Source organism: Tribolium castaneum, chromosome 1, assembly GCF_031307605.1.
Source record: "Tribolium castaneum strain GA2 chromosome 1, icTriCast1.1, whole genome shotgun sequence".
Lineage (NCBI taxonomy): Eukaryota > Metazoa > Arthropoda > Insecta > Coleoptera > Tenebrionidae > Tribolium > Tribolium castaneum.
In genome coordinates this window covers 643,425-782,546 of record NC_087394.1, presented here as the reverse complement: position 1 = coordinate 782,546, position 139,122 = coordinate 643,425, and the positions used below count along the sequence as shown (strand labels likewise).

Here is a 139,122-nt window from a genome sequence, read left to right as displayed (position 1 = left end):
TTGAAAATTGAAAATTTTTTTGCGAGATATCGCCTTGAGTCCTATGCCATTTTGTAGAGTTTTTTATTCCGGTTGTCCTCCATTTTTCCGTTTCTCGATAACTCTAATAGTTTCGCCGTAATTGGCGGTTGAAAATTGAAAAAAAGTGAAAATGGAAACCTTTTTTTGCGTTTTTCTCGGAAACTGTAAGAGTTAGAGCAACGAACAAAAAAACATCTGATAGCGCTTAATTTTATCTATTTTTTCGACCAAACCCGGAGCCGCTCCGGGCAACGGTTCCGGCTACAGAGGCAATCAAAGTTTTTCACTAAAAAAATTCATAAAAAAAAAACTAAAATTCGTAGAGCAATGCGGTTTGTTCGGTTGAATTCTACGGCTCATTTTACATAATATATCAATTTTTCACAAGAATTAAAAATTTAAAAATTTTTGCCTAAATTTAGGGTAGCCATTTGTCATAGTGAAAAATTTTATTCATTAAAAAAATTCATAACTCGAAAACTAAAAGTCGTAGAGCAATGCGGTTTGTTCCATTGAATTCAGCGGCTCATTTTCTGTATTATACCAACTTTTCACGAGATTTAAAATTTTCAATTTTTTTGCTAAAATTTCCTGTGTAATACTTACTTACCTTCAAAGAGGTGAAAAAAAAAATTTTTTTTAAACTCACTCCAGTAAATTTTTATAGACTTCTACATGTCTTAACAACCCACAAAAGTTGTTTTTAGTCCACAAAAAGTCCATATGTTCGATTTTTAGAAGTTTGATTTTTCAATTTTCGTCGCAATTTTTGTCGATTTTGGGTACCCGGAACTTTTGTCAAGCAATAGCTCCGGAACTATCAGAGATAACCCCATGAAGTGTATTATCGTTGGAAAGCTCCTTAAATTATCTATCTTTTTCAAAAAAAATTATTGTTCTCCGACTAATAGTTTTCGAGCAAATTGGAGACAAATGCAAAAATTGGGAAAATTTTAAAAAATTCATAACTGAAAAACTATTGGGAATTTGGCAATTTTCTCGATGCCAATCGATTCCCCGGATCATTTTGCATAGGAATGAATCAAAATAGTTCCACTTTTTCGAATAGTTTAGCCAAAAATGAGAAAATAAAAAAAATTAAAAAAAAGTTAACACTCCCCCCTTAAAATCGGTCAATTTTTAAAGTGTCTCTAAATCAAATAAAACCGATTCTATCTTATAGATTTTGATGTGCTCTTTCCAATCTAAAAAAGCATTTTCTCCTAGCTCTTTTAGTTTGGCCGTAATCGGCGTTTGAAAATTGAAAATTTTTTTGCGAGATATCGCCTTGAGTCCTATGCCATTTTGTAGAGTTTTTTATTCCGGTTGTCCTCCATTTTTCCGTTTCTCGATAACTCTAATAGTTTCGCCGTAATTGGCGGTTGAAAATTGAAAAAAAGTGAAAATGGAAACCTTTTTTTGCGTTTTTCTCGGAAACTGTAAGAGTTAGAGCAACGAACAAAAAAACATCTGATAGCGCTTAATTTTATCTATTTTTTCGACCAAACCCGGAGCCGCTCCGGGCAACGGTTCCGGCTACAGAGGCGATCAAAGTTTTTCACTAAAAAAATTCATAAAAAAAAAACTAAAATTCGTAGAGCAATGCGGTTTGTTCGGTTGAATTCTACGGCTCATTTTACATAATATATCAATTTTTCACAAGAATTAAAAATTTAAAAATTTTTGCCTAAATTTAGGGTAGCCATTTGTCATAGTGAAAAATTTTATTCATTAAAAAAATTCATAACTCGAAAACTAAAAGTCGTAGAGCAATGCGGTTTGTTCCATTGAATTCAGCGGCTCATTTTCTGTATTATACCAACTTTTCACGAGATTTAAAATTTTCAATTTTTTTGCTAAAATTTCCTGTGTAATACTTACTTACCTTCAAAGAGGTGAAAAAAAAAATTTTTTTTAAACTCACTCCAGTAAATTTTTATAGACTTCTACATGTCTTAACAACCCACAAAAGTTGTTTTTAGTCCACAAAAAGTCCATATGTTCGATTTTTAGAAGTTTGATTTTTCAATTTTCGTCGCAATTTTTGTCGATTTTGGGTACCCGGAACTTTTGTCAAGCAATAGCTCCGGAACTATCAGAGATAACCCCATGAAGTGTATTATCGTTGGAAAGCTCCTTAAATTATCTATCTTTTTCAAAAAAAATTATTGTTCTCCGACTAATAGTTTTCGAGCAAATTGGAGACAAATGCAAAAATTGGGAAAATTTTAAAAAATTCATAACTGAAAAACTATTGGGAATTTGGCAATTTTCTCGATGCCAATCGATTCCCCGGATCATTTTGCATAGGAATGAATCAAAATAGTTCCACTTTTTCGAATAGTTTAGCCAAAAATGAGAAAATAAAAAAAATTAAAAAAAAGTTAACACTCCCCCCTTAAAATCGGTCAATTTTTAAAGTGTCTCTAAATCAAATAAAACCGATTCTATCTTATAGATTTTGATGTGCTCTTTCCAATCTAAAAAAGCATTTTCTCCTAGCTCTTTTAGTTTGGCCGTAATCGGCGTTTGAAAATTGAAAATTTTTTTGCGAGATATCGCCTTGAGTCCTATGCCATTTTGTAGAGTTTTTTATTCCGGTTGTCCTCCATTTTTCCGTTTCTCGATAACTCTAATAGTTTCGCCGTAATTGGCGGTTGAAAATTGAAAAAAAGTGAAAATGGAAACCTTTTTTTGCGTTTTTCTCGGAAACTGTAAGAGTTAGAGCAACGAACAAAAAAACATCTGATAGCGCTTAATTTTATCTATTTTTTCGACCAAACCCGGAGCCGCTCCGGGCAACGGTTCCGGCTACAGAGGCGATCAAAGTTTTTCACTAAAAAAATTCATAAAAAAAAAACTAAAATTCGTAGAGCAATGCGGTTTGTTCGGTTGAATTCTACGGCTCATTTTACATAATATATCAATTTTTCACAAGAATTAAAAATTTAAAAATTTTTGCCTAAATTTAGGGTAGCCATTTGTCATAGTGAAAAATTTTATTCATTAAAAAAATTCATAACTCGAAAACTAAAAGTCGTAGAGCAATGCGGTTTGTTCCATTGAATTCAGCGGCTCATTTTCTGTATTATACCAACTTTTCACGAGATTTAAAATTTTCAATTTTTTTGCTAAAATTTCCTGTGTAATACTTACTTACCTTCAAAGAGGTGAAAAAAAAAATTTTTTTTAAACTCACTCCAGTAAATTTTTATAGACTTCTACATGTCTTAACAACCCACAAAAGTTGTTTTTAGTCCACAAAAAGTCCATATGTTCGATTTTTAGAAGTTTGATTTTTCAATTTTCGTCGCAATTTTTGTCGATTTTGGGTACCCGGAACTTTTGTCAAGCAATAGCTCCGGAACTATCAGAGATAACCCCATGAAGTGTATTATCGTTGGAAAGCTCCTTAAATTATCTATCTTTTTCAAAAAAAATTATTGTTCTCCGACTAATAGTTTTCGAGCAAATTGGAGACAAATGCAAAAATTGGGAAAATTTTAAAAAATTCATAACTAAAAAACTATTGGGAATTTGGCAATTTTCTCGATGCCAATCGATTCCCCGGATCATTTTGCATAGGAATGAATCAAAATAGTTCCACTTTTTCGAATAGTTTAGCCAAAAATGAGAAAATAAAAAAAATTAAAAAAAAGTTAACACCCCCCCCTTAAAATCGGTCAATTTTTAAAGTGTCCCTAAATCAAATAAAACCGATTCTATCTTATAGATTTTGATGTGCTCTTTCCAATCTAAAAAAGCATTTTCTCCTAGCTCTTTTAGTTTGGCCGTAATCGGCGTTTGAAAATTGAAAATTTTTTTGCGAGATATCGCCTTGAGTCCTATGCCATTTTGTAGAGTTTTTTATTCCGGTTGTCCTCCATTTTTCCGTTTCTCGATAACTCTAATAGTTTCGCCGTAATTGGCGGTTGAAAATTGAAAAAAAGTGAAAATGGAAACCTTTTTTTGCGTTTTTCTCGGAAACTGTAAGAGTTAGAGCAACGAACAAAAAAACATCTGATAGCGCTTAATTTTATCTATTTTTTCGACCAAACCCGGAGCCGCTCCGGGCAACGGTTCCGGCTACAGAGGCAATCAAAGTTTTTCACTAAAAAAATTCATAAAAAAAAAACTAAAATTCGTAGAGCAATGCGGTTTGTTCGGTTGAATTCTACGGCTCATTTTACATAATATATCAATTTTTCACAAGAATTAAAAATTTAAAAATTTTTGCCTAAATTTAGGGTAGCCATTTGTCATAGTGAAAAATTTTATTCATTAAAAAAATTCATAACTCGAAAACTAAAAGTCGTAGAGCAATGCGGTTTGTTCCATTGAATTCAGCGGCTCATTTTCTGTATTATACCAACTTTTCACGAGATTTAAAATTTTCAATTTTTTTGCTAAAATTTCCTGTGTAATACTTACTTACCTTCAAAGAGGTGAAAAAAAAAATTTTTTTTAAACTCACTCCAGTAAATTTTTATAGACTTCTACATGTCTTAACAACCCACAAAAGTTGTTTTTAGTCCACAAAAAGTCCATATGTTCGATTTTTAGAAGTTTGATTTTTCAATTTTCGTCGCAATTTTTGTCGATTTTGGGTACCCGGAACTTTTGTCAAGCAATAGCTCCGGAACTATCAGAGATAACCCCATGAAGTGTATTATCGTTGGAAAGCTCCTTAAATTATCTATCTTTTTCAAAAAAAATTATTGTTCTCCGACTAATAGTTTTCGAGCAAATTGGAGACAAATGCAAAAATTGGGAAAATTTTAAAAAATTCATAACTGAAAAACTATTGGGAATTTGGCAATTTTCTCGATGCCAATCGATTCCCCGGATCATTTTGCATAGGAATGAATCAAAATAGTTCCACTTTTTCGAATAGTTTAGCCAAAAATGAGAAAATAAAAAAAATTAAAAAAAAGTTAACACTCCCCCCTTAAAATCGGTCAATTTTTAAAGTGTCTCTAAATCAAATAAAACCGATTCTATCTTATAGATTTTGATGTGCTCTTTCCAATCTAAAAAAGCATTTTCTCCTAGCTCTTTTAGTTTGGCCGTAATCGGCGTTTGAAAATTGAAAATTTTTTTGCGAGATATCGCCTTGAGTCCTATGCCATTTTGTAGAGTTTTTTATTCCGGTTGTCCTCCATTTTTCCGTTTCTCGATAACTCTAATAGTTTCGCCGTAATTGGCGGTTGAAAATTGAAAAAAAGTGAAAATGGAAACCTTTTTTTGCGTTTTTCTCGGAAACTGTAAGAGTTAGAGCAACGAACAAAAAAACATCTGATAGCGCTTAATTTTATCTATTTTTTCGACCAAACCCGGAGCCGCTCCGGGCAACGGTTCCGGCTACAGAGGCGATCAAAGTTTTTCACTAAAAAAATTCATAAAAAAAAAACTAAAATTCGTAGAGCAATGCGGTTTGTTCGGTTGAATTCTACGGCTCATTTTACATAATATATCAATTTTTCACAAGAATTAAAAATTTAAAAATTTTTGCCTAAATTTAGGGTAGCCATTTGTCATAGTGAAAAATTTTATTCATTAAAAAAATTCATAACTCGAAAACTAAAAGTCGTAGAGCAATGCGGTTTGTTCCATTGAATTCAGCGGCTCATTTTCTGTATTATACCAACTTTTCACGAGATTTAAAATTTTCAATTTTTTTGCTAAAATTTCCTGTGTAATACTTACTTACCTTCAAAGAGGTGAAAAAAAAAATTTTTTTTAAACTCACTCCAGTAAATTTTTATAGACTTCTACATGTCTTAACAACCCACAAAAGTTGTTTTTAGTCCACAAAAAGTCCATATGTTCGATTTTTAGAAGTTTGATTTTTCAATTTTCGTCGCAATTTTTGTCGATTTTGGGTACCCGGAACTTTTGTCAAGCAATAGCTCCGGAACTATCAGAGATAACCCCATGAAGTGTATTATCGTTGGAAAGCTCCTTAAATTATCTATCTTTTTCAAAAAAAATTATTGTTCTCCGACTAATAGTTTTCGAGCAAATTGGAGACAAATGCAAAAATTGGGAAAATTTTAAAAAATTCATAACTAAAAAACTATTGGGAATTTGGCAATTTTCTCGATGCCAATCGATTCCCCGGATCATTTTGCATAGGAATGAATCAAAATAGTTCCACTTTTTCGAATAGTTTAGCCAAAAATGAGAAAATAAAAAAAATTAAAAAAAAGTTAACACCCCCCCCTTAAAATCGGTCAATTTTTAAAGTGTCTCTAAATCAAATAAAACCGATTCTATCTTATAGATTTTGATGTGCTCTTTCCAATCTAAAAAAGCATTTTCTCCTAGCTCGTTTAGTTTGGCCGTAATCGGCGTTTGAAAATTGAAAATTTTTTTGCGAGATATCGCCTTGAGTCCTATGCCATTTTGTAGAGTTTTTTATTCCGGTTGTCCTCCATTTTTCCGTTTCTCGATAACTCTAATAGTTTCGCCGTAATTGGCGGTTGAAAATTGAAAAAAAGTGAAAATGGAAACCTTTTTTTGCGTTTTTCTCGGAAACTGTAAGAGTTAGAGCAACGAACAAAAAAACATCTGATAGCGCTTAATTTTATCTATTTTTTCGACCAAACCCGGAGCCGCTCCGGGCAACGGTTCCGGCTACAGAGGCGATCAAAGTTTTTCACTAAAAAAATTCATAAAAAAAAAACTAAAATTCGTAGAGCAATGCGGTTTGTTCGGTTGAATTCTACGGCTCATTTTACATAATATATCAATTTTTCACAAGAATTAAAAATTTAAAAATTTTTGCCTAAATTTAGGGTAGCCATTTGTCATAGTGAAAAATTTTATTCATTAAAAAAATTCATAACTCGAAAACTAAAAGTCGTAGAGCAATGCGGTTTGTTCCATTGAATTCAGCGGCTCATTTTCTGTATTATACCAACTTTTCACGAGATTTAAAATTTTCAATTTTTTTGCTAAAATTTCCTGTGTAATACTTACTTACCTTCAAAGAGGTGAAAAAAAAAATTTTTTTTAAACTCACTCCAGTAAATTTTTATAGACTTCTACATGTCTTAACAACCCACAAAAGTTGTTTTTAGTCCACAAAAAGTCCATATGTTCGATTTTTAGAAGTTTGATTTTTCAATTTTCGTCGCAATTTTTGTCGATTTTGGGTACCCGGAACTTTTGTCAAGCAATAGCTCCGGAACTATCAGAGATAACCCCATGAAGTGTATTATCGTTGGAAAGCTCCTTAAATTATCTATCTTTTTCAAAAAAAATTATTGTTCTCCGACTAATAGTTTTCGAGCTAATTGGAGACAAATGCAAAAATTGGGAAAATTTTAAAAAATTCATAACTAAAAAACTATTGGGAATTTGGCAATTTTCTCGATGCCAATCGATTCCCCGGATCATTTTGCATAGGAATGAATCAAAATAGTTCCACTTTTTCGAATAGTTTAGCCAAAAATGAGAAAATAAAAAAAATTAAAAAAAAGTTAACACCCCACCCCCTTAAAATCGGTCAATTTTTAAAGTGTCTCTAAATCAAATAAAACCGATTCTATCTTATAGATTTTGATGTGCTCTTTCCAATCTAAAAAAGCATTTTCTCCTAGCTCTTTTAGTTTGGCCGTAATCGGCGTTTGAAAATTGAAAATTTTTTTGCGAGATATCGCCTTGAGTCCTATGCCATTTTGTAGAGTTTTTTATTCCGGTTGTCCTCCATTTTTCCGTTTCTCGATAACTCTAATAGTTTCGCCGTAATTGGCGGTTGAAAATTGAAAAAAAGTGAAAATGGAAACCTTTTTTTGCGTTTTTCTCGGAAACTGTAAGAGTTAGAGCAACGAACAAAAAAACATCTGATAGCGCTTAATTTTATCTATTTTTTCGACCAAACCCGGAGCCGCTCCGGGCAACGGTTCCGGCTACAGAGGCGATCAAAGTTTTTCACTAAAAAAATTCATAAAAAAAAAACTAAAATTCGTAGAGCAATGCGGTTTGTTCGGTTGAATTCTACGGCTCATTTTACATAATATATCAATTTTTCACAAGAATTAAAAATTTAAAAATTTTTGCCTAAATTTAGGGTAGCCATTTGTCATAGTGAAAAATTTTATTCATTAAAAAAATTCATAACTCGAAAACTAAAAGTCGTAGAGCAATGCGGTTTGTTCCATTGAATTCAGCGGCTCATTTTCTGTATTATACCAACTTTTCACGAGATTTAAAATTTTCAATTTTTTTGCTAAAATTTCCTGTGTAATACTTACTTACCTTCAAAGAGGTGAAAAAAAAAATTTTTTTTAAACTCACTCCAGTAAATTTTTATAGACTTCTACATGTCTTAACAACCCACAAAAGTTGTTTTTAGTCCACAAAAAGTCCATATGTTCGATTTTTAGAAGTTTGATTTTTCAATTTTCGTCGCAATTTTTGTCGATTTTGGGTACCCGGAACTTTTGTCAAGCAATAGCTCCGGAACTATCAGAGATAACCCCATGAAGTGTATTATCGTTGGAAAGCTCCTTAAATTATCTATCTTTTTCAAAAAAAATTATTGTTCTCCGACTAATAGTTTTCGAGCTAATTGGAGACAAATGCAAAAATTGGGAAAATTTTAAAAAATTCATAACTAAAAAACTATTGGGAATTTGGCAATTTTCTCGATGCCAATCGATTCCCCGGATCATTTTGCATAGGAATGAATCAAAATAGTTCCACTTTTTCGAATAGTTTAGCCAAAAATGAGAAAATAAAAAAAATTAAAAAAAAGTTAACACCCCACCCCCTTAAAATCGGTCAATTTTTAAAGTGTCTCTAAATCAAATAAAACCGATTCTATCTTATAGATTTTGATGTGCTCTTTCCAATCTAAAAAAGCATTTTCTCCTAGCTCTTTTAGTTTGGCCGTAATCGGCGTTTGAAAATTGAAAATTTTTTTGCGAGATATCGCCTTGAGTCCTATGCCATTTTGTAGAGTTTTTTATTCCGGTTGTCCTCCATTTTTCCGTTTCTCGATAACTCTAATAGTTTCGCCGTAATTGGCGGTTGAAAATTGAAAAAAAGTGAAAATGGAAACCTTTTTTTGCGTTTTTCTCGGAAACTGTAAGAGTTAGAGCAACGAACAAAAAAACATCTGATAGCGCTTAATTTTATCTATTTTTTCGACCAAACCCGGAGCCGCTCCGGGCAACGGTTCCGGCTACAGAGGCGATCAAAGTTTTTCACTAAAAAAATTCATAAAAAAAAAACTAAAATTCGTAGAGCAATGCGGTTTGTTCGGTTGAATTCTACGGCTCATTTTACATAATATATCAATTTTTCACAAGAATTAAAAATTTAAAAATTTTTGCCTAAATTTAGGGTAGCCATTTGTCATAGTGAAAAATTTTATTCATTAAAAAAATTCATAACTCGAAAACTAAAAGTCGTAGAGCAATGCGGTTTGTTCCATTGAATTCAGCGGCTCATTTTCTGTATTATACCAACTTTTCACGAGACTTAAAATTTTCAATTTTTTTGCTAAAATTTCCTGTGTAATACTTACTTACCTTCAAAGAGGTGAAAAAAAAATTTTTTTTTAAACTCACTCCAGTAAATTTTTATGGACTTCTACATGTCTTAACAACCCACAAAAGTTGTTTTTAGTCCACAAAAAGTCCATATGTTCGATTTTTAGAAGTTTGATCTAAAAAAGCATTTTCTCCTAGCTCTTTTAGTTTGGCCGTAATCGGCGTTTGAAAATTGAAAATTTTTTTGCGAGATATCGCCTTGAGTCCTATGCCATTTTGTAGAGTTTTTTATTCCGGTTGTCCTCCATTTTTCCGTTTCTCGATAACTCTAATAGTTTCGCCGTAATTGGCGGTTGAAAATTGAAAAAAAGCGAAAATGGAAACATTTTTTTGCGTTTTTCTCGGAGACTGTAAGACTTAGAGCAACGAACAAAAAATCATCTGATAGCGCTTAATTTTCTCTATTTTCTCGTCTAAACCCGGAGCCGCTACGGGCAACGGTTCCCGCTACAGAGGCGATCAAAATTTTTCACAAAAAAAATTCAAAAAAAAAACTAAAAGTCGTAGAGCAATGCGGTTTGTTCCATTGAATTCTACGACTCATTTTACATATTATATCAATTTTTCACAAGAATTAATTTTTTTTTAATTTTTTTGCCTAATAATTTTTCAACAAAAAAATTCATAACTCAAAAACTAAAAGTCGTAGAGCAATGCGGTTTGTTCCAATTCAGCGGCTCATTTTCTGTATTATACCAACTTTTCACGAGATTTAAAATTTTGAATTTTTTTGCTTAAACTATCTTTGGAAAGCTCTTTTAATGATCTATCATTTGCAAAAAAGATTATTGTTGTCCGACTTCTAGTTTTTGAGAAAATGCAAATAAAAGCAAAAATTAGATCATATGCTCAAAAATTCATAACTAAAAAACTATTGGGAATTTAGCAATTTTCTCGATGCCAGTCGATTCCCCGGATCATTTTGCATTGGTAAGGATAAAAATAGTTTCACTTTTTCGAATAACTAATTTTATTGTTTCTTAAACAATAGTGATAAAAACAGTGATGGTTAGGCTCTTGTAAAACTACAAAACAATGCAATTTTTACCAAAATTTCGTGCTTTTTTCACACTAACCCATATTGCATCACCTTCCCGGACCCATCCAAGTCCAAAACCCACAACCCATTAAAATGGGCCAAAACGCATGCGCACGACCATCCGCGCGTAATATAACGTACAACATGGTATTCCCCCTTCCAGTAAAGTTCGACGCTTCAGCAAGTTGCATTCAGTGCTCGATCGCCACAAACACGTGCAAAGAGTGGTGCATTTTTCACTTAAATCGATGGTAAGCAGCCATTTTCCGCAAAACCCACCCTCAGCCAACCGGAAAAACCCAATTTTCACCCGGAGAATTCGGCCACGTGGTCGCCGAAATCGGCTCCGGTGTTACATCAGCCGGAAGATTATGTGAAATAAAAGCTTGAGCTTAATAATCGCACGTGGTGTGCACGTTATCCGAGCCAAAATTAGTCACAAGTGACTCCTGTGGCGACTGAAATTATTTTTAATTTGGTTTATTTCGGACCCCAAACCCTGACCCTCATTTGGCGGTTATTTCCGGTTTTTTCGCCGGAAAAGTGGCACAGAAATTGATTATTTCCCACACACTTCCGATCGATATTTAGCCACGTATTTTATTTTTCACATTCTAACACTTGACGAAATTTATTTGCGTCATACGTAACATAATTTGAATTTTCTGCACCTACTTTGTATTCATGCGAAAATGTTCACGTGTGTGGGTTTAAAAAATCGCTTATTTTTATCGATTTCACTGGCGGGAAAATTAATTGTGAATGAATGACCGGCGATGATGCAATATTTTACGATACGTTGTAGTGGATACGAGTATTTTAATAATTCACTATTGTTGGTTACTATTTTCGAGGTTAAATGATAACAGTTGAAATATTAATTTCGCGATTTATACGAATAGTGCAATTTCCTTCTGATGTCATCACAATTTTGTAAATTAAATTATATTGTTCGAAACGATTTTATGGACCATAAAAATGACTAGTCACGATTCTCTAAAACTTTGAATAATTTAGTTGTGGTATTTCTTCTAGTGACTAGACGAAATTTGTTTATCACAGACAAATTTAGGAACAGTGGAGCAGAGGAGGGAGACTAGTGATTATTTTTTTTAATTAATTGGAAAATAAAGATTTTGTCCCAAAGCTTTTTTTAATAGAATTTTTTTTGCGCCTCAAGTGAGTTTTATTCAAAAAAGGTCAAAAATACTGACTGTAGTTACGCTGCTTTAGAAAAAGAATTCGAATAATAAGTGATTTTTTAAATTTTCTTCAGGAAAAAAGTTAATAAATTATAATAAACACATAAATTTCTATGAAATTTGGGAAACTATGCAAAAAATGTGAATTATTAGCCTGAAAACGTAGTTTTTGACCTCGTTTTTGTCTTATTTAGATAATTTTGTATGAAAATAGTACTCAGGATACGAATTAAATAACTCAGAACTTGACCATTTTTTTTTTCAAAAAATTTTGCGAAATAAGCTAGTTCTTCGAAAGACGTAATTTTCGACTTCATCAGATATTTTTGATTTGGATTTCCACTCAAGAAATTGGTTCAATCACATTAATTTGTTTGAAATTTGACCATTTTTGACGAAATTTTGAAAAATAAGAGAGTTTTTTTCGTAGATAATTTAGATTTTCACCCAAAAAAAAACAATTAAATAACTGATACAGATCAAAAGGACCTTAATTTTTATAAAATTAGACCATCTTAAAAAAAAATTGGAAAAAATGTGAATTTTTGGCTCGAAAATGTAATTTTCGACTTATTTATATGATTTTGAATTTGAATTCGACTCAGAAAACGAATAAATAACTCTAAACTTATCAAAAATATGTTACTTTATATGAAATCAGAACATTTTTGGCGAAATTTTTTAAAATAAGTGACTTTTTACTTCGAAAGACGCAATTTTCGACTTCGTCAGATATTTTTAAATTGGATTTTCACTCAAAAAATGAGTTCAATCACATTGATTTCTAAACGTAATTTTCGACTTATTTATATAATTTTGAATTAAAATTCCACTCAGAAAACGGATGAAATAACTCTAAACTGTTCAAAAGTATGTTAATTTCTATGAAATCTGACTATTTTTGACCAAATTTTGCAAAATAAGTAAGTTTTTACTTAGACAGGCGTAATTTTCGTTATTTTTGGATAGGACTTCCATTCAAGAAATACGTTCAATCACACTAACTTCTATGAAATTTGAAATAAGAAAGTTTTTTTCGTGGATAATTTAAAATTTCATCCCCAAAGGACCTTAATTTCTATAAAATTTGACCATCTTTTTGAAGAAATATTTTTAGTTCACTAAATGTAATTTTCGACTTCTTTTCATAATTTTTATTAGTATTCTGCCTTGGAAACTAATGTAAGAATACGCAAAAAAAACAAAAAAGTCATAACTTTCTATAAAAATTTTTCACTTTTTGGGCAAAATTTTGCAAAATAAGTGAGTACTTTAAGTACTTAAGTACTTTGAAAAATTTTTGGTTTTTTAGTTCACATAACAAAATTTTCGACAATTTTTTATTAGAATTCTGCTTAGGAAACAAATTATATAACTTAAAAGAAATCACAAGGACGTTAATTTTGCAAATCTTTAGTTCGAAAACATAATTTTTGACTTATTTAAATAATTTTGTATTCCTCTCAAGAAACGAATTATTTCACAAAAAAAGTATTTTTGGAATTTAAAATTAGCCAAATAGTTCAATTTTCTGGTTGTATTTAAATACGGGGTGATAAAAAATGGCTGTTTAAGTTGGCAGTGATTAAAACTTTAAAATTTATTACTTTTTTAAAAACTGAAACCATTATTTTTCATCACTCGGTATTTCAAGGTGTGAAAATGATTTCAAAACGTGTTTACTGTCACTATTACAAGTAATCCGGTGCAAAAGTAAATATTTGTGCATTTATTTGTTAGATTTAATAGCTTGTCAAGGGTGATTTGCAGATAAATGTTTATTTTAACCAAAAAACAAAATAATAAAAAATGGATTAATATTAATGTGAAGGTACTACGTATATTTAACTATTCTTGGTACTTGGTAGTTTTATTTCGTAAATTTATGTACATATTTAATTGCTACTTCCCTCACTACAAATAGTAGTTGCAATTTTTTTCCCTTTTTCTCTAAGATTTTCTTATTTACAAAATAAATGAGTGGTGAAATATTTTATCAGAAAATCATTACACGCCACTGGGTTTAATGTTGTTACCATGACAACTGCTAATTTTCTAACTTATGTTACCATAGTTACCTATACATTTCACACATAAGCCACTCGTCAAGGTTGGGAAAAAGTTTTTTCATCCAATTATTACTGGAGCATTTACACACTTTTTTTATAATTGGAAGGCAATTAGTAATAATTATAAAAACGTCTAATAAACTTAATAATAACACATTAAAAATAATCAATTTTTTCTTGTCTCTTTTATCATGAACTCTCAATAGAGAATAATGAAACTGTTTTCCATTAAAAACTAATTATTATTTACAACACATGCAATGCTATTTTTGAAATTCGAAGAATTCGCAATAATCATTAATTAAGACAGGTAAACTAAAAAGGAAATGCATTTTTTCAGCGACTCGTTACAGGTTTAATTTTCGTAAAATCTGCTTTCCAAATTGATTTTTATCTTATTAGTGCATTACTAGCATGCACTTTACAAATTCAATATTTCGATGGTATTACGCCAACAAACACAAAAATGCGTAAAAAGCCTGGCGAAGATCCAAGTAGTTTGTTGCAAAAATATTTTTTCCCTTTCGGTTAAAAATAGCCGAAAATTTGTTCCTATTCTAGTCGCACGCTTGGTAAAATTTGGGCGAGACTAGACAGATCGTCTAGCATTTCAATTAAATTACTTGAATCTAATCACAAAAAATTAAAGGTCATTGCGTTCGGAATGTCACTCAAATAAATTATTCATATCCGACAAGAAATTAACAGTTAAATGTTCGAATTAAAATAATTGTGTATCCACGTGCTTGAAAATTGGCTCCAACACCGAAATAATTCAATTTAGTGCGTTATTTCAAAGGTTTCGTGAATCGCTACAAGTTTGTGTAACAAAATACCCGGATGATGTTGTTAAAACGATTAATTGTGTTATTATAGTTTGCGCAAAATTGCAATTGCAAGAACAGTACAATTATTGTTTGAAGGTGCTTATTGATCAAGTGAGGCCTTGACCGGTCCGGCGAGACCATGAAAAGATTATCTGTTTATGCGATGGTGTAATTTTATGGGTAAAGTTAACACCGGATGTGTGAGAAACGTGAAATAAAGCAGATCTAGAGCACAAATTGCGCACTTTTATTTAAAGAAAATGTAAAAAAAAATAAAAAATGGCAAAGTGTTTATAACACGAGCGGAACGAGTGCTGCATGAATGCGAATATATAATTAAATCAGTGATTGTTTTAGTTTTTCTCAGAAGGCAACTTAATAAATTATTCTAAACACATAAATTTCTATGAAATTTAAAAAGCTATGCAAAAAATGTGAATTATTAGACCGAAAACGTAGATTTTGACCTAGTTTTTGACTTATTTAGGTAATTTTGTATTAGAATAGTACTAAGGAATTGAATTAAATAACTCAAAACAGAACAAAAGAGCGTTAATTTATATTAAATTTGACCATTTTTTTAAAGAAATTTTGCAAAATAAGTGAAAACATAATTTTTGACTTATTTATATAATCAAAAGGATTTTAATTTCTATGAAATTTGGCCATTTTTTGGACACAATTTTGCAAAATAATTGAGTTTTTCTGTTCGAAAATAATTTTCGACTTATTTTGAATTAGATAGAATTCAAAAGAATTGAAAAATATTTTATGAAATCTGACCATTTTTTGAGAAATTTTGCAAAATAAGTGAGTTTTTACTTCGAAAGACGTCATTTTCGACTTCGTCAGATATTTTTGGATTGGATATTCACTTAAGAAATGAGTTCAATCACATTAACTTCTATGAAATTTGACAATTTTTGATGAAATTTTGAAAAATAAGAAAGTTTTTTTCGTAAATAATTTAGAATTCCATCCAGGAAAATAATTAAATAACCGAATACAGACGAAAAGGTCCTTAATTTTTATAAAACGTAATTTTCGACTTGTTTCTATAATTTTTTATTAGCAATCTGCCCAGGAAACGAATATTAGAATAGGAAAATGAATTCAAAAGGATGTTAATTTCTATGAAATTTGGCCATTTTTTCGACGAAATTTTGGAAAATAAGTGAATTTTTGGCTCGAAAATGTTATTTTTCGACTTATTTACAAAATTTTTAATTATAATTCGACTTTAAACTGATCAAAAAAATTCAGATTATTTTTGGCGAAATTTTACAAAAATAAGTTTTTACTTCGAAAGTCGTAATTTTGGACTTCAACAGATAATTTTGGATTGAAATTCCACTCAAGTAGAATAAGGAAAAAATTTCAAAATTTTTTTTTTCATAGAATAATTTTGAAAATGGATTAAAAAAAATCAGAAAGAAATAAAAAGAGCAAAGTGCTGAGTGTATATGTGGGTATATAGGGTGATTCATGTGTACGTAACTAATTTCAAAACTAACTTAAATATTTTTTAATTAGTGTTTCCTTTTTGAAAATTTGCAAAATATTGTCGAAATAAATACACAATTTGGTTGATTTTTTCTAATTCACTCTGTACATCTTAAGAATTTTTTAATGAGTTATTTGATAGTTTTAAGACACAAAAACTTTTGTGTTATAATATCCCATTTTCCGCTTGACATGTGAAAAGTGTTAAGTGGTATTTTACTGTTATGTTTCGAACATAAAACCATTGTTACGTCGTATTATACATTTTTTTTATTGTTTCGAGGCTAAAAGTCCAAGCCTTGCCCACCTTTTTCCGATAAAATCTTGTTACAATCGATCAAATAAATGATTGTGTCCTCATTTTTACCCATATTACATTACTCGCTTATTTTTTTTTTAACTGTAACGGTTTACGTAATAATAAATTGTTTGTGATAACCGAAAAATCTTATCTTTTGCAATATCAATTTCCACACACTTTAAATTTAGAAAGGTAGGAAGTATCAAATGATTGTGGTTTGATTTGACATTTCAGATCGATCAAAAATTCCCATTATTTCAACTCCACCTACCAATATTTTTTCCAAGCCAATAATGTCATAATTTGAATTATTCCAGGCAGGAAAAAGCAAATTAAAACACAAGGTCAATGAAAGTGCATGAAATTACTCAATTTACTGAAATTGGTCAAACAATACGATAATGAACGGTAACCAAGAGCTTGACCCTAACCGTGAAAAAAGTAGTTTAAAAACTGGTTTTAAAGAATTTTGCAAACTCATGCGGAAATTATTACTTTTCACTATTTCCTCTCCACAATTACGATGATCAGCTTGGCAAAAAAACGTATTTTTATTCAGGTTTGTGCCAAATTCCTGTTTTATTCTCTCGTCCAAAACTCAGGTAGAATTTTCAACGGACCACTGTCCCGAATTATCAGTTTGTGTGAACAAATATTTATTTGGTTATCTCTGAGAGATACCAATTGAAATTCTTCAGTGAGTTGGCAGTTATAATTTTAGTCCAAATGACCCAATTTGCCCCAACTGTGTCAAAGTTACTTATCCAGTTCAAAAAATCCCTCGTTTAATTAACAATTTCGACATTATTCATTAATAAATTTGCACTTTTGTTGCAGGTAATCGAGTCTAATTAGTTCAAACACAGCAGCACTTCACAAAATGGTGAGTTCTTTGTTACACAAATCCGGGTTTTTAAACCCGAGGTGAATAACACAATAGATTTGAAAAAAATGAAACGAAATATAAATTTATTATTTGCAAACGTATTACGTGTGTTTTATTGACTGTGCGGAATGTTTTGCTTCATCTGGTTTCGGATTTCTTGTTAGTAATCTTTGAATACATAAACAGATTAGACACTCATTACGACGCTGTTGCTGTATGCTTAACAATTATTTTTTCTCATGGCTTTTTAGTTGAATTAGTTAACAAAGAAAAATATGTTTGAAGTTTTGCGCCACAAAAATATGTTCGTCTGATTATCTATATTATTTGTGGTTTTGTGATAATTTTTATCACTAAATTGTTTACAAATGTCGAGAAATAGTAAATTAACAACACGATATTCGGATATACAGAGTGAATCTGATGGGTTTTCTATGCTAACTAACTTTAAACGATTATGTCATTATGTTATACTATTTTATCTGACATAATTATTCGGATAAATTGGTAATGAAAGGGAAAGATTTTTTTGGCATGTCATAAGAAATCATCGATCTTTAAAACTCTTTAATTATTATATTCAAAATTACAGCGGAGTTATTTGGGCCACTCTGTACATGCCAAAATTTTCGAAATTTCAAAAACAAATCAAAAACGAAAATTAAGATTTTATTTGTTGTTAAAATAATAATTTACAGCAAAAAATATACGAATTATACAAAAATAAAAGATGTTACAAAAATACAATATGGTACTCACCTGTGTATAGTTTAGTTTAGCACACTTTGATCTTTGGAATGTTTGGAAAATATTTTTGTATAATTAAATCAAATGTGACAAAAATTTTTATTTAGGTTGAAGTTGTTTGAATCACTCTGTACTTAAACTAAAACCATTTTTCCACAATTTTTTTGTTTTTTCGTCGTTTACTTTTGCTTTTACTTTTATCGAAATAATTTTTTCATTATTACTGTAATTATTTCTATCAGTAAGTTGGTTCTTTGAGGTATAAAACAGCCTTGAACTCACTCTTGTGCAAAACAATAGTGAACTAACAAAGGGGCGCATAATTTTAGCACTATTTAACTTTAAAAATAGCAAAAACCAAACAAATTAGCATTGAATAGTCAATTTTTTTTCTATATTTACTACGCCTTAAATAATGAAAATCAATCAACTGTTTTAGGCGGACAAAATTCCAAATGGCACCACAACCGAAATGGAAACATTTCTCCCAAAAGACGAATCGTCAATCAACGGAAATGTGACAACGTAAGTGGAAAAAAACTGCCAACAAAATCGCTTACGTACAATTTCCAGGTACAAAGTAACAAAAGACAACGATTTAGAAGCCGCAAATGCCGACTTTGACCCGTTCAAAACCCGGGTGCTGGATCACCCAGTTTCGTAAGTTTAACGCCCTCCGAGTCGTCGCGCTCTAAACTTTACTTTCAGAAACTGTGATACTTTGACCCATCTCCTTAAAGCTTCACTAGGCACAGGAATTTTATCAATGCCGGCAGCTTTCAAAGCCTCGGGACTTGTTCTAGGGATTTTTGCCACAATAGTAGTGTCCATAATTTGCACACACTGTGCTTACATCCTCGTGGCTTCGGCACACGAGTTGTACAAAAAAACCGGTAAACCGGCGATGAGTTTTGCCGAAGTTGCGGAACAAGCATGTCTTAGAGGCCCAAAGTGGGCGAGGAAATTTGCATGGGTGGCACGCCTGACTGTGTTATGGGGAATTTTCGCGACTTATTTTGCCACCTGTAGTTGCTACACTGTGATCATTGCGAAGAATTTTCTCTACGTTACGGAACACTACTGGGGGGAGAATTCAGTGAATATTAGGGCGGCTATTGCCTTGCTGTTGGTACCCCTGATTTTGTTGGCTTTTGTGCCGAATTTGAAATACTTGGCGCCGGTTTCCATGGTTGCCAATGGTTGTATGGCTGTGGGATTGGGCATTACGTTTTATTATCTTGTTCAGGGGATTCCCTCGTTCACTGAACGGCCGGCTGTGGTCGATATAACCACGTTGCCGGTTTGTATAAGTGTTGTGATTTTTGCTATTGAGGCTATTGGTGTTGTTATGCCATTGGAGAATAATATGAGTACACCGAGGAGTTTTGTTGGGATTTGTGGCGTTTTGAACCAAGGGATGAGTTTTGTGACGCTGGTTTACATCATTTTGGGATTTTTTGGGTATTTGAAGTATGGGGAAGAGACCAAGGATTCCATCACTTATAATCTACCAAGAGAGGCAATGTAAGTATTTAACGTTTTTTTTTTCTTTTTTTTTCATTGTTACCAACTGAATTTAAAAGTTACTTGGACTATAGAAATCTAGCTAGCTGAATGCATGGCCTTCCTTTTTTATAGAATAAAATATTTTTTGGCGACTTGTTCGAGCAATACTTTGTGATTTTTTGACCCTATCGAACGATAATTAAATAAATATAGGTCAAGCACACAAATAAATATTTTTTTTCGACATTTTTTTCATAAAAAAGACCTAGAACCTTCGAAGAAATGACAAAAATAAAAGCAAATTTTTATTTTTTTCGTTTTCAATCGCCCAGTATCAAACGAAGTACCAACATTAAATAAAAATCCTGCAAGTGAAATTCCCAAAATTTACAAAAAATTTTTTCAGAATTAGAAGAATTAAAAACGAACCACAAAAGTATTATCTTTTGTTAAAAAAACGTGTTCAAACGCCTTGTATTAAACGAAGTACCAACATTAAAAAAATCCTGAAACCAAAATTAACCAAATTTACAAAAATAAAAAATTTTTTTTTTTGGAATATTAAATGAATTCAATATGAATCAAAAAAATATTACCTTTTGTTAAAAAAACGTGTTCAAACGCCTGGTATAAAACGAAGTACCAACATTTAAAAAAACATCCTGCAACCAAAATTCCCCAAATTTACAAAAATAAAAAAAAATTTTTTTGGAGAATTAGTATAATTAAATATGAACAAAAAAATATCTTTAAAAAAAACGTGTTCAAACGCCTAGTATTAAACGAAGTACCAACATTTAAAAAAATTCTGTAAGCAAAATTCCCCAAATTTACAAAAATTAAAAAAAAATTTTTTTGCAAAATTAGAATTAAATATGAACCAAAAAAATATTATCTTTTGTTAAACAAATGTGTTCAGACGCTTAGTATTAAACGAAATACCAATATTAAAAAAAATCCTGCAACCAAAATTGAAATTTTGAAAAAATCTTTTTGCAGAATTAGAAGAATTAAATATGAACCAAAAAAATATTATCATTTGTTAAAAAAATGTGTTCAAAAGCCTAGTAATAAACGAAGTACCAACATTAAGAAAAATCCTGCAACTAAAATTCCCCAAATTTACAAAAATTTTGATTTTTTTGCAGAGCCGCCCAAGCTGTGAACGTCCTCGTCGGAATCGCCGTCTTCTGCACCTACGGCCTCCAATTCTACGTCTGTCTCGACATCGCCTGGTCCCAAATGAAAGACAAATTCGTAAAACGCGAAACTTTGGCCAATTACGGCCTCCGTACAGTTCTTGTAACTTTGAGCGTTTTAATCGCAGTTGCTGTACCAACAATTATACCATTCGTATCTCTAATTGGAGCTTTCTGTTTCTCAATTCTGGGCTTAATGTGCCCAGTTTTCATCGAAGTGCTCACATTTTGGGACAAAGGTTTTGGCAAAGGCAATTGGAAAATCGTCAAAAACGTGATTATTGTACTCACAGGGTGTTTAGCGCTGATTTTCGGCTCGAAGTCGGCCATTCAGGATATAATCAAGTTGTTTTATTAGCGTGTAATTGAACAAGACCAAAAATTTTTAGTACTTTTTTGACCGTTTCGTAGATAGGTTATTTATTTATTGGAGCGAGACAATTCTATTGGTAAATTGTTGTTGAAGTATTATTTTTACGTCCACTTGTACAAAAAAAATTGGCTTGGTTTTACACAAAAAATTACTCAGTGTTTTACATTCCAACTGTAATTTCGAAATTCGGGACAATTAATTTACCAATAAATGACTGTAAAAAGTATTTATTTATTTAAGCACAATCAACATTATCTGCAATTATTTTAAGTGTTTAAATAGGCAATGGAATAGTATTTGTATATTTTGTTCCGCGATATGAACAAGAAATCGGAAAATAACATCAAGTATTTGATGGATGTTGAGCTTTTAGCAGGATGAAAGTTGTAAATGTACATAAAACTGTGTGTTTGTTTTATAATTTTTGACAAAAACTGTGTATTTTTAAAGAAAAATAAATATAATTTCGATAAGAACAAGTTGTTTCATTTCCTTTTTTTGGTTTTTTCGTCCAAAAAAATAATTCCAAAAGCAGCCGTTTATTTATTATTAAATCAACAGGTACATCAACTACAAAAATAAAAAACACCAAAATATATCATTCTAATACTGAAAATAACAAAATCTTATAAAATGGCAATTTTACTAAAAAAACGATCAAAAACATGTAATTTTTTCTATTTATCTGAGCAAAATCTTGAGAAAAAAGCGGTACTTTGTATCTAATTATGATTATGAGATCGACTTGTTTTAAAGAAATCTCAACGTTTTCGATTTTAAGTATTTAACTAAAATAATAACGCACAAAAACTACAAAAACTTCGGTTGTTTTTTTTAAATTTATGATTTTTCTATAGAAATTGTAAAAAATGTCAATTTAATCGCTCGAAAAAGTAATTATTTCGATCAAAGAAGCTTATTCTCCACATAACTTTTAAACATTTTTTTTCCTGGAAAATGCTCATAAAAAAGTCAAAACTCTTGCAAACAAAAACTAAGTCAATAATAATTTAAATTTTTCGACTTAAATAGGTGGTTTTTCAAATTATTTTTATTTAAAAATGTGTTTATTTTGACAAAATCTAACTATTTTTCTCGACTTTTTATAACAAAAATTTGCGAAAAGTTACTTTGCCCAAAGGTAGATTTGTTCAAAAAAATCAAAAATAAAGCAGTTTTTCATTAAAATAATTATTTTTTGCAAAATAACTGAGCATTATTAAACAAAAAATGTATCTAAACGTTCGGAAATGTAAGCTTTATCAAATGGGCAAAAAACAAAAAAAAGCGTTTTCAGCCAAAATGAAGTCAAAAGCGTCCGAAGTAGTCAAAAATAAATTAATTTTTATTAGTTTGTGTAAGGAAAAGCAAATATAATTTCACACGTCACGATTTTATCAAGTCATTTAAATGAAATTAGTATTTTTTTATTCCTTGTTTAATCAAGTACAGAGAGTCTACAAATCGCGACATTGACAACCTTGAGAGTATTATTTCTCAAACAATCAATAATTATTTGTAAACGAGTTTTAAAAACCTGTCTTTTATTGCGAGTGTGAATTATTTGGATTAAGTTCGTAAAAATTTATTGAAAATATTGATAAGACATCGGGTTAAAGGCCAATAAAGCAATTTTCAATGCTAAGATATATTGAATTTGTTGGTGGGAAGCTCTCATTTTTCTGCTGATCATGAAGAAGAGTTGTGAGTAGAAGCAGTCACACTTTTTCCGTAAAATGGTAAGTCCTGCATTAATTTCTCTCTATTTTATTATCGTAAATTATGTTTTTTATTTATTTAATAAAAAATAGAGTAGTAAAATATAAGTTGCTGTTTTTGAACAAACAAATTACTTAATTACGGTCCTGAAGATGCCAATTTGGTGCGAAACAGGTAGCAGTAATAAAAAAGCGTGTTTTAACTAAATTGGAAAACATTTGGTCAGTAAATAATTTTTTTGTGGTCAAATTATTCAGTACTTTCCGTGACAAAGTGCAGTAGAATTATGTAATTTTCAAATGATAATTAAAAATAGACGCCTGTTAGATTGCTAAACTCTGTTATCTAATATATTGTTTACAAACATTTTAACCTTTCATGCGTATTTTTTTACAATCTTAGTTTAATTTATTCCAATTACAAGAACAAATAATTGCATTTGTTTGTGTTAATTGAAATCACAAGATGTGCGAGTTTTTTAATTATTCATGAAAGTAGGTTTTGAGGAAATCCCCTGGGAACGATAACCTTAGTAACTTGTATTTTCTCAAAAAATGATAATCATTGTTGCCAATAAATGTAAAAATAGAATAACGACAATTTCGCAGAAAATTATTTTTATTTAAATGAGGAAACGATTGAAAGTGACGTTTTCAAAATTGATTAAATTTATTTTTGTTTTCTCTTCTGATAAAAACAGTCTGATCTAAAGATCATCTTTGTTGCATCATAAATCTTAAGCGTAAATACGGAATTTGATTTTGAATCTAGTTTTGATAAATGAATGTTAACATAAAACAATGAAAAGTGGAATGACACATCAATGCTATTCAACTTTTAGCAAGGAATCTTTAAGGTTAAAGTTCCTAAACTCTGATAACATTGACCACTAACGAACATCTATTGTTAAATAATTAATAAACCGAAATAGCGTCATTTATGATCTATTTTTTGCCCGCTTTTTAAAAACTCTCAAGGGAATTTTTTAAATGGTCATAAACAAATAATTCTAATATTTATTAAAGCTCAAAAGTTCAAAAAATTGGAAAAAACATTTGGCATATATTAATTTTGCTCATCAAGAATTATTAATAAAATAAAATAAAAAAAGAAAAAAATTTTGAACACTAAGAAATATTTCAAATTTGCTATACGTGGTGTTCCATTAAAAAAATAAGTTATTCAACTTTTTTTTGAGATATTTTGAGTTTTTCTGTTGCAAATTTATCGGAAAATATTCATTCGACTTCGCAGTGATTTTTCAAAAATTGGTCTTTTTTTAACAAAAAATTGAATAATTCCGAAACGAAAAAAAAATTATTTTTTGTGTAGAATGTAATTATGTAAAATATATAGGGTGTCCCATTTAAAAAATATAATTTTGGTTCACCACCACAACAGCACCCTGTGTATAATAAAAACATTTTTAGTTTGTGGACTTTAAGTTAATCAAGAAAAAAAGTTTGGAAATCTCCTGTGAAACACCCTGTACTTCAACCCGGTTATTAAAAATTCGTATTTTTTCGAGTTTTGCGAAAATTTAATTTAATTTTTCTTCCCAATGTGCATTTTAGTCGGCCAAAGTCCTACAATATGACACACACGAGTTGGAAACTTTCCTCCCTCACAGCCAACCAACTTACATCAATCCAGTACCCACCCAGTAAGTATTTTCCAGAAAAAAAAATTACACCACTGTGTATGTAACAAATGTATTACTACACTCCTTGTTATAGAATTTATTATTTCGGCTCTTCTTACGAAGCCAATTTAAAACAATACTTGCTTGCTGCAAGAACAACACGTTATGGAAGTGTTTATAAATCACATCAAAAATTCATCTACATTAGGTATTAAAACACGATTAATACCGCCATAAAATAATCACTTAGAACGTTAGTAATTGTGTTTAATTGTTAATGATTACAGACCTAGTCCTCAAGTTGATGTTAAGGTGACAGTGAGTGAAAATGAGAAAGATCTGGGCCAAGTTAAGGAAGATTTTGACCCGTTCAAAGCCCGACATTTGGACCAACCTGTCTCGTAAGTATAGTTCTTTTATTAATAAGAAAAAAAAATGAAATAATAATAAAAAAAATTAAAATAAAATAAAATAGAAAAACTATTACCTAAAGAAAAAGAACAGAGAATTCTGTTCTGCTAAAAAAAAGCAATAAAAAAATCGAAAAAGAAAATGTTTTTGCTTTATTATGTAAGCGGTGAATTTTTTTGTTTATTTTTTGTGTTTAAATTTCTTATTAAGTGTTTTCATGTAAATTATTAAAAAAAACATATAAAACAATTTTTTTTAATAATAAGGCAAGAACAAAAAGATTTTTTTTTATTTTATTAAATTATTTTTCTTTATTTTTTTGTTCTCATTATCAGAAAGATAAAGATGTGTAGAATTTAAAACAGTAAACAAAAATGTTGGTCGGCATTTAAAAAAATTTAAAAGAACGTTACAACTCAAAAAACACATGACATTACAAATGTACCATTTAAAAAATAAAATCGTCCTGTTCCAAGATTTTTTAAAAAGTGACCATTAATATTAACAAATGACCATTGGTTCGGTCTGTATATTTATTTATACCAAAAAAGGTAATTTCGACACCAATTTCAAAAATTTCTTCAAATCGTAGAAAAAACGTTGTATGTGTTCAAACTAGAACAGTCTAATTCGTAACTACATTTTCAAAATACCAAAAACTTATTTTTTTTCAAAATTTTTTCGAATCGTTGAAAAAACATTGTATGTGCCTAATCTCCACCAACTTAATTCGTAAGTACATTTTCAAAATTTGCAATATCGAACCATTTCTTTGTTGAAAATTTGTGATTGTAGAAAAAATATTGTATGTGTTTCAGGAGCGGCGCCACCCTCACCCACCTCCTCAAATCCTCCCTCGGCACCGGCATCCTCTCAATGCCTGCAGCATTCAAAGCTTCCGGCCTCTGGCTTGGTGTCATCACCACCATGTTGGTATCCCTAATTTGCACACACACTGCCTATGCTCTAGTCACCTCGGCTCACGCCTTGTACCGCAAAGCGGGCAAAACGTCGATGAGCTATGCGGAAGTTGCCGAAGAATCCTGTCTTCGGGGACCCCCCTGGGCGAAAAAATACGCCTTCTTGCTCAAACAATTGGTCTTATGGGCGATTTTCGTAACTTATTACGCCACAGGAAGTTGCTATGCTGTTATAGTTGCCGAGAATTTCAATTACGTGGCCTTCAACTATTTAGGGAATTTTGATAAAAGAATCACTATAGCTATGTTGTTTTTGCCCTTTTTGCTCATTGCCTACGTGCCAAATTTGAAGTATTTGGCACCAGTATCCATGGTTGCCAATTTTTGTATGGCTATAGGATTAGGGATCACGTGTTATTATCTCCTGAATGACATTCCGTCCATTTCTGACAGACCGGCAGTGACAAATCTGGCAACGTTGCCTGTTTGCATCAGTATAGTGATTTTTGCAATTGAAGCTATCGGAGTTGTGAGTTATTTTTCGAAATTTTTGGCACTTTTTTATTAATAATTCTAGGTAATGCCACTTGAAAACAACATGAAATCGCCACAAAAATTCGTCGGACTTTTTGGAGTACTTAATCAAGGGATGACTTATGTGACCATCCTGTATATAATTTTAGGTTTCTTAGGGTATCTCAAATATGGTGATCTTACGGCTGATTCAATCACGTTGAATCTTCCACGAGAGGAATAGTAAGTATATCGTATACAGGGTGAGTCAAGTGGGTGTGGTGGTATAACTTATGAGTCACCCTGTATATGTAACGAAAAAAATGGTCGAGCGTTTCGAACTCGAATTCGGTTTTTGTTTATCATTAATCGTTTATTGAGCATATTAGCAATTTTTTGATAAATTTTCAAGGCCACAAATCAACAATTTATTTTTTTATTTATCTTTCTGATGCAGAATTAATCGACGATTTCGAATATGTAATCGATTTTTAATTATCTTTGTTGGTTTCTAAATTTTGGCTGAAATTTGTTCGTCTCTAGTTAAGTGCTAGAATATAATTTTTCAAGGTCACATAAATCAACATATTGAACACAGAATAAGGAAAATTCTCCAAGGATTTAGAATATGTTATCAGTTTTTATTTTCCGTTTCTGGTTTTCGTTTTTATATCGAATATTTCGATATATTTTCGAAGAATTGGCATTTACCTATTAAAAACTAATCTTTGAGATACAACCGTAATTTTTGACTTTTGAGCACTGTCTACCACTGGAATTATAATGTTGAAGGCCACAAAAATCAACAAACTGAAGAGAAAAAGTATTTTTGGTACAAAATTATCAAAAGATTTCAAATATGTAACCAGTTTTTTTAACAAATTGTTAATACTTTTTGAAAAAGTGCTAAAAAAAATTTATTTCAGTGCTGCCCAAGCTGTGAATCTCCTTATCGGCCTTGCAGTATTCTTCACTTACGGTCTAGTGTTTTACGTGTGTTTGGACATTTTCTGGACCGAAATCAAGCACCGTTTCACCACCAAAACAGCACTTGCTAATTACGCCCTAAGAACTATTCTTGTGATGATAAATATCATAATTGCGATTCTAGTGCCTGCCATTGTACCGTTTGTCGGTTTAATCGGAGCGTTTTGTTTCTCGATTTTGGGACTTGTATGTCCTGTGATTATCGAAATATTTACGTTTTGGGATCAGGGATTTGGGAAGTTTTATTGGAAATTGTTTAAACATTTGGTCGTTGTTTGTATGGCGTTGCTTGCTGTTGTTTTTGGGTCGAAAGCGGCCATCTCTGATATTGCAAAAACATTTCACTGAAGCTTTGAATGCTAATATAAAGCTCTAATATTTCGAATCTTCGAGAAAAAAAAGGTTATAACGTAAAACTTGACTATTTATTTGTGTTCTTTGTTTGTAATAAAATTAAAATTACTTCTTCTTGAATTGCATTTATTTCATCTTCCCCTTTTTCCCTGTTTATTAAGAAAACAGTAACTCAAGCGATCATTTAAAAATGTTTTCTACTTGGTTTCACAAAGTTTTGGGACAGCAAAATGTCATAGTTATTTCATCTAATTTACACAATAATCTTTTGTTTTCGACTTATAAACAAAAGTTGATGTTTTAGCGAAATCTTAAACAATTCATATCATCCTTATTATAAAAGATATACATTTGAAACAAAAACATTATAGAGGCACTTTTTTACGTAGAATTTAGTAATGTTATCAGAGATTTTTTTTAACAGTTCGTTTAAGTTCAATAATGTAAAGTTGTATATTTTTAAATAGGAATCTTAGTTGGCTATGACATTTTCGAAAAGCTTTTTTTTTGAACTGAAAACAATATAAATACAGCTTGATATTTTTATATTGATAAAAAATATATTTAAAATATTTTAAAGTAGTTGGCCTCGGAAAAATTATTTAAGTGAAGTGAAGTGAAGCAAAAACTCCAAATAAAAAATACTCTTTCTACTTACAGTTATAAAAAATGTTCAGAAAGTCCATCTGCACTTCCGTAACACAGAATCATATCGGTCATTTCAGGATTTGTTTGATTTTTCATGATAATGATCCACTAACACACGAATCAAAGCCGAACTAACAACACACTAATCTGCACATAAGTACGGCGTACCGGCGATAACAGTTTTTGTGCCTTTTTTGCGTGGCGTACTCATCTTTAAATTAAAAAAAATAAAAAAATAAAAATAAGTGTTTTTTTAATATACTCGTACTGTATAACTTGGTCTTGAAATAAGTTATTAAATTAAAAAAAAAATCACATCTTAACCATACAGAATTGAGCTTCACCATCCCTTACACAAACAAGGTAAGAAGTGAATTTGTATTTAAATAAGACAAAAAAAACATTAAACAAATTTTAGGGTGTTAAATAAACAGCGGGAACATTCAAAGCCAAAAACAAATAAGGTAAGACGTTGTATTAAATAATCATTACATTCCAATCAAACATTGTATTTTTAACAGTCTTGTATAACTGGTTGCCTAACACGCACAAAAAATACAATTTTTAAATTTCCCTCGTATTATGTAAGACACCGGCCGGTATTATTTCAACCGTGAACATTTGCAATTACATTTATTTAAAAAAACACAAAAATAATCCTCCCAAAACCCGCCTTTTCTTCATTTTTTATCAGTTTATCACGCACAAAAAGATAAGCGATCCCAGTTGGCACAATTGACAGTTGTGCCCACTTTTGACAGAAATCAAATCGTGTCCAAGTCTCACCAATTTCCCAAAATTTCCAAAAACAAACCCACGATGAAAGTCGTCAAAGACAACGAAAACAAATGGTCAGGATACGGACTTCGCATTTTCCTCAACACCTTATCGCACCCATTCGAATACGCCAAAGTGCTCATACAGGTTAGGAAATTGTGGTGAAAATCGAGCGAAAATTCTGATTGTCTCATTGCAGATCGGATACGAACCCATACCGCCTCACTCGTCCAAAACCCTGCTCGGTAAACCAGCCCTCAAACTGCCAAACATCTTCCAATACGGTAAACCCCCCGAATTTTTAACCGAAAATAAACAGCCCCCTTATTACAGTCAAACACATCAAGTCGGTCGATGGTTTGTCGGGTTGTTATCGCGGCTTGGGCCCCAAAGTATGCGGCAGTTTGATAAATCTTGTCGCTACACAAAAAATGATGGAATATTTGGACTTGAACCAGCAGGACGAAGAAGAGGATACAGATGTTGAGGAAAATCGAAAACAGAAATTTTTGAAGTGTCTCAAGGGCGATATCATTACACATACAACAGCCATAATCATCAGTCAGCCGTTTCACGTCATCACTATACGAATTATGGCACAATTTGTTGGAAAAGAAGCCAAATATGTGTAAGTTTAGTTTACTGTATTCGATTTTAGGGGAGATTATTATTTTTGGGGGGTTTACAGGGGTGTGTTTGGTTCCATTGGTGAAATATACAGACAGAATGGAATTTTGGGTTTTTTCAGCGGACTCATACCCAGACTGATTGGGGATATTTTGTCCGTTTTGTTGGCAAGCAGTCTGACTTATGTTGTCAATAAGTATCTAATAGAAGAGAAGGAAATACAAAATTATACTTCAGCCGCTGTGTGTGTAAGTGAATTTAAAAAAAAACACAGTTGGTGAGCCCGACTGTCATTCAATGAAATATTGTCCCAGCGATTTGAAAAAGTCCTATATTATTGAAAAGTATTTTTTATAAAAGTAACTCATATCTGGAAAAAGTCTGTACACTTGAAAATAATTTCAAAGGTCAACAATGCACTTTTTCAAAACACAGAGATTATGGCCGCACTGTTGCCAATATTTTGACTAAAAAATAACTAAACCATTTATAGTATTTGTTGTTCAAGAATCACATTTCGCAGATGGTGTCCTCATCAATAATGTACCCCTTCCAAGTGGTGTCAAATTGCATGGCTGTCTCGAATTCGGGTTTGTTGGCTGGATCGCCCCCTTATATGTTGCACTACAACACTTGGATTGATTGTTGGAATGATTTGTCGAGTCGTAATCAATTGAAAAGAGGGTCTAGTCTTTTGGTTCGTTATTACAAGGGTCCTTCGTTGATAACAAGTAAAGGCAATCTACTCAAGGGCAACTAAATTTCATGTTATTCAGTAGTTGGATTTTTTTTCATTACAAATTGACGCAATTGTATGTAAATATTTAGAGTATTGTGTTATTTTACAATAAAATTCTTGTTCAGATTTTAATTGGAGTTTTTTTTATTAAGCAAGCAAAAACTTTGGCTTTAACTTTTAAAATGTGCGACTTGATATAAAGGTAAGTTAAAGTTGGATTAAATCTTTAGTTTCTTTGTTTTTTATTACACCCTGTACATATTTCGAAAAAAAGTGTTTATCCCCATTTTGTTTCTTTAGTTTACAGTTGCTGAAATCAGTAGGACGCGTTCTTGCAAAAATTAACAAAGTCGCTACACGGGTAGGAGATTGAAAAAATAAAGTTTGAAAAGTCAAGGAGTTTTCAAAAAAGAAAAAAAGAAAAAAAATTCAATAAGATTACAAGGAATATTTGTCCCCACTTCATTTTTTTACAAGCCAAGGCCCTACTGGAGCGCTTTATTACTAGCAAAAATATTTATTATTTACACGGTAAAAGCGTTGCGAAAATTAAGTTCTAAAATTCAAAATAATTTTGAAAATAAAAAGAAAAAATCTGTTAGGTTTTAAAGAGTGTTTACCTCCACTTGATTGTTTTACAGTCGAACACTATCCAAGAGCTTTATTTCCTGCAATAATAAACAAAATTGCAGTACGGAAAGCCGGTTGAAAAAAATGAAGTTTAAAAAGTAAAACATTTGCAAAAAAACAAAAGAAAAACATTCAGTAAGCAGAATGTTTGTCATCAATTAATTTTTTTACAGTCGAAAGTCTCATGGCTAGGCTATATATTCCTTGCAGAATTGAACAAAATCAATAAATGGGAAGGGGGTTAAAAAATAATGTTTGAAAAATTAAAATATTTTCCAAAAAAAAAAGAAAAAAAAATAGGTAAGGCCCCAGGGAATATTTATCCACACTTAATTTTTTTTACAATCAAATTCCCATCATCAGGCTTTGCTTCCTACAAAAATTAAAACACGAAAAGGGAGTTGAAAAAATAAAGTTTAAAAAGTTGAGATAAAAAAAAGATTGTAAGGTCCCAAGGTCTTAAATTAATGGCTCTACTTAATTTTTTTACTGCCAAAAGCCCTTTATTTCATACAAAAATAAACAAAATCGCTACAATGAAATATTATTTTAAAAGATTAAGTTTGTAAAGATAATAATTAAAAAAAAAAATCAGTAAAGGCCCAAAGAGTTTTTAATCAATAATCACAGTTAATTTTATTACATATTTTTCCCAACTGCTAAAAATTGCCAAAATGGCAATAACGCCATTTATCAGTTAATTTTGACAATACGGTTATTTCACCTGAGCCGGCACTGACTTAACCCCGCCACTGCACAACCCACCATGACAGTTAATTTTGACACCTCTTCTGTCAAACAACCGTCAAAAAAAGCGTGTTTAATCATTAAAATCCTTAAAAAAACGCCCAGTTTTTTAACAAAATGGTAAGTAACGACTCACAATCAATCGAAAAAAACGCCCCACAACCGTAAAACATTACATTACCCCACAATTTCACCCACATATTGTTCGCTTAAATTTAACCTCAAAACCCCCACAGAAACCCCTTCTACTCCACGGCCACGAACGTGCCATCACCCAAATCAAGTACAACCGTGAGGGCGACCTCCTCTTCTCCTCCTCAAAGGACAACAAACCCAACGTTTGGTACTCCCTTAATGGCGAGAGGTTGGGAACCTTCAACGGCCACCAGGGGGCTGTCTGGTGCATCGACGTCGACTGGACCACCACTAGGTTAATAATAATAATAAATTTATTGCTGCAATAAAGCAAATGGGTGCGCGATAAGGTTGCCTCAGTAGCGAATATACAGGGTGCCTCACCTAATACTTTTGAGCCTGATATCTCAGTTATTTGTCAACGTATTTTTATGAAAATTAAAATGCAGATATTTAGGAAAGTAAAGATTAAAATCCAATTAATGCAAAAACTGAAGTCTTAAAATCGTAATTTTAAAATTAAAATTAATAAAACAGATATTAATCTCGAAAGTTTTAGGTGAGACACCCTGTACAAGTTTTGATTAATTTGCTTTTACTGATTTAATCAAATACTACTTAGACCAGAAATATCACCTATTTTGCTACTTTTTAAACTATTTAAACTTTATAGGTTCCTGTCAGGTGCCGGTGACAACACCCTTAAAGTATGGGACTGTGAAACGGGCAAAGAAATCGGGAACATCTCAACCAATTCATCAGTCCGAACGTGTCTGTTTAGCTACTCGGGCAACATGGCAGTGTACACCACCGACAAAGCCCTCAAACACAACTGCGAGATCTTCATTATTGACGTCCGTAACGTGGACGAAAGCATCTCGCACGCCGACCCCATTTTACGCATCCCGATTAAAGGTTCCCGTGTTTCGTCAATCCTATGGGATAACCTGGACGAAACTATAATAACCGGGCACGAAAACGGGGATTTGATCAAGTGGGACTTGAAGTCAGGCAAAGAGATCAGTTCAACACGTGAACACGAACATTTAATCAACGATATGCAGTGGAATAAAGACGGGACAATGTTTGTGACAGCGTCCAAAGACCACACAGCTAAACTGTTCGACGCTGCTGATTTGATGTTACTGAAGACTTACAAGACAGAACGGCCGGTTAATTCAGCTGCCATTAGCCCCATTTTTGAGCATGTGGTTGTGGGCGGAGGGCAAGATGCCATGGATGTGACAACCACGTCGGCAAGGGTTGGGAAATTTGACTCGAGGTTTTTCCATATGGTGTTTGAAGAAGAGTTTGGGAGGGTTAAAGGGCATTTTGGGCCGATTAATAGTGTGGCGTTTCATCCAGATGGCAAGAGTTATAGTTCAGGAGGTGAAGATGGTTATGTGAGAGTGCATAATTTCGATTCGTCATATTTTGAGTATAATTTCGATTATTAAATGGATAGCTGGTATTAATAAATTTTTTAATAAAACAGTTTGGTTGTTTTTGTTCCTAGATTACGTCCAAGTCTAAGTTTTCGGAGCAATGATTTTAAATAATGATTATACAGGTGCTCCATAACTTTTTTTCTATGCAAGCTATCAAGTTGAATTTTTTTGAAACGCTAGGTTTACTATTGTAAGACTTATTAGGCACGTTCTAAAAATATTTTAATCTGTATACAGAGTATTCCAAAATAAAATACCTAACTATGTTCTGTTTTTTTTTAACAAAAACCCGGATTTTATGGATTTATCTGTCATAGCTTTTTGACTTTTTGACAGAAAATACACAAATAAAGCCCTTGTTAATGTGTTTTTCGTTCGTTTGAAACTGAAATTTAATTACGAAAATAATTTTGGTAAATTTTATTCCGGCGCTTCCAACTTGTGAAATGTAACTAAAACATTCGAAAAAGCAAAAATAATGAAATTTTCAGCTCCGTATTACTGCATTTAGTTACGTTTTGTGTTTTTTGAGACTGAAAAATTACTAACCTCAATTTTGTGGCTTCCAAAAAGTGGCGTCCAAAATGCGTTGGCTGTGACTTCTGTGATGTCACATTTTGAACAAAACGTTAATTTTAGTCATTTTGGCACTAAATACGCACAAAACACTGCTTTTTCAACACAAAAAACTAAAGGAAAAGACGCTTTGAAACAAATGATGTCAAGCCAACTCGATTTCATTGGGTGGTTTCAAGATGAGTGGTTTGTTGTTGTGCGGCAACTGTGAGACAGCGAAAGCGGGAAATTTAAAATTAGATTTTTTTGGCTCGTTTTATTTTATAACAAAAATTTCAATCAACCGTGCGATTAGTCGGTGAATTTAATTTAATTTAATTTAAAATGAGATTTAAGCTAGAATCTTATCAAAAAGCAGAGAAATAATGTGTTTTTCGTTTCTTTAAGCGAGAATTTGCAAAACAAGATAAACTTTTATTATACTTTAACGACGTGCCATAACAGTTAAAAAATGTAAAAATTGTTTTGTTTTTTCAATGCAATCTTTCGAAACAGAAAGTAATTTTGGATCTAATTACGTAATTTTTGACTCACTTTTATTACTATATGGCCAAAAAAAGAGTAGTTTTTAATTCTGAAACGTTCGAATCTGTCAATAATCTGTTCTTTGTTGGCAAAAAAATTAAACTATGTATTTCATAAACTGAGCAAAATCGACAAATAACAATTTCTTACAAAATGAAAAAGTGGATTTTTGGAAAAAAGAGTCCAAAACGCAATATTGTCCGATTTCAAATAATTCACGGAAGCCAGTTGAAAGTTTGAATTTGAATTTGGCGCCACGTTCTGTCATTTCCCCCTCGATCAACAAGTGCATTGTGGGATTAGATGGTGGTCATTTTTGTCATTTATATTATTGTCTAAAAGTGTTGCAACCAACCGAATAAATTGCGTGTTTTACCTGAAGCTCGTCTTAATTACTATGAAATTTGTGATATGCTGTTTATTATCGCTAGCCGTATCTGTGTAAAGTGTGCATTTAACCAAGCGTTTGATAACAAAGGTCATTTCAGATGAACCTAACCCAACGTCTCTAGAGTCACGAAAAAGGTAAAAAACTGTCACAAATCACGTCATTTTTGACATTGCGTTGCAGAAATTACCATGTTTTGGAAATACAACAACAATTCGTCGTCGGAGCTCGACGCCCTGCTCGCCAAACAGGTAAAACCCCCATGGAGTTGTGGAAACCCCCTGATTGCGGTTTTACAGGACGTCACGTTGTCGGAGGTGATGGACGCTGAAGACATCATCAACCAGTGCAAAGCGCAAAGCAAGGGCTTGATCGACTTGTAAGTCTACAGGCGGTTCCGTCTAAACCCCACTTGGTCATTTGAAAATTTCATTAAGGGGTGGTAGTACAGCTCAAAAGAAGTGAAAATAACTCAACTTGCGTGATCTGAATGTACTTATAGTCATCTTGAATTTTGTTTACTGTCTGAATTAGAGATTTTTTACTTTTTTTCTAAATGAGATTTGGTACGATTACAGAACTATTAGCTTCCAAAATTTCATTCAAAAATAATCCCATTAGTCATGTAAACTTTCGAAAAAAGTACTCAAAAGAGGTAAAACCTAGTTGATATTGCGTTATTTGTACGAATTTTTAGTCGCTAAAGTGCTATGTTTCAAAAGTTAGATAAAACAAGGTGGTTTATTTTGACTTTTTTTAACTCTTCTATCATAAAATATTATTTTGCACAACAATCAGTCAGTAATTCAATAATTTGTTCATTAATTAACACTTCTCTTGCTAATTTCTCATTATCATCCCCAACATATTCCCCAGAATTCGGTGAAAAGTTCGTTATAAATGGAAAATTATATCAAATTTTGAGTAAAATCTAGTTGGTTATAAATATTTTTTAAAATTTGGTAATATTATTTAGCTCATTTGAAAGAGGAAGTCTAGATCTTTCCTTTGGTGTTCTGAAATTTCTAAAAAAAAATAATAAAACCCAAATTTTTAAAGTTAAGTTTGCTGAACTTTAAGCACTCATAACTCAATTTTATCAAATGAAATGCCACAAGTTTTATTTCATTAAATCGTAAAGAATTTAATTCTGCATCGATCTGTATTAGCATTCCCTATACTTATGTTTAATAGTTTTCAAGTTACAATAACTTTTTGTAGGGATTGAGAAATTTCCATATAGGCTGCCATGGCAACGAGAGAAAAAATGTGAAAAATTAAAGTTTTTTTTTTATAAATTTATTTTGTTTTCACAGGACGGTGAACACAATTTTGTTGTTTGTTTAATCAGAAATGTTTTTATGGCAAACTATGCAAAAATAGCTGTGGTTAGTAAGAAATTTTTTACAATATCAAGAAAAACAACATAACTTGAAAATTATCACAGATAAATATGGGAAATGCTTATACAGATCGTTGCAGAAAAAATTCTACAATATCTAGTAAATAAAAATTGGGACATCCCATTTGAAAAAATTAAGTTATGGGTACTTGAAATTGTCCAAACTTAAACATAAAATTTTTGGGTTTGTTAACTTCTTTTCCAATTTTGAACACACTGGAGAACAGATAAACACCTTCTCTTTTAATTCTCTAAATATGATTTCCAAATCTCTAAAACTAAGAAAGTTACCGATTTTTTAAGCGACAGGTGCAAATCCAAAAATTTTCAAAAAATCTTAAATATTTCGAAAGCCGTTAGACTTGGGTATAAGGTAAGCTGATTAAAACGGCCTTAAAATAACTCAACTAAGTATTCAGCTAAGTATTTTTATTAATGTGGGGTTTAGACGGAACAACCTGTATAAATAAATCAAGCAGACTTAACAATATTTTAATCGAAAAATTGGCAGTCTTTTGAAGCCCGAAATGATGGAAGAGCTTGTAAGTCTTGTAACACGTGAGCCTTCCAACGAATTGGACGAAAGAGTTAGGTTCAAGTACCCAAACATTGCGTGTGAATTACTTACATCTGATGTTCCTTCAATTAACGAGAGGCTGGCTAGTGACGAAGTACTGCTTGATAAGCTGTACAGTTTTTTAGAGTGTGAGCCGCCCTTAAACCCACTCTTAGCTTCCTACTTTAGTAGAATTATGGGTGCACTTATTGCCAGAAAGACTGAGCAGGTAAGCAACACTAATTATTTAATTTATTTTTTTAATTAATTCATTCAGAATGATTCAATTTATTTGTCAAGGGCGGCTATGAATTCAGTGTTACCAACAATCATTCATTTAAATTAATTGTTTCTTATCAAAGGTGACTCATTCATGTATTTAAAATGAATTATTTGAAGGATTCGTACTTTTTTAACCGTTTCAAGTGTCACACTGTTGGACGATTAACGATTTTTTCACACGTTAACACTAATGTATTTGTTCAAATCACACTTAATTTTTTAATTAAAAAATAATAAAAATTAACATACATACTTTGGGTTTTTAGCAAGACATCTCATTTGATAATTTGTAACAAATTATAACTCTTATAATGTAATATAAATAAATACTATTTGTGCGTTTCCCTGGAACAAACCGTTTTTCTCTACGACTTTTTGTTTTTCAGTTATGATTTTTTTCCTCTAAAAATTTTAAGTGTGAAGATTACTTTAATTTCTTATTTGTTTAAATTACATAAAAATTTGTTTATAATTTTTTAGCGTTTTAACTCGTTTTCGAGTCAAAACTAAAGATATTATTATTATTATTTCTCACAAAATGCTTCAAGTATTTATCAAGAAAAAGGCGTTTTTTAACACGTTTTTATTATTTCTAAAAAAGAGACAGTTTTAGTGAAATTACTTATAATCACGTGATTACTGCTTCAACTGTTAGTAGGACTGTCTGATTTCAAGGTTGCCATAATTTGTTAGAAATAAATTACCTGAAGATACGAAAAATTGAATCATTCTGTGGAAATGTTTGAAGATGTGTGCAATTATTTGAAATTAAGTTGGCACCAATCATTGTTGCCATGAACTTAATTCCAGTCTCATGTAAGATGAAATAAGGAAAAATGAAATGTTAACAATCAATGTGTTGTTATATGTGCTAATGTTTGATTACTGTACGATATGTAACATATTTTTTTCTCCTTTTTTTTCCGCGCCTTTCCCATCACCACGTCTTCGCTCCTTCCGTCCACCAGAACTGGTTGTCCTATCAGTTCACTTGCTTACAGGTTCTAGATTTTTTAAAAACTAAGGACACCTTTATATCATTACTGCTCAAACATTTAGGCACTTCCGCTATCATGGATCTCATGCTCAAGCTTATGACACAGGTTGAAAGCCTCGAAATGAGACAAAATATTCTCAATGTGAGCATTAAAAAATTTTTTTTAATTATAATTTTGAGAATTGGTGTTTTTATTTTGTAGTGGCTTGATAGTCAGAGAATAATGCAGTCGTTGGTTTGTCTTTTAAATCCGAAAATTGACAAAGAAAGGCACTATAATGTTGCTCAATTATTGTGTGATTTTATCAAAGCAGCTCGTGATACTCAAAGAAATTCATCGGAAAGAGTTGATCCGGATCCACTACTTAATACACTAGAATCGTAAGAGTTGAAAAAAATTATTAGTTAAAAAATTTTTTGTTGGGTTTTTAGAGCTGAAACAGTATCATTATTGTTAGATAATATTTTTCAAGAGGAAAAGACCGAAAGTGCTATTGTTGGCGGCATTCAAGTACTTTTAGCACTTTTAGATATTTCCCAATTGAGGTAAGTCTCTCATTTTTCTATTATTCATAAAATAAAATTTTAATTTGAGCGCCAAGTTGAGTATGGAATTTTTTTCTATTTAGAGCAACTCAAAAAATGGAAAAAAAAATATTGTGAAAAAGTTAGCAAGCACTTAAAATAAGCTTAAAATGATTTTAGTAAAAAAAAACTTTGGCTTATTTGAAGAAAAAAGTAAATCTATACTTAGCGATTTTTTTAATGTTAAAAAGTTTGAAATAAGCGTTTCGATTTAATCTTCAGTGTTTTAGTTGAATAATTTTCGAAATATTTTCATACTCAACTGTTGAATGCGGAAAAAATTGCAAAAAAATCGTTTCAGCATTCCTAAAATAAACTCCCAAATTAGCTACAATTCCAACATAAACGACGAAGCAATTGACATAGAACACAAAGAGAAAGTCATTAAATCGACAACGGAGGCAATCCTTGGCCACATAAAAGACTTCCATGAATTACTAATAAACCCGCCCATTGTAAGTGTTTATTTCCCCATTTATTGTAAATTTTTTTCAATGTTTAATTTGAAGAAATCATCAATAAATACAAGCGTCGGTATTTTGGAAACACCTCTTGGCAATACACGTCTTCAAGTGACTAAATTATTTGCCGCAATAATAGCCTCAAATAACACACGTTTGGCGGAAGAAATCGTCTCAATGGACACATTTTCCATACTTTTAGACTTGTTTTTTAAATATCCCTGGAACAATTTCCTCCATACTCAAGTGGAAAATTGCCTTATATCCGCTTTGAAGACACACACCACGGATGAATCCAATGAAAATTCGAATGCCTTAAGTACACACGTAATACATACAATATTTTTTCTAGAAATTGGTGATTCATTGCTGGTTTTAGTTGTTAGTCAAATGTAATGTGATTGAGCGAATTTTGAAAGCCTGGAAAGACAACGACGAGCAACAGTGAGTGAAATTGCAGAAAAAACAATTTTTTTACAATTTTTTTAAAGGAAAGCGAACGGAGTACGACAGGGTTATATGGGCCATTTAATAAGCATAATTAACAAAGTAGTTGAATTGTGTTCAAATACTTCACTAGGGAAGTACCTAATCGATAATTTACCAGAAGTCGCCAAAAATTTAGACGAATTTAAGGAAACAACACTAAAGGAAACCAATTCCGTTCAAGACACTTTATTGGTAAGTGTTTAAAAAGTTACAAAATTATTGGAAATCATTTTATGAATATACAGGGTGGGGTATATCCGCACAGCACCCACGAGGATAGCAACGATTATCCTGGTGTAACGTATAATCAAAACGAGGTAAGTTTATTTTTTATATATTTTTTTTATTTAATTTTTTTTCCTACTGTAACGAGTCGCATATGCATTGTTGCCATGGAATTGTGTCCGTTACTATGATAATAAGGCAATGGCGGTTATAAAACTTCGAACCAGTGGCGTGCTTGCAAAAAAAAATTTTGTTTTTTTTTTTCAGATTTATTGCAGTTATCAGACCCATAATCTCACACCGCACTGCATCGATGGTTATAGCGGTTTCAACGATGATGAATTCAACGATGGTGACGATACTTTGCAGTAAGTAATGAAACCCTTTTGTTTCTCTATTCCTTGTTTCCCTTCAGGTCTATCGACCATCGAACCGATATGAATTTCAGCCTTACCGACGGTGATTTGGCCCAACAACGTGAACTATTCAAACAGATGTGTGCCCAAAATATTAATACACTTGATGATGCCGATGATCAAATTTTTGAAGATCGTGATCATACATTTCAAACGGTGATTGAAAAAGAGGATCAGAATGATACGGTCTATAGTAGTGATAGTGATGATGATAATGGACCGGCGGGGGTTCCCATGGATGTTGATCGTAAGTTTTTTTCACGTTTTTAAATACAGATGGCCAACTTCAAAAACACAAATGCAAGAAGACATTTCAAAAACTATCAAAATTATATTGGCAAGAGTGAGAGAGATAGTACATTCAAACTACTTCATTTTTTTAACATAGATGGCCAACAAAGACAGAACTATACCAGTACAAAGAACTACAGGGTGATTCTGTTGAAAGTATATTTTTACTATAGTATCACACAAAATTCAGCGTTTGTTAATACTTTATATCTTTTTTTGTACATATGTTTTTTGTCAGAATTTTTCTACAATTTCTTATAACTAATATTAAGTCACTACAAAAATTATGAGTTCTTATGTCAGAACAAGCGATGCTTAAATGTTATGTGCAAAATGTCACCCACTCCAAAAAAAATTAAGTAAAAATTACAGATTGAAATAAACGCAATTTTGTTGATATTAATATTTTTAAGCGTAAAAAAATTATAAAAAAATTACACGGTTAAAGAAAAAATAAAGTATTTAATATCAACGCTGTGTTTTGTGTGACTATTAGTTTTTGAGATTTAGAAAAAAAATTCCAGACACCCTGAGTATCAGATTAAAAAGTTATTTATTTTTATCACAGATGGCCAACATTTCTACAAAGAACTACAGGGTTATTCTGTTAAAAGTATATTTTTATTAACCGGTTATAATAGTATGAAAAATAGATGGCCAAGCTTATTTGTGACAAAGGTAGAACTATACCATTTTACAATAAGTAAGAATGAGAGAGAGAGATAGTACAGTCCAATTTCAAGTCGGCCGTCTGTATTTCCATTTTATGATTAAAATTGTTTCGTAATTTATTAATTGAAAAAAAGCTTGGCTTTCACCAAAAGGGGGCACAGGAGCCCCCTTGGAGGCGGCAGACCCCTGGGGCGGAGCCCCACAATCCACCACAACCACTACCACCACCACGACCAGTGATCAAATGGGTGATTGGGCCGATTTTAGTTCGGTTAATTTCGAGGCGAATTTTGAGGCCGTTTTTGAGAAAACTCCAACACGTAAAAGTGATGATGATGATTTAAAAGTGGAAAATATCGAAGAATTTGAAGCGAAAAAAACAGACGATGTCATCAGTATTGAAACAGTTGCTCAAACGGCGATTAAAGACGACCAAAATGTCGAGAAAAAAGAGGAGAAACAAGCGGGTGATTTATTATTAGGCGAAAGAAAAGACACGTCACAGTCGGTTATTGAACCGTCCAAGTAAGTATCGGTTCGGTTTAACCGATATTGTCATGGAAACGCGCAGTTGTTACGTTCGTTTCTATGGTAATAATCGGTTTAACCAATTATTTTTATGTATTTTGAGCGAATTGTTTGGATAAGGCTTAGCAATGGAAATCTGCGATTGTGTTAACAAGAAATCTAGTAATTTTTGACTTTGTAGTTTTTAGCTGGTGCTAAAATTATGAAAAATCACGTAACAGTTTTTTAACACTTTATAAATGGTTTAGTACAATTTTATAAAAAAATACCAAAAACAACATATTTTGGACATAATTTGATACTTTTTCGATCTCTTAGTAAAATCTTACAAAGAATGCTTTAATATTAAGTTCGAAAACATGCTTGAAACCTCTTTAGTGCGAAAAGTAACACAATTTTTAGCCAAATTTTGTGTTTCGACTTATTTTTGGTGACTTATTTTCGAAAAACCGTAAAATTAAATTTTTTATACGTTTTAGAAGAAATATTCTAGGATTCTTCTAAAACGCGTAAAAAAAGAAATGACGTTATTTTTGCATTTTTCAATATATCCTAAACATTTTTCCGTAATAAAAACTAACATTTTTGTTAACCCAGTCTAAAAAATCACCAGTTTAGTTGAAAAATTAGATGATCTCTACAATTTTTGAGTGAATAGAAAAATTACAAAATTTTCCAAAAATTGTTTTTTTAAGCAAAATTCCTCAAAACTTACTTATTTTGAAAAACCTATTGTTGTTTCACTTGCATAATTTCCTGCGCTTCGCTCACTCGTTTGGACAAACATTTTGCTCGTTAAAAAAAATCGCTCATTGATTATGCAAATAGCCAATTCTTGTTCAAAATCCATACTTTTCGGTTTTCAGTGCGTCAGTTCACGTTGAGGGAGTCAAGGAAGCTTTGCCTCCTGCTAGTGAAACAAAAGACGTGTGAATAACGCCCCCCTCCCCTACATATCAAACGGGAACTTAAACTGTTAGAATGAATGCCATAAAATGAGATAGTGTTTTGTAATCGACACATTTTAATCATTACAGTAAAACACAAAAAAACTATCTTTTCATAATTTTTTAACATGATTATTCATCTAGCAATATTTGTTGTAAAAAAATGGTTATTTAATTTATTATTGGTATTTTTTTACTTTTGATTTGATTTGGAGTAGAATCGTTGGCTTTGTGAAGAGATGCGTTTGTTGGGAAAAAGTTATTGATTCAGGGTTAAATAGTATTAAAGTGTGTTTGTATTTAAAATTGCTTATCGCTTAGTATTAATGTGATCGATCTCTTTGCAAAGCATACAATACAGGGTGTCTCAGCGAGTTGGTAAAGTCTATTATTCACCTTTAAATGTTACAGAAGTATTTTTTTCTAAGTCGTAATGTGGTGGAAGTCCTACTTTTGTAGAAGTCTTAAATTAAATAAAATAAAAGTATAAGTCAAAATTATTAATCTTAAAAGCTACTTCAAACAATGCAAAAAAAATATAAGTTTGTATTATAGCTCATTTCAGAAACAGCCTGTATATTTGAAAATATTTTTAGGTGAGGTATCTACGGCTTAGAAAAATAAAATTATTACATTTCCAATATTTAGAAGAGAGTAATGGGACACTCTGTATTACCGATATGGAAGATTGAGATAGATTTTGTGCATTTTTTCGGTTGATTTTAGCACAAAGTCTGTTCAGTATTGTGATATAAACCAATCCGATGCAACTTAGAATTGTAGTTACTTTATTGTGCCTGTTAATGCAATCAGAACTTAAACCAAAAAATGTAAAAGTGTATTCATCGAAACATATGTAAATATATTATTACTACATTTTCGTTTGGACAAAATGTACAAATACTAGTTTTCATAATATGATGTGACATCAACCAATGTTTTACGTTTTCATCTCCACTTCTGTGATTTTAAATCGTGGCTAAATTACTACATAGCACACTTGTACTATTTTTATTTAGCGGATTCGACCCTCATGAACAGTGCCTAGGCATATTGTATATTTTTTAACATCCTCGTACTGTTATTTTGTTTTCATTGTCCTATTGGTTCTAATAAAATTTATTGAATTTCAAACTGCGTTTTATTTATAATTTTTCACTGCTAACTTTTGTAGAGTTTTTTGGAGCACGAAAAAACTAAAAAAAAAGTTGGAGTACAGTCACGATCAAAAAGAATGACATCCCTACCAACCAGGCCGGGTTGACCGTGACTGTACGTAACTTTGACACAGACACATAATCTGATTCGTACGTTTTTTGTTTTAAATTATAGTGTTTCAATAAAACAAAAATTTAAAGCGAAGAAAAAAATTGTTTATAACTTTATTAATTAGTGTTTTCGTATAATTTAATTTTTAATATTAAATAAGTCATCTTTTTATTCTACGGCAACTATGCTTACAAAAGTGCGTAATTTATAATTACCTAACAACTACAAATTTTTGGTGAAATTCTAAGAAAATTACCATAATTCCTTATTTAAATTTAATGTCAATTTTAACTTAAAGCTTAATTTTAAAACTATAGTCCGTTTAAGCAAAATTTTGCAAAAAAAAGGTAAAAAATTTTAGTACCAAATAAATGGTCAGGCAACCATAATTACAAAAGCGCGTAATTATAGTTATCTAACACTGAACACTTAAAATGAAAAATACTCATTTCTATACACATTCTAAAGAAAATAACAAATTGAATGTCAACTTTAACTCAAAAACTCTGTTTTAAAAATTCACAAAAATGGAAAAACATTAATATCAAATTTTTTTGTGTTGTTTTATTGATTTTTTTCGCTTAAATTCGTCTTTGGCTGGAAAACGCACAAAAATTTGCCAAAAATTATGTATATTTTTTCAATTTAAAAATTTTAAGGCGCTAAGAAACGCCAAGAAATTGTCTTTGATTTAGAAAGTGGAAAATATTTTATTTAAAAAAATTACAGCGATATTTGAATAATGTAACAAACACCAGCTGTAATAACAATCCGATATCGCATTTTTCTCGGACTCTGATCGCAACAACAATTCCACTGTCTGTCCCCTCTTTTGATCAAGCGTGCGCAGACGGCGTCGCGACGCTTGGCGTCATGGTGGCCGTCGTTATCGAACAGCTGTTTCCAAAATGGTTTTAGTCGTGCGAGAATGAGTCGTGTGTGTGAAAATGAGGAGACAACAGCAAAGCCAATCGCAATTACAAATCGAACACAGCGATGATGACTGCACTTCATCGCAGGTATGTGACTCATTTGTTGGCTTTTTTCAAGGTTGCTTGTTTTTTTTTTCTTATGAATTTGGGGCAAGATAAGGCGAAAAATTATTAAAATTAGACTGTGACTAGTATGTCAATGTCAGTTTTAATTACTTGCTGTTTAATGTGTTGCACTTTTTTGCTTTGATAATAATAGAGCGATGTTTATATTTTGTAACAAACATTTGTTTATTTGGAAGTTGCTGGTTTATTTATTTGATTATTGAGTCAAACACCAAAGTTTCGTAATTAAGTTTAAGTGCTCCTAACTGTTAACACTTTGAATTAAGGGTCAAATGTCACCGAATGATCATGTTTTTTCGAAACGAAGCTTGTTTTCCACATTTTATTCTTGTTAAACATTTTGTATTTAATATCTAGAATCCGTATACAAGTATGTTACTACGGATTTATGTAGAGTTGTTAATCAATAAAACAACAAAAAGTCATTTTTCCATCATTTTAAACATAAAATGGTCCTTCGAGCCGGATATTTTTTTTTGTATTTTTTTTTTGTTTACAAAAAGTGAAAAAAAACTTTCCATGACTTACAATTCTTTAATTCTAACAGCGTTTTGTAAAATAAGAATTTTAGACTGAAAAATTCAAAGAAATTTGGCTCAAAAATAGTGAAAAAACTTCAAAATGTGTTATTTTGAAGAAAAATTAGCAATTTTTCAGTTTATTTTGACCAAAATTTTGTGAAATAGTTGCATTTCTAGCTTCAAAAAATTTCGTAAAACAGTTATCGAAGGCAAAAATTCTGCCATTTTAGCTAATTTAGCTTAATTAACATTTTTTACTGTTATATGTAACAACGAAATTGTGTATTTTTTTAAATATGCCAATTTTTTATCTAACTAATTTTTAGTAATATTCTTATTTTCGACATTGAATTTTTATCCCAAAAACGCTGAAAAGACATCATTTTGACAAAAATTACCAATTTTTCGTCTTATTTTCGAAAATATGACATGAAATATCTAAGTTTCCGACAGATATGATAAGAAACGTTTGCTAAAACTCTCCGAAACAGGAAAAATTTGACCAAAAAAAAACTAACTTTTAACTTAAAAATGTGTTTAAACGTAAATTTCGTGAAATAGCGTTTTTGACAAAAAATATTTATTATTTTGGACGCAATTGGTAGTTTTTCCTTGTAATAAAATCCGCTAAAAGATTGAGTTTTTAGCTCAAAAATGCTGGAAAAACTACATTTTAACCAAAAATAGTAATTTTTCGGCTTATTTTAGACAATATATCATGAAATATTTAAAATAATAAAATAATTAAATATTTAAGTTTCCGACTTAAAAGTTAAAAGCCCTTTTCGACTTTATTTAGTAAATTTTTGGCTCATTTTGAGAAATAATAGCGTTTTTGAGTGAAAAATGTGTTTAAATTTGAGTCAAAGACAAAGAAAAAAAAAGGTGAAAAAAGACTTTCCATGACCTACAAAGCCGAATAATATGGCACAAAAAATAAGTAATCAAAAACATGTCTTACACCGGAAACATTACCACCCATCAAATATGGAATAGAATTGCCGGATATTGGGCGCTTCTCTAAAACGTTTTACCATCAATGCAATGAATAAACAATAGCTTGACCAGTCATTTATGCAAACAATGTCATACTCATACTTGAAACGTAAACAGTAATGCAAATGTAATTACCAATCCATTATTAATACATAATTACAAGATTCTTTAAAACATGACAAGAAATTGAAACGTTTACGAATAAATTCTTATCTAAGAGGAAGATATAATCCAAGTTTCCTTATCATATAACAAGAGAAACGACCTTGAATGTCTTGGGCAAGGCTTGTCATCCGACTTGGAACTAATTAAAATTTCAATTTCCTTTAATTATTTAAAGAATTTTAATTTCTTTAAACCCATTTTCTACTTGGCAAAGTGAATTTGCATTGCTTCTACAAGATGTCCAATTAATAGCCTTTAAATAATTGGAAATTATGTATTTTTTATTGTATTTTAAGTTCAAGCTAAGGATATCTAAAGGTTAGGACATGAAAATGAAACGTTCCCGTCTTTTATAGTTCCGCTAATGTCCCTAGGGGGCGCTGGTCCATTTTCGTGTAAGTTTTCAGAGCAATAAATTTGAAAAAATTGTGGTATTTGTGTAGCGGTTAACACACAAACAAAAAAAGTACAGGCAGATAAACTATATTAAAAAAAAAACTTTAACCAATTTGCACTCTGCCGTACTATTTCTTTGGATGCGATTTTGTATCTCGTTTCGTCTCCTAACTTATAGTCCTCCGTAGTATTTGCAGCTTTTGGAAAAAAATCCAATAATTGTCACTTAATTTTTGTAATAATTGTCCTTGCAGTCTCAGATTTTGGAGCGCGTGCAATCGGATCGAGTGACTGTAACAAAACCGGAAGAAGATCGTCGAAGACGCACAATAATCGTTGAAAAAAAGAATGGTTCGTATGGTTTTACACTTCAAAGTTATGGAATCCACTACAAGAAAGAGCAAGAAATCGAAATGATTACGTATGTGGATTATGTGGATTATGATGGGCCCGCTTACAGGGCCGGAATGAGGGAAGGTGATGTCATTTTATCAATTAATGGCACAGATATGGAGAAAGCTGATCATAAAACTTTGGTGAATTTTATCAAAAATTGCGATACAAGGATGCGGATGGTTGTGCTGTTTGAAGACTGTGTCCGGAAGGTGAGTGAAAAATAATTTAAATTTATATTAATTTTTTTGGAATCTTAAGTTGGCAATTTAATTGATAAAATAGAAATTCAATACACAATGTTGCCAATTTAAAACGAAAGACTTGCTAGCTTATTCCCTATTTTAGAAAATTTAAGTTGGCAACATTAATTAAAACTGTTGTGTTAGTGTTTTAGGTTAAGTGTTGCCAACTGAATTTGTTTAAGGTGGAGTTGCACATGCGATACATTCAGCTCCAGCGAGTCCTCCAGAGTAAAATGACCGAATTGGAAAAATTATGCATACGTGAAAGACAGCTTTTGGAGGGCAAATGGAAGACTCATAGTTTGCCAGCTCGTAAAAAAGCCTCGCAAAGTAGCAACAACGGGGATCCCCCGACTCCAACCCAAGCCGCCTATTCCTACTGTCGACCAACTGTATCAACCGAAGACGTGGCAAAAGTCCAGCAAAAACAACAAAATCCCCCTTTAATATTCGCCTATCAATACTTAGACCCCCACTATCGCTACATGCTCCAGCCTTCGGCTTCCAGCAGCGGCGAATATCTGCTAACTCTGGAACCGTCGCGCTACCGAGGAGACCAACACCATTTCATCGTGAAAACACCATGTGATGCACCACAGAAGCAAAACCGCGGCAATCAAACCAACGGAACCGAAACCAAACCGAAAAAAGTCCAATCTGGCCACTTGTGCAACCCTTGCATGCAATCAGCAAATAACACAGATAACACCAGTTTGGAAGCGTACGATTTGGCGAGTCCGTGCTGTGATCCACACTGTGTGCCATCAAGTAGACGCAGGTCGCGCAAAGACCACCGAAAAAGAGATTCAAAGACTGAGGAAACACAAACTGACCCTCAACAACGATCTCGGCCACATTCCAACACACAACAGCAAACTTTCTCAGTCCCGAGGAGGTATTTCCACTTTGGGACCGGACTAGTGAGTCAATGTAGTCTCCATTCGTGCACTTCGAGCGAGTTGAGCGCTGTGGCACCCACCACTATGGGGGAGAGCTCCACCAGCTACACCACCTCCTTGAGCACCGATACGCTCTATTGGGATGAAATGAGTGCCTCGAGGCAGATGAGTCTCAAGTCGGCCTCCAAACACGACCACCAACAGAGGTACAAACACTTTTTACAATTCCAAAAATTAATAATCAAAAAATTCAGTTTATGTATAGGCAACCGAACATACACATGTGTGCAGTGGCGGTTGCCTAACAATAAAATTTTTTAATATCACCTCAGATTACCGACTTTTAACTAATTTTCCGAAATTTCTTTATGATATGGTGATAAAGTTTTAATTATGGTTGTTATTTATCATCAATTTTCTTGCCGAATGTCTTTATTAATAAAAAACGTGAAAAACCACAATATATGTGCGTTTTTCAAGTGCTAAAGCACGAAATCACTTTCTCCTTTTTCCTTCTCAAAATTTCTTGCGAAATTAGATTTAGAAGTTAATTGTGAAAGTCAAAAAAAAAGAAAAAAGTTAAAATCAACAAAATAACTAATTGTTCTAATTGTTTAAACAAATAATTATAATATAATTTTAAATCATTAGTATTAAAAGTTACGTCCAGAAATGCAATAAAATTTAAATTATTCCATAAAAAAAATACAAGTTTGGTTTATGCAACCACACATGCACGCCACCGTACCAGTGGTTGCCTGATTATGAATCCAAAATTTGGATTTTCTCCTCAGATACACCCAGACGCACTCCCATGACCCCGTCTACGTCCACTACACCACCGTCAAGCCGAAATCGTGGGACAACCTCACCACGAAAGCCTTCGGCGGCTACGGCTTCGGCTACGGCTACTTGGACACCAAGTGTCCCAAACAGCGCTCCCAAAAAACGCAATACGTCCGAGTGGACAAACACACCCAGCCCCAGTACACCCCACACACCCACCGACGCTACTTCCAGCCCACCAAGTCCACAGAGAGTCTCCTCTCAGTGCCAAAGTACTCCAATGAGGCTTTGTCCGATTCCAGCGAATGTCTGGAGGGCTCTTCACCAGCTCCGGACGCCTCCGAGGGCCGATTTTTCCAAAGTCCGAGACAGAGCATCAGTGTGAGCCCCACTGACCCCAACTTTGGCTACTACAGTGCCAGGAGGCCCTCCAAAAATGTAGTCTCGACCAGTTCGGAGGCTACTAGATTGTAATTGCTTCAATCAAAATGGGTTTTATTTATTTATTCTGCATTTTTATGTGATATTAGTTGTTTAATGTGTTTTTTGATATCAATGATTTTTTTTGTTTGTTGATGCACATGAACGAAGTTGACAATAAATTTTGTTGAATGTAGAGTGATTTTTTAAGCAACTTTTTTTCATATCATTTGACATCAAACAATTTTTTCGTCAGGATGATTGTCAATTTTATAATTAATAAACTGTTGTTTTATACGTTTTGAGTCATTTCTTTTTACCCAAATAATTATTATTTTATTATTTATATTGATCGTTTTTTTGACATGATTTCAAAGGAAATTTTTTTATCCTAAATTTAATCCATACTTAAAATTACGATTTTTTTGGTATCTTTAATATTTCATATTTTTTAATTTACTAAGTTGTTCCGATGTTTTGGGAATACGACAAGACATTTGTGAGAAAAACTACATTTCCTAGTTAACCCAAGTTAAGTTATTCGATAGAAAATGGTTTACAGAATCCACCAATATTTTTATTTTTGTTGTGGAACTTGAAGTTTCCGGGAAAAACTTAGTTAAAAAAGTAAGAACGTATAAAATTATTGTTTTTACTTTTTTCTTTAAATTTTGGATCAAAATAGTTTATTTAAAGGTAAAGATGCACAAACAATAATCTAAATTAAGTTAAAACGTTCTAAGACAAGTGGCATTCCAGTCTTTATTGGCCTTTTTTTAGAAGTAATTTTAAAGTGCATACTTTTTATATCACTATTATTTAAATGAAAATCACTGGTAAAATCCATCAACTTTTATAATTATTGTTTAACTTGAATTTAATATTTTTTGGTGCCACTCTGTTTTTTGTGGCAACTTGATTTTTTATTTTGAACTCATGTGGTATTCAAATTTCCATAAGTTTTTCCTTGTTTTAATAGTTGTTCAAATAAAACAAACGCAACCAATTACGAAATTAAGATAATGAGTCAATTATTAATTAACATTGTGATTACAAAATTCCAAAAAAAATCGCAAAATGTTGAATTCTCGCACCCGCGAAAAGCAAAGCCCACTGGGTTCGTGTTGACTCAAAGGTCGCGATAAGAGCCTTCCGGCCCCATCGTCGTAATTTTCGTCCACGTCGTCGTAAGCACTCCGGAAAAGCAACATGGGATGGAAGCAGAAAATAAACCATCAAGAGAAGGGCGAAACCGCCGTACGGCAAAAACTTTTCAAACCAAATCAACTTTTAGTTCGTTGTAGTGGCCCCACTGGCGACCAACAAAAATCGGGCCGATGACGCGATGTCCAAGAGGAACATAACCTTCACAAAGCCAGAAGAACCCGAATTCCTCAAGCGACTCAAGCAGGCAGCCGGCTACCAGGAGGGCCCCACGGTCGACACCAAGGTGAGTGCCGCCGCCCCCGTGCCTTATAACCCCCAGGTCAGAGACAGGATCTGGGCCCCGCCGAGGACCTGGAGGAGGCCGCCGACGAGCGCCCCACGGTCGTGGTGCTCCAGGAGGGCGATTTGACCGCCGAAGAGGCCGCCAAGCTCGAGAAAGGTGAGTTTTTGCGCGTGAGGAAAGTGAGGTTATGTCGGCCGACTCCGCCGCTTATCGGACGTTTTCGATTGGCGCCAAAGCAAAAAGCGCGAATTTCCCGAGATTTAAAATTCGAGACAATGTCTAGGGGGTCAAAGGGGGCTTTGGGGGCGCTTTGTTGTCTTTTGGTGGCTATTTGGAGGCGGCGCGGTGTCGTGTGGTTTTTTCACCACGTCGGCCGCGGCGAGAGAGACGCACTTATGGCACCGACGTGCCACAGACAAGGACGCACTGTTTCGGAACACGTGACCGTTTTAGCTCGTAATAAGACTTTGGAAAGGATGCTACTCCCCTTTTCGTGAAAATGGTTTGGTCTATTATACGAAACGGTATTTTGCTCGGTTCTCTCAACTCGATAAAATATTGTTGCATCAAACGGTGAAAAAATTCATTATCCGTTTTTTTTTTGGGAAAAATTGCAATTATTATTTACTAACATTTATGAAATTACAAAAAAAATATTGTTCCGTTATTTGTGATCGGTTGATCACGTAATTTGTTGTTTTTGGCCAAGTTTTCGCTCGGCTGCCTGCGTTATATATGTACAATTTTTTAACTGTTTTGACAAAAACGGATCAATAACGCCGACATTGATTTTTCCGCGGTGAAAAATTAAAATTCAACCCTTTGTATTGATTTTAATTGTAATAAATAATTCAGTTTGATTCCTAAAAAATTGTATTTTTGATTGTGGTTATCTCGAGGGAGCCATTCGTTCACTCTTTATCGGATTATTCGGAATTATAAAGTATTTTTTGTGAGAAAATAAACCAAACTTCAATCCAGATTTTCGACGTAAACTTTCGCAAAATCAATAATTTTATCGCGCGATGTTGTGTCTTACTTCCACCTCTTTGGAAATGATGGCTTTAATTGTGGCGAAAGGCCTCAAAGGGAGGGAAAAAACGTTAGTGGAATCTAGCGAGTATCGATTTTCTTAATTAATCGACAATCGCCACAAATTTCAAGTAAATCGGCTTTAAAATTTTATTTATTTTTTATCTAAGTAGCGTGTGATTCTTAAAACAAGTTGGCAAGATCAAGCAACTTTGGAATTTTTTATGTCAAATTGGTGGCAATTATGAGGTTTAAGTTGATACATTTGCTCATTGCGTACTTAATTTTTGAATTATAGGCCATTTTGATTGGTAGTTTGATAATTTTTCCAATTTTAAATTGGCATTGATTAGCAATCTAGTCACTCTAATGGGAATTTTAAATTGGCAACAATGTTAAGAATAACACAGAATTTATTTGTTGTCAACATAAAGAATGATTGCCATCTTAATTTTTGAATAACAGGTCAGTTCCACGATTTTTGAAATTTTAAACTGGCAACAGTAAATTACTTAAAGTAAACTTTAAGTTGGCAACACTTTTTTTACAGTATTGCCAACTTAAATTCAGTATCACACAGACCAATTTTTAAATCGATCCAGTGATTGAAAATAAAAAATGTGACTTTTAACTCTGCATTATTATTTTATGTTGCCAACTTAATAATTGGTCAATTTTAGGGATTTCTCATATTTAGATAATGTTGCCAACTTAATTTCTGGATCTCACATAACTCTTAACTCCAATTTTGGCATTTTTTTTTCATTTCAAGTTGGCCACAGTGATAATTATGAAAAATATGGGGTCTAATAACATAATTTCTGAATTACAGGCTCTTTTTATTGAATTGGCAACAATTTCCAACTTATTTGCTGAATTATAGACCACTCCGATTGGTAATTTGATATTTTTTTCAATTTTAAATTGGCAACAGTGTTACAAATAATACAGAATTTGTTTGTTGTCAACATAGCTCAATTTTGTCAACTCAAATTCCGAGCCAATGACCATTTTTATTGGAATTGGAAGATGACAAGACCTGATTTTGTATTTGTATGATTGCCATGTCAATTTTTTAAATTTTAAATTGGCAACCGTTGTAGTAAATGTTGCCAAGTTAATTTCTGAATGTCAGACTATTCTAACTGCAAATTTATCTTTTATTTATGTAAAATTTTAAGTTGGCAACCCTAATATTTACGAGAAATGTGAGGTTTTGTTATTGAATATTGCCAACCTTATTTCTAGATCACAGGTTACTCCGATCCATAGTTTCACAAATCGAATTTTATTAACAAAATGTTGCCAACTTATTTTCTGAATCACAGATTAAAATCACTGTTTAACTGATTAAAATGGTGAAAGTACGTCAGTTGTTAGTTTTTTTGTGAATTTGTGAATAAAACCAACGAATTTTGGTGCTACATTGTAGTTTTCTACAATTTTTTTGTCTTTATCTGTTTAATGAAATCTCCTGTTAATATATCTTTGTCTAACAGGTCGTTTTAATTAATGTTAATTAAGATAAGAAGTTGTATTGTCCGTTAAATGGCGGAAACATTTTTAAATTGAATTAAATTGGAAAAAAATGAGGCAGAAGAAATAACAATGTTGCCAATCACTAGTAAAAAAAAATCAATTATATTTTTGTTTGACCGAATTTCAATGTTGCAATTATTTATTATAAGAGATTTCAGCGTTGTCAGATGCTGTAGTATACTACAGTCGCTAATGTTCATTACATTCACACGTAACGGAATACATCATTTTCTAAATCTAACGATATGTGAAAAAATATTTGGATAATTTCCTCGTGAAAAAAACGCATTCGACTGGAAAAAGCTGATTTTCTTCCACATCCGCCATATGGCAAATAATAAAATATAATAAAAACCCTCCGACTCAAACACCTGCCGAAGAAACAACAGATTTAATCAGAATTTTAAGCTAAGTAGGAGCGGATTTGAAAGGTGAGGCAAAGGATTTTACAATGATTTGTTACGCTTTAAATAAAATGAGTCCAGATGATGGAAATTTTCACATCTTGCCGACATTACGCACCGAAAAAATAAAAAAATAAATAAATCATTAGAATATATATTATTTTTATTAAAACCTGTACAATCAAAGTGGCCTGTGTTGTCACTGTAGCCAACTTAATTTCAAAGTCATAGGCCACTGTGATCCAAAATTTATCTGAAAATGTTTTCCCAAATGTTGGTTGAAATAAATTCAGAGTGCGCCAAACGCCGACACCTCAAGCTTTAACTTTTACTTTATCAAAAGAGCAATAACCTGTGGCTGAGATGCCGTCACTGGCAGAAGCAGCCCTTTACAAATAAAACCGTCCAAATTCTAACAACAAAATGCGTTTTTTCCCCTTTTTTCTTCCAGAATCCGAAGAAGCTCCAGCTGATTTAAATACACGTATCGTGTTCAAAGCACCGAAAAAGAAGAACGAAAATCAACCATCCAAAACCACGAACGTGAAAAAAGTCAAGTCCAAGACTTTGCTATCCTTTGACGAAGAAGAGGACGACGATTGATTTGAGCAAAAAAATTCGGTAAGTAGTATTGTATTGATTTTTTTGCTAAAAATCGGTACAATTTATTTAGTGTAATATAATTTGTTAGAAAGCGCCGAAATGAGAGACACCATCGGGTGTGCGTTAAGAAAAATTTATTAGATATGGAGTATACATGAACAAAATGAGGTTTGGGCGCAACCATTTTTAGAAAGGGGGGTGTCCGCGTCGCACGGGCGGGGTACAAACCAATTATGCAAATAATAATTCAACCCTCGCGCCCTTTTTCAAATAAGGGTTGTTTAAACAATTGAATTGTCGTCGCGTTGCCGAGGCAACAATTGTACTAATGGCGCGCGTTCAAATCAATTTGCCGATTGCTTGAAATTCGGAAAATTCTCGTGTTTTAAACAACAACAAAACGAATTTATTGTTAAATTTTAATGTTGCTTACGTAATGAAAAAATTTTAAGACATCGCGAACAGATCGTCTACGTCACTATTTTCGGTCACGTGACTTACCGTTAGACGCCATATTGGCAGTTTAGTGCAGTGCTAGGGGTTAGTGACGTGAGTTTTGTGTTGTTCTCTCGTGTTTTTTGCCCAAATTAAATGAGGGAATTTTGAGAAAAATGCAAGTTTTCGGCCTTTGATGTGTCGTTGGGTCGTGTTTGCGTGTCGGCGTATTTGAAAATCGCGCGTTGTCAAAGGATTTTGTTCGGGTATTTACGAGTGTGACAGACAACCAACACACACATCAATTGGCGGCGGTGCAGATGGTCGTTGTGGTGCCCATGGACCCATGGCGGGAATCTGACGAATAACTGGGTCTATGGTAAAGATTTCGGCGTGTTATGGGCGGTTTGTGCCCCCATGGGTTAGGTTATGTCAGGGGCCCCCCAAATTTTCCATAGTGGCGGCGTTGGTTGTTGGCAGCATTGCTTGTGTTATCTCCGGAGTGACGGTGGTGGGGTTGGGGAAGTGGCTCTAAATTTGGGGTTATCTTGGGCCCCGCTAGAGGAAGTGACCCCATTTTGGGGGGAAAGGCTGGCTTTGAATTTTATTAATAGCCATTGCCATTTAGAGATGTTTTTTTTCGTTTTGTTCGGTTGGCATTATTGGCCGAATTTAAATACACGTTATTGGTGAATGATACAATTGATTAAACATGTTTTTCACTTATTTTGGCTAGTTTTTGATAAAAATGATAACATTGTGATTGGATTCATTTTCTCGTCTATTTTTATTTCATATTATTTTTATTGAATGGTCAAATGTTAATTAAACCAGTTTTGTCTAACACAAAATTTTATTTAATAGGAAAAAATTGAATAATTGTGAAAAACAAGGAATGGGCGCCATTTTGTTGTGGGAAATTTTATGACAGTTGATGGTTGATCAAATACAGGGTGTACCTAAAAATTTGTAACTATTTTTTATGTCAACAATATACATTGTCTTGCCGTGGCCACAGTTGGCTATGATATAATTTTTCCCGCTTTTATTTTTTTAAACTTTTTTTTTAACAAATCACAAATTAATATACAGGGCGAGTTTCTAGAATTGTGGTTTTATTATGAACCAATAATTAAACAATGTGTTTTTTTTAGAATTTTTCAAAAAATTTTTATAATTAATTATTGAATTTATTAGTAGTTTAGTTGCTGCAAAAACTGTCATTTTTTGTGTCATTTTAGAACAAGCAATACCTACTTAAATATTGTTTTTTACAAAAAAAATGTCACTAGCTTCAAAAATAATAAACGTATAACTTTTGGTGCTTGTAATAATTTTATTAAACACCAGAAATTATAAAATTTCGATTAAATAATAGTTAATTTTAATATTTTTGATATTAATGTTTTTAATTAATGAATTTTAATTATAAAAAAGTATAGAAAAATTAGAGGGTAATTTTAGAAGTTACAAGTTGTTAGAAATGCTAATACGTTTATAAAAATTAATTTGAAGAGAATTACAATTTCTTTTCTCACTTTTATTGATAACTAATACAATGAGTTCAAAAAGTCTTCAGATCAACTCTTGCAGTGAAATTTCAATCTAAATTCCACAGCAAGAGTTGATCTAAAGACTTTTGAACGCCTCGTATAATAGATAAAAAAAGGGAAAAAGATAAAACACAAAATTAAGATTTTACGATTTTTTTTTCTCGAGATTTTTTACGATTGTTAGCCAGAAACGTAAATTTCGTTCAAAAGATGTCCAAAATTAGACCAAAAATTGTGTTCTTTTTTTTTGGAAGTTTAAACACGTTCTTGAGAGGAAAAAGTTTTTTTTTTTTTTTTAGAAAAATGTTAAAACCAACAAAATAACGCCTAATTGCATAAAATTTATTTTGTCTGTTTTATTTGTCAAGTAAACATTACATAATTTGTTATTTTTACTCGACTAGGTTCGTTTTTGAACGAAATTTGGCCAAAAATTTGCCAGAAAAGTACAAACTGGCTTTACTTTTTATTTTCAAGCCTTTCAACACGCTTTTATTGATTAAAGATGCACCTGATCCTACGTTAATTGGTAGAACAGTCTGTTCCATAAAAGCTAATTCACTTTACTAGCTGCATCAAATTATAGTTTGGATCTGCATAATATTATTTATTTCGTAATTTTTCGAGGGTTTATCGGGTGATTGTAAAATAGTTTTTTTTAAATTTATCATTGGAATAAAGTTCTCAGTAGATTATCAGTGCATTCTTAAATCAACTTTTCTGAAAATAAATTAATTACACATTTTCGTTAAGTAAATATCGGTTAATATTTGCTGAAAATTATTATTTTGATTTTTGGAAAATAAAAATTATATGAGTTCACTTTTTTCACAATTAATTTTTTTTTTAATAAATTAGTTACAATATGATAGGATATTTTAAGCGTAATAAAAATAACTCGATGACGCTTCATTCATTTGCCAATTAAAATGTTTAATTTTTGTTAGGTGCATAAATGGATATGGCAGAAGAAGCTGAAATGGGCGAAATTGAAGAAATGCATTCCAAAGAAGACGAAGAAGGTGATTTTCTTCCTCTTCTTATTATTAAAGTTTTTTAATTTTGGTACAGTTACAGCAAGCGATCAATTACTAAACGGAGACTTGTCAGAAGTGGAAAATGGCGAAGAGGAGGAGGAGGAAGAAGAAGAAGAAGAAGACAGTCAAAGTAGCATCAAAAAGGGTCAAACTACTGATGATACAGATTCGATGGATGTAGACGAAGAACAGCAAGAACAACAACAAATCGACTCGCCACCGGACAACAACACAAACAAAAGCGAAAAAGATGACAATACGGAACCGGACGATGGTGAAACGGAAAAGGACGATGACGATGGTGATAGTGTTAAGAGCGATAGTGACTCTAAAACCAGTGATATGATGGAAAATGGTAAAAGTGCCGATGAAGAAGTTCACGAAATTATCGACGATGACGAACCAATCGAATTGAACGATTCGGGTGACGGTGACGGTGATGGTGATGTTATGATAATTGAAGAACCCAAAGAAAATGGTTCAATGGAAGAGGAAAAAAACGAATTGGAAGTGATAGAATTGGACACCACACCAATCAAAAAACACAAAGATTTGACGATTTTAACGCCACGACGAAGTGTCCGTAATTTGAACAAGTCGAAGAGTTACGTTGAGAGTGAAAAGGCACAAAATTCCCACTCTTCGGAGGAGTCGGACATTGAGGAGGTCCTTCCACAGGATCCTCTCGCCATGGGTAACGATAAAATCGAAGTGAAGCGTTCAAAACACTCGAATTCTTCCACGATTGTTGTGAAAGACACGAAACGATTAGTTGAGATCGCGGCCAAAAGTAACTCGAATAATTCGGGTAATAAGAAAGAGCCGACTTTGGTGATTATCGACACGAATTCGATTCTGTCAGGTCGAGGGCCGGTCCCTGTTAATAATAAATCCTCGTCTTCTTCCAACCAATATCCCACTCTTCTCCCAATGGCACTTCCCGCCCAAGGTATGTATCCTCCAAACATGAGGGCTACCATCACTCCAATCCCCCTAAACTCCTCCACAGCCTCCACAACAACACCGCCACCTCCCCCATTAACTAAAGCGCCCTCAACTTGCATAAACCCGGCAGCTTTAGCGCCAGTATTGCCAACACTAACCGACGATATGTTCGTGGTGGAAGCGCCCTCTTTTATCGTACCATACGTATACGAAAAACCGCCAGTTTCTGATTTTAAGGACTTTCTCAAAGAGTTGCGCGATAAACTCACCGAAGACGACGATAAAGAAACGACTAAATCCGATGATGAGGCGGCGGCGCCAACAACAACAAAAGATGATGATTTGTTAGATCCGTTAAAGAAGAATTATTCGTATTTTGATAGTCCGTTAGGGAAGTTTTTTATCGATATTGGTTTTAATCTAGTACAAGAGTTTGTACAAGCCGATATGTTGCGACAACAAAAGAAGAAGCGAGATCGTGAAGGTGGGCAAAATCCAGCAACTAATAAAACAATACATTCATTAATGAAAAATCTCGAGTTTACGAAAGAAAGTAATGAACCGTTCCGAACAACAATGAAGAAATGTGAATTTTGTAATTTTAAAACTGAATCACAGTTGGTGATGGCGTATCATTTGGAGACACCACATACGAAGAATTATGTCTACAAGTGCAATTTTTGTACTTATGAGGTAATTTACGTTAATTATTGCTAAAAAATTGATTGTTTTTGAGTCAAAAATTCAGCTATTTTATCAAACTACATCTGACTGTTGTTTCGGTCGTAAAATGTTAAAAACAACCAGAAAATTGTGTGTTTAAGAACAGTTTTTCTTGAAAAATGTGACTATGACTGAATAATAAATGACCAATTTCGATTGAAATTAATGTGTGGCTTATATTTTCGAGTAAACTTTTCTCAAAATTTGCTCGTTTTTTAAGCCTTTCAGCATGTTATTGTATTTTTTGGTGAAGAAATTGAAAAATCCAAATTACACAATTTTGTTTTTTTTTTGCCAGAAATGTTAAAATTAAGAAGGCTAATGCAAGAATTGTGTTATTTTTAGTAAGAATTGCCATGTTTGTTTTTTTTTTTGAATATTTGAGGTGAAAACTAAATTTCTTTTCGAGGTTTCGTTAAAACTGGCTGAAAAATCACCAGAATATTGATGTTGTTTTATTTTGTTTTACTCGATTTAGATCGTTTTTAATCTAGAAATTTATTTGTTTCATATGATTTTGTTAAATTCTTGATCAATTCAAGCCATAAATACACAAAATTGTTTTCATTTTCAAACCTTTAATTAACACGTTTTTGGATCAGTTTTTTAAATTTCGCTTAAACATACCAAAGAATCACCAAAAATCACATCAATTTACAAAATTTTGTTGCTGAAATATTGAGTTTTTTTGCCTTCTTCGAATATTTAAGCACTTTTTTATTACTAAAGCAGATCGAAATATTAGATGTTATTTTGTCTGTTTCACTCGATTTAGTTCACATTTGAGTGGAATTAAGACAAAATAAGACGAAAAACACATGATTTTTGTTTTCTAATTCTAACATTTTCAACAAGTCTGAAATTAAATGGAAAACATCACCTAATTATATTGGAATTTGTTTTATTTTGCTTTGTTTTGCTCCATTTAATTTAACTCTTGTCAAAAATAAAGCTTTTTCTCAGCATTTTATTGAACTGAAATCGCAGTTTTTTTTTAAGGAATTTTGCTAAAAGAAACTGAAAACTCATGAAATTAAATGGAAAATCACACGGTTTTGTTTTTTTTTTTGATGATTAAGCTTATTTTTTAGCTTATAAACTTTAATTTTTTTTTTAATTATATCAAAATTAATGAAGTCTCAGTTTGGTTCGCTTTATTTAGTTTGTTTTTGCACTACAACCTCATTTATTTTGTTAAAAGTACGTTTAAAATTTCTAAAATTTTTGTTTGTTTCGTTTGCTTAAAGTCATTTTGTTATTTTTTTGGACAATATTTTCTCAAAAATCAGCCAAAAAAATCCACATAATTGTGTTATTTATCCTTTGAACGTGCGTTTGACTTTTTTGTAAGGCTAAATTAAATAAAAAAATCACCAAAGTATGTGAAAAATTACATTATTTTGCCGAATTTGTTTGACTGTTTTCTCAATTTAGTTTTTATTTTGTCTCTTTCAATCGATTTATTTAGTTTTTTTGACATTTTTTTAAAAAAATTAATCAAAAATTAACACAAATTTGTCTTATTTTTGTTTTATTTAGTCTTTTTAGTTAGTTTTACAGTCAGAAACTCAGAAATATTTCGCAAAATTTTATTTAAAAAAAAGCTAAAAGAAATTAGTGAGAAGTTTGGGATTTTCGAGTGATTAAGTAGTTTTTTTTTAATTCTTGCCAAAACAAGCAGAAATCTCTAAATTAAATGGCAATTGATGTTATTTTACTAGTAGTTAGTTTCTCTCTATTTTGTTCGCTGAAGTAGGAACTTATTTTTTGTCAAAATACATCTGGTCTGTTTCATTCAATTTAGCTGTGTTTTTTTTTGGTACAAAATTGCGTCAGAAATAAGCTGGAAAAACTACAAAATTATTTTATTTTTACATTTTCAAGCCTTAAAACACGTGTTTTTGATACATTTTTTTAAATCTCTTCTTCAACTGACCAAAAGTCATTAGAATGTCGCAAGAAATGAAATAGTTTTTATGAAATTTTTGCGATTTTCAGGCTCGCAGCCCCCACGATATCCTCTTCCACATGGAGGCCGAGCACGCAGTCCGCGGTCGGCTCGAACGCGCCCCCTCATTCCATCAGTGCCCGAATTGTCCATTTGAGGACAATCAAAAGGGTAAATTATCGCGTCATCTGGTGGCATGTATGCGTAAATTCAAACCGGAACGAAATTTGGATCCGCCAATTGATTGGGAACCACCAGCGAAAATACCGAGAGTGCCTAAGGCCCGTCAGGGAATCAATGTGTCCGCATATCAAGCGATGAAATCGTCACAATTGCAATTTTTGTCCAAGATGCAATTATTGAATACGAATTCATCGTCAACATCGCAAGCCTTACATCGTGGTAGAGGAAGACCATCGTTGGGTTCAACATCCATTAAACAATCAATGATCAGGCCTTCGGGAATGGTTTATAAACAAACGATGAGCGGTGGATCGGTTTTGGTGCCGACTAATTATCAAGTCAGCGGAAATCAGGTGTATCAGGTGATTACGGTTTGCGTAATCTTTTTTTAATTTTTTAAATTAGATAAATATATTTAAAAGAGAGTGAGCTAAAGTGAAAATTTAGTTTAGTGGAAAAGTAAAAGATAAATGAAGTAGAGAAAAAAAACAATAAAGGAAAGGAAAAGTATGAGATTTTTTGAAGCGTTTTTAAAGAAAAAATTTCGATATTGTGAAATTATTTAAGACAGAATTTTTAAAATTGCAATAATAACTGATAAAAGACAGAATTTTAATTTTTTTAGTAAGTTTTTTTGTTATATATTTTTTAATTATTGAACAATATATAATTTTTTTTCGTTTTTAAAATGAGTAAAGAATTAGAACTATATTTTCAAAAATTCTGGCATTTTTTGAGCCTTTAAGAGCATGTATTAAGATAAAAATTTAGTTTTTGTAAAGATTTCGCTAAACTGAACTAAAAAAATCACTAAATTTGGTAAAAATTACAAAAAAACAAATTTTTGTTAATGTTACAACCTGTTGATGTTTCGATTTTTTTTAAGAGATCAGAATGAAACAGAATTGTGTACACGGTATTTCAAGATTAAAAAAAGATTTTATCAAAAATAAATTAAAAAACCGTGTGCATATTGAAAATTCCTTTTCGCAGAATTTTGTTAAATTTTGAATTTTGGTTTTACAAAAAAAACTTTCATTGATGTTACTTTGTATTCAGATAAAATACATTAAACAATCTCGCATTTATGTGAAATGTTACGTTATTTTAGATTATTTCAAACGTTTTTGGCAGTTTTTTTATTCACAAATTTTCATTACGAAATCGAAAAATTGGACAATTCATTCTAAAATGTTTATTATTCATTTTTTCTTTTGCGAGCAATTAAGCAGTTAAACTAATTTCTTAGTTTTCTTAAATTTTGCTAAAAAATTTCGGACAAAAACGCAATTATCTTGAGGGAAAGCAATTTTTTTAACAAAATTTTCGTCAGAGATTTTACTAAAAAACAACTTAGTAACAACTTAGTTCGGAAATGATGTAATATCAGCCAAAAACGCAATTATTTTAAGAGAACAGCAATAAATAGTTTTTTTATTTTGCTTCATTAATTTTTTTTTCGTATATAAAATTTCGCTTTGGCTCGCTCCAAACCACTGAAGGGCACTGTAGTTTAAAAGAAAAAAAAATCGATCTGAGTAGTGTGTTTGTAAGTAAGCTAGAATGTGTGTTAGGTGGTGGGTGGACAGGAGTTGGGTGGTCGACTAGGTCATCCTGGTATGGCTTTTGTCCCCAACATACCTTCCGCCTCTAGCACAGTCACGATTCAGGTATGCCACATACCCTCTCACACCCTCTCAGCTTTGTTTTTGTTTTTTTATTGTTGTTGTTTGATGAAAATACTTGTAATAACACACTGCATTCTTGTGTTAATTTGCTCATGAAAAAAAAAATTGGACCGTTTTATAATTGTTTGTTATGATGTTCCAACAGAACCAATCAAAGAACAAGTCTGTCCATCAGCCAAGCATTTCGATAACACCACTACCTCGCGCCTCCGCCTCTCCCAATTCAAATCTGACATCCAAACCGGGTGATACGAACTCAAAGAATTCGTTCGTTATTTGTGAGATCTGTGATGGTTACATTAAAGATTTAGAACAATTGAGAAATCACATGCAATGGATACATAAAGTCAAAATACATCCGAAAATGATTTATAATCGGCCGCCTCTCAACTGCCAAAAGTGCCAATTTAGATTTTTCACCGATCAAGGCTTGGAACGACATCTTTTAGGATCGCACGGTTTGGTGACGTCAAGTATGCAAGATGCAGCCAATAAGAGTAAAGATGCTGGAAGGTGTCCGGTGTGTGGACGGGTAAGTTTTTTAAATAATACTCAAAATTGGTAAGAGACGCAAATAATATGTTGGCAAGTTTTTATTTTCTCAATTACGGCAAAACTCTTTGAAAGTGTGGAACTATTTTGGTCTAAACCTATGTAAAATGATGCGAGGAATCGATTGGTGTCGAGAAAAACGCCAAATCTCCAATAATTTTTTAGTTATGAATTTTTTAAAATTTTACAAATTTTTGCTTTTATTTGCAATTTGCCCGAAAACTATTAGTCGGAGAACAATTTTTTTTTTCAAGAAAATAGATAATTTAAAGAGCTTTCGAACGATAATACACTTCATAGGGTTATCTCTGATAGTTCCGGAGTTATTGCTCGGTAAATGTTCCGGGTATCGGAAATCCACCGAAATCTCGACAAAATTGGAAAAATCAAAATCTTAAAAGTCGAAGCAATTCAATATTTTGCACTTTTAACAACTCGATTGGGTTGTAAAGGCACATAAAACTTTGCTAGAACGAATTTAAAAAATATAATTTTTTCATTTTGACCACAAAAAAATCAAAATTTTTCTGAAAAAATCAATAAAGTGAATCGCAAATTAAATATTTTTAGTCAAAAACCCAACAATCTAAAGAATTTCATCAATTTTCCGAGAAATTCATGAGAAAATTGCAAAAATTTCAAACGTTTTTAGCAGTTTTTTTAATCACAAATTCTTATTTTTTTTGTGAATTTTTTCTAAAAGAAACAGAAAAATTGGGAAATTTATTCTAAAATGTTTATTTATTTTCTTCTTTTGGGAGCAGTTAAGCATTTGAACTTTTTTTGTGTAAAACATAAAATGAGTTATCAATTATGTATTTGTCTAGAAATTTTGGGTAAAAATATAAAAAAATTTAAAAGTTAGTATTATACGTAAAATGAGCCATAGAATTCACTGGAATAAACCGTTTGATTCTACGACTTTTAGCTTTCGAGTTATGATTTTTTTTGTTAAAAAATTATGAAATCTTGAAATTTTGGGCAAGAAATTTGAAATTTTAAAAGTTGATATAATTCGTAAAATGAGCTGCAGAACTCACTGGAACAAGCCGTTTTGCTCTTTGACTTTTAGTTTTTGAGTTATGATTTTTTTAGTGTAAAACTTTAAATGTTTTCATTGGGAATTTTTAAAAAAAAGTTTCTAGCGTTAAACGCAAAATTTGTCAAATTTTTCGTTAGTAAAGCTCTTACCTGTTGTGAATAATTATTTTATCACAGTTCCTAATTGAATTTTTTTTTAATACAGGTTTATCAATGGAAATTGTTGAATCACGTGGCCCGTGACCACAGTATGACCCTAAAACCGGCCCATCTTTCATACAAATGCACCGTTTGCACAGCCACCTTTGGCATGTACAAACAATTCGAAAATCATGTTTATTCGGCTCACAGTGTCGTTGCAAAACGTGTAATGGATAAGAAAAACTCATCATCGAGCAAAAACGATCAAATGATGAAACCATTGAAGATCAACGATGAAATTACGATAATTCCACAACCGGCAAAGGTGGCTGCGAAAGAAGGGAGTCCTTCGTCATCAACAGGGTCAACAAACTCGCGCAATAGCACTCCGAGTACTAGCAAAAGTAGGTAATTTGTGGTTGGTTTAAAACACATCAAGTGTCCGCCGTATTTTTGTTTTAATCTATTGTTAGAATACTCTAGGTCAAGTGAGAATGAGAGCAACAAAAGGTGATCGTAGCACATTTGATTTGTGTGTGAGGAGGAGAAATAAACTGTTTCATTATTTTTTTATTTTGTGTGTACATATGGCGTTTTTTTTCTTTCTTCTCCTGTTTCTTCTGAGTCTTGCCATTCCTGGTTCTTTTGTAGATGCTGATTCCACAAACGCATCAAGTGATGCAAAGGGCGCGGAATAAACAAACAAACAAACGTCTTGTGGTTGGTGTGTGTGAACGGTTATAACTTTAAAAAATAAAATAAATCATGGACCAAGCGGTTTCACTGTGAGACATGCTGTCGTAACATGTATTTGCATAATATTCTCTATTTATTATTGTAAAAAATATAAAGTAAAAAATTTGATTTTCATATGGTATAGGATAGACCGAATCTAAGTAATGTTGCTGCACTTGCAAAGAAGACTAAAGAATAGATTAGAGTTATGATATACATACATGTGTTTCTTTAGTTTTTACTTTATGAAAATAAATGATTTTAATGTTTGTGACATAAACTCTCACATGTTGTATTTATTTTTATATACCATTTTGTTGATTATCAGTTCTCAAATAAACCGTAGTGTTATTCTTTTGAGTATGCCGAGTGGTTTCATTTGACCGGTTATAACCTCTCCAAGGTTCCCAACTCCTAGGCAGAAGACACCTTCACGTATGTATTTTTTTTTTCGAATCGCAAAAGTCGGTTTTTGTGTGTATTTTTTTATTGTGTATACGGTTTTTTTTAGGAGATTTTGGTAAACTTATGGCAAAAATTGCATTATTTTGTCGAATGTTTCTCTTTTTTATACAGAGACTTGATTTTAGCCAAATTGAAATTTCCGAGCGTGTTTTTTTTTTTGACTTCAAACAGACTAAATAACTGTTGTTTTTTTTTAAGTTTTGAGAGTGTTAATTTTTTTCGTCAAGTCCTGTGATTAAGCAACGTGGGATTGGCTCTAGCTTCTCTTAGGTATGTATTTTTTGCGAAATTTTGCGAAAATATGATTCTAGAGTGTTTAACTAAGTTTTTCGCTGAAAATTGGACAGAAAAGTACAAATTTAAATCGAAATTTGAGGTTGTTTTTGCCTTTGTTACAGGTGTAGGCTTATTTTTGAGCAGAGAATTGATGTTTTCTTATTGATATTTTGGCAAAGTACGTCAAAAATATGCATAGGTTTTTTGTACAACTTTTTTTTTAATAGATTTAAGTCTAAAAACTTTTTTTCGGCTGTTTCGTGAATTTATTTGATCAAGAATTTCATATTTTTTTATTGATATAACGCTTTTTTTCCAAGCTTTTTTTTAATTTAACGTTTTTTTTTCTTGCAAAGTCGAAAATGATAGGAAGTTTTAGCAAAAAAATTCAAAACAAAACCTCAGGTATGTTAATAATAATTATAAAAAAATCCGAAAAGAGGACGAAAATTCTTGATTTTAGTAGAAATTTAAGTTGGTTGCATATTTTAAATTTAGGAAAAAAACAACTTACTATTTCCTTATTCTTATAGTTCTTATACTTATTTATCACAAAGGTCATGAAAGTGTTAAAAAAATTCTGATAATTAAATTTAAAAAATTCATTGTTTGATTCCTTGAAAAATACGAACTTATCTAATATCTAACAAGAGACCAAAGTCCAGATTATTTAAATTTATCTAGCAAAAAACGGCTGTTTGTTATAATAAGGCGTTGAAGGTGTGACCGGAGGTGTTCTATTATCCATTGCAGTCCTCAAATTTACGTTCCAAAAATTCCTTTCTTTACTCACAACTCCAAATTGTTGATTATACAAACTGGGAGATGCAGGCACTGTAACTCGAGGAATCCGTCTGTCTGTTGACTTGTTATAAATACTAGAATTTTACCCAAAAATTAAGAAAAAAATCGAACACCAACGTGAAAAAACTTACGGTATAATTCCTCCGAACGTATTTGCATAAGGACCACCCTAAAATATTAAAAAAAGTAAATATTTAATTATTTTTTCTGAAAACTACCTCTCTTAAAATTTTGGCGTTTTTGAACGTCCTCCAGGCCACAAAAACGTTAACAAACCACAAAACAAATCCACGGGCTGCTATCACCAAAACTGGGATAAATGTGTTAATACAAATTTCTTGGCCAAAATAATAGAGGCAATTTTGTTCATAATCACAGCCAAGTAAAATAACAAAAATTAAATCGACAAATGAAATTAAAAATGTGATAATTGCCCAGTCTTTGAATAAAATTGGCACATTTAATCCACGATTTTTCAACACTGAAAAAAATAATTAATTGAAAAAATTTAACAAAGTTTTTGCTACCGCTGAGTTGGCAACACGATGCAATCACCCAAACTGTGCTCAAAATGATATAAAAACACATAAAAACCAGAAAAGCGGTCGGTTTTATGATCACACTGTGTGGAAGTTTGGCATCCTCTAAAAAATTATTTAAAAAAATTTGTACTTCATTATTATCTCACTAACTGTATAAGAAGAAATAATAAACCCGCCAGTTAAATTTCTCAATGTAAGTCTCAGGTGGGGCAGGAAGTGTGTTTATACTGTACTCTATTATACACAACAATGACATAATAAACCATGTTAAACCTTGGACCTAAAATTTTTTTTTAAATAAATTAAATGACAAAATGTACTCACAATGCCCAAAAATGAGGCCGTTTTCCCCAAAGTGATTTGTTCCTGGGTTATACGAGCCATCTTGCAATCACTTAGAGATTAAAACTGATTGATTTCTAAGTTTTAGAGCTGATAACGTGTTAATTGTTGTGATTGATTGTGATTTTAAAATAGTATTTTATGATACGAGTTTTTTTGTGGCACGAATGGTTTTGGAGCACGACGAAGGAGTGAAATCAAAGTAGAAAAAATTATTAATTTATATTATTTGATCTGTTGAAATACAGGAAACATTGAAGAAAGTCAAAAAAAATGGTAAATATTTATTATAATAAACTTGTTTAAAATGAAGTGATAACGATTAAATAACTACTCACAACGTAATAATATCGTGTCAAAATCAAATAATTGCTACTGATAAATGATAAAACTGATAAGAGATAACAGGTGTAAATGCAGAAAGTGAGTCAAGTGAAAAATATTTAATAGACGTACGAAAAACGCTGTTGATTGTTTTTTTTACTATAAACGAAATTTGTATTTGTATTCCAGTTTTTGTCAACATTTTGGTTCGTCTTGTTTGGAGATCGCGTCAAAGTTGGTCGAGGGATTTGTGGGTCTTTCCTGAAATTATTTGCAATTAAATATTTTCGCCGATTTTTGAGTTAAAGACGTACAAAAAGTCACGATTTCGGTGCATTTCCTGAAATTGAACGCAAAAATTTAATTAAAAAAAAGAGTGAAAAGTGAGCTAACTCACAATTTTGGCTTTTCTGATGATTCCGTAAAAAATGTAAATAAAAATAACATTAATAATCCATAAAACGAATCCTTTTGCTGCCACAACCAGGACTGTGATTGTCGTATTTGTGCAAAGTGCTTCCAAAAGTGGGTTTTTTGGTTCAAGGAAACATGTTTTCTCATAATCAACTCCCAGAAGTATCACAAGTAAAAAATCAATGAACGAGATTAGAATTGTGTTCACTTCCCAATACTTTAAGACATTTAAAAATCTAGAATCGTTTAGGTTAATTACTGAAAAAATGAGTGTTATTATAGTTTTGTGGAATTTTTGATTTTTTACGTCGTAACTCATAAATTGAGAGTCCAATCCAAATTGAATTCAGGATGAAATAAATCCACATAAATGAGTGGAAAGTGTCGGGGTTTATAATCACATTTTCAATCACTGTTTTTCCTAATTAATTAATTTACAATCTGGATTATTTGACTAAAAAATTAACTTACGGTAAAGGAAGCGACTGTAGAAGAAATTATTAAAATAATCTGCATAACTCGTCGGTATTGTTCCACTCAAGGGATCACTTATTAAATACTCAACTATACATACCAGAGACATGAGAAACCATACTGTTCCTTCTAACTAAAAAAAAATCGTAATTTTTTGGACCAAAATTGCACGAAATTTTTTTACAATTCCTAAGGACGAACCAATTGTGAGTAATTTTTTCTGGACTTTTGTTAGTTCAGACATAGTTTTACCAATGTCAGGTTTTGACTAAAGATCCAATTTTTGATTTAAGCCAGGATTTAGATAAAATTCTTACTGCGTCAAAACATTAGCAATAATTCTGTTGAAATAATAAAGATAAAAGTAAAAAAAGTTTTTGCCTCAAAAATCAATTTTCGAAAGCTAGTTGAAATTTTTGAATGTTTGTACACATTACTCTTATCAAAACTAAAATATTAAAATTTTTTTAGCTAGAAACGGAAAGTTTCTTGTCATTTCTGAGCCAATTCTGTTGCTATATACAGTCACAATCAAAAAGAATGACACCCCTACCAACCACGCTGGATAGCAAAAGTCGGACTAAAATTTTTTAGGTCATAAATTTTCAACAAATAAGACAATCTACAAACTACATAATATCTAATATTGAAAAGATTTATGGCTGCGGTTTTAGGGTGTCAATCTTTTTGATCGTGACTGTACGTTTATAAAGTGCGTTGAAAGTTGCCTTATTGAGCTTTGTAGAATCTTAGGTACAGCTAAAGAAAGCACCTCAAATTTTTTAAAGAACTTCGGCAAAAGTGGACAGTAAAGTCAATTAATTTTTACAGAACATAATTTTTTTAATTATTTGTTTTGTTCATGAAATGCAACGAAATCGTTAATAATCTTTTTAGATCTGTTTTAAGATATTGAAAAAACGTAGCAAATACTCGAAAAATTTTCAACATTTATAAAAAATATCGTTTTTTTCGTAAAATAAATTTTTATTGACAGGCATCATACAATCAATAAGATTTTTATTCGATAGTTTAGGTTTAATTAGAAAATAGAATGACAATGTAAACTTGTCATTTTATATCTGAAAACAAAAAGAATTTTTATTAATCGCAAAAATAATTTATGCTGTTTTTGAATTAATTAGTGTTTAAAAAATCATTAAAATATAAGTACTTATTGGGTAATATATTTTTTATAGTTTTAATTGAAAATCTAAAATTTTTTCATGGCCTACTATAAAGAAAAAGCGAAATGTTATGTTTTTTTTAAATATTTAAAATTAAATTATTACACAAATACACATACAAAATAATTCATTAAATATTTATAAAATGGTTTTATTAATAAAAAAATATATAATAAGGGCGCTTACAATATTAAATTCAGTTCTGGTTAATTAGTACACCATTTACATCATTATTGTATGTTACAGACCGATCGAAAGTTAGATTTTCATATTTTTTACTACATCTACAAGTAAAACAAAGTTTCATGAACGCTTTATAATCACTATCGCAAAAGAAAACATAGATTAGGTTAATTATAGGATTTGAATACACCAACAAACACAACAAAATAGTGCCAATAATTGAATTCGTGTCAAAAGTATGAAGTATTAAAAAAACATAAAATCCCACAACGGGACACATTGAAAGAAAGAAAATGTTTGGAACGACTAATCCAATATTACTCGACTTGTAATTAACCAATTTCCTTTTCTTGACGCAATGGACAATGTTCATAAAAATTAAAAATAACATTACAATTGCTGCAATCCCAGTAATAAAAAACACAATGCAAAAAACCGCATATTCATGAGAGAGACATAAAGACACCGTTAAAAATGGAACAACCGCTGTTAGTAAAAAAACAGCAACAAAAATAAATTTACAAATGTAACTAAAACGTTGGTACTTGTTCTCGTGATAAAGCTTGATGTTACTATCACAGATTAAAAGGACTAGAACCACACACAAGGCGAGAAAAGCACTGACATTGATTTGTAAAAAAGTACAGAAAATTCGATTACTCCAAGTATAGGTATTGACAATTCGTGCTGCCAAAGGTGTAGCTAGCAAAATAACAACTTGCAAAATATTGTAAACCAGGAAAATTAAGTTAGTTGTGACTTCTCGTAGCTTCTTATATCTGACAATGGTGAAAATAACAAAGGCGTTGGCTAGTAAAGACAACAAGGCCACAACGGTCAATGACTCGACTAAAATTTGCTTGTAAGTTTCGTCTGAAAGCTGGTTGGGATCCCTCATCTAAAAAAAAAACAATTTTTGATAGACATTTTATTAAATTCAACTTGAACACTCACCGTTTTTTCGATGGGAGAGGTTTAGCAGCTAAGACCAGCTGTTGTTGAGTAAATTATATTTAGGTTGAGGCTTCGATTTGCGCGGACATTTTCAGATGACTCATTAAACATTTTATCAAATGTGGTCAATAAGCAAGTGATAATTAATAAATAATAATAAGTGAAAGCATTTCGTATTGTGGTGACCCATTTGTTTTTAATATAACCATTTTTTTATAAATTGTAATAAAAAAATTATTCTATCAAATTTTGTTCTAAAATAATGTCTGTTATTTACTTACCTTTTCATTTCGTTTACGGTTTCCGGTACCCGGAACATTTACCGTGCAATAACTCGGGAACTATTAGAGATAACCTCATAAAGTGTACTATTGTTGGAAAGGTTTTTAAATTATCTATCTTTTTCAAAAAAGATCATAATTCTCCGACTGATAGTTTTCGAGAAAATTGCAAATAAAACCAAGAATTGGTAAAATTTTATTTTTTTTTTAAATCGGTCAAATGAAATCTGTTCTATCTTATAGATTTTGATGTGCTTTTTACGATGGAAAAAGCCATAATTTTAGCTATTTTTTCGTCCAAACCCGGAGCCGCTCCGGGCAACGTTTCCGGCTACAGAGGCGATCAAAGTTTTTCACTAAAAAAATTCATAAAAAAAATAAAAGTCGTAGAGCAATGCAGTTTGTTGCATTGAATTCTACTGCTCATTGTATATATTATATCAATTTTTCACAAGAATAAAAAAATTATTTATATATTTTATATTTTTATTTATATATTTTATTTTTTTTATTTAAATTTAGCGTAGCCATTATTTATGGTCGACAATTTTATTGAACAAAAAATTCATAACTCAAAAACTAAAAGTCGTAGAGCAATGCGGTTTGTTCCATTGAATTCAGCGGCTTTATTTTTGTGTTATACCAACCAACTTTTCACGAGATTTAAAATTTTCAATTTTTTTGCTAAAATTTCCAATAATACACTTACCTTCAGAGATGAAAAAAAATTTTTTTTTAACTCACTCCAGCAAATTTTTATGGACTTTTATGTGTCTTAACAACCCACTAAAGTTGTTAAAAGTCCACAAAAAGTCCATATGTTCGATTTTTTTATGTTTGATTTTTTCAATTTTCGTCGCAATTTTTGTCGATTTTGGGTACCCGGAATATTTCTCGAGCAATAGCTCCGGAACTATTAGAGATAACCCTATGATGTGTACTATCTTTGGAAAGCTCTTTTAATTATCTATTTTTTTCAAAATAGATTATTGTTCTCCGACTAATAGTTTTTGAGCAAATTGCAAATAGAAGCAAAAATTGGTAAAATTTTAAAAAATTCATAACTAAAAAACTATTGGGAATTTGGCAATTTTCTCGATGCCAATCGATTCTCCGGATCATTTTGCATAGGTACGGATGAAAATAATTCCACTTTTTAAAATAATTTAGCCGTAAATGAGAAAATAGAAAAAATTAAAAAACGTTAAAAAACATCGCAATATTTGAGTTTTTGCGGAATAAACTGTAAGAAAAGGGAAATTTCACGTCATTTTCGTCTAAACTTAGTGATTTTTTCGGCCTAGTTTAATAAAAACAGGAAGGAAACTTGTTTTTTGACATTAGACATAAATTGTGTAGCATCATTTGAATTTTTGAAGAGTTTTTCCAAAAATTATAGTGGTCAGGTCAAAGAATGAATAAAAAACCTTGTTGAAAATTTTTTTTATTAATACTTATGTCCCGATTGGGATTGTGTCATCGAAACCGTATATTGTTGAAGCCTTCGTTCCACCTGAGGGTCATAATTTGAAAGCATATGTCCAAAGCTACTAGAAGTGCTCAATAAATCGTACTAAAACGTGTAAATTAGCGATTTTTTAGAATGTGTTATTGTCTTGTGTAACCTGTGACGGAGTTGAAGCCGGTCCTGGCTCCGTACGTCTCCTAGTTTCGTCAATTGGAAAATTACGGGCTTCTTCAGGCAAATTCCTCATGTAGACATTCGACCTCCAAAAAATAAAAAAAAAATCAAAAATTAAATTCGCAACTAAATATACGTACTTACCTTTGAATTGAACTAAATGCTGTGTTTTTGACTGGATCAGGACGCCCCTATTATCCATAATAAAATTAATAAAATTGAGTAAAAAAGAAAGAGAAAAAATACCAATTTTTGGTCAAAACCAGCACCAATGACAAATCCGGTCAAAACCAAATTAATAACCCATAAAATAAATCCTCGGGCTGCTAAAACCATCACAATTGCATAACACAAAGTCGAGTAGGTGTAGGCCAGTTTTAGTGTGGTATTTTTGGTCTAAAAATTGCAAATAAAAAAAATTTGGGTGATGATTTTTTTACTTGATTGTATTTGTTGATCAGTGATTTGTAGTCAGCTCCCAATAACGCACAAAAAACTAGGTCAATTAGTAAATTAATCGTCGCAAGGCAGACCCAGATTATAAGTGCTTTTTGATTTTTCCTATTATTTGCTGGAAGATTTAATTTATCGTAATTGTAGTTTCACAAAAAAATTAACTCACTGTCTGAAATGTACACAGAAACCGACATCCAAGCAAAACTGATTAATAAATAGATGAACATTATTCCGAAAAATGAGTCTGGTTGGATGTTCATTGTGGTTTTAGGTCCATTGTCTATAATTATTCATTTACTTACTACGTATATTAATTTTTTTGCATACTTTTTATAAAGTTGTAGTACATGTAGGTCTCCAGAAGTGAGGAATAGGAGTCTGTGAATGTGATTGGGCGATCATGGTTTGCAGCCAAATGCCAAATGATTGCAATTAATGATAAAAAACCCCAAACAATTCCTTGAAACTAAAAAAACATAATTAGAAAAAAAAAGTTTATATTTTTCCTTCATATTTTATTTTTTACATTATAAGAAAAGAAAAAATTATAGTGTTAAAAAAAACCTTCGATTAATTTTTAATTTAGATTTGATAATCAATTTATCAATGAGATAAATTTTGGCGTTTTTGCCATAACAATGATTTTCTTAGATAATATTTGTTTTTTATCAAAAAGTGTTACGAGAATTTGATTGATATACAGAATGTTTAATTTAAAAATAGTATACCGTTTCAAAAAAATAAGTTTTTAATTTGAAAATTTGTAAATAATTAAGTTTCTAGCTGGAAAATGTTGGAAAAATACAAAAATAACTCCTTTTTCGACATTATTCAGTAATTTTTTGGTTTATTTTTTAACAAAAAAAGTCTTAGACTGAAAATGTAATAAAAAACAGCAACGTGATGTAATTTTTGATTCAGTTTAGTAATTTTTTGCTCAATTTTTCACTTTTCCAACTAATTTTGAATAAGATTCTGTAAAAGCTCAAGACAGCGATCGAAAAAGACTAACATAACTATATTTTCGTTATAATTTTGAAATTTTTTACTTTGTTTTTGACAAAATTTTTGTGACATTGCTAAATTTTCCGGTGATTTTTTCCGGTAATTTACAATGAAAGTTGCAAAATAGTTGCATTTCTGGTTAATAAACGTGTTCAAACTTTTTTGAAAAAACTTTGTTTGAAAATTTACTGAGAAAATGCCAATTACTTTAATAAACTAATTTTGTGATTTTTAGTTTAGTTATCTTTTTTTTTTAGTTTTTTTAGTTTAGTTAAAATTAACGTTATCTTCAACATAATTTTTTGAGTTTTCGAGTTGAATTAATAAAATTTTCGAAATACTTTAGCTTTTCTAGCTGAAACACGTGTTCAAACTCTTGAGGATCCAAAAAAAAAAGTCCAAAGTCAAAATTGGCTATTTTTCTGGTAATTCTCGATAAAATTTCTTAAAATAATTAACAAATAATATATAATAGCTTAGTAATAATTACTTTCTGATTGGAAAACGTTTTAAAATACAAAAAACTAAAACTATTTTCTTAAAAACGTGCAAAAGGGAAGAAAATTTTAATGTTTTCGGTCCAATTTAGTGAATTTTCGTTTTATTTTTGGAAAATTTCGGGTAAAACTTTTTTTGAAATATGGTGATTTAATTTTTCTTATTTATAAAGTTACAAAGTGTAAGTCAGATTAAAAAAATTGTTTAAAAAAGAGAGGTTCTCAAAATGTTTTTCACAGAATGCCTACGCAATTAAAAATTGGTGTGAACTACTCACAAAACCGAACAAAGCTGCGATTTTCACAACAAATTGTTGAAAATTGTCCTTAGAATGCGACATGGCCGTCACTCAACTAATAAGTGTTTGAATTTTTGCTGAGTGTATCTAATCTTAAGAGTAAAAATCACGATAAGACGAGTTATTGCAATCTTTATTTTTGTACACTTAATTAAAAAAATATAAAAAAATCCAAATTAAATAAACTAGAGTTCAGTTCCGGAAACGGTCGAAGTATCAGACGGAAGTCTATTTTCTCTCCTCTTCTCCAACTCAATCCGCACCTCCCCTTTACTCCCCCCCTCCTCCCGGAGATACGACCATGGCAACTGCCCCCTCAACTCCTCCAAACAGCGCCCCTCCACCACATCCGAGTAGGCGTAAAACTCCCCCGATTCCTCATTCTGATTATTCGAGTTGTGATCTTTGTCACTTTTGTCACTTCCACTACTTGTGGTTGTGTCCACAGCACCGTAAAACAATTGCCAGTTGCGAATTCGAGCAGCTGAGGTGTCTAGATTTAGTCGATTTGGTGGTGGTCTTTCATTTTTGTAAGTTTCATGGTACACTGAAATGGTTGCCTTGACAACGAGAATAAAACCCACCCAATTGGAGATCCAGATGATGACGAAACGGCTACTTATGCACACGAGAGCGATGGAGGGGGTGGCGGAGAGGAGGAGGGGAGGGTTTTGGGAGTCAAGGTCAAAGGAGGAGGGGGTGGTGATGCCAACGAACGACATCCAGTTGGCGAAATTCTGAAACGAAAGGCGATTACAACGGTGGTACTCCGCAGTAATCGGCGCAAAATCGTTTTAAATTAATTTAAATTCAACCAATCGCTTGGAAAAAATGCACAAATGTACAACTTTTCATTCTTAACAGGCTGGGAAAAGCTGACAATTAAAAGTTTTACGACAAATACAAGAAAAAAATATTCAAAATTTGCGCTTCGTTCCATATTTTTCAAAATGCTGCGAATATGGTTAAAGATTCAAGAAAAATGTTGAGGAGAATTTAATTTGGGTAAAAAATGTATTTATTTTTTTGTCTGGAGATATGAAGTTTACAATCATTCTTGTTTTTCGTTTTTGACGTTTTTATCTTTATTGATTTTTTTACGTTTATAATTTTTAATCAAAATAACTCAGTAATTCACTCAATACAATGGAGGATGGAATAAGTTTTGTATTGTACTTGACGATAAAATTCAACATTATCTTCTCAAACCGCTCTCGAAGATAAAATCATATTTTGTCGCCTTATATAATAAATCATCAATCAATTGTTTTATATTTTAATATCACGTGATTTTTATGTAAAAAAAGATTTACAAATTCATGAAAAGAGAAAAATATAACTAAGAAAAAAAGACAAAAGTTTGTTGTATTTTAAAAAATTGTACGAAAAAAATAAAAATGTTTTTGAAAATATAAGCAAAAATTAGAGTACCTACAATAATTGTATACAAATATCTGAAGAAACAAACAAAAATAATTTATATTTAGGTGGTGGTAGTACATATTTAGGTTTTGTTTTTTGTTTTACTTTTCCAATGGAAACTATAAAATATTGCGGTTTTTCAGCAAATGAAAACATTCTAAAGAGTGGTGTATTTTGTGATTTGCAATTTTATTAATTTTATTTTGTATTATTTATTTCTAGTTTGTTTTCTGGTGAATAAAGCACCAAATCAAACAAAATATACAAAAAATTGCTTATTTCCAAAATTTAATTTTTCCGTTTTATTTTGTCGAAGTTTTTGAATATTTATCGCAATTTTTGTTAAATGCAAAAGTGAAATTCGCCTTCCAAATTAACTATTTGAATTTTTTTATTATTGTGTGATTAAAAAAACAATTAACAAAAAAGTCAACTAAAACTTCTCCTGTGTCAATAAAAAATACAAATTAAATGTAAAAAAGGTTAAAGAATAAACAGAACAGATTTTTATTAAAATAACAGTTGAAGATTATTGTTAAAGAAACAGAAATCAATTTGAAACAACGAAGAAAAAAGAAAATATTTTCTTTTTTTATTTTAAAATTTTTTACTTTAAAAAATAATATTCAAAACAGAACTGTGTTAAATCTTGTGATTTCAGTGATTTTTTTTGAGCACTGAAAACGTTCTAAAATATTGCATTTATTCAGCTTTCAGTATTGTTTTGAAATTTTTTAATGATAATTGCAATTTTTGTTAAACGCAGAAATGGAATTCGTCTTTAAAACCAACTATTTTGCAACATTTTCTTTATTGTCACGTGATTAAAAAAAAATATGTAACAAAAAGTCAACTAAAACTTCTATTGCGTAAATAAAAAATACAAACAAAATGTAAAAGGATAAAAAAGAGTTTCTTATTAAAATAACAAAATTAATGATTATTGTTAAAATAAAATAGAAATTAAGATATAAAAACTTTTAGAAACAACTAAAAAAAATATATATTTTTTTCTTTTCTTTAAAAAAATTGTAAGAACAATTTTTTAATAATAAGTAAAAATTGAGTACCTACTACAAAAATGAGAAAATTCTACGTGAGTATCTGAAAAAACAACAAGAATACCAAATAACAATTGAAGATTATTGTTAAAAAAATAGAAATTAAGATATAAAAACAATTAGAAATAACTAAGAAAAATAGATATTTTTTTCCTTGGTTCAAAAAATTGTGAGAACATTGTTTCAAATCCCTTTTTCTTTAAAAAATAATAAGTAAAAACAAAATACCACAAAAAATGAGAAAATCTTACGTAAAAACAACAAGAATAATAATAATTTTGCCCTTTTTTTGTATTAGTTTTTCGATGGAAAATAGGAGATATTGCAGGCTAAACTGCGTTAGTCTTTTAATTTTAGTGATTTTTCAATGAATGAAAACGCTTAAAAATTGTACATTTTTTCACCTTTTATTAAATGTTAATCGCAATTTTTGTTAAACTCATACATAGTATTATTATCATTTATTACGTATTTTCAATTTTTTTCGTAATGAGAATAAATTAAAACTCCATCTTATATAATAAAAGAGGAATTAGAAAAAGAAAAAGAAAAAAAATATTTCTGCATTTTTTTTTCAAGTAATTAATGAATTGGTTGATTTTAGTATGTAGTTATTTATAAAACGATTTTTTATATGTTTTTTCTTTAAGCAAAAATTTCTTATTAAAAAATTATACTTACTGTAGATTCTGAAATGTCTAAACCAAAAAGTACGCTTGCAGCGGCGTCAAAGAGACAAACACAAATGGTTAGAACCAACCAAGGCCCATAAAAAAACAACGATAACGATTCCTTTATCCCAAAACAAGTACCCACTGAAAAAAATCAATTTTTCAAATTTTTTTTATTAAATGGGCTTTAATCTCACTTAAAAGGGCCACAGCTGATATCACCCAAGTGCCATCCAAAATAATGAAACACAACAAAAAGACCGAGGTTCTGGAAGATGCAGAAACATGGTCTGGAAACAAGTGGATTTTTTCGAGTAGTTCTTTAACAATTGCATCCAAACTTGGATTATTGTCGATCAAAATGCTGTTGAAAATTTTAGTAACGTAAGAATCCAAAGAATTCGAGGCCTCGATTTTGGGTGTTGGACAATCACTGCCTTAAAAATTACTAATCAATTAAAAAAAAATTAAATAACTCACCTACTGTATAAATAAGTGAGGTAGAAAAATATAGTCGTGCTCTCAGTTGGTGATTTTCGGCAGATGCTTAAATAGTAGGAATAAATGACGAAGAGTAAGTGCAAAGTCGTTTGAATCTGAAAAAATGATAATGATAAGGCAAAACAAAGCTTAAATAATTAGAAAATAACCACAAAAAAACTTACTATAGTCCACAAGGAAAACAACAAACAAATAATGAAATACTTCCGTGACATTTTGCCCTCGACATGAATCACTTTAAGACTTGAGTTTTTCCCAAAATCGGAAGTAAAACTTTGGAAATCATTTATAAACTACAATTAGAAATTCCAACCAAACACTGAGTGAACTTGAGTCGATAAGATAAGCTGGAGCTGGCAAAACTGATACCTTTTTTCATCGATCTGAGATAAGTTTGATATTCAAACGGGCCTAACAACTGATTTTAATTGAATCATCAGTTGTATGATGTAAAAACATTATCACTGATTGATTGACTTTACGTTAGCGTGATTCATTTTTTGTTTTTCTTATTTTTTTTCCATGAATCATTAAATTGTAAATAAACTAGTGAAACTCTGTTAGTTTTGATAAATAATTATCAAAATGTTAAGAACACTGTCACTCGTCAAACAAACAGAAATAATGAAATTTGTGTTCTTTAAGAAATTGTCTCAAAAATAGATTCTGATTTGTTTATTAAACTGCAGGAAATTAGTGCTAATTAGCTAAGTTTTGCTGATCGAGAGGTTCTAAAAGAATTTTTTTAACACGTTTTTGGACCAAAACAGGCCGAAAAATCATCAAATAATGATAATAATAATTATATAATTTAATTCCAACACACTTTTTAATTTAATTGAAAAAAAAATTAAAATAATAAACACCACCAAATGTTGGTTAAAAATCGTGTTCTTGTTGTCTTTAATGGATTTAACAAAAATTTCTACAAAATTGTTACTTTTTACCTTATTGTCTTGTTTAAACCTTCAAAAAATATGTTTTTGAACTAAATTTCTATTTTTTGTAAAATTTTGTTAAAACAATGATCGACAACTTTAGTAGGTTCGTATTTATATGTTATTTTTTAATTTTTATCATTTAATGAATTGATTTTTTTAAATTTATTTTGTTGATTGCAAACATGTTAATAATAAAAATTCAGAAAATTTTGAAAAACTGTTGAAAATTTTTAAATTTTCGTCTTGTTGGAACGTTTTAGAACGTTCTAAAGCCAAACCAAAGTTATTTAAAAAATGACCAAAACTAAGTTTTTTTCGAAAATTATTGAAAAAACTGACTTAAAATTAAGAAATTTTGATTGAAATTGGATTTTTCTATTAACTCGAAATATGTTTGTTTCAATAGATTTAACAAAAAATTTGTAGAAAATTGTTATTTTTTCATTTTGTTGTCGTTGTTTAAGCCTTCCAATAATATATTTTTCAACAAAATAATTATTTTTTTTGTTAAATTTCACAAAACAGTAATAATTGTCACTAAATTAAGCCGACAACTTTGTACGTATTTAAATTTTTAACGATTGAATTGAAATTTTTTAAAAGCTTTGTTTAAAAGTTTAAAAAAAAATACGAAAATTGTGAAAAATTAGGTGGAAAATTTCATTTTTTTTCTCTTTTTTTCGAAAATTATGATAAAAACTAGCTTAAAATTGACTAATTTTGATCACAATTGCATATTTCTTCTTCTCTATCAGTTCACTTCGTTTTTAAACTACTTTTTGGCTAAAATAAGCCGACAAAAACATTAAATTTGGTCGAAATCTGTATTCTTTCAAACACGTTTGTACCAAAATTTTGATCTTTGTGAAAATTTAATAAAACAAACTGAAAATCAGCCAAATAATTATTTTTTTATTAGATCATTTAAAAAATATGTTATTTTTGGAGTTTTCGAAAATTTAGGAACATTTTTAAGATAAAAACCAAGTTGTTTTTTTTGCAAAATTTCGTTAAAAATATCTGAAAATTGCAATAATAATTTAAGAATAATTTTATTCCGTAAAAATAAACAAAAGTCGTGTTCTTTATTAAACTAAAATCAAATCAAAATAAATCTTTTTCATTCGTTGTAATTTTTTTATTTCTTTATGTTTTAAAAAAAAGCTGAAAATTTATCAAATTATGAAGTAACAGTAAAAACTTGGTATATTTTTTGACCTATTGAGATTCTGAAAAGTAAAACACAAAATATCTTCTCTCTTATCATTAATTAATTAGTCATCAACTTAATTACACAAGTTCACTATCGGTTTACTTTTTTTGAACGTTTTTAGGCAAAAATAATGCGAAAATTGTAATATTTTTTATTTTTATTTCTTTCAAGTGGCTAAAAAATATTTTTTTCTTCATCAAATTAAGTAAAAAATATGTATTTTTTGGGTTTTTCGAAAATTTGGGATAAAAACCACGTTCTTTTAAAATCATTAAACTTTATTAATCACCAACTTAATTATTCCATCTTTAATAAATAATCACACATCACACAATTCTCTAATCTCTCGTCTCCGACTCATTTTTCTTCGTCAAACCCAAAAGTTTGGGCAAATTCGAAATAATCTCCGATCCTTTATCCGGATTATTCGTGCTGATATTTTGCGTCACAGTGACCTGTTTTTTGGGCAAAACGGGCAAACCATCGCTGGGCGGAACCAAAATTGCGGCTAAATTTGCAGCAGGAAGAAGGCCAGTAACGGAAACACCACTCACATTTGTTTGAATCGGAAGCGGAATATTTGAGAGGTCAATAGTTCCGTTTTGGGACGGATCGAAAAACGAAACATCGACTTGTTCGTGTCTAAATAAATAACACAATAATTAATAAAAAAAAAAACACGAAAAATTTTTTTTCGTTACGTGTCGTTCGTATTTGTATCGTTTCCAGCATCTGTGAGAATCCCAACTTCATAAACAACTGTTTTTATGACATATCTTCAATTGAATTAAATTGGATTTTTTTCTTGTATTTTTTTCACTACTTACAAGTCCTGTGGTGCCGTTTCTGTTTCATTAAAATTTTCGGTGCTATTTTCACACAAAACCGTTCGCGTTAAACAAATCGCCACAAGAAATAATAATTTGAGCGCCATTGTGATAAAACTGGGCACAAATTAATGCGATTTGGTGCTTTTATAAGGCAACTAATTTAATTAGCACTGGTGACGTTTGTTTAAACAAATTATTTATTTTTGCAGGGTTACGTCGGGCATAATTAATAATGTAAATGATTTTAAGGTAATTCTGATGAATATTGATTCAGTTTTATGATTTTCCTGGTCAACAGGACGTTGAAAAGTCGTTACAAGAGTGTTAGATTTTGCACTTTTTTGTAAAATGCGTTGTATTTTTGTTTGATTACTTAAACTATATTTTTGTTGCTTAAAATGATTAAAAAATTGCTGAGTTTTGGTAAAAATAAGTTTATGGACCGGTTTATAAAAGCATCATTCATTTAATCTGCAATTAAATGCGTGATTAACTGGTCACCTGACCAAACTGAACAAAATAAAAACAAGGCGCGAAAATTTGAATATCTTTAAATATCTCGGAAACCAAGCGTGGGACGCGATTTTTTCTTATGAGAGAAAAGGTGCGTCTTGATGTAGTCTAAACGCAGGTTTAGTTGAAATTGTAATTTTCGATAGTCATTTTCCTATCTCTTCAAGGAGCGATAAAAGACCTACTTATTTTTGTATTTTTGTAATGTCCAGTTTGGGCGGTGAAGTTTGAGGGGTCACTCGATGGGGTTTGGATGAGTTTGAAAAACTCACCCTTAAATGTTGTGGCAAGTTGTGGAATTAATTTTTTGGTACGGGAGACTGTTTGGAGTGGGGAATAAGTTGGTATTAATTAAAAAAAATTTAAGTCGTTTAGAAACAGATATATTGGATTTATTTTTCGAAAGGTTGATTTTTATGAAAGTCGCTATCTACGATTTGAACCGTCATATTTTCCTTTATTTGACTGTTATTGTCGTAATTCAAGAACCACTTTATAGGTTGACAAAAACGTAAAATAAACGGAATTTCCGCCCCATCAAAAACTAAGGGTAAGTTTATTTTTGTGTTTGTATAATGACTGTGAGGGTTTCATTGCGTAATCGTAAAAAGTGAAACTTAAAAAAAAAACAGAATTCTTATTTACATCTCTCTAGAGGGATGTAAACTAAAACTACCTTTAAAAAGGTGCAAAAATAATTTTTTTTAAAACTCTATCGTAGGTTTTTGGACTTGTATATGCCCTTACATTCCTCGACAGTTGTTAAAAGTCAAAAAAAGTCCATATGTTCGAATTTTTGATGTTTGATTTTTTCAATTTTTGTCGCGAATTTTGTCGATTTCCGGTACCTGGATCATTTATCAAGCAATAACACCGGAACTATTAGAGATAACCCTATGATGTGTACTATCATTGGAAAGCTCTTTTAATGATCTATCATTTGCAAAAAAGATTATTGTTGTCCGACTTCTAGTTTTCGAGAAAATGCAAATAAAAGCAAAAATTAGATCATATACGCAAAAATTCATAACTAAAAAACTATTGGGAATTTGGCGCTTTTTTTGATTCCAATCGATTCCTCGGATCATTTTGCATAGGCATGAATCAAAATAGTTCCACTTTTTAGAATAGTTTAGCCGTAAATGAGAAAATAAAAAAAATTAAAAAAAAATTAACACCTTAGAAATCAGTCAATTTTTAAAGTGTCCTAAAATCAAATAAAACCGATTCTATCTTATAGATTTTGATGTGCTCTTTCCGATCTAAAAAAGCGTTTTCTCCTAGCTCTTTTAGTTTGGCCGTAATCGGCGTTTGAAAATTGAAATTTTTTTTGCGAGATATCGCCTTGAGTCTTACGCTATTTTGTAGAGTTTTTTATTCCGGTTGTCCTCGATTTTTCCGTTTTTCGATAACTCTAATAGTTTGGCCGTAATTGGCGGTTGAAAATTGAAAAAAAGCGAAAATGGAAACCTTTTTTCGCGTTTTTCTCGGAAACTGTAAGACTTAGAGCAACGAACAAAAAATCATCTGATAGCGCTTAATTTTCTCTATTTTTTCGATTAAACCCGGAGCCGCTCCGGGCAACGGTTCCGGCTACAGAGGCGATCAAAGTTTTTCCCTAAAAAAATCATAAAAAAAACTAAAAGTCGTAGAGCACTGCGGTTTATTCCATTGAATTCAGCGGCTCATTTTACATATTGTATCAATTTTTCAAAAGAATAAAAAATTTAAAATTTTTTTTCCTAAATTTTGCGTAGTTATTTATGGTGAACAGTTTTATTCAACAAAAAAATTCATAACTCGAAAACTAAAAGTCGTAGGGCAATGCGGTTTGTTCCATTGAATTCAGCGGCTCATTTTCTGTATTATACCAACTTTTTACGAGATTTAAAATTTTCAATTTTTTTGCTAAAATTTCCTGAATAATACTTACCTTCTAAGAGGTGAAAAAAAATTTTTTTTTAAACTCACTCCAGTAAATTTTTATGGACTTCTACATGTCTTAACAACCCACAAAAGTTGTTTTTAGTCCACAAAAAGTCCATATGTTCGATTTTTTGATGTTTGATTTTTCAATTTTCGTCGCAGTTTTTGTCGATTTTGGGTACCCGGAACATTTCTCGAGCAATAGCTCCGGAACTATCAGAGATAACCCCATGAAGTGTACTATCGTTGGAAAGCTCTATAAATCACCTATCTTTTTCAAAAAAAATATTGTTGTCCGACGTATAGTTTTCGAGAAAATGCAAATAAAAGCGAAAATTAGATCATATGCTCAAAAATTCATAACTAAAAAACTATTGGGAATTTGACAATTTTCTTGATGCCAATCGATTCCCCGGATCATTTTGCATAGGTATGAATCAAAATACTTCCACTTTTTAGAATAGTTTAGCCGTAAATGAGAAAATAAAAAAAATTAAAAAAAAGTTGACACCCCCCCGTTAGAATTCGGTCAATTTTTAAAGTGTCTTAAAATCAAATGAAACCGATTCTATCTTATAGATTTTGATGTGCTCTTTCCGATCTAAAAAAGCGTTTTCTCCTAGCTCTTTTAGTTTGGCCGTAATCGGCGTTTGATAATTGAAAATTTTTTTGCGAGATATCGCCTTGAATCCTATGCCATTTTGTAGAGTTTTTTATTCCGGTTGTCCTCCATTTTTCCGTTTCTCGATAACTCTAATAGTTTCGCCGTAATTGGCGGTTGAAAATTGAAAAAAAGCGAAAATGGAAACCTTTTTTTGCGTTTTTCTCGGAAACTGTAAGACTTAGAGCAACGAACAAAAAATCATCTGATAGCGCTTAATTTTCTCTATTTTTTCGATTAAACCCGGAGCCGCTCCGGGCAACGGTTCCGGCTACAGAGGCGATCAAAGTTTTTCCCTAAAAAAATCATAAAAAAAAAAACTAAAAGTCGTAGAGCACTGCGGTTTGTTCCATTGAATTCAGCGGCTCATTTTACATATTATATCAATTTTTCAAAAGAATAAAAAATTTAAAATTTTTTTTCCTAAATTTTGCGTAGCTATTTATGGTGAACAGTTTTATTCAACAAAAAAATTCATAACTCGAAAACTAAAAGTCGTAGAGCAATGCGGTTTGTTCCACTGAATTCAGCGGCTCATTTTCTGTATTATACCAACTTTTTACGAGATTTGAAATTTTCAATTTTTTTGCTAAAATTTCACCTTCAAAGAGGTGAAAAAAAAAATTTTTTTTAAACTCACTCCAGTAAATTTTTATGGACTTCTACATGTCTTAACAACCCACAAAAGTTGTTTTTAGTCCACAAAAAGTCCATATGTTCGATTTTTTATTCGGGATTATATCCTTAGAATTGACTGTTTCTAATATAAGACCAATAACAAACAGTATATTCCAATGAATTTTACGGTTCATTCTACGTATTATATCAGCATTTCAGAAAATTTTTTGCCAAAAATTTTCCTCATTTTTTTACACAAATATTTTCTATAACATTTTTCTCTTCTCCATAAAATTCCTCACACGTTCCTCGTCCACATCTTCGTACCATACCCCACCCTTTTTAAAATATGACCCCACAATAACCCCATCAGCCCCCATATAATCCCCCAAATTATCCCCAGTGACCCCAGACCCCACCAAAACCGGCAACGAACAAAACTTTTTAACTTGACTCAATTCGGACACATTTGCCGGACTTCCAGTCGCAACCCCAGTCAAAATCAAGCCATCGGCTTGAAAAAACTGCGCTGCTTGAGCCGTCTCAACCAATGAAACGTCACTAGTGATTGCATGAGAGCTGGAAAAAAATAAACAATCAAACACAAAAAAAAACAAACGCAAAAAATAACCACCTGTGTTTTTTCTTAATATCGGCCAAAATTAGCACATTTTCGGCCTGGATTTGCCTGCGATAGCGCAAAATCAAACCGGCGTTGGCGTCAGTGTACCCTTCATCGGCCACGTGACCGAAAACGAACCCTTCAGCCCTTATAAAGTCAAAATTGCAAGCTTTAGCCACAGCTAAAGCCTCCAGGTTTCCACAAGCCAGAACCTGGATTTTTTATTATAGTTTTTAGTCAAAACTTACAATTTTACAAACGTAACAAGTATCAGTGTTTGACAATTTTTATTAGTGTTAGTTAGTTAATTACGGCTAACATACAGGGTGAGCCGTCTAAACCCCACAGAAGTATTGAGAGTTCTAACAATGATAGTCATCTGAAAATTTGTACACAACCATAGTCTCGTAGGTCCTGCACAATGAAAATACTTTCAAGATGGTGGCACTTCCGGTTATACCGGAAGTCGCTATCAACTTCCTTATTTTAAATGGAAAGCTATATTTTTTAATGCATTTTTGGAATACTAGAGTTATTTTAAAGTAGTTTTCATAAGCATTCCCTATACCTAAATTTAGCCGTTTACGAAATATTTAGGGTTTTTAATTTTTTTTTTTTGGATTTGCACCTTCCAGTTCAAAAATCGATAACTCTGCCATTTCTAAAAATTTGGAAATACTTTTTAACTCATTTGAAAGAGGAAGCTTAGATCTTTCCTTTGGTGTTTTCAAATTTGTAAAAAAGAATTACAAACTCCAAATTTTTAAAGTTAAGTTTGTAGAACTTTAAGCACGCATAACTCAATTTTTTCAAATGAAATGCCACAAGTTTTATTTCATTAAATCGTAGAGAATTTAATTCTGCATCGATCTGTATTAGCATCCCCTATACTTTTGTTTAATAGTTTTCAAGTTACAATAACTCTTTGTTGAGATTGAGAAATTAAGTCATAGATTGCCATGGAAAAATGTGAGAAATTTAAATTTTTTAAACCAATATTTTATGAATTTATTTTGTTTTTACAGGACGGACAACACAATTTTGAACAGAATTTGTCGTTTGTTTAATCAGAAATGTTTTTATGGCAAGCTATGCAAAAATAGCTGTGGTTAGTAAGAAATTTTCAACAATGTCAAAAAAACCAACATAACTTGAAAATTATCACAGATAGGTATAGGGAATGCTAATACAGATCGATGCAGAAAAAAATTCTCCAATATCTAGTAAAATAAAAATTGGGACATCCCTTTTGAAAAAATTAAGTTATGGGTACTTGAAGTTGTCCAAACATAACCCTAAAACTTTTGGGTTTATTAATTTCTTCTCCAATTTTGAACACACTGGAGAAGAGAGACAGGTTTTCTTTTTTAATTCTCCGAATATGATTTCAAAATCTCTAAAACTAAGCGAGTTACCGATTTTTTAATTGAGAGGTGCAAATCCAAAAATTTTCAAAAAATCTTAAATAGCCCGAAAACGGTTAAACTTAGGTATGGGGCAAGCTGATAAAAACGGACTTAAAATGACTCAACTAATCCAAAAACGCAGTAAGAAACATAGTTTTCCATTAAAAATAAAAAAGTTGATAATGACTTCCGGTATAATCGGAAGTGCCGCCATCTTGAAAATATTTTTATTGAGCCGAACTTAACGAATTATGGCTGAGTACCAACTTGCAGATGAATATCTTTATTAGAATTTTCAATACTTCTAATGCAGGGTTTAGAAGGAACACCCTGTATGAAAGATCACTCTCTTACAGTACGATAAAGTTATACAGTTCCTGTCATTTGCTTAAAGAAAATCTCTCGATGAACAATTTTCGCAGTAAAATAAATCCGTATCTAGTTTTTTTTTTCAGATTTCCTTTTGCTTTATTTTAGTTTTAGTAAAGTGCAATTAAAATAATTATTACTTGACTGGAACATTATTTTAATAAAATCCAAAGCACATAAACTAACCTGGACGCCACAGGGAACCGTCCCTGGGGCAATTTTCCGAATTTCCGTACAAACCCTAGTCATTGTCGCCACAGTTTCGGGGGTAAAATACTTGGACTGGATATAGGGCACATCATGCATATTTTCGACCAAAATGCTGTCGAGTCCGTATTTAAGATACATTTCCGCCTCTTTGCATGCTTTAAACACCAAAGAATCGACCGATTTGTTGCAAAGTGGGGTCCCTGTAATTTGAAATTTGAATTTGGCGCCTAGTTCCTAACCTCGTTTTTTGCACGTGTCATGTGTGTTTTTTTGTGGTGTGAAAAAGTGCCCCCATGGTGTGATTTTAGGGGTGTTACCTGGTAAGGCCCCCACGTGGACCATTCCGACCACTGCACATTTAGTCGTGTGGAATAATTGGCGAAATTTCAGCATTTTTTGTCAAATGTGAGTTTGAGGTTATGGCAAGGGAAGGTGTGCTAACATGCTTAATTTTCCCCTTTTTATTGATTTTATCACATGTTGCTTTTTTTGGAGCATATTTCATAGGTAGTGGCACCCCTTTTTAAGCTTTGTGGGGTAATTACCCAAATTTTCGGGTTTTTTACCGAAAAATAAGTGAGGTTATGTCATATTATAGATAAGTGATTTTTGACGAAATTTATTGTTTTCAACACTTTAGTGCCTTTTGGTTGGGTTTTAAATACAAAGTATTACGTTTTATTTCCGTTTCAGCGAAGAAATGTCGCAATTTTGGCTTTTTTTATTCGTGTCAAAGTTTGAGGTTATGCCAAATTTTATTTAATTTGTTGGCACATTTACGCTAAAAATTGCTTATTTTACGAGTTTTTGTTCAAAGTGGCCGAAAATGGTTATATATTTGGCTTTTCCAAGAACGTAAAGCACGGAAATTTTCACTTTTTTTATTTATCTTTTTTGTGTGATTTTTACCAAAAACCCATGTATTTGTCTTTTTTGAAACGTTAATTGGGGTTAGAAATTAAAAAACTCACTTTTTTCTGGTTAAAACTAGTTTTTTGTGCCTAAATTCACTATTTTGGGACATTTGGGACTACCAGAAAATTCTTAAATTTTTGTCAAAAAAAAAAACGATATTCTTATTTTTTTTAAGCGATTTGGTAAGTTTTTGTGTCAAAAGTAATGATTTTCCATTTTGTCCAAACAAATTATTCGTTTTTTTTTTTTGAGCAATTAAGAAAATGTTTATGGTAAAATCGATTTATTTTGCAAGATTTTTTCAAAGTAACCGAAAAATGAAATTGTTTGTCGAAAAATTACCATTTTTGTGAACCAAAAATTAGTTTTTTCTTTTTTTTGAGTTTTTAACATTTTTATGCTAACTTTTTCTTTTTTTTTGTTTTTTTTTAAAATTCACTTATTTCCGAAATTTTTGTTTTTTTAACATTGTGACCAAATAGTTACCCTTTTTGAGTCATAGACTAGTTTTTTTGGATAAAAATTCTCTGATTTTGCGAAGATTTGTTTAAAGTAACCGAAAATTTTTATATTAGGCTAAAAATTACTTTGTTTTTGACTTTTTGAAACACTCATGAAATTAGTTTAAAGTCAAAAATTGGATTTTTAGTATAAAAATTCACTGATTTCGCGAAGTATCCAAAAAAAATTATATATTCAAGCTGAAAATTACTTTTTTATACAATGTAATATATTTTGAGCCAAAAATTGGAATTTGATTTAAAAATTATTTATATAGGCCGGAAGATCACATATTTATTGATTTTTAACTTATTTATCAACAAAAATTTAAAAACTATCGTTTTTGTATGAAAATTCGAAATCTTTTGCAAATAAACCGAAAAATCATATTCATTACATCAAAAATTATACTTGTTTTTTTAACGTTTAAAGCAAGATTTTGCGTCAAAGACTCACCTATTTGAGATTTCACTCAAAATGACAAAAAAAAAACGAAAAAAATGTTTTTTTTTGCTTTTTTTAAATGTCTTTGGTTGGAAATCATCTTTTGTATTTTAGGAATTAAATTATTCTTGAACGAAAAAACAGATAAACAAAAAACAGGGATTAACCTTTTTTTCTTCTGTCTTTTTTATATATTTCTTTTGGGGTTTGTGTGAAATAAAAGCCAAAATTTTAACGTAATTAATTTTATTGTTTTCAACTTTTTATAACATTTTCTTTGCCTTTCACGCAATTTGTTTGCACTTCATAATAGTAAAAATGAACATTAGCGCATTATTTTAATAGATTACACTCTTTGAACACTTACAAACTGGAATAAAACTCCCTAAGATGCATACATTTTTAGTAACTACCATCTAGTCGTGCTCCATATTTACATACCACTTAGAAATTTAGATTATTCATCAAACCTATAAGAATAAAACAGCAGACACTCGTCGTCACAATCAAACAAAAAAAAACAAAACTGAATTGTCATTTTTTAATACTTGGTAAAAGAGGTGCACACAATTTTTTTCTTTCTTTCTTTACCTTCTTGAAGCCTTTATCTAGGTTTAAAATACAGTAGTGTGACTCGAGAATAAAGGCCTAAAATTAAGTGTTATTATTATTATTATTTGAAAAGGCATTACGGTTTATTTGATGTGAGGATGCCTTTTTTTCTTGATGAGTACATAACAAAGAATTTTACTGGATTTTGTCTGTTTGAGTGTAGCAAGTTTATAAAAAATAGTTTTAGTCAGAACTATAAATCCAGTAATGGGAATCGAAGCTAAGTATTCGAAAAATTGGACGAATTCAAACAACCAAGTAGGTGTTGTTTTTTTGTTGTTGTTGTTGTATTGTTTCTAATTGACTCTAGCTAGTTGTTTATTGTTTTTTCGAAAACTGAGCCCGGATTTGAAAAAAACCAACAAAAATAATTTTTCTCACTAAACGTAATCAATTACAATAAAAATAGACTATATCTCTGTATAATATGTACAATCGTTTCGCATCAAGTGTGCGAAGAAAACGAACAAGAAATAATGCCCGACTTTGGTTCGTTTTCTCACTTTGATGCGACATAAATAAAATAAAATAAAAAAAAAACTATGAAAGACGAACATTAAATTAAATATTTTTTTTTGGTCGCAACAGTTGGTACAGTTCGGTATCCGTCCGTTGAACACAACACGGTGCTTTGGTGGTTTTTCTCCGATTTTCTTCCATAAAACTAACAAAACATAATAATTAAAAAAAAACAGAGACACAACTCGAAGGGTGTTTTAATCAATATTCCCCTTGCGCTGAATTAAAGAGAAAACCATTGCAATATATAGTATATATAAGAAAATTCATGATACACGTCAGTGGTACCGAAAAGTTGCGATTTTGTTGAGATCATTTTTTTGCGTGCACAAGTTTAGCACTTGCGGTTATTGTTGGCGTAGGAACGTTTAGCGCCCTGGGAACGTTCCCCACGTCTTTGTCGGCGATTGCGACTGTTTACTTCACGAGCCTTATTGGTACGGTCCAGAGTGCTGCGGGTGACAAACTTGCACGATTTCTGGATCTGGATCTGGAATAAGAAAAAATAAATAGGTAAAATACCGCTTTTTGCGACTTTTTTATCATTAAAATTGCATTTTTTTCGTGTTTAAACGTTGGATAGAGGGCAGCACGGATGATTCGGGCGGGAAATTTGAAAATTTTAAGGTTAAATTAAAAATGTGCAAGTAAAATTTCAATTTCGGGAACTTTCTGTGCTTTTTTTAAGTTTAAAATCTAGTTTTTATAGAGCTTTTTCTTTGGATTTTTTTTATAATCATAATTTTTGTTTTTTTTTTTAATATATGCTAAAAGAACCAAAATTATTGCAACAAAAAATTCTTTTGTTAAATTCCCTTTTTTTTGTTAAAGCAATAGTGTTTTTTGATTTTTTGGGATGTCAATTCCACTGAAAAAATCGAAACAAAATTACTAGCACAAAAGGATATTGCGTAAAATTCCTATTTCTGAGTCTTTTGTGTTTTTTATTAGTATTACAAAATGCCTGAATTTTTTTTGAATATTCAAACGTTTGATACTAGAGGGCAGTTAAGTTGGCAAAATTCACTTATTGGAATTTTTTTGTCTAGACATTAGATAAACGAAAAAATTTTGTGTAAAATATCTATTTCGAGAGCTTTTTACTGTTTTTTATCATCAACATTTCACTTTTTCGTATTGTTTTTTTTTAATATGTTTTTGTTTAATTCTTTTTTTTATTTTTTTATCATAAAAGCAACAATAGTTCTTTTGATTTTTTGGAATGTTAATTCGAGTAGAGAGAGAAATTCACTTATTTTGCAATATTTTGCTCAAATAAGCCAAAAATCTTATTTTTACGTTGAAAATAGTGATATTTTTGTAAAGTGTTTGTGCAAAAAATGCGCTTCTTTTACAAAATTTCGTCCAAAGTAATCGAAAGATCAAATATTTAAGTCAAAAATTACCTTTTTTTGTTTTTTTTTTGACATGTTTACACCCAAAAACTTAACTTTCTTCTATTAAATACCAGCTCTTTTCGCATAAATTTAAGCCGAAAATTAGTTGATTTTTGACTTTTCTAATCTCTCATGAAACAAGTTTCAAGTCAAAAATTGTATTTTTAGAGTAAAAATTCACTAAATTTTGCCAAAATAGGTAAAGAAATCATGATTTTTTAACATTGTGACCAAAAAGTTAGCTTTTTTTTGTTATAAACTAGTTTTTTGCCTAAAACTTGACTGATTTTGCGAAGATTTGTTTAAAGTAACCGGAAAATTATATATTAAGCTGAAAATTACTTAATTTTTTTCTTTTTTAAACTCTCATCAAATAAGTTTTGAGTCAAAAATTGTATTTTCAGGTTAAAAATTCACTATATTTGCCGAAATAGGCCAAAAAAATCAAGATTTTTTAACACTGTTTCCAAAAAGTTACCTTTTTTGTTATAAATTAGTTTTTTTTTAGTTAAAACTTCACTAATTTTGCAAAGATTTGTTTAAAGTAACCGGAAAATTATTCTTATATTTTCCTGTTGTCCGAATGAACTGTAATTTTGCACACATACGTAACTTCCGTGACAATGCAATATTATTTAGTCAAACACTGCCTGAGGGAGTTAAATGGTAAATTTTTCATATATTTTTATAAAATTTGAAATAACAGTGTTCCTACTTTCGTTTCCTCACCTTTTGGGCGTGCTTGCTCTTGACCCCTTGGCGCTCCTGCTGCTGCAGCACATGGACCCTATTAACACGTGGCGCCCTGTGCACTAAAACGGCGCCTTCATCATCACTATCCCCAGCTTCCTCCACCGCCACCACCACCTCCACCTCCTCGGGTTCGGCCTCCACCTCCTCGAAATGATTGTATCTCCGACCATGGTGCGTGTACACACTCATGCTCGGATGCTCGATGAGGAGGTTCTCCAACGGTGACGTCTCCATGTGCACCGGTCCCGTGGAGATGAAGCACGGAGGCGGTGTGAGGAACCACGACTCCTCCATGGAGGTGGTGGTGGTGACCCGGGGCACTGAATTGGTACGTGTGAGTAGCGCAGGTACTGGAAGCGAGCCGGTGTTGACGACGACGACTCGGTCGGGACTTCGTTCCACCACGATGAGACCGTCGTCATCGTCATCCTCCTGCTCCAGGTTCAGACTCTCCAACGAGCTGGACTTGGAGTTACCCTCGCTGTCGTCGGACCGGCGGTCCACCAGTACCCAGTCGTCTTCCGCTTCGGCGGAAGTCAGTCTTGAGGATGTTGTTGTGTTGCTTTCGACCCCTTCGGCCGCTGTTGATGACGTCGTTTGTGGTAACCATTGATCGATGACGTAACGTGTTAAGTTATGGAACATTGTCTGAAGAAAAAAAAACAATTTTTAACTTATTTTACTATCATGCTGCCAACTTAAGTTCAAAGACAGATTAGACTTGTAATAAAACAAAAGATATACATGACCTGACCTGACCTGACCTGACCTGACCCAGGGGTGTGTAATCGGTATATAACTTTTTTGTTACTTGAAATGTTATCATGCCGTTTTCATTATACGATAGATCGACTTAAAGTGCACAAAATATTTTTTTTATTATACACAGGGTGTTGTATACAGGGTGGTGGACCAAAGTTAAATTTTTTTAAATGGAACACATTTTTGCATAATTGGATTCTACGCAAAAAATAATGTAACTTTATATAAACTATTATGGGTCTATCTCTTTTCGTTTCGGAATTATACAACTTTTCGTTTAAAAAAAGACCAATTTTTGAAAAAATATTGCGAAGTCGCCTATGAATATTTTCGGGGAAATTTGCAACAGAAAAACACCTTGTAGTTTTCGCAAATATACGATTTTTAGTTAAAGCACGTAGATAATATACAAAGTGTTCCAAAACACAAAAAGTTGAATAACTCATTTTTGACTTGTCAATTCGCTGGAACAGTGGACACCCTGTATAATTTCTTTCTTTCTAAACTAGTTAATAAAACAAAGATATAATTAGTCGTTTCGTGATATGGCTTGGCATGTGCTAGAGCGTTGATAGGAACGTGATAGTTGATAATTGAACATATATTTTTGGATTCTCTAATGTTTTATTAGAATACAAAGTGCAACGACGCAATTTAGAGGGAGACTCTTATCTTTAATAATACGCTAATGACACACTTATCAACCACTACCTTCTATTTGGAAATGCCAGACTTTGATATTTGTTCCAATTTATTTCGGACAAAGAAATTTAAAGGCAAAGGAAATGAAGGTAAAAGGAAACTGGAATTGATATTATTGAGATAACAGGAGATTGATAAATAGATAGAGTTTCAAAGGATGAAATGGCTTGCAAATGAGGGAAAAATCTGACGAGGGGAATTTATAATGAGAAGATAAAATTTAAATTATCATGGCACGAGTCTTATGCTGTTAAAAAGCACAAAAAAAGGAATACAAAAAAGATAAATAAACAGACAATAAAAATAGAAATCAGAAACAAACAATAAATGAAATTAAAAATTATCATGGCACGAGTTTCATTTTTGCTGTTAAAAAGTACAAAAAAAGATAAATAAACAGACAATAAAAATAGAAATCAGAAACAAACAATAAATAAATTAAAAATTATCATGGCACGAGTTTCATGTTTGCTGTTTAAAAGCACAAAAAAGAAATACAAAAAAAGATAAATAAACAGATAATAAAAATAGAAATCAGAAACAAACAATAAATGAAATTAAAAATTATCATGGCACGAGTTTCATTTTTGCTGTTAAAAAGTACAAAAAAAGATAAATAAACAGACAATAAAAATAGAAATCAGAAACAAACAATAAATAAATTAAAAATTATCATGGCACGAGTTTCATGTTTGCTGTTTAAAAGCACAAAAAAGAAATACAAAAAAAGATAAATAAACAGATAATAAAAATAGAAATCAGAAACAAATAAATTAAATTAAAAATTATCATGGCACGAGTCTCATGTTTGTTGTTAAAAAGCACAAAAAAGAAATACAAAAAAAGATAAATAAACAGATAATAAAAATAGAAATCAGAAACAAACAATAAATGAAATTAAAAATTATCATGGCACGAGTTTCATTTTTGCTGTTAAAAAGTACAAAAAAAGATAAATAAACAGACAATAAAAATAGAAATCAGAAACAAACAATAAATTAAAGAAATAAAATATAGTGTGTAAAAGTAGACAGCAAATAAATAAAAAGTTTAATTTAGAAAAAATAATTCAAGTTTACTAACAAATGCCTAAAAAAAAGAACCGATATTTCTCAATTTATTTCATAAAATACAGAAGAAAAAAATAAATAAACAATAAAAATAGAAATCAGCTGACAAAAACTAAAACAGTATTGTCGTCAATTCTTTGGCAAAGTGACAAAAATGTGACATGTGAGCGAATTGTGGAAATTCAAAAAAAAATATATGAATAATTTTGAGTCACTATTACGCAACATTGTGAAAAGTCGGGGGTTTTATTTATTACTTTTTTATTTATTTGTTCCACAGATTATTTTAACATAAAACAAAATAGTTTATAGTGCAAAAAAAATACATTAAAATCCTGAAAACGAGCAGATAATTCACAACAAGCAAAATAAGATGTTTTTTTACAACTTCGTGTTATCATAAAACAGCTAATGCAAATATAAAATAAAAAAAATGTTTGTAATAAAATGGCAAACACATTTGATAAAGTTTATTTCAAAATTCGTAAATTAAAAAATATATGATGTAATAATAAAAATAAAATTGTCAGAAATGGACAATGACTTTTTTTTAATAAAAAATGACCATTTCGTTTATTATGTATATTTTTATTTGAACTTTCGGTCCAATGTTAAATAAAAAAATCAGTCAGGTCTTACGCACTTTACGTAATTCAAAATCATTGTTGCTATGGTCTTGGCATTTTTTAAAAAACGAGCAATGGAGAGGGAACCAGGTGATGTCAAATTCCCCTTGCCTCCCTTTCCCCCCTCCCTATTAACAACCGTATTAATCAAGTACGTACGTTTCACTAATTATTGCTTTTTTAATTATGTATTTTCAAAAAAAACATACACACACACATAAAATGTTGGAGAAAATATCAAAAAATTCAGGGTCAAGGTTCAAAAAAATCAAGACGCCATCTCGTCTGCACCACAACTTACAAACAAAATTCGCAAATCCCGTCACATTCTCACATCACTTACGTCTGAATAATAAATACGGTAAAAAAATTGGACTGTGACGCGTTCGTACAGGCAAAACTCGTCGATCGCAGTGACCGCAGGAAACAAAACACAAACAGAAACAACACAGCGCCGACCGCGATCTCTCAGCTGATCGAAGACAAGAGGGGCGGGGCGAGAGGGGAGGAGATACGTCAGCTGTTCGCAATATACACAGCTGGTTGGCGAACCTGCGCATCGAAGCCTACTTTGTTTCGTAATAAAATACGATGGAAAATGTGAAATTTTCACACACATCTACACTGAGAGAGAAAATCGAATTTTTCCGTTGGTTTTGTTTGATTCAAGGGGCGTGGTTTAGCGTTAGATTAATGAAACTGGACAAGGTTTTTTTAGGATCGAGTCACCTTGACAATAAAACTGTAACTAGATGCTCACTTTTTCTGTGTCAATGTTGTGCAATTTTTCCACAAAACGAATATGTTGTAATGGCTAATGATTCACTTTTTTGCTAAAAAACGTAGCTAATTAATTAAGAGTCGAATTCAACTGGCCATGAAATTTCCAAACATAATATTTATTGTTTTGTTTTGAATAGATTTGAATGTGATGAAGTGATCTAATTTTTACATATTCATGCCATTTCTTTTATACTCTTTTTATCAGTTTCATTAAACAACATCCGTTTGTTGTTGCTAATTTCTTATCAAAATGTTGAAAAATCTAAATTCTTCGACGATTTTTCGATAATTTGTCCGAAATAATGAAATAAAACGCAAAACGTGAAAATGTTATTTTTGAGTTTTGAAACAAATAATTTCAGGTTCAAAAACGAACTAAATTGACTGAAACAAGTACAAGTAACAGACATTTTAAGCAAATTTGGTGATTTTTCAGCAAGTTTTAGCGAAATTTTTCGGGAAAAAAAAGAAGAATTCAGTATTTTTCGGACTAATTTTGTTCATTTTTGAATGAAATTTTGCAAAATATTTCCTTTTCTCATTGAAAAAGGCGCTAAATGCCCAAAAATAGCAAAAATTATTAAATTTTCGACTTAATTTGATGATTTTTCGGTCTGTTATTATTATATTATATTATAATATTATTTTTGTTTTGAAACAAATACTTTTCAGGTTCAAAAACGAACTAAATCGACTGAAAAAAGCAAAATTAATAGAAATTTCGATCAAATTTGGTGATTTTTCAGACAGTTTTAGCGAAATTTTTAAAAAGAAAAAAACTTTTCGACTTGGCTTGAATAAAACTTTGCAAAATATTCCCCTTTCTAACCGAAAAAAGCGCTAACTATCCAAAAATAACGAAAAATATGTACTTTTAGATTTAATTTGATGATTTTTCGGTCTGTTTTTGCGACATTTTAAATTTAAAATTTTAAGTCAAATAATGATTTTCTATCAAATGTGATTTTCCTTTCGAATTTTCCCTCAAAAATGAGCTAAATCGAAAGAAACTAACATTCCCATTTATTTTGTGTTTTAGAAAGTTCTTGTAAAAAAAATCAGTCTCGACCTAAAGGTGATTTGTCAAAAAAGGTAGTTTTTACTTCAAAAAAACTCGTTACACCCATTTGACTTTAACAAAATTTGGCGAAATCAGTGCCTTTTTGGTTGAAAAACATGCTCAAAAAATGCAAAAATAACAATTTTGGATTTAATTTGGTGACTTTTATGAAAAAAAAAAAACAGTTTAATTCTAAAACGTGCCTAAATGCTGAAGGAATGCAAAAATAATATTACTTTTGAGCAAAAAGTTCTTGAACCTCTGATTGAAATAATCTAATTTTTACCAACTTTCAGGAGTTTTTTAACTTAGTTTTTATCTCAAAATTCAAAAAAACGCATAATTTACACAATTTTCGATCATTTTTGGTGAAATTCAGGTTCCATTTTATAAAATTTTTGACAATAATTATTTTACTAGTATTTTTGTTTTTCTGGTTAGAAAATGGGTTAAAAAAGGGGTTTACTTTTTGCCGCTTATTTTAACCTTTTGCTAAATGAAAATCTTTAAATTTGGACAATATTATTTCAAAATAACACCAGTTGCCATTTAAAAATAAATAATATATTTTTAATGGTTTGAGAATTCCTCAGATAACCTTAGGTTTATATATGAGTAAATAATGATTGATTGTATACGAGGTGAAGACCTAAACCGATCGTAATTAATTGAGCGTAACATATAGACAATAATTATTATAATTTACAAAATTCAGCAATTTTATATAAGTTATTGAAAGCCATAAACTTAACTAAGAATGAAAGGAAATTCCCAAAGTTTTTTTCGACCTTATTTTTGTTGCACATGTACTAATAAACTTCGCGTGTTTTGGCACATCTACAACGTCTAAACTGAACATTTGTTGTCTATTAATTAGAAGAATGGAAATTTTAATTGTTTTTTTTTGACAATTTTTTGTTTCGTTTAATAAATCGTCGTCTATTTACGTAAAAGTCAACACGATTTATTTTAATTTTATCCGCAACTTATTTTCTCTACAAATAAAATTAAGCATCATGGTCAAGCAAGTTTATTGACCTCTCTTCCATACAGTTAATTAAAAACTGTTTTGACACCACCCCAACATTATGACAGAATTAATTGCGTATCACGTCCTCATTTGCATGTTTTCATACCTACAATGTTTGCCAATTTAAAAATTATTGTGACACACCTTTGCTATTTGGACAGGTTCAAGGGTCTACTTTCGATTTTTCCGACCATTGTATTCGTTTTAATCAAATGACCCGCTTGTGCACGCTGTTTTTTTTTTTGAAAAAAAATCAAATGAGTACAACAGGTGTAAGGTCATTTATTTTCCAAGATTTGGATAAAAAACGCCGAAAATATTAATCGTTTTAGTTCATTTTTTGCGAAATTACGTCAAAAATTACCGAAAAACTCAAAATTTTGTTAATTGGAAAAACACAAAACTTAATTTAAAACGACTTCCATCTATTTTAATGAAGTTATTTTCCTGGTTATTTGGTCGAATAAAACATTATCTTTCTTTTCCCGGATCTTTTGATATTGTTTACAGCCAATAGAGGAACTATTTTTCAAAATTTTGTTAAAAACAAACCGAAATTTTACCAAAAAAGACCGAAAATTGTGAGAATTTTTAAACATTTTCTTTTTTTTTTAGAAAAATTTCATTGAACATCACCGTTTAAATTCCAAAATTCTTATTTTTGATTTTTTGAGACGATTTTTAAGGCAAAATTCGAATATTTAAACATTTTTTTGATATAGAAACTGATTTTTTTTAGAAAAATTTCGCTAAACCAAGATTTCGCCAAACATCAACAAAATTGTTACTTTTTACTTTTTTGCACGTTTTAAAACGCAATTATTTCGCAAAGTTTTTCGAATTTTTATATATTCTTTGAGATAAAAACTATTTTTTTAAGGAATATTTTGCTAAAAACAGTTTTTTGCCGAGAGTTCTCTAAACATCACCGTTTTAAATCCAAAATTATTGTTATTTTTTACTTTTTTTAACGGTTTTTATTTAAACGCAATTACTTAGCAAAGTTCTTCGAATTTTTAGACATTTTTTTGAAATAACCATTTTTTTACAAAAATTTCACAAAAAACTCAGCTTTTTACCGAGATTTCGCTAAATCTCACCGTTTTAAATTCAAAATTGTTGTTACTTTTTACTTTTTTGAACGGTTTTTATTTAAACACAATTATTTCGCGAAGTTCTTCGAATGTTTAAACATTTTTTTGAAATAAAAACTAATTCTTTTTGAGAAAAATTTCGCAAAAAACTCAGCTGTTTACCGAGATTTCGCTAAACATCACAATTTTAAATCCAAAATTGTGATTTTTTACTTTTTTGGACGTTTTTTAAACGCAGAGACATCAATTTCAATTTAATTCGGTAGTTTATCAAAAAAATTAAATAATAAACAAATAAATAAATCAAAATAAAAATGTTTTTGCTTCAAGAAGACTCGAAGAAGTTATTTTTTGTTCGAGTTTTTTTGAGGCAGCAACTTTTTTTTTTGAAAAATTACCTAATTTAGTCGAAATTTTTTAGGTTGAGACTGATTTATTTTGCCAGAACTTTTCAAAATACACTCAAAATTCATAAGATACATGGAAATTAATAAATGTTTTTTCGATTCAGCTCATTTTTGAGCTAAATTTCATCAAAATAAGCCGAAAACCACAACATTTGGTCGAAAATTACATCATTTTTGCTAATTTTTGGTGTTTTTCATTCAAAAAGGGAAATATTTTCCAAAATTTTATACAAACCAAACCAAAAAAACAACAAAATTAGGCCGACATATACTGAATTTTTTTTTTCGAAAAATTTCACGAAAATTGGCTGAAAAAAAAAAACAAATTTGATCGAAATTCTTATTAATTATAACTATCTGTTTATTTATTTGAAATTTATGTTTGTTTGTTAGCGAAACTTCGTCGAAAATGTAAATAATCTTCATTAATTCTAAGCAAATTGTCGAAACGTCGCGACGAATTTAAAACTGTTTTATATGTCATTTGTTCTAAAGAAGGGGTCATTTTCATTTTGGGTGACTGTACTTTGTCCAGAACTGGCAATTTTGTCGGTAAAACGTATTTTCATCAAAAATTGATTGCTTTTCAAGCAATTGAATTAAAAGAACAAGTATTTTTGTTTAAAAAATCACGTCCGAAATTTTTACAAATTCGTACAGTTTTGTAAATGCGAGGTCAAAGCATTCCCCTCTTACTTTCAGCGCACGCGACCTTAATTAAATCACAAAAAACGGCAAAATAAAGCAAAACGGGTCATCCGCCCACAAGCAGAAGAAGAAGAAGAAGAAAAAAATTTCATTGTTGTTTCACATAAAAAATAAGAGACTCACCTTAAATTAGTGTGTTGTGTATTGTTTGTTGAAAATGATGCGAACTTGATCTAACGACGTCTTCGTTACAATAAAGCTGCAAAACACCAAAAATTGTGTTACTATATTTAGACGAAAAGCCGACGACCTAAAATCTTTTATCGCAAAATTGCGCATCACTCACAGACACACACTTTTTCTTACGTGCGTATTCTACGACTAAACGAATTGTTGAAACGTAACAACAACAACAACACAAGAAAATAACAGTTTTATTATCACACGATTGCGCGTTATTATTTTGAAAAAAGAAAAATTGAAAGTGAGCGAAAATTCGCTGAAATTGGAACGGAATAAATTACAATTTCGCGTTTACATTTTTGCGGCTTTACGACACTTAATAATTCATAGAACGATAGATAAAGGGTTCAGTCACTAACATCGCGCCTTCGTAATACTTTGGTCGGAAAAAAAAGTGATAACTAAGGTAAACTAGATTGACACATCTTGGGTAAGTCCAAACACTTGTTGCTTTGTAATTTATGATAATATTCAAGGAGAATAATGGACGTTTTTTTTATTTTTATTTTGAAGAGATATTAATCATATGATAGAATCGTTTTTTATAATAATAATAATTTGCAAATTATAAGGTGGTGACAGTTTCGAAGGCTAAAGTGACACAATTTCATATTACAATTGCTCATATGAAACAGAAATAAAATTTGATAAGATAACTGTGCCGCTTTTACGACAAGCATTGTAATTAAGTATGGAGTAACCGCCATAACCACTTATCCACGTTTCATTATCATTTTTATCAATTAAAGTGTTTGAAAACGTGACTAATTTTCAAATTTTTCATTTGGCGATTCAAATTTCCCGCGCACAACCGTAGCCATGGTTACTCCTACAGTTGCTAGGTTACAAGAAATGTAAAGTACGACAAATGGGTATTTGAAAATTTGTGTCAGTTTCTTTTTTTGCACAGGGGTGTTTTAGCGAAAATTATTTTCAAATGTACAGGGTGTTTCCAAAGTTATGTTTTTTTAATGGAACACCTTACGTTGTATAACATTTTTAGATGAAGCTTTTAATACTGATGTTTTGTTATTGATTGATTTTGTTTAGTTTTTAAAATACTTAATATTTTTGGCGAAAACACGCATTTTTGAAAAATTATTACATAAAAACTAAGAATCGTAAAAAACTAGGAAGAAAATTTAAACTTTAAGGTTATATGTTTTTTAGCTCACTGCTGTCAAGAAAATAAAAAAATTAAAAAGTTTGTTGCAATTTGAATAATTTAAAAATTTTAAATGGAACACTATTTTTTATTTTCGCATATAAATGACTTTTAAATTGTCTTTCTAAAAACATTAGCAGTTAAGTGCCTCTTCTGATTACTCAAAAGATATTTAACTATAAATTACCAGATTTTTTTAGTTATTAGGTAACTTTAGGCATTTAAAACCTCTGTTTTTAAATAGAGTTTAATAACTTTTGAAAAGCAAAATCAAAAAATAGTTTCTTTTAGCTTTTTCATATTATTCAACATTTAATATACTTCTTATTTTTTTCAAGTCCCACTTTTCTAGGAATATTAGTTTTTGTCAAAAAAATTAAATTATTTTAGAAACTAAACAGAAACATTTCTGAAACATCCTGTATGTATTTTTCATACTTTGAAAAAAATAACATATTAGTTTTTTGGCACAAACATGTTCTACGTTTACTAAAAAAAGTATTTTTTTAAAAATTATTAATAAAAGTCTACAAATTACGTAAGCATGCAAAATTTCTGTTCATGCAAACAACAGGAACTCCCAAATGTGAAAGTCAGACGGTTAATAATTGATACTGTTTAAAGCACGAACGAGCTTAATAAATGAGTTGAATACAATATTTTTTCGTTGCGTGCAAATAAATTTGAAATTATGAAATTAGGTATTCACAAAAAAGAATACATAACGTTCAATAGAATAATTCAATAATCAATGATAAAAATATTTGACTTTTTTTATTAAAAAATTGTAACATACAGGTCATGTTTGAATTTTTGGCCACCTGTATGCACCTTGAATAAACCCACTTTTTGTGACCATATCAAGGTCAAAAATCTCTCCACAATCATGTATGTCTAGACCAGTCAGACGAGCATTTATCTGTTTTTTAACCCAACAAGATAAGGGTAATTTACCCTTTCAGATAACGTCATTTCCCTTAGTGTTTACTTAAACCTGCCGTACAGTTTTAATAGCAGGAAACGCCTTTTCCTGGCGTCAGCAAAACTGGAGTAAAAAATCGTCAAGTGCCAAATGTTGTTACATAATGAGCCGAACTGGTTTAGAAAAATCTTATCTACATGAAAATACGGTCCTGGAATTAATTAGCTCACCTATGGTGGGATAGAAGGTTAAATCAACCGGCCAGGGTCACATTGCCAAATTAATTTTATTATTAAAGAAAAAAAAAACATTTTTCCCAATTTTTTTCCAAGTGGTTATGCGTTTGCGTCATTAAACCAAACCTTCTCTAAATAACGCGAGCCAAGTGTGCCAAATACCATTTTTTCGCGTACTATTAATAGCAACTAAACTTGAATACGTTATAGATCGCTTATTATCTATTCTAATTTTCCCGACACGACTCGGGCGCGTGCAAGTGACGTCGACAAAACACCACGAAAAAATTAAACATTGAACGATAATTAATTGTTGGATGAGAATTTTTAACGAGTTGACAATTAGGAATTGTGGGCAAATTATTTCGATTCGAGGAAATTTTCGCAAATTAACTGCGTCCAAAAATCGTTGGCAAAGCGAGAAAATCCCAAAGATTTTATCATCGTATTTATTTTGATAATTTTAAAATAATTCTGACATCAGGCGCTCGAAATACATACTTGAACCAAACCTTGTTTTTTTTATATACGCGTACATAAAATTGCGTTTTTACAGCTGTTGTAACCTAGTAACCGATTAGTGACCATGGCAACAGCAGTGGCCTTGAAATCGCGCGGGATATTTGAATACTGTAACTATTATTTTTATTTTTTCCAGTATTTTCATATCAGGTAGATCAGTTTAGACATTTTTGGACACTTTGATGTAAAACTAACAGCTGACAGTGTTATTTTAAAAAAAATACAGGGTGTTTTTTAAGCGTCAAAATTTTTATTTCAAAATTTTTGTAAATGTTTCTGTATTTACTTGGATGATAATCATTTTTTTTTAGTACAAAGTGTAATACCATGAGATCGAAAATGTACTGAATTAGAGCAAGCGGTACCTGCGGAACTTTAGCCACATTTTAGCCATTTATTTACGACGTTGGTTTTACATAGCCTAAGATGTGGCTAAAGTTACACTTCACTTCCAAGGCTTGCTCTAATTCATCATTTTCGATTTCATGTTATAATACTCCTAATGTGGGGTTTAGACGGAACACCCTGTATAGTTAAGGGGTGTTTTAGGTTATTTTCATAAAAAGCGAGCTCAAAAGTGGGAGATTAGTACGTTTGTCACTGGGTCATCGACCCACTTGCTCATTTCGCTTTGTTTGCCGTCAACATTTCACAACTAATTAAGAGGACGAAAAAAATTATCCAATTTTCTCTCGTTTTCGATTTTTCACAGACGACTTTGTTGTGTTGTAAGTCTGTGCATCATCATCATCATCATCATTTTGTTTTTATTCGTCTCGGCAAAAGCAAACTTCGATGTTTGTCTTGGAATTATCCGAAATGAGCAAAACAACTATCAGCGAGTCTCGTTTACGTCGACTACAACGGACGGACGAACGGGGCAATAACCAGAAAATAATAGAAGCAGAAATCGTAGAAAAGTAATTGCGAGCGTTGCTGATTTACTCGAGGAAAAATGCGTTCGTTATGTGTTGACTTTCTTTGTTTTCCACAAATTTACTTCAAGAGAAACAATGGATAAAGATCAAATAATATAATAAATCAATTAATAAGTTTCATTCTGTAAAACTGAATGTAAAAGTCATAAAGCAGAACAGTTATTTTTTTTGCTTAGAATTTTAATAGTCAAGGCAAATACCTTCAAAAAATTGAAAAAAAAAATTTTAAACTCACTCGAGCAAAGTTTTATGGACTTTTATATGTCTTTACAAGCCTCTGGAGTTGTTAAAAGACCCAAAAAGTCCATACGTTCGATTTTTCGATGTTTGATTTTTTCAATTTTTGTCGAGATTTTGGTCGATTTCCGGTACTCGGGACATTTATCAAAAAATAACTCTGGATTTATTAGAGATAACTCAATGAAAAGTATTATCGTTGGAAAGCTCTTCAAATTATCTATCTTTTTCAAAAAAGATCATTGTTCTCCGGGTAATAGTTTTCGAGAAAATTGCAAATAAAAGCAAAAATTGGTCAAATTTTAAAAAATTCATAACAAAAAAACTATTGGGAATTTGGCAATTTTCTCGATGCCAATCGATTCCCCGGATCATTTTGCATAGGTGTGTATCAAAATAGTTCCACTTTTTAGAATAGTTTAGCCGTAATTGAGAAAATAAAAATAAATAAAAAAAATTAACACCCTTCCTTAAAATAGGCCAATTTTAAAAGTATCTTATCTTATAGATTTTGATGTGCTCTTTACGATGAAAAAAAGGCTGAAATTATCACTAGCTTTTTTGATTTTCTTCTTATTTCGATTTTTTATACTTACTAGAAAAACAGCAACCAAAATATCGGTTATCAATTAAAAAAAATTAAAATGTTGACTAAATGACTTGACCTGACCTGACCTGTTCGAGATTTTTTTTTGAAAAATGACATATTAAAAATATTAATTTTGTGCATTACTTTAAATTTCGTCTGTATTTAAAAAAATCTTTCATTTTTTACCAATTTGTCTGTTGTATTTTACTACTATTTTGACTATATTTTTTCTCAATTACTCAAATTAGTTTCATATTTGAAATCAGTGGCCAAAAACTGACTCGTATACAGTGTACAGTAAAACCTCCGTTAATGGACACCTCCGAATAACGGACACCTCTTCACAACGGACAATTAAAGATTCCCCATCGGTGTCCGTTGTTCAGAGGTTTTACTGTATTATCAGAAAAAAGTAATTATATGGAAGTTGATTTTTAATTAAAAATAGGGTAAAAATAATAAAAAAGAAAGAAGATGGTCTCAGTTGGGACAACCTGTATATTGTAATAAAATCTGAACAATTTGCAAATTATTACGAAAATGGTGAAATTCATTTAGCTATCAACCTTACATCATTGCACTTGACATTTAAAACAGAAACCAGTCATAATAATATTCCGAAAACATCCGAGAGCATGAGACAAAGGTTACGAAAAAATTTCGCTTAATCACAAACAGAATTATCAGTATAATTATACGATGTAATTTCCCAAACTGTCTGTAAGAAATAAACCCAACTTTTGTTTGCCCAAATCTGTTATCACCACAATGCGTAGGTGTCTAGATCTTGTGTATTTTTAATTTATTTCAAGGACACATTTTTAACCATCTCTCATCCCAGGTGGCTATGATAACAAAACGCAAAACAATTTAAATCACAGTTCAAATCAAGGTTTTTCGAAATTAACAATTAGAGATGCGTACAATGAAAATGCCAGGCTGTCTAGTAGGCCGGCGCACACTAACAAAACAAAATCACCGCGCATGCGCCCTTCATTGTCCATCTCACTCTCACCCCATCCCCTACACATCTCTCTCTCCCTTTCACCCGCAATATTGCATCATCGATCCAAGCGGTCGTTTTGAATCACCCAAAAGAACAAAGAAATTTGGTCGAATTTTTGTGCAACAAACAACAATCAAGTATGTATGGTTGCGTAATTGCCATGACAACGCCTATCAGCTGATTGGCGGATTTGTTGACAGTCGTGATTATTTTCAGTTTTTTTTTGGCAAAGGTGACTTGATTAATTGATGACATACCTTAAGTTTGCGGTTACGTCGAAAACAACGGTAGATGGGGTCGAAAAACACAAAGTCTAACTGGTCTCAACAAGCACAGCAGCATTCAGCCCAGTGCAGGCGCTGAATAAACCATTTTTCAGGGGTTTGCATGGGTCTGGGTCGGGGGTAGTGCGGGGGTACGTCCCCTCTCACTCTAACACGTTTGGTTCGACATCAGTCTGTCTCACTTGTCGGATGTTGCGCACTAACGTTGTGTTTTGATCGCAGTGGCTTGTGATTTTATTTGTTTTTTGGTAAATTAGACAATTAGAGTCATCCGAAGACTAGATCGGATAAATGATTTAATAAAAATGGCAAAAACTTGTTGGTTTTTACAATAAATGGGTCTGACGACACGGCAGTTTGTTTAGTTTTATGACTTTGGTAATAAAATCGTAAAATGTACTTTAGTAAAGGCAGCGTTATGTATTCGGTGAGTCATTTATAAATCTTCGTGTCATAAAATTCAAATAGAAAATTTAACACTTTTCACGTTTTTTTTTTATTAAAGTGTACGTGACTATAAATAGGACGTGTTCATTTACGAATCATACTAATTTGGTGCGTTTTTATTGGCTGTTGCGTTGTTGGGGTCCACTGGCGTAACATACGGTGAGGTATTGGGGTTCTACCATTTAATTATGTTGGCAATATTTCATGATATAAAAAGTATCCTTAATTTAGTAAATTACAAAAAATAAAAAAATTACGTTTTCTAATAAATTGGTACACCTGAGCTGACCTGACCTGACCTACTAGATAAATCATATTTTTGCTCGATTTGAACGATATAAATGTAAAAAAAGGAATTTTTTTAGCTAAAAATATGGTTAAACTCCCGAAAAATGCAAAAATTATATCATTTTCGACAAAATATGTTATGAGCTAGATCTGAAAGTACAAAAAATACATTTTTTAGTCAAATTTAGCCAAAAAAATGAGGTTTTTTTGTAGAGTTTGAAGAAAAGGCAAAAATTGCTGCTTGAACGAAATTTCACCAAATACATACTTGAGTATTTGTTTTCATCCTAAAGAAATGTTTAAACTTTCGAATGAAAGAACAAAGTTAAATAAAAAGTTTGTTTGTGGTCTAAAAAACTTTTTAAAGTTTCGCAAAAGCCGCAATTAATGTTTTATTGTTTTTTTTCTTAAAAACGTGCTTAAACCATCGAAAAAGGCAAACGTAACTCAGTTTCGATAAATATTCAAATTTTGTGATTTTTTTTTCGTATTTTTTCATAACTTTTTTTTCTTATTATATCGTATGTTTTATTGCGTTGTATTATTTTTATTATTGTATTTGTCCTGTTATTGGAATTTTGTAATTCTGTTGGACAATAAAGCATTTATTTATTATTTTATAAAAAAAATATTTATTTAATAAAAAAAAGTGTTGAAAAGGTCAAAATAACGTCAGCTGCGACTATGATATGTGATTTTGCGACTTATTTGAGTGAATTCTGACTTAAAAACATGCTTAAATTAGGTGTTTTGAACGAAATTTTGCAAAATATGTAGATTTTTGTCGAAAAAGGCATTTTTAAGTAAGAAACTTTGCCAATAGCTTGAAAAATCCCAAAAATCGAATTAATTTTAGGCACATAAAAAACTCAAAAATTTTCAAAAAACTATGTATTTGATATACACTTCTATCAAAGTTCCAAAAAAGTATAAAAACCCAGAAAAATATAATAATTTGTGATTAATAATAAGTTTTAGTTTTAGTATAGCGTGTAATTGATTAAACCAGTGGCGTAGTCTACATTTTTAAAATTTTCTTTCAGGTATAGTTTAAAAAATGAACAAGTTCGGCCGCTGCCTTGTAACATTAAACCGCCAATTCCGAACTTCCACACAAACTCGGACCCGAAAAAAGCCTTTTTCTCTTCGAAATGTCACAATTGTCGGAAGTCTGGCCTTTGGAGGTGGCATTGCTGCTTCGAAAACTGACGAAAAATACCTCAGTTTCGTCGGGGGAATCCCCCGATTCTGTCGGTAGGTTTTTTGTGCGCTAGGTTTAGTTTACAGATATCTAAAGGTTAGGATGTGAAACGACGTACAAATAAAACGTTCCCGTTCCCGATAGTTCCGTTAATGTCACCAGAGAGCGCAGTTTCAATGAATTGGAAAAAATGGTTGTATTTGTATAACGGTTAACACATAACAAATGAAAAAATACAGGCAGATAGAACATTAAATTGTTGATAGTAATGCTAAATAATTATCGTAGACTATATTTAAAAAAAATTCGCACTCTGTCCCATATTTTTCAAGACGCTGGGAATACGGTTCGAGATACAAAAAAAGTGTAAGGAACAAAGTTGTAGAGAATGAAATTTGCTATAAAAAAAGTCTGCATTTTTTCTAAGTAATTAATGAATTGGTTGGATTTAAATTAATTTAAAACGATTTGGCGCCGGGCGTTCGAAGCGCCCTTCTTTACCCCATCGTACTATTTGTTTGGGTGCAATTTTGTACCTCGTTTCGTCTCCTAACTTATAGTCCTCCGTAGTTCATCTGAGAGCTTGAATACTATTTTCAAAAATAATAAAATAAAAAATTAAAAATGCAGCTCAATAAAAACTGGTCTCCTCATCTCCCTGGACTATTACTTCTCCATGCTCGGTTTAACCGAATCTGACCCAAATTACGAACTAATGATGAGCCGCATCCACCAAAGAGCAGCCGATCGCATCCTCGCAGCATGTCTCACAAACGGGGGGCCTTACATAAAAATGGGCCAAGGTCTAGTCTCCATGTCCCACATCCTCCCCAAAGAATACACCAAAACATTGAAAGCCCTCCAAGACAAGTGTCTCCCACGCCACCCCAACGAACTAGTCAAACTATTCCAAGAAGATTTCCAAAAAACCCCCGATGAAATTTTCGAAAATTTCGACCCGAATCCAATCGCAGCAGCCAGTTTGGCTCAAGTCTACAAAGCCAAGACCCAAACTGGCGAAGAAGTTGCCGTTAAAGTGCAATATATCGATTTGCAAAAACGCTTTTTAAGCGACGTTGCCACAATTAAATTATTATTGAAAGTGGTGGGGATGATGCACCCGAATTTTAACTTCGGTTGGGTGCTTGAGGAGGTTGCTGATACGTTGAAACAGGAGTTGGATTTTGTTAATGAGGGGAAAAATGCGGAAAAGTGTGCCAAAGATTTGGAAAAGTTTGATTTTGTTCATGTGCCTAAAATCTATTGGGATCTCACAAGCACGGTATTTTTTTTTAGGTAGTGAAAATAGGGAATTGAGGCTCTAATCACAAATTTTCGTTTTAGAGGGTTTTGGTGATGGAATATATCGAGGGTTGTAAGATTAGCGATGTTAAGTTTTTGAAGGAAAAAAAGTTTTCGTTGAAAGATATCAATAATAAGTTGTTTGAAATTTTTGGGCATCAGATTTTTCAAACAGGGTTCGTTCATGGGGACCCGCATGCTGGAAACAGTAAGTATTTTCAAAAAAAAGTCAATTTTTGGTGCTAAACGCCTCCAAGTTCGAAAAAAGTTAAAAAATTAATGTTATTTTTGATGATCCATTGACTTATTTCAGCACATTTTTACAAAAAAAAAAAAAAAAAACGTGTTTTGGCGAAAAACGTTTTTTTTTTTAATCCAAAAAAGACTAAAACGGTCGAAACAATGTTATTTTAGATTATTTGGATCATTTCATTTGTGATTTTTTCGATCGAAATGTTGCAAAAAACTGAAATTTGAGTTCAAAAAAGTGTTTAAAACTTATTAAAACGCAATTATCGACCAAGTTTTCCATTTTTTTCGGCTAATTTTTGACGAAATTTCGCTAAAAAACGAAGTAACTCGACAAATAAGTTAAAATATCACCACTTTTGATAATTTTTAACCAATTTCAAAGATAAGTTTTAAGAAATTAACAGCAAAAACCTGCTTTTAAACACAAAAAACAAAAATCATTTATGTTTTTTAACACCTAATACGTTAAGTTTTTACTTCAAAACGTTCTTAAACCACCAAAAAAGAAAACAATTTTATTTATTTGGCCAAACCAAAAATAAAATAAGATAATTTCGAACTATTTTAATAAATTTAAGAGAAGTTTTAAAGGAATTTCCTAAAATGATAGATTTTACTTTAAAACTTTTCAAATACCTACTTGATAAATTCAAAAAATGTCTTTTTTTCAGTTTGATTTTAATTTTGCAAAAAACTAAAATTTTATAAATCTAAAAGCTCGAGAACACATTTGTGTAAAATTTGTCGAGCGAAATTTCAATTATAATTGAGTTTGTAAATAAAACGCAACAAAAATTTAATTTTTGCTTAAAATGGCACAGAAAAATGTTTAAAAAAATTTTGTTTTTTTCACATTTTTTTTGTATTTTTTTTTTAATTGTAGTTCTGGTACGACGAGTTGAGGGCAAAACCCAACTAGTCCTCCTGGACCATGGCTTATACCAAAGACTAAAACCGCAAGAAATGGTCGCTTTGAGCCACATGTGGAAAGCCATAGTATTACAAGACCACGCACAAATGAAATTCTATTCGAAACAATTAGGAGTTGAAGGTAATTTAAAATTTTAAATTGTAATAATATTTTTTTACATGGATAATTTAATAGATTATGTGGTTTTTGCCGAAATTTTAACACAAGCGCCTTTGCGACGCCACAAATTCAAATTACACATAAGATTGACTGACGAAGATTTGAAACACATGACTGAAATTGCAAGGACACGGTTTGATGCTATAATGAAGGCTTTGAGGTTGATGCCCACTTCTCTCCTACTTGTTATCAGGTAAAAAAATATAGTTATCAAATAAAAAAATATAGTTATCAGATAAAAAAATATAGTTTGAGTCACTCATTCGCTACGTTTGTATTTTTTTTAAATAATATATAATTTTTTTTCTAGAAATTTGAACACAATCCGAGCTATAGCATACGACCATGGCAGTCCCATTGATAGATACACTGTTTTGGCAAGGGCTGCTACTAAAACAGCCCTTAAGGACGAAAGTTCGTCGAAAAAATTCCTCAAAGCTCCGTTGAAAATCTACTTCGAAGTTGTTTTATTGTAAGTCGTTTAAAAACATCAAATTTATGTGAATTAATTCGTTTGTTTCAGCTTAAATAGGCTCAATTTGTGGTTTAGAAATGTGATATATAATTTATTGGTTAGTTTAGGTTTGCTTCCAGATTTGAAGCAAATCATTGTTGTTCCTCAGGTTTAAAATAAATTTATTTGTGTTTTATTCATCATTTTTCAATGTACCCTGACCTGACCTGACCAAAAAATAGTTTGAGCACAATTTTCCAAAAAATGTGCTTCAATTAAAGTCGTTTTTTGCCTCTTTAAGTGATTTTTTTTAAATTTATGACTAAAAACTTATGAAATTGATGGTATTTTAATCGAAAATAAACCGAAAAAACTCAAAATTTAGCCAAAAATTAAATTATCTTGCATTTTCCTAGACGTTAAAGTTAAATTTAGGTTTTTTTTTTCGAGAGTTCGAAAAATAAATCTCGAATTGAATAGAAATGCAGGATTTTGTTGTTGATTTTTTGAAAATATTCTTTAAAATTAGTTGAAAAATTATCAAAATTTGCACTACTTCAACTTGTTTCACTCGTTTTTGAGCAAAATTTCGTCAAAAATAAGTCGAAAAACGTGGAACTTGGTCGAAAATTGTATTCTTTTCATTAAACACGCTTTAAAACTAATTTTGTTTTTAAATTTGGCCAAAACAAACCGAATAAATAACCAACTCCATAAAAAATTACATTATTTTTGACCCCATTTCGAAAGTTTGACTATATTTTTGCAGGCAAAATATATTTTTTCGAAAATTTTCCTAACATTAAGCACAATTTAGCCAAAAAAAAACTTAAAATCTAGTCAAAAATAACATTATTTCAGAAAATCTTTTAAACCGTTAACACGAAAAAAGTATAAAATTATGTGTATATGTAGAATGCACGCAGATTACGTAAGCATGCAAAATTTCCATTCATTCCGACAACAGGAACATTCAAATTTGGCCATAACGTTACATTTTTTTAAAACATAAAAACGGGTGTAACTTTGATACAATTTTTTTCGTTGTGTTTTTTGTTAAATTAGGAAATGTTAGACTTAGGAAATTGTAGTTTAGTTCGGTTTGAAATAATTTTTCTTGTGTCACAATCTTGTTTATTCAACAATTGGCTAATTACGTACAAAGTGTACACAACACCTACTTTGAATTAAAAATAAGTATAAATATTGCGCGCCTCTAACCTACCATCTAGGCTGTTTTCGCTCTTATTGCAGCACGTTTTGAGGTAACAGCCTGGAAACCTGACTTGATACTTGCTACTGAACATCTGGAACCACATGTTTCGCATTGTAAAAAGAATAATCGAGTGTCCTTCTGGAGAATTGTATCGGGGGAACGACACGTGTGACACGTGACGTACTCTTTAATATACCTGTAGAAAAAAATAACAGAAAAATTTGTGACGAGGGCCGAAGGCACGAGCAACTAACCTTCTTAAAACATTTTCGATTTGTTTCTGTTGGAAGCGACCTTTGATTATCAATTGACTGTTGCCGTCCACTGAACCGCTTGTACCTAATTCAGCCAATAGAAAATCGAGTAAATGTTTCGGTTGACGATGGAGCATTTTACAGATTTCTGTAAAATTGGCAAATGACGATTTTTTAGTACCAATTCGGACGACTTGTGGTGGTCTCATAACGAATTTTTGTTTTTTGCCAGCGGCCATATCGGGATTTTTATCGCGCATTATTTCAAAGGCACGTTTCAAAAGCTCATCGTAGGTGTAATCACGATCGGAGGTCATCCAAACGGCTGAGTTTTCATCCACTAAATAACAAAAATTTCAGTTAAAAAAATAAATCAACACTCATGTGAATGATGGTATTACTTGTTTTTTTACCTAATTAATATTAATTTAATTACCTAATTGATTTATTGAACGAAATTTTTGGTAATAATAAGTGTTTTTTCAAAAACAAACAAACAAATCTTAGAGACTTTAGTGTTCAAAAAAGCAAGAATATCCGAATTTTTGGCCAAATGCATAATTAGTTTATTGGCAATTCCAAGCAAAATCTTAAAAAAAAAACATTTGTTAACAAAAAAACCTCCATAAACGCCCGAAAAAAATACGTTATTTCCAACTTAAACATGTATTTTTTTTAAATATTTGAAAAAATTTTTGTAAAAAGTGAGTTTAACTCAAATAAAAAATAAAACAAAAAAAATGAACTTTTAACCCAGTAGACAAAAATATTCGACTTATACATTTTTCAATAAAAAACCAAACAGGGGAAAAATATTTAAAAAATCTATTGATCATTTTTGTTTTTTTTTCTCTTAGTTAAATCTTTACCTTTTAATTTTCTTTTAATATATATTTTGAGAAAATATAAAAAACACTAAGAGCAACACTAATACCATCATTTAAGCTCTTTTACAAAAATGCACAATAATTATAAGTCATTTCCGACTAAAATGTGTAATATTTTGAGTTATTTGAACTAAATCTTGCTAAAAGTGAGTTTTTTTTATCTAGTCACCTAAACTAGCTAAAATCAACTACTAGTTGACTCATTCGGAAAAAAACATTCTCGAAATAAAAACTCAAAGGCTTAAAAAATGCAAAAATAACCATAATTGAGAGAAAAAAAAACAATAAATTTTTTTGGGTTGTTAAACGCTCAAGAAATACGAAATTTTTGTTAAATCCGCCCTAACAAAAGCCAAAAATAGTACGTTTTTATTAAATTTTCAGAAAAAAAAAAATATATGAATTTTTACCTATAGACAAACAAACTTATTGTATATAATTATCAATAAATATTTACCAAAAAAAAATTAAAAAACTCTCTTAAGAGTTAAATCTTTTTTTTTAATTTTCTTTTAATAAATTGATATTTCGAAAAGATAAAAAAAGTAAGAGCTACACTAATACCATCATTCTTTTTTACGAAATTGCACAATAATTACAACAGTTGTACGTATTTTTAATGAAAAAAACGTTACCTGATTCCGGAATTCGCTCAACTAAAGTGCAGCATGTTAGACAAACAAGAAAATAATCCCCAAAAAACCTCAAAAAAATAATTACCATTTTCCTTGTCTTCATGCTTCTCATCAGCCTCTGCGATCAGATCCCCCAGATTCTTCTTCTTCTTTTTCTTCTTGGTTTTACTGAAGTCCACTTCCAGGTCGAAGTTATCATCAAGAGCCCCCTCATCCTGATTCCCCCCTTCGTTCCCCTCGTCCTTCCCCTCCCCAGCAACGGCGTCCAAATCCTCGGCCGTGAAGGGCTTCTTCTTCTTCTTTTTCTTCTTGGTGAAGTCCAAATCTATATCAACATTTGCATCATCTTGCTCGTCCTCCTTGGCAGTGTCGGGCTCGGGGGCGGCGTCTTGCGCGTCGTTCCCGCCCTCGGCCAACGCCGCCTCGATATCGAACGCGGTCTTCTTCTTCTTTTTTTTCTTTTTGAGCGAAGGATCGAAAATCTGGAAATTTATTTACGATAAAATCGTGCACATAACCTTACTTTTGGCCCTGACAGATTGGGCCTGTTTTACTCACGGCGTCGTCCTCTGCCATGATTTTCACACTTTTGGGGCGCTTTTCACTAAACAGGAAACTTGGCTTCGGTGGGGAAAACGGCTAAAACTGCGAATTTTCCGGAAAAATCACTTAAAATCGCTGAGGAATTATTGCATCAGCCAACTCGAATAACCACACGTGAAAAGTGGCAAGGCGGTGCCAACACGAAAAAAATTAATTCACCAGATTGGAATTCAAAAAGTTAGTTTTTTTTGTGAATTTCTTAACAAGATCTTAGTTTTTATCGTTATTTTACATGATATTTGCGCTTTTTGTTAAAAAACGCTCAAAATCATGTTATTTTCAACGTATTTACAAATTTTGTTTTAGTTTTAATTTAATTTTGTTGAAATTTAAACGATATTTCGCGAAAAAAACATTCGTAAAAACACTAATAAAGGACAACAGTAATATAATTGTTTATTAGATAGAGTGTTTTTTCGTCTATCTTAGCGAAATGTTGCAAAAGACTGTTTTAAAAATTATTAAAATCAAAATAATAAAGGTAAGTTTTTCGCCTTATTTTTGACGAAATTTTGCTCCAAAATGATCTAAATTGAGTGGAACAAGTTAAAATAACATCAATTTAGATGATTTTTTAAAGATTTTTAAAGAAGATTCTATTTTTCGAAATATCGAAAAAAGCATGTAATTTTAGTTTAATCTGTTCTAATTTGTGATTCTCTTCGTTTAATAAAAATCTCACAAAAAAAACCTTTTTTTGGATTAAAAAACATACCTAAAGGCTTTGTTTTTGACCAAAAATCGAACTAAATAATATTATTTTTACCTTTTCTTTGAGAAAGCTTTTAAGGAATTTTTTCAAAAAATTCTTTAGTTCGAAATTCAAAAAATTCAAAACAATGATTAATAATTTTAGAAAAAGATAATCTATGACGTGACTTTTTCGGTCTTTGCCTAGATTTTAGGTTTTTTCTGTTTATTTTTGATTAAATTTTGCTTATTTTCAATCAAATTTTTAAAAAATATCAGTATACAATGTAAAAATACGGTCAAATACTCGAAATAAAGACTAAAATAATGTAATTTTTGATGTAGTTAGTGATTTTTCGGTTTGTTTAAAAAAAATAAAACTTTTGTTCAATAACATTTTCTAATGGTCTGAAAGATATTTTAGACTAAATTTTGAGTTTTTCGGTTTATTTTTGATTTAATTTTGCTTAAAAACTAGCTAAATCGGGTGAAATAAGTTAAGATGTTAAAAAATACCTAGAAATTTTAGTCTATGGACGTATTACCGAATTGAGAAATGTCAAATAATATTACTTTTGGCTAGATTTTAAATTATTTTGGTTTATTTTTGATTACATTTTGCTTATTTTCGATCAAATTTGATAATTTTTTTAACTAGTTTCAAAGAATTTCTTTTTTAAATTTAGTTTTTACCGCAAAAATACCGTCAAATACTCGTTAAAAAAATACTTGTTAAAAAAAACAAAAATTCCAGTTCAAAAACGTGTCTAATGCTTTGAACGATGTATTTACTGAATTTTGACTTTTTCGGCTTCAATTTCGTTTTAGTTTTTAATAGTTTTTCAAGCGGTTTCTAGAAAATCTACTAAAAAAATCTTAATTGTTACCTTAAATGGAAAAAAAGGGATAAGCTTTTACTTATTTTTAGCGATAATTCTTGCAATGAAAACAATAAAATAAACAAAATAATGAAATTTCTAGCTTAACTGGTGATTTTTTTATTGTAGATTATTTACATTAGCAGCACGTGTACTTATTTTGCCAAAAATAGAATAAACTTTTATCTATTTGATAAAAAAGTTGCATTTATTGTTTCCATAAATCACTTTTATCCCAATAATCAAAATGATTTAATGGATTTCTGTTCATAATTAATAGAAAAGATCAAATCTAATTTAGATAAACCCCAAAATGAATAATTGATAAGTTTGAGAGTAGTTTATCTAATCAAAACCCCTCAATATATTCACAGTCAACAACGATAAAAAACTGTTTAATCTCACACAACACATTGCCAAAAATGACCAGCGATAGCACAGATTTCATCAAAATCTTCAAGTAAGTCGAGCAATTTAAAATTTTAAAACGTAATTTAAAATAATCACAGCTCTTCCCCCAAAAAAGAAATCGAAAAAGCGGCCGAAAATGTACTTTTGGCTCCATCTCCCTATTCAGATTTCTACAAAATGGACCACTCTAGACGCGGAATGGCGGTTATTTTCAACCATGTTCACTTTTCCATACCCGAATGTAGCAGAAGAGATGGATCGGACAAAGATCGGGACGATTTGGTGGACGTTTTGCACGATTTGGACTTTGATGTTGTTGCACATGACGATTTAACGGCACACGAAATTGTCGATGTTTTAATCACTGGTAATTTTATTGAGTTTTTTTTGTACAAATTTTGTTTTACGTTGTTTACCATAAAATGTCAAAAAAAAACAGTATAGATGGTACTAGCTACGAGAAAACGCTTTTTTCCATCGTAGAAAGCACCTAAAAATCTATGAGATAAGGTGGGTTTTAACTCATTTTGAGTCACTTTTAAAATTGGCCATTTTTCTTATTTTTTTTTTATTATCTCAATTACGGTTAAACTATTCGAAAAAGTGGAAATATTTCTTTTCCTACCTATGCAAAATGATCCGGGAAATCGATTGGCATTGAGAAAATTGCCAAATTCCCAATAGTTTTTTAGTTATGAATTTTTTAAAATTTTACCAATGTTTGCTTTTATTTGCAATATGCTCGAAAACTATTAGTCGGAGAGCAATAATCTTTTTTGAAAAAAATAGATAATTGAAAGAGCTTTCCAACGATAATACACGTGATAAGGTTATCTCCAATAGTTCGGGAATTATTGCTCGATAAATAATCCGGGTACCAGAAATCGACCAAAATCGCGAGAAAAATTGAAAAAATCATACTTAAAAAATTCGAACGTATGGACTTCTTTCGACTTTTAACAACTTTAGAGGGATGTAAAGGCAAATAAAAGTTCAAAAACAAGTCGCTACGACTAACCGTTCTGAAAATATCGGCAAAAATTTAGCCTTGTCAAAATTTATCGAAACCAAACATTCTTTCTTATTTTCCAACTATTCGGGGTTCTGTCTTTAGAGTTGAGTGTTTCCAACGTAGAATGACCGGCGAAATCCAAATTTGCAAGAATCAAGTCGCTACGACTAACCGTTCTGAAAATATCGCCAAAAATTTAGACTTGTCAAAATTTATCGAAACCAAATAGTCTTCATTATTTTCTTTCTATTCGGGGTCATGTCCTTAGAATTGAGTGTTTCTGACGTAGAATGACCGGCGGAATCCAAAATTGCAAGAATCAAGTCGCTAGGACTAACCGTTCGGAAAATATCGGCAAAAATTTAGCCTTGTCAAAATTTATCGAAACCAAATAGTCTTCATTATTTTCTTTCTATTCGGGGTTATGTCCTTAGAATTGAGTGTTTCTAACGTAGAATGACCGGCGGAATCCAAATTTGTAAGAATCAAGTCGCTGCGACTAACCGTTCGGAAAATATCGGCAAAAATTTAGCCTCATCAAAATTTATCGAAACCAAGTAATCTTCATTATTTTCCTTCTATTCGGGCTTATGTCCTTAGAATTGAGTGTTTCCAACGTAGAATGACCGGCGGAATCCAAATCTGCAAGAATCAAGTCGCTACGACTAACCGTTCGGAAAATATCGGCAAAAATTTAGATTTGTCAAAATTTATCGAAATCAAATGGTCTTCATTATTTTCCTTCTGTTCAGGGTTATGTCTTTAGAATTGAGTGTTTCTAACGTAGAATGACCGGCGGAATCCAAATTTGTAAGAATCAAGTCGCTGCGACTAACCGTTCGGAAAATATCGGCAAAAATTTAGCCTCATCAAAATTTATCGAAACCAAGTAATCTTCATTATTTTCCTTCTATTCGGGCTTATGTCCTTAGAATTGAGTGTTTCCAACGTAGAATGACCGGCGGAATCCAAATCTGGAAGAATCAAGTCGCTACGACTAACCGTTCGGAAAATATCGCCAAAAATTTAGACTTGTCAAAATTTATCGAAACCAAATAGTCTTCATTATTTTCTTTCTATTCGGGGTCATGTCCTTAGAATTGAGTGTTTCTGACGTAGAATGACCGGCGGAATCCAAAATTGCAAGAATCAAGTCGCTAGGACTAACCGTTCGGAAAATATCGGCAAAAATTTAGCCTTGTCAAAATTTATCGAAACCAAATAGTCTTCATTATTTTCTTTCTATTTGGGGTTATGTCCTTAGAATTAAGTGTTTCTGACGTAGAATGACCGGCGGAATCCAAATTTGCAAGAATCAAGTCGCTACGACTAACCGTTCTAAAAATATCGGCAAAAATATAACCTTGTCAAAATTTATCGAAACCAAATAGTCTCCATTATTTTCCTTCTGTTCAGGGTTATGTCTTTAGAATTGAGTGTTTCTAACGTAGAATGACCGGCGGAATCCAAATTTGTAAGAATCAAGTCGCTGCGACTAACCGTTCGGAAAATATCGGCAAAAATTTAGCCTCATCAAAATTTATCGAAACCAATTAATCTTCATTATTTTCCTTCTATTCGGGCTTATGTCCTTAGAATTGAGTGTTTCCAACGTAGAATGACCGGCGGAATCCAAATCTGCAAGAATCAAGTCGCTACGACTAACCGTTCGGAAAATATCGGCAAAAATTTAGATTTGTCAAAATTTATCGAAATCAAATGGTCTTCATTATTTTCCTTCTATTCGGGCTTATGTCCTTAGAATTGAGTGTTTCCAACGTAGAATGACCGGCGGAATCCAAATTTGCAAGAATCAAGTCGCTACGACTAACCGTTCTGAAAATATCGCCAAAAATTTAGACTTGTCAAAATTTATCGAAACCAAATAGTCTTCATTATTTTCGTTATATTCGGGGTTATGTCCTTAGAATTGAGTGTTTCTGACGTAGAATGACCGGCGGAATCCAAATCTGCAAGAATCAAGTCGCTGCGACTAACCGTTCTGAAAATATCGGCAAAAATTTAGATTTGTCAAAATTTATCGAAATCAAATGGTCTTCATTATTTTCCTTCTGTTCAGGGTTATGTCTTTAGAATTGAGTGTTTCTAACGTAGAATAACTGGCGGAATCCAAATTTGCAAGAATCAAGTCGCTGCGACTAACCGTTCTGAAAATATCGGCAAAAATTTAGACTTGTCAAAATTTATCGAAACCAAATAGTCTTCATTATTTTCTTTCTATTTGGGGTTATGTCCTTAGAATTAAGTGTTTCTGACGTAGAATGACCGGCGGAATCCAAATTTGCAAGAATCAAGTCGCTGCGACTAACCGTTCTGAAAATATCGGCAAAAATTTAGACTTGTCAAAATTTATCGAAACCAAATAGTCTTCATTATTTTCTTTCTATTTGGGGTTATGTCCTTAGAATTAAGTGTTTCTGACGTAGAATGACCGGCGGAATCCAAATCTGCAAGAATCAAGTCGCTGCGACTAACCGTTCTGAAAATATCGGCAAAAATTTAGATTTGTCAAAATTTATCGAAATCAAATGGTCTTCATTATTTTCCTTCTGTTCAGGGTTATGTCTTTAGAATTGAGTGTTTCTAACGTAGAATAACTGGCGGAATCCAAATTTGCAAGAATCAAGTCGCTACGACTAACCGTTCGGAAAATATCGGCAAAAATTTAGACTTGTCAAAATTTATCGAAACCAAATAGTCTTCATTATTTTCGTTATATTCGGGGTTATGTCCTTAGAATTGAGTGTTTCTGACGTAGAATAACTGGCGGAATCCAAATTTGCAAGAATCAAGTCGCTGCGACTAACCGTTCTGAAAATATCGGCAAAAATTTAGATTTGTCAAAATTTATCGAAATCAAATGGTCTTCATTATTTTCCTTCTGTTCAGGGTTATGTCTTTAGAACTGAGTGTTTCTAACGTAGAATAACTGGCGGAATCCAAATTTGCAAGAATCAAGTCGCTACGACTAACCGTTCGGAAAATATCGGCAAAAATTTAGACTTGTCAAAATTTATCGAAACCAAATAGTCTTCATTATTTTCGTTATATTCGGGGTTATGTCCTTAGAATTGAGTGTTTCTGACGTAGAATGACCGGCGGAATCCAAATCTGCAAGAATCAAGTCGCTGCGACTAACCGTTCTGAAAATATCGGCAAAAATTTAGATTTGTCAAAATTTATCGAAATCAAATGGTCTTCATTATTTTCCTTCTGTTCAGGGTTATGTCTTTAGAATTGAGTGTTTCTAACGTAGAATAACTGGCGGAATCCAAATTTGCAAGAATCAAGTCGCTACGACTAACCGTTCGGAAAATATCGGCAAAAATTTAGACTTGTCAAAATTTATCGAAACCAAATAGTCTTCATTATTTTCGTTATATTCGGGGTTATGTCCTTAGAATTGAGTGTTTCTGACGTAGAATAACTGGCGGAATCCAAATTTGCAAGAATCAAGTCGCTGCGACTAACCGTTCTGAAAATATCGGCAAAAATTTAGACTTGTCAAAATTTATCGAAACCAAATAGTCTTCATTATTTTCTTTCTATTTGGGGTTATGTCCTTAGAATTAAGTGTTTCTGACGTAGAATGACCGGCGGAATCCAAATTTGCAAGAATCAAGTCGCTACGACTAACCGTTCTGAAAATATCGGCAAAAATTTAGACTTGTCAAAATTTATCGAAACCAAATAGTCTTCATTATTTTCCTTCTATTCGGGTTTATGTCCTTAGAATTGAGTGTTTCTAACGTAGAATGACCGGCGGAATCCAAATTTGCAAGAATCAAGTCGCTACGACTAACCGTTCGGAAAATATCGGCAAAAATTTAGATTTGTCAAAATTTATCGAAACCAAATAGTCTTCATTATTTTCTTTCTATTTGGGGTTATGTCCTTAGAATTAAGTGTTTCTGACGTAGAATGACCGGCGGAATCCAAATTTGCAAGAATCAAGTCGCTACGACTAACCGTTCTGAAAATATCGGCAAAAATTTAGACTTGTCAAAATTTATCGAAACCAAATAGTCTTCATTATTTTCTTTCTATTCGGGGTTATGTCCTTAGAATTAAGTGTTTCTGACGTAGAATGACCGGCGGAATCCAAATTCGCAAGAATCAAGTCGCTACGACTAACCGTTCGGAAAATATCGGCAAAAATTTAGATTTGTCAAAATTTATCGAAATCAAATGGTCTTCATTATTTTCCTTCTGTTCAGGGTTATGTCTTTAGAATTGAGTGTTTCTAACGTAGAATGACCGGCGGAATCCAAATTTGTAAGAATCAAGTCGCTGCGACTAACCGTTCGGAAAATATCGGCAAAAATTTAGCCTCATCAAAATTTATCGAAACCAAGTAATCTTCATTATTTTCCTTCTATTCGGGCTTATGTCCTTAGAATTGAGTGTTTCCAACGTAGAATGACCGGCGGAATCCAAATCTGGAAGAATCAAGTCGCTACGACTAACCGTTCGGAAAATATCGGCAAAAATTTAGACTTGTCAAAATTTATCGAAACCAAATAGTCTTCATTATTTTCGTTATATTCGGGGTTATGTCCTTAGAATTGAGTGTTTCTGACGTAGAATAACTGGCGGAATCTAAATTTGCAAGAATCAAGTCGCTGCGACTAACCGTTCTGAAAATATCGGCAAAAATTTAGACTTGTCAAAATTTATCGAAACCAAATAGTCTTCATTATTTTCTTTCTATTTGGGGTTATGTCCTTAGAATTAAGTGTTTCTGACGTAGAATGACCGGCGGAATCCAAATTTGCAAGAATCAAGTCGCTACGACTAACCGTTCTAAAAATATCGGCAAAAATATAACCTTGTCAAAATTTATCGAAACCAAATAGTCTCCATTATTTTCCTTCTGTTCAGGGTTATGTCTTTAGAATTGAGTGTTTCTAACGTAGAATGACCGGCGGAATCCAAATCTGCAAGAATCAAGTCGCTACGACTAACCGTTCGGAAAATATCGGCAAAAATTTAGATTTGTCAAAATTTATCGAAATCAAATGGTCTTCATTATTTTCCTTCTATTCGGGCTTATGTCCTTAGAATTGAGTGTTTCCAACGTAGAATGACCGGCGGAATCCAAATCTGCAAGAATCAAGTCGCTACGACTAACCGTTCGGAAAATATCGGCAAAAATTTAGACTTGTCAAAATTTATCGAAATCAAATGGTCTTCATTATTTTCCTTCTGTTCAGGGTTATGTCTTTAGAATTGAGTGTTTCTAACGTAGAATGACCGGCGGAATCCAAATTTGTAAGAATCAAGTCGCTGCGACTAACCGTTCGGAAAATATCGGCAAAAATTTAGCCTCATCAAAATTTATCGAAACCAATTAATCTTCATTATTTTCCTTCTATTCGGGCTTATGTCCTTAGAATTGAGTGTTTCCAACGTAGAATGACCGGCGGAATCCAAATCTGCAAGAATCAAGTCGCTACGACTAACCGTTCGGAAAATATCGGCAAAAATTTAGATTTGTCAAAATTTATCGAAATCAAATGGTCTTCATTATTTTCCTTCTATTCGGGCTTATGTCCTTAGAATTGAGTGTTTCTGACGTAGAATGACCGGCGGAATCCAAATCTGCAAGAATCAAGTCGCTGCGACTAACCGTTCGGAAAATATCGGCAAAAATTTAGATTTGTCAAAATTTATCGAAACCAATTAATCTTCATTATTTTCCTTCTATTCGGGCTTATGTCCTTAGAATTGAGTGTTTCCAACGTAGAATGACCGGCGGAATCCAAATCTGCAAGAATCAAGTCGCTACGACTAACCGTTCGGAAAATATCGGCAAAAATTTAGACTTGTCAAAATTTATCGAAACCAAATAGTCTTCATTATTTTCTTTCTATTTGGGGTTATGTCCTTAGAATTAAGTGTTTCTGACGTAGAATGACCGGCGGAATCCAAATTTGCAAGAATCAAGTCGCTACGACTAACCGTTCTAAAAATATCGGCAAAAATATAACCTTGTCAAAATTTATCGAAACCAAATAGTCTCCATTATTTTCCTTCTGTTCAGGGTTATGTCTTTAGAATTGAGTGTTTCTAACGTAGAATGACCGGCGGAATCCAAATTTGTAAGAATCAAGTCGCTGCGACTAACCGTTCGGAAAATATCGGCAAAAATTTAGATTTGTCAAAATTTATCGAAATCAAATGGTCTTCATTATTTTCCTTCTATTCGGGCTTATGTCCTTAGAATTGAGTGTTTCCAACGTAGAATGACCGGCGGAATCCAAATCTGGAAGAATCAAGTCGCTACGACTAACCGTTCGGAAAATATCGGCAAAAATTTAGACTTGTCAAAATTTATCGAAACCAAATAGTCTTCATTATTTTCGTTATATTCGGGGTTATGTCCTTAGAATTGAGTGTTTCTGACGTAGAATAACTGGCGGAATCTAAATTTGCAAGAATCAAGTCGCTGCGACTAACCGTTCTGAAAATATCGGCAAAAATTTAGACTTGTCAAAATTTATCGAAACCAAATAGTCTTCATTATTTTCTTTCTATTTGGGGTTATGTCCTTAGAATTAAGTGTTTCTAACGTAGAATGACCGGCGGAATCCAAATTTGTAAGAATCAAGTCGCTACGACTAACCGTTCGGAAAATATCGGCAAAAATTTAGATTTGTCAAAATTTATCGAAACCAAATAGTCTTCATTATTTTCGTTATATTCGGGGTCATGTCCTTAGAATTAAGTGTTTCTGACGTAGAATGACCGGCGGAATCCAAATCTGCAAGAATCAAGTCGCTACGACTAACCGTTCGGAAAATATCGGCAAAAATTTAGATTTGTCAAAATTTATCGAAATCAAATGGTCTTCATTATTTTCCTTCTATTCGGGCTTATGTCCTTAGAATTGAGTGTTTCCAACGTAGAATGACAGGCGGAATCCAAATCTGCAAGAATCAAGTCGCTACGACTAACCGTTCGGAAAATATCGGCAAAAATTTAGACTTGTCAAAATTTATCGAAACCAAATAGTCTTCATTATTTTCTTTCTATTTGGGGTTATGTCCTTAGAATTGAGTGTTTCTGACGTAGAATAACTGGCGGAATCTAAATTTGCAAGAATCAAGTCGCTGCGACTAACCGTTCTGAAAATATCGGCAAAAATTTAGACTTGTCAAAATTTATCGAAACCAAATAGTCTTCATTATTTTCTTTCTATTCGGGGTTATGTCCTTAGAATTAAGTGTTTCTGACGTAGAATGACCGGCGGAATCCAAATTCGCAAGAATCAAGTCGCTACGACTAACCGTTCGGAAAATATCGGCAAAAATTTAGACTTGTCAAAATTTATCGAAACCAAATAGTCTTCATTATTTTCTTTCTATTCGGGGTTATGTCCTTAGAATTAAGTGTTTCTGACGTAGAATGACCGGCGGAATCCAAATTTGTAAGAATCAAGTCGCTGCGACTAACCGTTCGGAAAATATCGGCAAAAATTTAGCCTCATCAAAATTTATCGAAACCAAATAATCTTCATTATTTTCCTTCTATTCGGGCTTATGTCCTTAGAACTGAGTGTTTCCAACGTAGAATGACCGGCGGAATCCAAATCTGCAAGAATCAAGTCGCTACGCCTAACCGTTCGGAAAATATCGGCAAAAATTTAGCCTTGTCAAAATTTATCGAAACCAAATAGTCTTCATTATTTTCGTTATATTCGGGGTCATGTCCTTCGAATTGAGTGTTTCTGACGTAGAATGACCGGCGGAATCCAAATTTGCAAGAATCAAGTCGCTACGACTAACCGTTCTGAAAATATCGGCAAAAATTTAGACTTGTCAAAATTTATCGAAACCAAATAGTCTTCATTATTTTCTTTCTATTCGGGGTTATGTCCTTAGAATTAAGTGTTTCTGACGTAGAATGACCGGCGGAATCCAAATTTGCAAGAATCAAGTCGCTACGACTAACCGTTCTGAAAATATCGGCAAAAATTTAGACTTGTCAAAATTTATCGAAACCAAATAGTCTTCATTATTTTCTTTCTATTCGGGGTTATGTCCTTAGAATTAAGTGTTTCTGACGTAGAATGACCGGCGGAATCCAAATTTGCAAGAATCAAGTCGCTACGACTAACCGTTCGGAAAATATCGGCAAAAATTTAGACTTGTCAAAATTTATCGAAACCAAATAGTCTTCATTATTTTCTTTCTATTTGGGGTTATGTCCTTAGAATTAAGTGTTTCTGACGTAGAATGACCGGCGGAATCCAAATTTGCAAGAATCAAGTCGCTGCGACTAACCGTTCGGAAAATATCGGCAAAAATTTAGCCTCATCAAAATTTATCGAAACCAAGTAATCTTCATTATTTTCCTTCTATTCGGGCTTATGTCTTTAGAATTGAGTGTTTCTGACGTAAAACGACCGGCGGAATCCAAATTTGCAAGAATCAAGTCGCTACGACTAACCGTTCTGAAAATATCGCCAAAAATTTAGACTTGACAAAATTTATCGAAACCAAATAGTCTTCATTATTTTCTTTCTATTCGGGGTTATGTCCTTAGAATTAAGTGTTTCTGACGTAGAATGACCGGCGGAATCCAAATTTGCAAGAATCAAGTCGCTGCGACTAACCGTTCGGAAAATATCGGCAAAAATTTAGCCTCATCAAAATTTATCGAAACCAAGTAATCTTCATTATTTTCCTTCTATTCGGGCTTATGTCCTTAGAATTGAGTGTTTCTGACGTAAAACGACCGGCGGAATCCAAATTTGCAAGAATCAAGTCGCTACGACTAACCGTTCTAAAAATATCGGCAAAAATATAACCTTGTCAAAATTTATCGAAACCAAATAGTCTCCATTATTTTCCTTCTGTTCAGGGTTATGTCTTTAGAATTGAGTGTTTCTAACGTAGAATGACCGGCGGAATCCAAATTTGTAAGAATCAAGTCGCTGCGACTAACCGTTCGGAAAATATCGGCAAAAATTTAGCCTTGTCAAAATTTATCGAAACCAAATAGTCTTCATTATTTTCGTTATATTCGGGGTTATGTCCTTAGAATTAAGTGTTTCTGACGTAGAATGACCGGCGAAATCCAAATTTGCAAGAATCAAGTCGCTACGACTAACCGTTCTGAAAATATCGCCAAAAATTTAGACTTGTCAAAATTTATCGAAACCAAATAGTCTTCATTATTTTCTTTCTATTCGGGGTCATGTCCTTCGAATTGAGTGTTTCTGACGTAGAATGACCGGCGGAATCCAAATCTGCAAGAATCAAGTCGCTACGACTAACCGTTCGGAAAATATCGGCAAAAATTTAGCCTCATCAAAATTTATCGAAACCAAATAATCTTCATTATTTTCCTTCTATTCGGGTTTATGTCCTTAGGATTGAGTGTTTCTAACGTAGAATGACCGGCGGAATCCAAATTTGCAAGAATCAAGTCGCTACGACTAACCGTTCTGAAAATATCGCCAAAAATTTAGACTTGTCAAAATTTATCGAAACCAAATAGTCTTCATTATTTTCTTTCTATTCGGGGTCATGTCCTTCGAATTGAGTGTTTCTGACGTAGAATGACCGGCGGAATCCAAATTCGCAAGAATCAAGTCGCTACGACTAACCGTTCTGAAAATATCGCCAAAAATTTAGACTTGTCAAAATTTATCGAAACCAAATAGTCTTCATTATTTTCTTTCTATTCGGGGTTATGTCCTTAGAATTAAGTGTTTCTGACGTAGAATGACCGGCGGAATCCAAATTCGCAAGAATCAAGTCGCTACGACTAACCGTTCGGAAAATATCGGCAAAAATTTAGACTTGTCAAAATTTATCGAAACCAAATAGTCTTCATTATTTTCTTTCTATTCGGGGTCATGTCCTTCGAATTGAGTGTTTCTGACGTAGAATGACCGGCGGAATCCAAATTCGCAAGAATCAAGTCGCTACGACTAACCGTTCTGAAAATATCGCCAAAAATTTAGACTTGTCAAAATTTATCGAAACCAAATAGTCTTCATTATTTTCTTTCTATTCGGGGTCATGTCCTTCGAATTGAGTGTTTCTAACGTAGAATGACCGGCGGAATCCAAATTCGTAAGAATCAAGTCGCTACGACTAACCGTTCGGAAAATATCGGCAAAAATTTAGACTTGTCAAAATTTATCGAAACCAAATGGTCTTCATTATTTTCCTTCTGTTCAGGGTTATGTCTTTAGAATTGAGTGTTTCTAACGTAGAATGACCGGCGGAATCCAAATTTGCAAGAATCAAGTCGCTACGACTAACCGTTCTGAAAATATCGCCAAAAATTTAGACTTGTCAAAATTTATCGAAACCAAATAGTCTTCATTATTTTCTTTCTATTCGGGGTCATGTCCTTCGAATTGAGTGTTTCTGACGTAGAATGACCGGCGGAATCCAAATTCGCAAGAATCAAGTCGCTACGACTAACCGTTCTGAAAATATCGCCAAAAATTTAGACTTGACAAAATTTATCGAAACCAAATAGTCTTCATTATTTTCTTTCTATTCGGGGTTATGTCCTTAGAATTAAGTGTTTCTGACGTAGAATGACCGGCGGAATCCAAATTTGCAAGAATCAAGTCGCTGCGACTAACCGTTCGGAAAATATCGGCAAAAATTTAGCCTCATCAAAATTTATCGAAACCAAGTAATCTTCATTATTTTCCTTCTATTCGGGCTTATGTCTTTAGAATTGAGTGTTTCTGACGTAAAACGACCGGCGGAATCCAAATTTGCAAGAATCAAGTCGCTACGACTAACCGTTCTGAAAATATCGCCAAAAATTTAGACTTGACAAAATTTATCGAAACCAAATAGTCTTCATTATTTTCTTTCTATTCGGGGTTATGTCCTTAGAATTAAGTGTTTCTGACGTAGAATGACCGGCGGAATCCAAATTTGCAAGAATCAAGTCGCTGCGACTAACCGTTCGGAAAATATCGGCAAAAATTTAGCCTCATCAAAATTTATCGAAACCAAGTAATCTTCATTATTTTCCTTCTATTCGGGCTTATGTCCTTAGAATTGAGTGTTTCTGACGTAAAACGACCGGCGGAATCCAAATTTGCAAGAATCAAGTCGCTACGACTAACCGTTCTAAAAATATCGGCAAAAATATAACCTTGTCAAAATTTATCGAAACCAAATAGTCTCCATTATTTTCCTTCTGTTCAGGGTTATGTCTTTAGAATTGAGTGTTTCTAACGTAGAATGACCGGCGGAATCCAAATTTGTAAGAATCAAGTCGCTGCGACTAACCGTTCGGAAAATATCGGCAAAAATTTAGCCTTGTCAAAATTTATCGAAACCAAATAGTCTTCATTATTTTCGTTATATTCGGGGTTATGTCCTTAGAATTAAGTGTTTCTGACGTAGAATGACCGGCGAAATCCAAATTTGCAAGAATCAAGTCGCTACGACTAACCGTTCTGAAAATATCGCCAAAAATTTAGACTTGTCAAAATTTATCGAAACCAAATAGTCTTCATTATTTTCTTTCTATTCGGGGTCATGTCCTTCGAATTGAGTGTTTCTGACGTAGAATGACCGGCGGAATCCAAATCTGCAAGAATCAAGTCGCTACGACTAACCGTTCGGAAAATATCGGCAAAAATTTAGCCTCATCAAAATTTATCGAAACCAAATAATCTTCATTATTTTCCTTCTATTCGGGTTTATGTCCTTAGGATTGAGTGTTTCTAACGTAGAATGACCGGCGGAATCCAAATTTGCAAGAATCAAGTCGCTACGACTAACCGTTCTGAAAATATCGCCAAAAATTTAGACTTGTCAAAATTTATCGAAACCAAATAGTCTTCATTATTTTCTTTCTATTCGGGGTCATGTCCTTCGAATTGAGTGTTTCTAACGTAGAATGACCGGCGGAATCCAAATTCGTAAGAATCAAGTCGCTACGACTAACCGTTCGGAAAATATCGGCAAAAATTTAGACTTGTCAAAATTTATCGAAACCAAATAGTCTTCATTATTTTCTTTCTATTCGGGGTTATGTCCTTAGAATTAAGTGTTTCTGACGTAGAATGACCGGCGGAATCCAAATTCGCAAGAATCAAGTCGCTACGACTAACCGTTCTGAAAATATCGCCAAAAATTTAGACTTGTCAAAATTTATCGAAACCAAATAGTCTTCATTATTTTCTTTCTATTCGGGGTTATGTCCTTAGAATTAAGTGTTTCTGACGTAGAATGACCGGCGGAATCCAAATTCGCAAGAATCAAGTCGCTACGACTAACCGTTCGGAAAATATCGGCAAAAATTTAGACTTGTCAAAATTTATCGAAACCAAATAGTCTTCATTATTTTCTTTCTATTCGGGGTCATGTCCTTCGAATTGAGTGTTTCTGACGTAGAATGACCGGCGGAATCCAAATTCGCAAGAATCAAGTCGCTACGACTAACCGTTCTGAAAATATCGCCAAAAATTTAGACTTGTCAAAATTTATCGAAACCAAATAGTCTTCATTATTTTCTTTCTATTCGGGGTCATGTCCTTCGAATTGAGTGTTTCTAACGTAGAATGACCGGCGGAATCCAAATTCGTAAGAATCAAGTCGCTACGACTAACCGTTCGGAAAATATCGGCAAAAATTTAGACTTGTCAAAATTTATCGAAACCAAATGGTCTTCATTATTTTCCTTCTGTTCAGGGTTATGTCTTTAGAATTGAGTGTTTCTAACGTAGAATGACCGGCGGAATCCAAATTTGCAAGAATCAAGTCGCTACGACTAACCGTTCTGAAAATATCGCCAAAAATTTAGACTTGTCAAAATTTATCGAAACCAAATAGTCTTCATTATTTTCTTTCTATTCTGGGTTATGTCCTAAGAATTAAGTGTTTCTGACGTAGAATGACCGGCGGAATCCAAATTTGCAAGAATCAAGTCGCTACGACTAACCGTTCGGAAAATATCGGCAAAAATTTAGATTTGTCAAAATTTATCGAAACCAAATAGTCTTCATTATTTTCTTTCTATTCGGGGTCATGTCCTTAGAATTGAGTGTTTCTGACGTAAAACGACCGGCGGAATCCAAATTTGCAAGAATCAAGTCGCTACGACTAACCGTTCTAAAAATATCGGCAAAAATTTAGACTTGTCAAAATTTATCGAAACCAAATGGTCTTCATTATTTTCCTTCTGTTCAGGGTTATGTCCTTAGAATTAAGTGTTTCTGACGTAGAATGACCGGCGGAATCCAAATTTGCAAGAATCAAGTCGCTACGACTAACCGTTCGGAAAATATCGGCAAAAATTTAGCCTCATCAAAATTTATCGAAACCAAATAATCTTCATTATTTTCCTTCTATTCGGGTTTATGTCCTTAGAATTGAGTGTTTCCAACGTAGAATGACCGGCGGAATCCAAATTTGCAAGAATCAAGTCGCTACGACTAACCGTTCGGAAAATATCGGCAAAAATTTAGATTTGTCAAAATTTATCGAAACCAAATAGTCTTCATTATTTTCTTTCTATTCGGGGTTATGTCCTTAGAATTAAGTGTTTCTGACGTAGAATGACCGGCGGAATCCAAATTCGTAAGAATCAAGTCGCTCCGACTAACCGTTCGGAAAATATCGGCAAAAATTTAGCCTCATCAAAATTTATCGAAACCAAATAATCTTCATTATTTTCCTTCTATTCGGGTTTATGTCCTTAGAATTGAGTGTTTCTAACGTAGAATGACCGGCGGAATCCAAATTTGTAAGAGTCAAGTCGCTGCGACTAACCGTTCGGAAAATATCGGCAAAAATTTAGACTTGTCAAAATTTATCGAAACCAAATGGTCTTCATTATTTTCCTTCTGTTCAGGGTTATGTCTTTAGAATTGAGTGTTTCTGACGTAGAATGACCGGCGGAATCCAAATTCGCAAGAATCAAGTCGCTACGACTAACCGTTCTAAAAATATCGGCAAAAATTTAGACTTGTCAAAATTTATCGAAACCAAATGGTCTTCATTATTTTCCTTCTGTTCAGGGTTATGTCTTTAGAATTGAGTGTTTCTGACGTAGAATGACCGGCGGAATCCAAATTCGCAAGAATCAAGTCGCTACGACTAACCGTTCTAAAAATATCGGCAAAAATTTAGACTTGTCAAAATTTATCGAAACCAAATGGTCTTCATTATTTTCCTTCTGTTCAGGGTTATGTCTTTAGAATTGAGTGTTTCTAACGTAGAATGACCGGCGGAATCCAAATTTGCAAGAATCAAGTCGCTACGACTAACCGTTCTAAAAATATCGGCAAAAATTTAGACTTGTCAAAATTTATCGAAACCAAATGGTCTTCATTATTTTCCTTCTGTTCAGGGTTATGTCTTTAGAATTGAGTGTTTCTGACGTAGAATGACCGGCGGAATCCAAATTCGCAAGAATCAAGTCGCTACGACTAACCGTTCTAAAAATATCGGCAAAAATTTAGACTTGTCAAAATTTATCGAAACCAAATGGTCTTCATTATTTTCCTTCTGTTCAGGGTTATGTCTTTAGAATTGAGTGTTTCTGACGTAGAATGACCGGCGGAATCCAAATTCGCAAGAATCAAGTCGCTACGACTAACCGTTCTAAAAATATCGGCAAAAATTTAGACTTGTCAAAATTTATCGAAACCAAATGGTCTTCATTATTTTCCTTCTGTTCAGGGTTATGTCTTTAGAATTGAGTGTTTCTAACGTAGAATGACCGGCGGAATCCAAATTTGCAAGAATCAAGTCGCTACGACTAACCGTTCTGAAAATATCGCCAAAAATTTAGACTTGTCAAAATTTATCGAAACCAAATAGTCTTCATTATTTTCTTTCTATTCGGGGTTATGTCCTTAGAATTAAGTGTTTCTGACGTAAAACGACCGGCGGAATCCAAATTTGCAAGAATCAAGTCGCTGCGACTAACCGTTCTGAAAATATCGGCAAAAATTTAGACTTGTCAAAATTTATCGAAACCAAATAGTCTTCATTATTTTCTTTCTATTCGGGGTTATGTCCTTAGAATTGAGAGTCTCCAACGTAGAATGACCGGCGGAATCCAAATTTGCAAGAATCAAGTCGCTACGACTAACCGTTCTGAAAATATCGCCAAAAATTTAGACTTGTCAAAATTTATCGAAACCAAATAGTCTTCATTATTTTCTTTCTATTCGGGGTCATGTCCTTAGAATTAAGTGTTTCTGACGTAAAACGACCGGCGGAATCCAAATTTGAAAGAATCAAGTCGCTACGACTAACCGTTCTGAAAATATCGGCAAAAATTTAGACTTGTCAAAATTTATCGAAACCAAATGGTCTTCATTATTTTCCTTCTGTTCAGGGTTATGTCTTTAGAATTGAGTGTTTCTAACGTAGAATGACCGGCGGAATCCAAATTTGCAAGAATCAAGTCGCTACGACTAACCGTTCTGAAAATATCGCCAAAAATTTAGACTTGTCAAAATTTATCGAAACCAAATAGTCTTCATTATTTTCTTTCTATTCGGGGTCATGTCCTAAGAATTAAGTGTTTCTGACGTAGAATGACCGGCGGAATCCAAATTTGCAAGAATCAAGTCGCTACGACTAACCGTTCGGAAAATATCGGCAAAAATTTAGATTTGTCAAAATTTATCGAAACCAAATAGTCTTCATTATTTTCTTTCTATTCGGGGTTATGTCCTTAGAATTAAGTGTTTCTGACGTAGAATGACCGGCGGAATCCAAATTCGTAAGAATCAAGTCGCTACGACTAACCGTTCGGAAAATATCGGCAAAAATTTAGATTTGTCAAAATTTATCGAAACCAAATAGTCTTCATTATTTTCTTTCTATTCGGGGTTATGTCCTTAGAATTAAGTGTTTCTGACGTAGAATGACCGGCGGAATCCAAATTCGTAAGAATCAAGTCGCTACGACTAACCGTTCGGAAAATATCGGCAAAAATTTAGATTTGTCAAAATTTATCGAAACCAAATAGTCTTCATTATTTTCTTTCTATTCTGGGTTATGTCCTTAGAATTGAGTGTTTCTGACGTAGAATGACCGGCGGAATCCAAATTCGTAAGAATCAAGTCGCTACGACTAACCGTTCGGAAAATATCGGCAAAAATTTAGATTTGTCAAAATTTATCGAAACCAAATAGTCTTCATTATTTTCTTTCTATTCGGGGTTATGTCCTTAGAATTAAGTGTTTCTGACGTAGAATGACCGGCGGAATCCAAATTCGTAAGAATCAAGTCGCTACGACTAACCGTTCGGAAAATATCGGCAAAAATTTAGATTTGTCAAAATTTATCGAAACCAAATAGTCTTCATTATTTTCTTTCTATTCTGGGTTATGTCCTTAGAATTGAGTGTTTCTGACGTAGAATGACCGGCGGAATCCAAATTTGCAAGAATCAAGTCGCTACGACTAACCGTTCGGAAAATATCGGCAAAAATTTAGATTTGTCAAAATTTATCGAAACCAAATAGTCTTCATTATTTTCTTTCTATTCGGGGCTATGTCCTTAGAATTAAGTGTTTCTGACGTAGAATGACCGGCGGAATCCAAATTCGTAAGAATCAAGTCGCTACGACTAACCGTTCGGAAAATATCGGCAAAAATTTAGACTTGTCAAAATTTATCGAAACCAAATAGTCTTCATTATTTTCTTTCTATTCTGGGTTATGTCCTAAGAATTAAGTGTTTCTGACGTAGAATGACCGGCGGAATCCAAATTTGCAAGAATCAAGTCGCTACGACTAACCGTTCGGAAAATATCGGCAAAAATTTAGATTTGTCAAAATTTATCGAAACCAAATAGTCTTCATTATTTTCTTTCTATTCGGGGTTATGTCCTTAGAATTAAGTGTTTCTGACGTAGAATGACCGGCGGAATCCAAATTCGTAAGAATCAAGTCGCTACGACTAACCGTTCGGAAAATATCGGCAAAAATTTAGATTTGTCAAAATTTATCGAAACCAAATAGTCTTCATTATTTTCTTTCTATTCGGGGTTATGTCCTTAGAATTAAGTGTTTCTGACGTAGAATGACCGGCGGAATCCAAATTTGCAAGAATCAAGTCGCTACGACTAACCGTTCTGAAAATATCGCCAAAAATTTAGACTTGTCAAAATTTATCGAAACCAAATAGTCTTCATTATTTTCTTTCTATTCTGGGTTATGTCCTAAGAATTAAGTGTTTCTGACGTAGAATGACCGGCGGAATCCAAATTTGCAAGAATCAAGTCGCTACGACTAACCGTTTTGAAAATATCGCCAAAAATTTAGACTTGTCAAAATTTATCGAAACCAAATGGTCTTCATTATTTTCCTTCTGTTCAGGGTTATGTCTTTAGAATTGAGTGTTTCTGACGTAGAATGACCGGCGGAATCCAAATTCGTAAGAATCAAGTCGCTACGACTAACCGTTCGGAAAATATCGGCAAAAATTTAGATTTGTCAAAATTTATCGAAACCAAATAGTCTTCATTATTTTCTTTCTATTCTGGGTTATGTCCTAAGAATTAAGTGTTTCTGACGTAGAATGACCGGCGGAATCCAAATTTGCAAGAATCAAGTCGCTACGGCTAACCGTTCTGAAAATATCGCCAAAAATTTAGACTTGTCAAAATTTATCGAAACCAAATAGTCTTCATTATTTTCTTTCTATTCGGGGTCATGTCCTTAGAATTAAGTGTTTCTGACGTAAAACGACCGGCGGAATCCAAATTTGAAAGAATCAAGTCGCTACGACTAACCGTTCTGAAAATATCGGCAAAAATTTAGACTTGTCAAAATTTATCGAAACCAAATAGTCTTCATTATTTTCTTTCTATTCTGGGTTATGTCCTAAGAATTAAGTGTTTCTGACGTAGAATGACCGGCGGAATCCAAATTTGCAAGAATCAAGTCGCTACGACTAACCGTTCGGAAAATATCGGCAAAAATTTAGATTTGTCAAAATTTATCGAAACCAAATAGTCTTCATTATTTTCTTTCTATTCGGGGTCATGTCCTAAGAATTAAGTGTTTCTGACGTAGAATGACCGGCGGAATCCAAATTTGCAAGAATCAAGTCGCTACGACTAACCGTTCTGAAAATATCGCCAAAAATTTAGACTTGTCAAAATTTATCGAAACCAAATGGTCTTCATTATTTTCCTTCTGTTCAGGGTTATGTCTTTAGAATTGAGTGTTTCTAACGTAGAATGACCGGCGGAATCCAAATTTGCAAGAATCAAGTCGCTACGACTAACCGTTCTGAAAATATCGCCAAAAATTTAGACTTGTCAAAATTTATCGAAACCAAATAGTCTTCATTATTTTCTTTCTATTCGGGGTTATGTCCTAAGAATTAAGTGTTTCTGACGTAGAATGACCGGCGGAATCCAAATTTGCAAGAATCAAGTCGCTACGACTAACCGTTCGGAAAATATCGGCAAAAATTTAGACTTGTCAAAATTTATCGAAACCAAATAGTCTTCATTATTTTCTTTCTATTCTGGGTTATGTCCTAAGAATTAAGTGTTTCTGACGTAGAATGACCGGCGGAATCCAAATTTGCAAGAATCAAGTCGCTACGACTAACCGTTCGGAAAATATCGGCAAAAATTTAGACTTGTCAAAATTTATCGAAACCAAATGGTCTTCATTATTTTCCTTCTGTTCAGGGTTATGTCTTTAGAATTGAGTGTTTCTAACGTAGAATGACCGGCGGAATCCAAATTTGCAAGAATCAAGTCGCTACGACTAACCGTTCTGAAAATATCGCCAAAAATTTAGACTTGTCAAAATTTATCGAAACCAAATAGTCTTCATTATTTTCTTTCTATTCGGGGTTATGTCCTAAGAATTAAGTGTTTCTGACGTAGAATGACCGGCGGAATCCAAA

General features: G+C 31.9%; 15 protein-coding genes across 37 annotated transcripts; 8 read left to right on the top strand and 7 right to left on the bottom strand.

Annotated features, from left to right (window-relative positions):
* The first annotated feature begins 10,741 nt into the window (after positions 1-10,741).
* Positions 10,742-21,712, top strand: LOC656009 (proton-coupled amino acid transporter-like protein pathetic). Of its 3 annotated transcripts, none has more exons than XM_008202201.3 (6): positions 10,742-10,871; positions 17,360-17,405; positions 18,595-18,680; positions 18,729-18,815; positions 18,864-19,679; positions 20,810-21,712. In XM_008202201.3, the coding sequence occupies exons 2-6, from the start codon at positions 17,403-17,405 to the stop codon at positions 21,216-21,218; spliced, it is 1,401 nt and encodes a 466-aa protein (XP_008200423.1). In that variant the 5' UTR covers positions 10,742-10,871; positions 17,360-17,402; the 3' UTR covers positions 21,219-21,712. The 3 variants fall into 3 exon arrangements, with proteins under 3 accessions (XP_008200423.1, XP_967658.2, XP_064212508.1); XM_064356438.1 differs by lacking the exon at positions 10,742-10,871 and adding an exon at positions 17,199-17,219; XM_962565.4 differs by lacking the exon at positions 17,360-17,405 and having other exon boundaries at positions 10,759-10,871.
* Positions 21,713-22,751: 1,039 nt separating this feature from the next.
* Positions 22,752-27,899, top strand: LOC655932 (proton-coupled amino acid transporter-like protein pathetic). Of its 2 annotated transcripts, XM_008202195.3 has the most exons (7): positions 22,752-22,972; positions 24,527-24,615; positions 24,689-24,802; positions 24,882-24,995; positions 25,824-26,454; positions 26,503-26,681; positions 27,365-27,899. In XM_008202195.3, exons 1-7 carry the CDS (start codon positions 22,970-22,972, stop codon positions 27,771-27,773), a joined length of 1,539 nt encoding a protein of 512 aa, XP_008200417.1. In that variant the 5' UTR covers positions 22,752-22,969; the 3' UTR covers positions 27,774-27,899. The 2 variants fall into 2 exon arrangements, with proteins under 2 accessions (XP_008200417.1, XP_967581.2); XM_962488.5 differs by lacking the exon at positions 24,689-24,802 and having other exon boundaries at positions 22,762-22,972.
* Positions 27,900-29,025: 1,126 nt separating this feature from the next.
* Positions 29,026-30,702, top strand: LOC655849 (mitochondrial carrier homolog 2). 3 transcript variants are annotated; one of them, XM_064356021.1, is made up of 5 exons: positions 29,026-29,351; positions 29,404-29,488; positions 29,538-29,832; positions 29,893-30,079; positions 30,325-30,702. In XM_064356021.1, exons 1-5 carry the CDS (start codon positions 29,247-29,249, stop codon positions 30,589-30,591), a joined length of 939 nt encoding a protein of 312 aa, XP_064212091.1. In that variant the 5' UTR covers positions 29,026-29,246; the 3' UTR covers positions 30,592-30,702. The 3 variants fall into 3 exon arrangements, with proteins under 3 accessions (XP_064212091.1, XP_064212092.1, XP_967504.2); XM_064356022.1 differs by having other exon boundaries at positions 29,027-29,351; positions 30,340-30,702; XM_962411.5 differs by having other exon boundaries at positions 29,035-29,351; positions 30,355-30,702.
* Positions 30,703-31,939: 1,237 nt separating this feature from the next.
* eIF3i (eukaryotic translation initiation factor 3 subunit i) lies at positions 31,940-33,576 on the top strand. Its single transcript, XM_962322.4, has 3 exons — positions 31,940-32,067; positions 32,184-32,377; positions 32,756-33,576. The coding sequence occupies exons 1-3, from the start codon at positions 32,065-32,067 to the stop codon at positions 33,537-33,539; spliced, it is 981 nt and encodes a 326-aa protein (XP_967415.1). The 5' UTR covers positions 31,940-32,064; the 3' UTR covers positions 33,540-33,576.
* Positions 33,577-34,904: 1,328 nt separating this feature from the next.
* On the top strand, positions 34,905-44,004 carry fmt (fiery mountain). Of its 5 annotated transcripts, XM_008202161.3 has the most exons (17): positions 34,906-35,070; positions 35,120-35,156; positions 35,203-35,270; positions 35,319-35,398; positions 36,933-37,206; positions 38,228-38,398; positions 38,459-38,637; positions 38,689-38,802; positions 39,143-39,296; positions 39,351-39,629; positions 39,682-39,746; positions 39,794-39,983; positions 40,037-40,108; positions 40,284-40,384; positions 40,432-40,679; positions 41,530-41,920; positions 42,790-44,004. In XM_008202161.3, exons 3-17 carry the CDS (start codon positions 35,211-35,213, stop codon positions 42,854-42,856), a joined length of 2,445 nt encoding a protein of 814 aa, XP_008200383.1. In that variant the 5' UTR covers positions 34,906-35,070; positions 35,120-35,156; positions 35,203-35,210; the 3' UTR covers positions 42,857-44,004. The 5 variants fall into 5 exon arrangements, with proteins under 5 accessions (XP_008200387.1, XP_008200383.1, XP_008200395.1 ...); XM_008202165.3 differs by having other exon boundaries at positions 34,905-35,156; positions 41,548-41,920; XM_008202173.3 differs by having other exon boundaries at positions 34,906-35,156; positions 38,261-38,398.
* Positions 44,005-44,970: 966 nt separating this feature from the next.
* Positions 44,971-50,315, top strand: ssp6 (short spindle 6). The gene is made up of 4 exons (XM_962157.4): positions 44,971-45,158; positions 47,530-47,880; positions 48,096-49,018; positions 49,607-50,315. The coding sequence occupies exons 1-4, from the start codon at positions 45,087-45,089 to the stop codon at positions 50,070-50,072; spliced, it is 1,812 nt and encodes a 603-aa protein (XP_967250.1). The 5' UTR covers positions 44,971-45,086; the 3' UTR covers positions 50,073-50,315.
* Positions 50,316-54,925: 4,610 nt separating this feature from the next.
* On the top strand, positions 54,926-66,390 carry MEP-1. Of its 7 annotated transcripts, XM_064359879.1 has the most exons (9): positions 55,426-55,860; positions 57,982-58,056; positions 58,106-59,020; positions 59,081-59,709; positions 61,738-62,232; positions 63,445-63,540; positions 63,704-64,090; positions 65,357-65,696; positions 65,944-66,390. In XM_064359879.1, the coding sequence occupies exons 2-9, from the start codon at positions 57,990-57,992 to the stop codon at positions 65,988-65,990; spliced, it is 2,976 nt and encodes a 991-aa protein (XP_064215949.1). In that variant the 5' UTR covers positions 55,426-55,860; positions 57,982-57,989; the 3' UTR covers positions 65,991-66,390. The 7 variants fall into 7 exon arrangements, with proteins under 7 accessions (XP_015834288.1, XP_015834286.1, XP_064215949.1 ...); XM_015978802.2 differs by lacking the exon at positions 55,426-55,860 and adding an exon at positions 54,926-55,064 and having other exon boundaries at positions 58,112-59,709; XM_015978800.2 differs by lacking the exon at positions 55,426-55,860 and adding an exon at positions 54,926-55,064 and having other exon boundaries at positions 58,106-59,709.
* A 965-nt stretch (positions 66,391-67,355) lies between these two features.
* On the bottom strand, positions 67,356-69,997 carry LOC103314894 (uncharacterized). Of its 2 annotated transcripts, XR_010336331.1 has the most exons (11): positions 69,853-69,997; positions 69,666-69,801; positions 69,502-69,615; positions 69,178-69,452; positions 69,095-69,120; positions 68,439-69,041; positions 68,265-68,394; positions 68,100-68,216; positions 67,791-68,053; positions 67,704-67,741; positions 67,356-67,646 (listed from the first exon to the last, which is right to left on the bottom strand). XR_010336331.1 is itself a non-coding variant. In XM_008202104.3 (6 exons), the coding sequence occupies exons 1-6, from the start codon at positions 68,496-68,498 to the stop codon at positions 67,445-67,447; spliced, it is 810 nt and encodes a 269-aa protein (XP_008200326.1). In that variant the 5' UTR covers positions 68,499-68,688; the 3' UTR covers positions 67,356-67,444. The 2 variants fall into 2 exon arrangements, 1 of the variants encoding a protein (XP_008200326.1); XM_008202104.3 differs by lacking the exons at positions 69,095-69,120; positions 69,178-69,452; positions 69,502-69,615; positions 69,666-69,801; positions 69,853-69,997 and having other exon boundaries at positions 68,439-68,688.
* A 3,703-nt stretch (positions 69,998-73,700) lies between these two features.
* Positions 73,701-76,262, bottom strand: LOC655353 (uncharacterized). Its single transcript, XM_970940.5, has 8 exons — positions 76,152-76,262; positions 74,699-74,837; positions 74,538-74,651; positions 74,356-74,486; positions 74,162-74,311; positions 74,060-74,106; positions 73,899-74,001; positions 73,701-73,846 (listed from the first exon to the last, which is right to left on the bottom strand). The coding sequence occupies exons 1-8, from the start codon at positions 76,212-76,214 to the stop codon at positions 73,721-73,723; spliced, it is 873 nt and encodes a 290-aa protein (XP_976033.3). The 5' UTR covers positions 76,215-76,262; the 3' UTR covers positions 73,701-73,720.
* A 22-nt stretch (positions 76,263-76,284) lies between these two features.
* LOC103314890 (uncharacterized protein) lies at positions 76,285-80,211 on the bottom strand. 2 transcript variants are annotated; one of them, XM_008202091.3, is made up of 5 exons: positions 79,992-80,211; positions 79,807-79,922; positions 79,524-79,759; positions 79,337-79,470; positions 76,285-76,909 (listed from the first exon to the last, which is right to left on the bottom strand). In XM_008202091.3, the coding sequence occupies exons 1-5, from the start codon at positions 80,040-80,042 to the stop codon at positions 76,358-76,360; spliced, it is 1,089 nt and encodes a 362-aa protein (XP_008200313.1). In that variant the 5' UTR covers positions 80,043-80,211; the 3' UTR covers positions 76,285-76,357. The 2 variants fall into 2 exon arrangements, with proteins under 2 accessions (XP_008200313.1, XP_008200307.1); XM_008202085.3 differs by having other exon boundaries at positions 79,524-79,763; positions 79,811-79,922; positions 79,992-80,205.
* A 2,027-nt stretch (positions 80,212-82,238) lies between these two features.
* LOC655193 (uncharacterized protein) lies at positions 82,239-82,956 on the bottom strand. Its single transcript, XM_961709.5, has 3 exons — positions 82,809-82,956; positions 82,683-82,757; positions 82,239-82,623 (listed from the first exon to the last, which is right to left on the bottom strand). Exons 1-3 carry the CDS (start codon positions 82,913-82,915, stop codon positions 82,320-82,322), a joined length of 486 nt encoding a protein of 161 aa, XP_966802.1. The 5' UTR covers positions 82,916-82,956; the 3' UTR covers positions 82,239-82,319.
* Positions 82,957-83,691: 735 nt separating this feature from the next.
* On the bottom strand, positions 83,692-89,575 carry LOC655118 (uncharacterized protein). Its single transcript, XM_961628.4, has 4 exons — positions 89,454-89,575; positions 89,113-89,336; positions 87,164-87,363; positions 83,692-87,108 (listed from the first exon to the last, which is right to left on the bottom strand). The coding sequence occupies exons 1-4, from the start codon at positions 89,527-89,529 to the stop codon at positions 86,796-86,798; spliced, it is 813 nt and encodes a 270-aa protein (XP_966721.1). The 5' UTR covers positions 89,530-89,575; the 3' UTR covers positions 83,692-86,795.
* Adck5 (aarF domain containing kinase 5) lies at positions 89,372-113,831 on the top strand. 5 transcript variants are annotated; one of them, XM_064359941.1, is made up of 8 exons: positions 89,372-89,456; positions 110,380-110,590; positions 111,168-111,819; positions 111,882-112,047; positions 112,975-113,142; positions 113,197-113,374; positions 113,492-113,653; positions 113,705-113,831. In XM_064359941.1, exons 2-8 carry the CDS (start codon positions 110,394-110,396, stop codon positions 113,808-113,810), a joined length of 1,629 nt encoding a protein of 542 aa, XP_064216011.1. In that variant the 5' UTR covers positions 89,372-89,456; positions 110,380-110,393; the 3' UTR covers positions 113,811-113,831. The 5 variants fall into 5 exon arrangements, with proteins under 5 accessions (XP_064216011.1, XP_064216007.1, XP_064216009.1 ...); XM_064359937.1 differs by having other exon boundaries at positions 89,403-89,541; XM_064359939.1 differs by lacking the exon at positions 89,372-89,456 and adding an exon at positions 102,858-103,132.
* TP53INP (Tumor protein p53 inducible nuclear protein) lies at positions 91,226-97,937 on the bottom strand. The gene is made up of 3 exons (XM_961543.5): positions 97,781-97,937; positions 94,254-94,925; positions 91,226-92,617 (listed from the first exon to the last, which is right to left on the bottom strand). The coding sequence occupies exons 2-3, from the start codon at positions 94,920-94,922 to the stop codon at positions 92,462-92,464; spliced, it is 825 nt and encodes a 274-aa protein (XP_966636.1). The 5' UTR covers positions 94,923-94,925; positions 97,781-97,937; the 3' UTR covers positions 91,226-92,461.
* A 915-nt stretch (positions 113,832-114,746) lies between the features above and the next one.
* eIF2beta (eukaryotic translation initiation factor 2 subunit beta) lies at positions 114,747-117,371 on the bottom strand. 2 transcript variants are annotated; one of them, XM_015978803.2, is made up of 5 exons: positions 117,186-117,371; positions 116,713-117,109; positions 116,628-116,648; positions 115,106-115,445; positions 114,747-115,047 (listed from the first exon to the last, which is right to left on the bottom strand). In XM_015978803.2, the coding sequence occupies exons 1-5, from the start codon at positions 117,201-117,203 to the stop codon at positions 114,864-114,866; spliced, it is 960 nt and encodes a 319-aa protein (XP_015834289.1). In that variant the 5' UTR covers positions 117,204-117,371; the 3' UTR covers positions 114,747-114,863. The 2 variants fall into 2 exon arrangements, with proteins under 2 accessions (XP_015834289.1, XP_966454.1); XM_961361.4 differs by lacking the exon at positions 116,628-116,648 and having other exon boundaries at positions 117,186-117,370.
* Between the last annotated feature and the right edge of the window lie 21,751 nt (positions 117,372-139,122).

Excerpts from the sequence above, each read along its gene's own strand:
- TP53INP (XM_961543.5), bottom strand. The coding sequence starts at position 94,922 with ATGTTCCATAACTTAACACGTTACGTCATCGATCAATGGTTACCACAA. Across the intron at positions 92,618-94,253 it reads AGAGCAAGCACGCCCAAAAG|ATCCAGATCCAGAAATCGTG; the intron begins GTGAGGAAACGA and ends TTCTTATTCCAG.
- LOC656009 (XM_008202201.3), top strand. Across the intron at positions 18,816-18,863 it reads GTGCTGGATCACCCAGTTTC|AAACTGTGATACTTTGACCC; the intron begins GTAAGTTTAACG and ends CTTTACTTTCAG. Across the intron at positions 19,680-20,809 it reads AATCTACCAAGAGAGGCAAT|AGCCGCCCAAGCTGTGAACG; the intron begins GTAAGTATTTAA and ends ATTTTTTTGCAG.
- fmt (XM_008202161.3), top strand. The coding sequence starts at position 35,211 with ATGTTTTGGAAATACAACAACAATTCGTCGTCGGAGCTCGACGCCCTG. Across the intron at positions 35,271-35,318 it reads ACGCCCTGCTCGCCAAACAG|GACGTCACGTTGTCGGAGGT; the intron begins GTAAAACCCCCA and ends GCGGTTTTACAG. Across the intron at positions 38,638-38,688 it reads CTACTTAATACACTAGAATC|AGCTGAAACAGTATCATTAT; the intron begins GTAAGAGTTGAA and ends TTGGGTTTTTAG.
- Adck5 (XM_064359941.1), top strand. The coding sequence starts at position 110,394 with ATGAACAAGTTCGGCCGCTGCCTTGTAACATTAAACCGCCAATTCCGA. Across the intron at positions 111,820-111,881 it reads ATTGGGATCTCACAAGCACG|AGGGTTTTGGTGATGGAATA; the intron begins GTATTTTTTTTT and ends TTTTCGTTTTAG. Across the intron at positions 112,048-112,974 it reads GGACCCGCATGCTGGAAACA|TTCTGGTACGACGAGTTGAG; the intron begins GTAAGTATTTTC and ends TTTTAATTGTAG.
- LOC655849 (XM_064356021.1), top strand. The coding sequence starts at position 29,247 with ATGAAAGTCGTCAAAGACAACGAAAACAAATGGTCAGGATACGGACTT. Across the intron at positions 29,352-29,403 it reads ACGCCAAAGTGCTCATACAG|ATCGGATACGAACCCATACC; the intron begins GTTAGGAAATTG and ends GTCTCATTGCAG. Across the intron at positions 29,489-29,537 it reads GCCAAACATCTTCCAATACG|TCAAACACATCAAGTCGGTC; the intron begins GTAAACCCCCCG and ends CCCTTATTACAG.
- ssp6 (XM_962157.4), top strand. The coding sequence starts at position 45,087 with ATGAGGAGACAACAGCAAAGCCAATCGCAATTACAAATCGAACACAGC. Across the intron at positions 47,881-48,095 it reads TTGAAGACTGTGTCCGGAAG|GTGGAGTTGCACATGCGATA; the intron begins GTGAGTGAAAAA and ends AATTTGTTTAAG. Across the intron at positions 49,019-49,606 it reads AAACACGACCACCAACAGAG|ATACACCCAGACGCACTCCC; the intron begins GTACAAACACTT and ends TTTTCTCCTCAG.
- eIF3i (XM_962322.4), top strand. Across the intron at positions 32,378-32,755 it reads GTCGACTGGACCACCACTAG|GTTCCTGTCAGGTGCCGGTG; the intron begins GTTAATAATAAT and ends TAAACTTTATAG.
- eIF2beta (XM_015978803.2), bottom strand. Across the intron at positions 115,446-116,627 it reads TGAGCGAATTCCGGAATCAG|TGGATGAAAACTCAGCCGTT; the intron begins GTAACGTTTTTT and ends TTTGTTATTTAG. Across the intron at positions 115,048-115,105 it reads ATCGAAAATGTTTTAAGAAG|GTATATTAAAGAGTACGTCA; the intron begins GTTAGTTGCTCG and ends TTTTTTCTACAG.
- LOC103314894 (XM_008202104.3), bottom strand. The coding sequence starts at position 68,498 with ATGGCTCGTATAACCCAGGAACAAATCACTTTGGGGAAAACGGCCTCA. Across the intron at positions 68,395-68,438 it reads CGGCCTCATTTTTGGGCATT|GTCCAAGGTTTAACATGGTT; the intron begins GTGAGTACATTT and ends AAAAAATTTTAG. Across the intron at positions 68,217-68,264 it reads TTATTATTTCTTCTTATACA|AGGATGCCAAACTTCCACAC; the intron begins GTTAGTGAGATA and ends ATAATTTTTTAG.
- LOC655932 (XM_008202195.3), top strand. Across the intron at positions 24,803-24,881 it reads CAAAAATTCATCTACATTAG|ACCTAGTCCTCAAGTTGATG; the intron begins GTATTAAAACAC and ends TAATGATTACAG. Across the intron at positions 26,455-26,502 it reads CAATTGAAGCTATCGGAGTT|GTAATGCCACTTGAAAACAA; the intron begins GTGAGTTATTTT and ends TAATAATTCTAG.
- LOC655118 (XM_961628.4), bottom strand. The coding sequence starts at position 89,529 with ATGCTGAAATTTCGCCAATTATTCCACACGACTAAATGTGCAGTGGTC. Across the intron at positions 89,337-89,453 it reads CCACGTGGGGGCCTTACCAG|GGACCCCACTTTGCAACAAA; the intron begins GTAACACCCCTA and ends TTCAAATTACAG. Across the intron at positions 87,364-89,112 it reads CGGTTCCCTGTGGCGTCCAG|GTTCTGGCTTGTGGAAACCT; the intron begins GTTAGTTTATGT and ends TAAAAAATCCAG.
- LOC655193 (XM_961709.5), bottom strand. The coding sequence starts at position 82,915 with ATGGCGCTCAAATTATTATTTCTTGTGGCGATTTGTTTAACGCGAACG. Across the intron at positions 82,758-82,808 it reads GAAACGGCACCACAGGACTT|ATATGTCATAAAAACAGTTG; the intron begins GTAAGTAGTGAA and ends ATTCAATTGAAG. Across the intron at positions 82,624-82,682 it reads GATACAAATACGAACGACAC|ACACGAACAAGTCGATGTTT; the intron begins GTAACGAAAAAA and ends TTATTTATTTAG.
- LOC103314890 (XM_008202091.3), bottom strand. The coding sequence starts at position 80,042 with ATGTCACGGAAGTATTTCATTATTTGTTTGTTGTTTTCCTTGTGGACT. Across the intron at positions 79,760-79,806 it reads CTCACTTATTTATACAGTAG|TGATTGTCCAACACCCAAAA; the intron begins GTGAGTTATTTA and ends TTTTTAAGGCAG. Across the intron at positions 76,910-79,336 it reads TAGACATTTCAGAATCTACA|AATTTCGCCAACTGGATGTC; the intron begins GTAAGTATAATT and ends CTTTCGTTTCAG.
- MEP-1 (XM_015978800.2), top strand. The coding sequence starts at position 57,990 with ATGGATATGGCAGAAGAAGCTGAAATGGGCGAAATTGAAGAAATGCAT. Across the intron at positions 58,057-58,105 it reads TTCCAAAGAAGACGAAGAAG|TTACAGCAAGCGATCAATTA; the intron begins GTGATTTTCTTC and ends ATTTTGGTACAG. Across the intron at positions 59,710-61,737 it reads GCAATTTTTGTACTTATGAG|GCTCGCAGCCCCCACGATAT; the intron begins GTAATTTACGTT and ends TGCGATTTTCAG.
- LOC655353 (XM_970940.5), bottom strand. The coding sequence starts at position 76,214 with ATGTCGCATTCTAAGGACAATTTTCAACAATTTGTTGTGAAAATCGCA. Across the intron at positions 74,107-74,161 it reads CTGGTTTTGACCAAAAATTG|GGGCGTCCTGATCCAGTCAA; the intron begins GTATTTTTTCTC and ends TATGGATAATAG. Across the intron at positions 73,847-73,898 it reads CGGCTTCAACTCCGTCACAG|TACGATTTATTGAGCACTTC; the intron begins GTTACACAAGAC and ends TACACGTTTTAG.